General features: G+C 44.0%; 8 protein-coding genes across 11 annotated transcripts in view; 3 read left to right on the top strand and 5 right to left on the bottom strand.

The window, feature by feature from the left end:
• Positions 1-3785: 3785 nt before the first annotated feature.
• On the bottom strand, positions 3786-12529 carry arrdc3b (arrestin domain containing 3b). 2 transcript variants are annotated; one of them, XM_069701012.1, is made up of 8 exons: positions 11976-12529; positions 8347-8428; positions 7566-7713; positions 6604-6706; positions 6196-6452; positions 4767-4920; positions 4509-4663; positions 3786-3965 (listed from the first exon to the last, which is right to left on the bottom strand). In XM_069701012.1, exons 1-8 carry the CDS (start codon positions 12253-12255, stop codon positions 3888-3890), a joined length of 1257 nt encoding a protein of 418 aa, XP_069557113.1. In that variant the 5' UTR covers positions 12256-12529; the 3' UTR covers positions 3786-3887. The 2 variants fall into 2 exon arrangements, with proteins under 2 accessions (XP_069557113.1, XP_069557114.1); XM_069701013.1 differs by lacking the exon at positions 11976-12529 and adding an exon at positions 11744-11969.
• A 1812-nt stretch (positions 12530-14341) lies between these two features.
• mctp1b (multiple C2 domains, transmembrane 1b) lies at positions 14342-45323 on the bottom strand. Its single transcript, XM_069700992.1, is given in 22 exon segments — positions 14342-17142; positions 17441-17538; positions 17651-17760; positions 17899-17999; positions 18831-18884; positions 18987-19097; positions 19283-19402; positions 20717-20791; positions 20913-21014; positions 21550-21652; positions 21896-21998; positions 22103-22196; positions 22281-22467; positions 23643-23773; positions 23967-24134; positions 26028-26066; positions 28478-28601; positions 29073-29152; positions 29249-29391; positions 29495-29609; positions 44345-45181; positions 45184-45323. Coding segments are annotated over 22 exon segments (2988 nt in total). The 5' UTR covers positions 45205-45323; the 3' UTR covers positions 14342-17070.
• A 1639-nt stretch (positions 45324-46962) lies between these two features.
• Positions 46963-55890, bottom strand: septin5b (septin 5b). Of its 3 annotated transcripts, none has more exons than XM_069701021.1 (12): positions 55511-55889; positions 55307-55317; positions 52416-52506; positions 51414-51500; positions 51169-51292; positions 50172-50306; positions 49945-50062; positions 49312-49449; positions 48874-48970; positions 48635-48770; positions 47333-47435; positions 46963-47161 (listed from the first exon to the last, which is right to left on the bottom strand). In XM_069701021.1, exons 1-12 carry the CDS (start codon positions 55551-55553, stop codon positions 47099-47101), a joined length of 1146 nt encoding a protein of 381 aa, XP_069557122.1. In that variant the 5' UTR covers positions 55554-55889; the 3' UTR covers positions 46963-47098. The 3 variants fall into 3 exon arrangements, with proteins under 3 accessions (XP_069557122.1, XP_069557124.1, XP_069557123.1); XM_069701023.1 differs by having other exon boundaries at positions 49348-49449; positions 55511-55883; XM_069701022.1 differs by lacking the exon at positions 55307-55317 and having other exon boundaries at positions 52416-52499; positions 55493-55890.
• An 11421-nt stretch (positions 55891-67311) lies between these two features.
• cldn5b (claudin 5b) lies at positions 67312-68241 on the top strand. The gene has a single exon (XM_069701039.1). The coding sequence runs from the start codon at positions 67330-67332 to the stop codon at positions 68131-68133; it is 804 nt and encodes a 267-aa protein (XP_069557140.1). The 5' UTR covers positions 67312-67329; the 3' UTR covers positions 68134-68241.
• Positions 68242-72051: 3810 nt separating this feature from the next.
• On the bottom strand, positions 72052-80070 carry acads (acyl-CoA dehydrogenase short chain). The gene is made up of 10 exons (XM_069701014.1): positions 79981-80070; positions 76453-76613; positions 76219-76368; positions 76003-76114; positions 74885-75036; positions 74620-74790; positions 73347-73484; positions 72848-72943; positions 72687-72743; positions 72052-72568 (listed from the first exon to the last, which is right to left on the bottom strand). The coding sequence occupies exons 1-10, from the start codon at positions 80006-80008 to the stop codon at positions 72416-72418; spliced, it is 1218 nt and encodes a 405-aa protein (XP_069557115.1). The 5' UTR covers positions 80009-80070; the 3' UTR covers positions 72052-72415.
• Positions 80071-82630: 2560 nt separating this feature from the next.
• Positions 82631-86123, bottom strand: crybb1 (crystallin, beta B1). The gene is made up of 5 exons (XM_069700780.1): positions 85975-86123; positions 84820-84938; positions 84495-84627; positions 83996-84138; positions 82631-83034 (listed from the first exon to the last, which is right to left on the bottom strand). Exons 1-5 carry the CDS (start codon positions 86095-86097, stop codon positions 82857-82859), a joined length of 696 nt encoding a protein of 231 aa, XP_069556881.1. The 5' UTR covers positions 86098-86123; the 3' UTR covers positions 82631-82856.
• A 4824-nt stretch (positions 86124-90947) lies between these two features.
• cryba4 (crystallin, beta A4) lies at positions 90948-92948 on the top strand. The gene is made up of 6 exons (XM_069700781.1): positions 90948-91174; positions 91780-91823; positions 91976-92094; positions 92185-92326; positions 92425-92567; positions 92703-92948. The coding sequence occupies exons 2-6, from the start codon at positions 91785-91787 to the stop codon at positions 92848-92850; spliced, it is 591 nt and encodes a 196-aa protein (XP_069556882.1). The 5' UTR covers positions 90948-91174; positions 91780-91784; the 3' UTR covers positions 92851-92948.
• A 5786-nt stretch (positions 92949-98734) lies between these two features.
• The window catches only part of grk3 (G protein-coupled receptor kinase 3), a 51043-nt gene continuing 8244 nt past the window's right edge, over positions 98735-141533 (top strand). Inside the window, exons 1-17 of the mRNA XM_069701060.1 lie at positions 98735-99759; positions 112362-112438; positions 125913-125986; positions 126152-126253; positions 126892-126966; positions 128195-128256; positions 128351-128402; positions 128942-129033; positions 129129-129228; positions 130796-130874; positions 131095-131225; positions 132237-132331; positions 133351-133458; positions 135954-136020; positions 138952-139052; positions 139578-139644; positions 141512-141533. The exon at positions 141512-141533 is cut by the window's right edge and continues 74 nt beyond it. Of these exons, the coding sequence (XP_069557161.1) occupies positions 99647-99759; positions 112362-112438; positions 125913-125986; positions 126152-126253; positions 126892-126966; positions 128195-128256; positions 128351-128402; positions 128942-129033; positions 129129-129228; positions 130796-130874; positions 131095-131225; positions 132237-132331; positions 133351-133458; positions 135954-136020; positions 138952-139052; positions 139578-139644; positions 141512-141533 (1417 nt within the window). The 5' untranslated portion in view covers positions 98735-99646. The remainder of the gene's footprint in view (positions 99760-112361; positions 112439-125912; positions 125987-126151; positions 126254-126891; positions 126967-128194; positions 128257-128350; positions 128403-128941; positions 129034-129128; positions 129229-130795; positions 130875-131094; positions 131226-132236; positions 132332-133350; positions 133459-135953; positions 136021-138951; positions 139053-139577; positions 139645-141511) is intronic.

Raw genomic sequence — 141533 nt, forward strand, 5'->3', positions numbered from 1 at the left:
TTTTTTTTTTTTCTAGATTTGCAGCATTTCTCAGTATTCGGTTGCGTTTTCTGCATTTCGTTGTATTTTTCACTTTTTTTTTTTGCATTTGGTTGCATTTTCCATATTTTCAGTGCGCTACGTTCTTTGGTTTTTTTTTCTCTGTATTTACGGTGCTTTTCAGTATTTAGTTGCGTTTTCTGCATTTGGTTGCATTTTCAATAATTTCGTCGCACTGCAGTATTTTTTTTTTTTCTTCTAGAGTTGTAGTATTTTTTTGTTGTTGTTGTTGTTGTTGTCATTTTCTACGTTTTTCCGTATCTGGCTGCGTTTTCTGTACCGAGTCGGTTTTCTGTAATGGGCTGCATTTTTCAGTATTTAGTTGCGTTATCTGTATTTAGCTGTTTTACCTCCATTTGCTTGAATAGCGTGTTGCAATATTTTTTTTTAATTTTTTTTACAGTACTTCCCCCTCAGTGCTGCGTCATGTTTATCAAAAGCGTGACAATGTGTTCCTAGTTCGCCCGTGTTTAATTCGTAGCACACTGACCATCTCGCATGTCGAAGCACTTTAAGGCGAGATCTCCTGAAGGCCGGTATGAAAGAAAGGAAAAACGGCAAGGGGAAAAAAAACAAGTTTCAATGTCGTGCACCTGAATATTGTTTAAATACAGACTTGGGGGTGGGGGGGGGCCTTTAAGTATTCCAAGATTAACCTTCCAGAGGTTCATGTTTCTCTCAGAAATTCGCAAGCACGAGACAAAAAGACAACTCGCCCTTTTAGCCGTGTGAAACGAAAAGAAACATTATCTGTGAAGGCAACATGACGATGTCCTTTTACCAACGTGATGCCAATCTGAAGTCTGTCTGTCGGCTCTCTGCTGAGTTTCTGCATCCAGTTCGAACCAGTTTGTGTTTATCAGCCGGACAGAAGCAGCCTGTAGAGCGGGAGCCAAAACATTGTTCATGTGACCTCACATCAGTGTGTGTGTGTGTGCGTGCGCGTGTGCGTGTGCGTGAGAGTCTCGGTATGTCAGAGTGCAGTCATGAGTCAAGGTAAAACTGAGCGAATGGCGGCAGAAAGCCCTTATAAACACCAGAGTATTTTAAGTTGAGACAAAAGTGCGCGAAGAACAACTCGTCGCGAATCGACGAACGACTGGAGATCGCTTTCTGAACGTGTCTGGAGACGGTCGGTTCGTCTTCGGTTCCAGCTGTGAACTGATAAAAAATAAATAAATAAAAAAACGGATTTGAGCCGGATTTATCTGCCTGGTTACACCTTCATGGAGGGTTGTGCCCTCATTTAGAGCTGTGAAAAATGTTCTAGTGAAGTAAAAACTACCAACACAACAATGTATAAAAATAAAGCACTTATTTACTTTCTACATGTTGTTTCTTGAGACTTGATTTATTTATTTTTTCTTAAATTTTGTTTTCAAACCTGTAACAAAATACAATTATTTATCTTTTTCTAGTCTATATTTACAATATTATAGTTTGATTTCTCCTTTTATAAAAAGAAAGTCCCGCTTTCCAAGTAAAAGTCCAGTTTTATCAGCAAAATGAAGGCACTCATTCGATTATAAACGCTGCCCTGTTGATGGTTATTAATGACGTCGTCGTGGTTTAAAGTACATATACTGTTGGATGCAGTGGTTCCCAACATAGGGGTCATGGCCCTGCAGAGGGGTCACCAGATAAATCCGAAGGGTCCTGAGGGGATTAATCTCAAAGGGAAGTTTTTTGACTCGAATATTTGTTTTTTCTATGAAATGTCGAATAATTTCACCTCCAAACTGATATTTGAATAAAACCGTCGGAGAGGCTAAAACTAATGATAATTCTTTATTGTGGATTAATCTGCCGATTATTTGCTTAAATCTGATGGTTCGAATTGTAAAATCCTTAGTATTTTATTCATGAAAAGTTATTTAATTAACCACAAAAAGAAAAAAAGAAAAATAAATCTACAGCAGATTTAAAGACAACCAGCTTCTGTTATTTTTGCTGTGCAGAGTTTTTTTTTAACTACTGACGGATGTTTCCACATTCGGAGCATCAAAACAGGCAAAAAAAAATTCAACAAAAAAAATCCACACAAGCGAAGAAAAAAAACCTGCATGCAGTTTCTTACCTGTAACTTCTGAAACGGGAAAAAAAAAAAAAAATCCTCCAACTGAAGTCTTTTACTCCCTGAAAGTTATGCTGGAGTGAAAATAGCATCACTCAAAAAGCTCAACCCTGATCTTTTTTTTTTTTTTTTTTTTTCCCTCTGCTTGCCATTTGCCCGTCTGCAGCCGGGAATTAGGTCAGCAGCTCATGTGAGCTCTGTCCTACATCTGGTTCAGTGAAGGAGGAATCAGCTGAGCAGAGAGGCGGCATGTCGAGGAGGAAAAGGAGCTCCCACTGCAAACAGCAGCCTCCTTTTCTGTTTGACTTCTATTTAGCGGGAGGAGGGCGAGGGGTTGTAATTACTTAATGATCTGAGGCATAAAAACAGGACGTTTGAAGTTGCATTTCAATTAATTAACTGCGTGAATGACTCGCCTCTGGCATCTTGTCTCCTTTCGCTTCCTGTCCTTTGTATGATTGTTGACTCCGCCCACTGATTGGTTTCACCCGTCCCTCCTCGTCCTTCCCACCCGAGCTGTGGCGGCATGGCAAAGGGGTTCGCCAACACGACAACACGCTCCCGCTCACAGCAAAGTATTAATAAATACGACACTGCGCCTATTTAATTTATAAAATAAACCTTTTATTTTATCAAAAGTTGATCATGACAATAATATATATATATATATAATGCACAGAAATGGAATAAACAGCAACAGAGTATATGAAAAAACTAGTGCAAAAAAATCACAAATACAAAAATATATTGCACTTGGTAATTTGAAGTTTTAGGTGGAAGAAGTCATGTTTGAGCAACATTCTCATTTCGATATATTTTCATCTGTAAACAATATTTTTTTTTTTTCTTTTCTTTTCAGGAGTGCGAAGCTTCTAAACGTCCCCGTTCTGGAAAAACACAAATCTACAGCGAGAGAGAAGCTTCAGAGCAGAAACCAACAGGCGACTTGTGGTACTTTATCTTGGTCGGTCGGAGTTGTGCTTTTTTTTCTCGAGACCCAGTCAGGGTTTTTACACCTGGTCATTTAAACACACACACACACACACACACACACACACAGTCTCTCACACACACTCTTTCACACACACACATGCACGGTGAGCTTTAGCGCTCGAGGTGGTCGTTGATGCGACGTGTTTCTCATCATCAGAAACATTATCAGTGTCGTGTTTTCTTTTTAAATCTCTGAGTGAATTTCAGTTTTGTTCGCAAAAAAAAAAAAAAAAAAAAAAAAGGCGATTTCCACCTGAAGTCTGGTTGCTGACGGCGCCCCCTTCGGGCCACGGCCACAAACTGTCGTCTAGCTTCTTTTTTTTTTTTTTTTTTTTTTTTTTTTCTCGTCCTGACGTTATAAATGTGCCATTTTAGAGTTCTATATTGTTCTAAATCTGTGGACAGAATCGTCTGGAGCGTAAAAGGCCTGCGGCAATCTGCGAGAGTATAAAACCACTGGTAGAAAAACAGTAACTACGGCATGTGCAAAATTCAGTGTGAGGCAGGAGGAGGCTTCGTCGTCTGACTGCTTGTTCGTCGCCTCGTCTCGAGCGCGGGATACAGGAGGATCCGGCACGGCTCCAAAAATCCCTGGTCCGTCACGTCAATGGTCACCGAATCCTCTCCGAGCCGACCTCTCCGGGGTCGGGGGAGGGTCCGGCCTCGTTTTTTTTTTTTTTTTTTTTTCCCCGTGATACATAATCTGGTGAGGAGCCCGTGGCTGAGAGCGGCGGCGGTGTCCGGTTTGTGCAGAAGTCTTGGGGAGTTCGCAGAGCTCGACTCAGCGGGACGGACACGTGTCGGGTCGCCTGACGTCCGCGGCCCCGCACACCTCCGCGGGGTGGGGGTAGGGGTCAACCTGAGGGTGGAGGGGGGGGGAAAGACGATTCCATTTTAACACGATATTTTATTCCTTCTTAACCTGATATTTTGTTTATTTTTATTCCATCTTAACAATAGTTTTGTATTTTTTTTATTATTCCATATGAACAGAATATTTTGTATATTTTTTATTCTGCACAGACAGGATATTTTGTCAAATGTTTTGCATCTCCTCTAGATATTTCTGACGATATCTTTAATCCATCTTAACATATTTTTGTTTTGTTTTTACTGCATCTTCATTCAATATGAACAGAATATTTTTTTGATATTTTTTTTATTCGCATTTGACTGGATTTAAAAAATATATTTTTGAAACTGTGCGACTGTCTTCTTTTAAAACTTTTAGTGCATTAATCAACAGAAAATTAAAAAAAAAAAAAGTTCTGGGTGGAGTTAAAGTTAAGGTTAAGTTAAGGTTCGAGTTAGTCGTAGTTACAGTTGGTGTTAAGTTTCCAGGAAATTAATGTGCGAGGCATTTCCGTGTGTGTGTGTGTGTGTGTGTGTCTATACACTGTACCTCAGAGTAGAGTGGCGGGGGCAGATATCTGAACTCGGTGATGTACGTGAGCAGAGATCCCTGCTCCTCTCCCTCCCCGTCAGACCTATCAAAGCCCTGCAGACAATCCCGCCTGTGAGACTCTGATATCGCCAGGTCGCTGTAGCTCGGCGGTGCTGCAACAAACAAAAGAAACAAAGAGACAAAACGGGCGTAAGGGGATCGCTCGGCGCTGCGCGAAGAAACAGAGAGACCAGTGGGTGTTTTCGCAGCTCGTACCCTCCGGTCTCTCCGGCAGGCCCAGCCAGCTCAAAGTGCTGCAGTTGCTGCTGATGCTGGAGGTGCGGGTGGCGCAGGCGTGGAGAGGAATGGTCCCGATCACCAACGGCAACGACAGAGACAGATTCAAACCGCCGGGGACGTCCACGTAGACCTGGAGGGGTGGGGGGTGGGGGAAGACAAAAAGAGAAGTTGTTGACTTGGACGGAGCCGGTCGTGTCGGTTCATATCAGGGGGATTCAGCTGCACACTCGAGCTGCGCTGAAGTAAACAACGCTCAAGGCTACGTGTCTGAAGCAAAATGTAAACAACGTGGCGCTGCTTTGACAGAGACTCGCTGCCTCCCAAACATCTACAGCTTCCAGCTAATTAATCCGTGATTAACAAGTTGTTGGCAAGTTATTAACAAGCTATTTGGCAGGTTATTAACACGTCATTACCAAGTTATTGGCAGGTTATTAATGCGTTATTAGCATGGACATTATTTTAGTATTTTAAAAGTATTTTAGTGTGTTACTGAGCGGTAATTAATGTGTTATTAGCATGGACATTATTTTAGTATTTTAAAAGTATTTTAGTGTGTTACTGAGCGGTAATTAATGTGTTATTGGCAAAATATTAGTAGAACAATTATTAGTTCTTGGTAAATTACTAAGAGGTTATTAGCATTTTATTGGTAGATTATTAACATGAAAATTGATAGGAGTTTTTGTCGCAAGTTATTTTATGGTATTGGCGGGTTATTTAACAATTTAAGTGTTTTTTAGAGGGTTTTTCAGGAAGTTATTAAGATGTCATTAGCAAGTCATTCGCGTATAAAGTATCGGTAGTTTTTAGCAAGTTATCAATATGTTATTGTCCAGTTAATAGTATGAAAAATATTTGTAGTTTTTAGTGTGTTGTTACCATGTTTTTAGCATGTTATTATTAGTTCTAGTGTCAATTTATTAGTGACTTATGAGCTCATTTCAGTTATCAAGTTACTGACATTGCTATCAGGTTATTGGTAGTTTATAACGCTTTATTAGCAAGTTATTAATGGCTCATTAGTAAATTATTCCCATCTTATTTGTATGATAGCTGTAGATTGTTAAGTTTTTAGTGCATTTTTTTTTTTTTTTTTAGTTTTGGTCAATTATTTACATTTTAATGTTAAACAGAAGGTTATCTATTGTTTTTAGTCTTTTTTTTATTACAGTAAAAAATAATAATAATAATAATTTAACAATAGATTAATGGATTTTTAAAACGATTTAGCCAAATAAAAATAATTCACCTCTTTCACTTGAATTTGGACATGTACATATTAAGACTTAACCGACATAAAGCAAATATTGTGCAGCCTTTGTTTCGACTCATATCAGTGTCCCTGCATGACGTCACCGGGACGAAGGTTGGATTCGTTTTTCCTGGCAAGTCGTGAACTCACCACGAGGGCGTACTCCACCCTGATGATGGGGCAGTCTAGGATGGAGGGCGACACGGGAGGGATCTTGAGCAGCTTGCCCTCCCAGCTCTGGCTCTTGCCCTGCTGCAGAGGCTCGCCCCGCAGGTTGGACACCAGCTGCTGGATCTGCTTGCCCTTGCCCTTGGCGAAGAAGGTCTGCGTCTGGTACAGCGCGGCCTTGGGCACCACGACGCGGGACGAGCAGTTCTCCACCTCGGCGAAGATTTGGATGGACTCGCCTTGGAGAGAGGGGAGAAGAGATCAGTCTGTCAGACTGAGAGAGAAGCGACTGTGAGTGAAAAACTGAGAGTGAAGACGGAAGACGAAGAGGTGGAGGAATGTGCAGGAGGAAGAGGGGGAAGACGAGGAGGGGGAGGAGGAGGAGCTAACCTGGTGTGTAGCCCTTTCGCTCGATCTTGGCACTGAGGGAGATTGGACCCGAAGCACAGAACCAGCAGCACAGAGTCTTCTCCTTCGTACCGGCCTGAGGGGCCTGTTCACAAACATCATCATCATCATCATCATCTTTAACTGCTGGAAAAACACTTTAGAAATCCCATCCAGTTCTGAACTCTTAAAGAAGAATTTCAACATTTTTAAAGAAAAACTTTCTTTTAACAAACATTAAATAATAAAGTACTGATGGAACAACGTCAACATCACTAAAAGTTCTAAATACAACGATGTTTCTAGGGAGTAAGAAGTATTATGAGCAAACAGTACTTAAAGTATCAAAAGTAAAAGTACTCCAGATGTTCAAAATCTGGTACAGCATTTAGTATAAAACGTTATATATTTCAAATACAAGAGAGGGGAAATGTATTGTTGTAGTCTGTCAATCTGCAGCCAACTGTATCATATATTTAGATACATCTATAAATATTTATTGCACTTAACATACTGGCAGGCAGATTAGAAGTATAAAAACAGCACGATATCAAAAGTATTTTGTATATTTCGCACTGTTTTTCCGCGTAATTAACTCGTAATTCTAACGCTGCGTTCTCGTGAGCTCGTGGTTACAACACAGGGCGCCGGTTTGGCGTTCAAGTGGTTGAGTTAAAAACTTTTGCTACTTTTAAGGAGGTTTTGATGCCACTACTGTAAAACGGTATTTGCGCACCGCGGCGCAGCTACTTTTATTTAAGCAAAACATCTGAAAACATCTTCAACCCTTAATTTTTTCACGATTAACCTGACGAGAGCTGTAAATATAAAAAAAATTGGTAAGTCTTTGTGGTAAAAACACTGTTGCTAGGTGACGGCAACGCGGATGGCGTCTAGAAGCCACCGAGGCTAACAACCTCACAAGTTAACAGGTCGTTACTGACGTCGATCTTAAATCTTCGTACCAGCAGCAGCGGCGTGTTGATGTCGATGTGCTCGAACACGATGAACTCCTTCTTCACTTTGACGGGCAGCAGCCACGGACGGTGCAGCTCGGCTTTCACCCAGTACCTCACGCTGCCGTGCTTCCCCTCGAAGGAGGTGGCCAGAGCCCTGAGAGACAGCGGGAGGAGGGATTTTGTTAACCCTTTTAAAAATATACTTGTTTTTTTAGATTTATTTTTTTTGGTGTTTTATTTTTTTTTATAAAACATCAACCTCTGGATTCTTTTCAATCAAAACAGCTCTTATATTTCGTATTAATATGAGTCGAATCAAAGCAAGCCTCCGTCCGCTACTTCTGTGAGAGTTTGACGGAGATAAACAGCAGGTGGCGCTAATTATTCACTCATCAAATGACATCATTAAAAGAGTGACAGTCGGAGCTCAAACGGTGAAAAGTGGAAAACGTATGACATTTCTCTCCGTTTCGTGTATTAACACGAGGACGGTCACAGTTTCTTTGTTTCCGTCGCAGTTTAAAACATTTTTTTGAGACTTTTTCTATCGATTTTTCTTAAATTTCCTGAAATCAAACTCGGTTTGTTTTTTTTGGTGTGAATGTTTGTAAAAACAGCTGGTGAGACATTTCAAATAAAACCATGTGAGGAGTTTTGTGCAGATTCGTGAGAAAAACAGGCCACAACCTAAAAAAACGTAATCCGTTTTGTTTTTAAAACTAGAAAACTCATGAAACTAAGGCTGAATGTGGAGCAGCAGTACAGCTGGGTGAATGTTTGTACTCACATCTGAGGCAGGTTGAAGCTGAAGGCGAACTCGTGCAGGCCGGCGTGCAGAACGGTCAGACCTTCCTCCGGACAGTCGTCATCTGAAAGACAAAGAAGACGGTTTTCTAACTACACAGAATAAAAAGCTCAGAGGCGTTTTTTTTTTAAAATTAATTAATTTATTTTTAAATCGAGAGAGGAGAATGTTGTCGGGATGAAATAACAAAAAACAAAGCTGCAACAAAACAACCTAAAAAAAATAATAAAAAAAATAGATTTAATGTGAATGTGAAAGCACCATCTATCCTTCGAAACAGACAGTTTTTCTGGTCACAGAAACGACACTTTATGGGTTGTTGGTTGTTTTTTTTTGTTGTTGCCAAATTTCAAAAGAAAAAGCAGCTTCATTTCACTATTAACAGGTGAAGTGAAGTAAAGAGCTGCTGAGGCTACACACCCAGCGAGAGATCGACCGCGACCTCGTCTCACTTCCTCCTTTCTTCTGTTGTTTGAACGTAAACTGACTGTAAACTGTCTGCAAATGTTTGTAAATGTCTGTAAACCTCTGTAAATATTTGTAAACGTTCTGTGAATGTTTGTAAACATCTGTAAAATATTTGCAAACATTTGTGGATGTTCTGTAAATGTTTGTAAACATCTGTAAACTGTCTGTGAATGTTTGTAAACGTCTGTAAACATCTGTAAATGCCTATAAACCATCTGTAAATGTTTGTAAACATATGTAAATGTTTGTAAACATATGTAAATGTTTGTAAACATATGTAAATGTTTGTAAACATATGTAAACATCACCAAACTGTCTGTAACCACCTGTACATTTTTATGAATATATGCAACCGTCTGCAAACTGTCTGTAAAAGTCAGTGAATTTATTTAACTGTCTGTAAATGTGTATAAATGTCTGTAAACTGCCGGTAACTGTCTCTAATCGAGTATAAATGTATGTTAACTGTCTGTAAACATCGACCCTGTTGAACTTCAGCTCTGTTCAATCCTGCATCTCTGCCGTTTCTTTTGTAAACGTCTGGAAAAGTGCAAAAATGTCTGTAAATGTTCTATAAACGATCTGTAAATTTGCATAAATGTCCGTAAACTGTGTGTAATTGAGTATGAATATGTAAACTGTCAGTAAATGAGTATAAATGTCTGTAAATGGGTATAAATGTTTATAGCCTGTCTGTACGTATCTGTTAATATCTGTTAACTGTCTGTAACCATGTATAAATGCGTGCTAACTATCTGTAAATGACTGTAATGTGGTACAAACGTCTGCTTGTATGTGTGAACTTCTGTAAACATCGTCCCTGTTGAACTTCAGCTGCATCTCTGCTGTTTCAGTCTGTCTCCCTGAGAGCTGTCATTACCGGCTTGTCCACATGCATGTGTGTGTGTGTGTGTGTGTGTGTGTGTGTGTGTGTGTGTGTGTGTGTGTGTGTGTGTGTGTGTGTGTGTGTGTGTGTGTTTAAACGTGTGTGTGTGTGTGTGAGCCCAGTCAAGTCAAGTCACCGGCAACACAGAGCAAGCAGGAGTAGACCGGTATGAACCAGACTGAGCAGCTTCCTCCAGCTGGAAACTCCGACGCATGCATTACAACTCGGCCTCCCATTGGAGAGCGCCCTGACATAAACCGCAGGCAGCGTCTCTGATTGGTGGAGCCCCGACAAGCCCCTGCCCACATTAGTACAGCCATGTGGTGTGTGGCATGAGAGGAGGAGGAGTAAGAGGAGGGGGAGAGGAAGGGTGTTGAAGGCAAACAGTGAACTCCAGGTAGAACCTGCAGCTCTCAAGCAAACACTTCACAACAGAAACCATTTCTTCTGCTGGCCTTTTATAGGAGTGTCACAATAAAAAAAAAAAAAGTTTTTCTTTCCTCTTTGTGAAGTCAGTCTGTCTTCTGAGCTCAGAAACGACACATGATGGAAATAAAATAATAAAAAATATCACCTCAAGATCTCCTCGGGAGCTGCTACTTTAGTTTTTAGGGAATACAAATTTTAAAAACGGTCATTAAAAAGGTGAAAATAACTTTCACCTGACTTTTACTGGAAGCAGAGCTGAAATTAAATCAAACAAAACAAAATGTTTTACACCAAACAAATGCGAAAATGTGCAGCTTTTCTTCAACATATTTCACTAGAAACTCAAAATCTTTGTTGTTTGTCAAACAAAACAAAACATCTGATCTTGTAAGCAGGCATTTCTCAGTTTTCTGACATTTTACGCAGCAAAATATGGAATTATTAAATATCAACTCTGATACCGAATCATCATTTTCAATCTTCAATCATCTTCAATCTTGTTTTCGGCAAGAAATAAAAACAACGTTCATTATTGATCAGTCCGATGATCATTTTCTCACTGAATCAATAATTAAAAAAAAATTATGTTAAATCTCCAATTAAAAACCTGAAGTTAATCAATTTACTGACGATGATCGATTACCGACTCAATTGTCGATTGACTAATTGATTAAATCAGCCAATTGTTTGGCATTTGTATTTACATTCCTGTAAATTTAATATTTTGAAGTTGTGGACAAAATAGGACGTGAGGATATCACTTTGAAGGTTGGGCCAGTTTTTTTTTAATCATTTTTCTGGTGTGTAATTTATCAAACGATTGATCTTGAAAATACCCAAGATACGCTCATGTGATTCAATCGGAAAGCTCTGGGAAAAAATACACCAAAAAGGGATATGACGCTTAAGATGTTAAGAAACTTCTCCCCCCCCCCCGCCCCGAAAAGTGATGCAACTTTTTGAAAAGTTGCCAAAAACCCGGGTCACACAAGGTCATGACCTTCGACCCTCCCGGTATGCGTCCTCCCAATAAAACCGAACAGGAGGCGAGAGTCGGACGCAGACGACAAGTTGTTATGAAATGAATCCAGGTGATAGTCGGAGCCGCAAAACTGTCCGCCGCCTGCAGAATTTACTTTACGCCGGGCAGTCTCGGAACAGCACGAGGATGAGAGGAGAGAGGTGGCAGCGGGCTTAAAGCAGCAGCTCAGATGTTATTACACACACACACACACACACACACACACACACACACACAGAGAGAAAGAGAGAGTCAGTCTGGTCTGGTCTGGTCCTCCCTCCCTCCCTCCTTCCTCACTGGCAGTTTCTGAACAGGTTTGAACCGCTTCTAACAAAGGGAGTTGCCTTGAGCTCGCCTTCTTCAGGATGTCATCACTTTCCAATCATCCTTCGTCTTCAGCTTCTGCACCAAAACGTTTGCGCTAAAAAAAAAAAAAAAAATACGCGTCGGCTGCTCTCCATTTGCTTTCTTTGAAATTTAAAAAAAAAAAATACTCGAAGCAACTTCCTCTCCCGAATCAAACTGTGATGTGATTAAAAACAACAACAAAAAACAACAACAACAACAACAATCACCTCCTCGCTGCTGCTCGGAGGCACTGATCTGGTTTGAAATTTCACGATTCATGTGTTGCATTGAGGGGAGGATGGTGTCGATCAGCTGTTGCATCAGTACCACACTCGCTCGCTCGCACACCGCTGGTGCTGCGCGTTTCTCTTCCGGATCAATAAAGTTTTCTACGTTGCCGTAAAAACTTCGCATCACTTGGAAGGATGGGGGAGAAGAAGGTGGGAGCAAGCCGCTTACCTCTCTCCTCTCCGATCAAGGTGTCGTAGTGGTGCAGGTACTCCACCTCCTCCGTGTAGTTCTGCGTGTACGCCGTGTTGGCTCCGGCGTTCCTCGACTCCGTCCACCGGACCTTGGCGACTCCCCGCGCGGCGATGTCCAGGCTCTTGACCCGCACGTCCCCGGTCACCTCCACCACCACCCGCCCGGACACCAGGTCTCCCCCGGAGAACACGGGCAGGTTGTTCTCGTTCAGGCTGTCAAAGTAGACCGCCAAGGCCCTCACTTTTCCCAGCACCATGATGCCGACGACTTAATGAGAACACACACACAAAAAAATAAAAAATAATAACAATAAAGAGTCTATGGAGGGGGAAGTTGTGAGAAGAGCCGTGCGGCACAAAATGCATGCGCCTCGCTCCGGGTGCCCGGAACAGAGCCGGGTCTGCGGCTGTCACTGCTGGTTCATCTGGCGGCTGGTGGTCCGCTTCAGCTCTCCGCTTCTCCCCGCTCTCCTCCTCCCGGGTGTGCTTTAGCTCCTCTCTCCGATGTCTCAGCTGCTGTCTGCCTCTAGCCGCTTGCGCTCTTAAAGCTTCCGTGCGCAAAAAAAAAAAAAACACACAAGCCAGCCTCACTGAGCATGTGCGCGCAGACCGGCCTGCTCAGCCTACAGCAGCAACACTCAGACAGGATGTGTATCCACTTGTGCCTGCAGGCACTAGTTCCTTATGAAAGGGAAGTTTATAGGGAAAAAACCAACAACAACAAAAAAAAGGTTAACACTTGTAATTAACGAAAAGTTTTCTGGGAAAATACGCACAGAGTATGACTTAGTGGTGTATCGATATTACATCATACGATACGGTATATTTTGAGGATATGGTGTTATTTTAGCATTCCAGTTGTGTTTTCTTGTTTTTAAAGGCTGCATTACAGTGAAGTGATGTAATTTCAAATGAAAGCGTTTTTTTTTTTTTTAAATAGTTTTTACCCACCGAGTCAGTAAATCTGCATTACTGATGATTATGTATCAATTACTTGGTGAAAACACCAATAATCATCTTGTCACAACATCGATATCAAAGTATTTTGGTCAAAAATATCTTATTTGAGGAAAAACAGAAGAGATGTCATCCAACTAACACCAATCATTTTTTAAATTTTTTTTTATGTTTAGTTTATTCAATTGATTTATAACAGGGAACATGTACAAAAGACAATCCTGTTTCCAAAAATGTTGGGACATTTTGTAAAATGTAAATATCTGGTTTCTTCTTTGCGTGGTAGAGTTTTAACGTGATGAACTGTTTTCATAGACAGTCATTTTCAGAAGTGTTCCTGAGCCCATGCGGTGATTTCAACTACAAAATTCATCGATAGGAATTGATAGGGGCCCGACAACACATTTTTGGGGCCCTTCAGGACGGTCAATAAGAGACACAACGAGTCGACTCAAAGAAAATGAATCAGTTAGTGGTTCAAACTTCAAGAAATTAGAATCGGAGGTTTTTGTTTGCTGCCCGAATGTTTTTGGAGTTTGTTGGTCGGACAAAACTAAACACCTGAAGACGTCACCTTCGTCATCAATCCCTCGAATGATGAAACAATTGGATTAGTTGAGAAATGATTGTCTAGTTAATCAAAAACAACAGCTCTTTACGAAGACGTACGGATTTTAAATGACTACGCATCTGAAATAAAAAGCACTGATTTCGGCTTTAGACGTAAATAAACGACCTAAATAAAAGTCTTCCAGTCCTGTCATCAAGTCCACATTTTAAAGACTAAATTATATTTAACACAGTTGTAACCGGAAGTCGAATCAGACACAATGATTGAAAACACCTGTGTGGATCTGCAGATCACTGAAAAACTCTGTAATAATGAAAACAGACGACAATATAAACAAGGTTGAGATAAATACGAATAAAATCAGCTGCACTGACATAAACAGCCGTCACAACTTTGTCTGTAAATAAAACCACATTTGGTGCGAGATGGAGATGAATTATTTACCTCTTTAGAGCAATGTGCACGATGTAAAGCAACAGGTTGGACTTAGCAGAGCATCAGCTGACTGAAGCAGCAGCACGCCTGTGGTCTCACACACCTGCTCTCCATGAGCCCGCTGATCACTTCCTGTTTCTCGGACCGAGATATCTGATTGGCCGCCGCAGGAGTCCAGAACCCGGCTCAAACACCGTTAACATCTGTCTGTTATCTGGATCACGAGATCCGATCGAGGAGTCTTGGCATTTGGTGTCAAAAATCCTGACGTTTGTATTCTGCTCACATTTGGGATCAGTAAACTGGAAGGGGGCGGAGTCAAGTGACCTTTCACCTCACCAGGTGGTCACGCAGCACAGATTACACCTGAGCTCCGAGTCTCATCTTTTTTTCTTTTAATTTTCAGCACTGCAACTTACAAAGTTTATACTGTTGCATGCAGTATGTATACAATGTGGGACAAACTACTTCATTGTTAAAATGCGTCTTGACCTTTGACCCTTGGGATCCTCGGAATAACATTTGAAGTAAAAGGAAAAAGGGATGCGATTTGAAACGAGTGCTACACTTAACGTTACACTTTTTTTTTTAGCGCTTGTTCTTCTTTTTGTAAATTAGCGCCACCAACTTTCTCTGCGTCTTTTCTTTAGACTCCCATTAAATCATCTCAGGGGCCCCTCAGATTTGTCTGGCGGCCCTCTGACGGGCCCCGACACCCATGCTGAGAACCACTGGACAAGCAGATAAAACGCTGCTCACACACTGATACGGTTAAACATCAATCAATGCGGACATTTTACTGCAGAACGTTTTACTTTCCACAAAACTTCTGTACTTGTTCCTAAACAGGTTTTTGAATGTTTCCACTTGTAATAAAGTATTTTTCAAACTGTAGTATTAGTACTTTTACTTCAGTAAAGGATCAGAGTACCACTTCCACCACAGTTTCCTTCTCGGAGTTCAGTCAGATGTGACGTTTGACTCCCTCTGCTGGCCAAAGCTGTACAACACAACATCTCACACCGATGCTGCATCCAGGACAACAGTTTCATTCAATAAATAAGACACATTATTTTCCATGATAACAAGTCAGAATTTATACTTCTTTTGATTTACCGAAACTTAAAATAACTCTGTTCTGTTTGATATCTCCACTTTACATTTTCTAAATGTGTCTTTCTGCTCATTCACTTTATATAAGTGTCTATATTTGCCTCATACATAGTTTATATTGTTTTAGTTTGGATCAGAGGCAGTGCTTTCATGCTCTGAAATATCAGCCCAGTATCACGAGTGTAATACACACGCCCGGCCACTAGAGGGAGGCGTGTGTTGGACACGTCTAGCATTTCCGTGAGAATGACATGTCCACCAAAACGCCCCCCCAAAAAATAATTTTGAAACTAATTTTGTAAATAATGACGGGGCTATTTTCAGATGAGCCGCCAGAAAACTAATAAAAAGGAGCGACTTTAGCTAACAACACCAAGATAACGTGAAAAAAAATGAATGGGAGTCTATGGAGCCGGAGGTTTTTTGGAGCCAACCCCTTAGTGGCACTCGGTGGTATCGCAAGTTAAGGCACTTCTGCATCGGCGTCATTTTTCAGACCCGAATGCCACGTCCACTTTTATATACAGTCAGCGGTTGTTTGTTTTCCAAAAGCACGTGACACTGATACGACTCCCTCCAGTGGGCGGGTGTGTGTATTACAACCCTTGCCGTGATATCCAGTTGGAAATATCTCCCGTAACGGCGAACCTCTCTCACTTTTCAAAACTTCACGAGACACAGAAGGCCACTTGAGTGTGTGTAGAAATATATTTCCTCAGATAAATGCTACACAGTCGTCACAGTCCGTCCTGCTTCCTCACAATCAGCGGTTCCTCGACAGCGGCGAACACCCAGAGTGCAACAGCGAACAGAAACAGAGAGATGTGCAGAGTGCTGAGAGAGTAAACACCGCTTTTTTAGATGAACTTCACATTCAGCATCCGTAAATGCACTCAATGCATACAAGTCATGTTCAGTCATGCAAAAACACGTACAAACGACAGCTTACACAGACATGCAGGAGATCACGTCCTCGATTCGAGGTGAAATAAACTCCGTTAACACAAAGCAATCATGCTCATATTTATGGAAGTCTAAAAGTGCCAAAAATAAAAAATAAAATAAAAAAATAAATTCATTAAAATATAACACACATTTTTACTTGTATTTTCTTTTCATGTATGCATTTACCGACCGTTTTCATTTCATTTGTGCTTTTTTTTTTTTTTTTTTTTTTTTTTTGCATAAATTCAATACTTTGAAATACAAAAAAGTTACTGATGTTGTTTTAGCTGTAATGAAGACATGATATTATAGTTTCAATAAATAAAAGTATATACGGTGATTTTTGGGGCCCTTTTTTTTTTCCAGGTTTACCATCCAACTTTTCTCTTATAAATAAATAAGTAAAATAAAACTAAAATAAAATCTGTCATGCAAACTTTGTTGCCCCTTAACTTTGGTTTAAATCGCCATGGCAACACTCATTTCCCAAACAACAACAACAAAAAAAAAATCCAGCTTTTTTTTTTTTTTTACTACAAACATAAAGGAACAGCTTCACAAATTTAACATGCAGAGTTGTGGATTGGATTTGACCAAGTGTGACCGAGTGTGCTTGTATATACCGTCATCACACGGAAGAACAGCGGCAGCAACAACATGCAGCTTTAAAATGAGACACTTGACGACGCATCCAGTTCAAAACGGCACCAAAATGTTCAGAGACCTGATTTAAAAAAATAAATGAATAAAAAAGATCCAACGGTTCCATGCAGCAGGAGCACACCTGCATCACATGCAGACTCTTTGTAACACGTGTACATTCATGAACATCCATAACATCGTTAATAAAGTTTTCGTTTGTGTGGATTGTTTTTGTACAAGAAATAAAAAACAAAAACAGTTTTCTGCTTTGCAAGATTTAGAAAATAAAAACGTAAAATAAAACAGTAACAAAAACAAAAGTTACAACTTCTCATAATAATCTAAATATACAATAAAATATATAAACGACATAGTTTACATTGTTTACAGCGGAGATGTTTACAGCTAGCTAGCTCTGATTGGTCCTCCGGCGCTTGTTGGGGCTCTGACCGGGGTCGACCTTCAGCTCCCGATACTGCATCTGTTCACATCACGCACACAGGCGCGCGCGCACACACACACACACACACACACACACACACACACACACACACACACACACACACACACACACACACACACACACACACACAAATATTCATGCTTTTTAAATGGGCGCCTATTGGAGCCAGCCCCTAGTGGCCCTCAGTGGTATTGGATTTTAAGGCACTTTCGCATTTCCGCCCTTATTTATTGGAATGAAACGGAGCTTCTTTTATGGTTTTAGGGTTCGACAGATGTTAGCCATGCATTCTTGTGTGAACGATGACGTTACCCACCACTTGAACGTCGGACGGCACTCTGGACAGGAAGTCAAGAAGCTCGTTGCTATCGATCATGTACGGATCGCGAAGCTTCTTGGTGAATTTATTCACACCTGCAGAAAAAAGAAGAGATCGGCATTCAGACTCACATCATAGCTCTCTCTCTCTCTCTCTCTCTCTCTTTATATCGATCTATTTCATATTTATCCCTGAATCAGGACTCACCCCATGCGAGCACGAGGTACCGTAGAGGAATGAGGTAGAGGAGAATTGTGGCCAAACATAAGGCAGTGATCGCCAACCAGCTGAGAAAAGGCACGGTCCAGTTAAAGGTGCTGCAGTGGGAGGATAGAAAAACAAAAACAAAAAAAACAAAAAAACACTGGAGGTCAATTAGAGTTGATTCTGAGTCGTCTCCGTCGCCTGGAAACGCCACGACCTCCTGCATGGAAAACGAGGCTCGTGACACCTACTTCTTCATCCTCTCTCCAAAGGACGCCACCTCATCCAGAGCGCTCTGCACGCTGATGGCCACATCCTGGAGGGCGTACAGTTTCTCCATGAAACCCATGTCCTGACAGGAACAGGGAGAAACACAAGTCAGGGTGTTTACTTAGATTTTTATAGTCACATCCTGACTTCGGGAACTTCCTATCGTAGTTCAGATAAACCTGAATGTGCTGCTGGAGTCGTGTGAAAGAAAACAGGATACTGTTGTTTTAAAAAAAACCTGTTTCCAAGAAAGTTGTAAAATGTAAATAAAAAAACAGAATGTGATGATTTGCAAATCCTGTAAACCCATTTTTAATTGAGTCATCAGTCAAACATAAATGTTGAAAGCGATGAATTTGATTGTTTTGTAAAAAATATATGCTTATTTGGAATTTGATGGCAGCAACACATCTCAAAAAAGTTGGGACTGGGTCATGTTTACATGTGTTGCATCACCTCTTCTTTTAACGACACTCTGTAAACGTTTGGGAACTGAGGGGACCAGTTGGAGGTGTTTTAAAAGTGAAATGTTGTGCCATTCTTGCTTGATATAGGATTTCAGCTGCTCTAAAGTTCAGGGCCTCCTTTGTCATATATATACAAGTATAATTTGTTTTTATCAATAATTCTTAGTATAACAATTTTTCTTTCGTTTATAACTCTTTGTAATTTACGTATTTGTGTCGAACAGGAGCCTTAAAGACAGTTTAAAAATGCAGCGTTTGTAGAAATGCTTAACGTAGAAGATCAATTGTTATCAGGAGTGAAATTAATTCAAGGTTAATGGTTAGTTGAATTTCAGCCGCTTCCAGTTTGCTCAGGCGTCTGCAGTAATCAGGATACTCGTATTTATCATGCACGACAGGGAAGAAGCGGGTCACAACTGAGACGGGCAGCGGCTCTCCGACACTACCTTGTCATCTTTGTCCTCGTCGTCATCTTCCCATTCGAACATGGCCTCCGCGGACTGCACAGCAGAAAAGGAAGCAGCGATCACTCATCTGATTGGACGAGAGACGTTCGTGGAAACAACGTGGTGCTTGTTTGTTTTTGTTCTGTGTTTTCTCACCACGTCCTCCGAGTCGCTGCCGGGGGAGAAGAAGTAGTTCCAGACGAGCAGCAGCAGCAGCCCGAGCGGCAGCATGCAGAACTCGAAGTTCCACACAACCACCACGAACAGCTGACAGGAAGCGAGAGGTCACGACACTCAGTAAAAACGTCACTCTGTCTGTGTGTGTGTGTGTGTGTGTGTGTGTGTGTGTGTGTGTGTGTGTGTGTGTGTGTGTGTGTGTGTGTGTGTGTGTGTGTGTGTGTGTGTGTGTGTGTGTGTGTGTGTGTGTGTGTGTGTGTCAGAGGTTTTCGTACCACAAAGGAGATGATGCTCCGCTGTGCCGACTCCCATTCGAAGCAGCTGTTGATGTAAGGGCCGTAACTGATCAGGGCCATGATGCACCTCTTCACCCGGTTGAAGTTCTGCTGGAGCAGCTGGGAGACACAAAGGAAGCAAGTTTTTTTTTTTGTGTTTTATTACCATCAACACGTCTCTTATATATATATATATATATAATAATTATAATAACAATAGTAATTATGGTAATATAGCATAAGAAATAATTAAGGGTAATTCTTTTTTTACACTTTTGTGAAAATTTTTCTTTTTTATTCTATTCTGTTTTGAATAAATGCGTATTCTGAGTACTTATCTTTCTTATCTGTATTCTTAAGCTGCTGTGACGACAAAATTTCCCCGGGAAGGGATTATTAAAGTCTTATCTTATCTTAATACAAATGGCTTTATGCAGTTCTGTATCATAAAAATGATGTTCAAGTGCAGATAAAATGTAAAAACCAGATAATTTTTGATAGTTCTTTTGTCAATCTGAGTGAAAAAAAAACCACAAGGACTAGTTTGAAAGAAATTAGATTTTGCAACTTTGTGTAAAAATAATTAAAGGTGGATATGGGCGGGGCTTATACCAGCAGGTCAGGCATTATTGAACAAAAAGCATTGACCTTTATTATAGCGCCCCCCTAATGGTTGACATGAGTCAAATCTTTTCAGATAAGAATTTTCAGGGCTCACTATCTTCTACTGAAATTTCCCCTTTGCACCACCTACAGTTTAGGCTCCGCAACTGTTTGTTTGGACGGAATAATAATAATAGTAACAGCAATAATAATAATAAATATAATCGGAGCAAAAACAGTAGGGTTCCACCGCCGTTGGTGCTTGGACCCCTAACAGGGTCACTCAGAGTACACAGACCTCCAACGAGGAACTTTACTGCCACCTACTGGATTTTAACATGTATTGCACATCCAGTAAACTGACTGTCCAAACTCTCAGTTAAAAATAATTCTAAAATCTGCCACGTGATTCGGTTCTGCTTCAAAGTTTTATTGTTTCTTCCTCGAGCTGTGCAACAACATAAAAATCAGGCCGACAGTTTTTCTGTAATCCTGCTGACAAACAAATAAACAAACAAACAAGCTGCAGTGTTCTGGTTTCTATCGGCGTGTTTACATGTGCAACAACACAACGAGGGCACGAGACCGACTGTAAACTCACTAACCGATTGATACACACAGTCAGCAAAGTCTGTTTTTGACATCGCCACAGCGACAAATGTGTATTAATCCACCTCTGAAAATAGTCCCAAATAAATACACTGCTTCTTCCAGTTTGTTTGTTTTAGGAAACTTCTGGGCTTCAGAATAAAAGTAAAAAAACAACAAAAAAGAAGTTGCATAAAAAACGATATAGTCATGATATCACGAGCTGTTCATTTACACGCCCACCTGTTTGGAGACTTTCGGCTCCTCCTCGATGTATTTCTGCTCTGCGGGGGCCATCGTCCTCAGAGCAGCTTTAACCTGCAGAGGAACACACACACACACACACACACACACCGACGACGACGACAGGACGTTCAAATCTGAGACCGTTTTATTCTGCAGAGACGAAAGGACGAGAAATTCCCAGCGCGACACTCACAGTGTTGTAGATGACGTCGATCTCCAGGTAGAGGAGTCCTTTGCTCGGACCCGTCAGCTCCTTGTTCTTCAGCACGAAACCCTTCTGCTCTCCGTTACGGATCTGGAACACGCACGACTGGTTAGAGTGCGATTTACTGACTTTAAAGCGTGTCTGCAGCTTTCCAAATGGACATTTGAATCCTTCCTGGAAACGTACTTAAGAGGTCAACTTTATTTATCTGTATCACAGCTTTCTTACAGCGGCTGAACATTAAAAGACATTAACTTGTGTAAAAAGTATAAATAAAGCTCATTGAAGGTGAGTTTGTAGTTGTTGTTTTTTTTTAACTTCTCTTTTGGTTTTTAACCCTCCAAAATGACCCGCAGCTGTGTTCAACCAAGTTCTATTTTATTTTATTTTTTAGATTTTATATGTTTATAAAAAAAATATATTTAATTTTTTATTTATTTATGTCACCAATAATCCCCAAAAATATCAAAATAAAATAGAAGTTGGTTGAACACAAGCTGCGGGTCGTTTTGACCCTAGGACAACGGGGGTGGGGTGGGTTGGGGGGGTGGGGGGAGGGTTTAAGAACAAACCAGCAGTCATCCTGTGATTTCCTGTGTCTTTTATGCGCTTTAATTACACTCACGGTTAATAGAGGAATGGCCACTTTCCCCAGGAAGTCGGCGCTCCTGTCTCTGTCCTCGTCGAACAACGTCACCTCCAACACCGAGTGGATGTCTTTCACATTACTGAGGAAGCAGACAGAAGAGGGTTAATGCTGCAGACGGATGCTGACGATGAGGGGTGTCCCCCCCCCCCCCCACCGATCAACGCTGCATCTCGGAGGAGCCGTAAATGTCAAAGAACGGTCAAACTCTACGCGGCCGAGTTTGAATACTTGACACGGCGATCCTTCTGGATGTTTTTTTTCTCCAAACAGACCAACAAAAAAAAAAAACCCACAAAAAAACCCCGAATGGACGTAGACTCACAAGGTGAAGACTTTGTTCCACTCTGGGTTGAGGTTCTTGTAAACAGTGTGCGTCTGCAGCCTGTCGTTGTTCAGCTCCAGCACACAGAAAGGGTCACTTTTACCTGAGAGACCAATCAGATTGGTGCTTCACGTCACATTCACATCTGCGTTACGTTAATGTAATGAACCAGAGGAGGCAGGAGATTTCTTTTTTTTTTTTTATTACCGGTTACGTCTGCAGCCATGAGTCCCACGGCTCTCATCACCTTCACCTGCACGATGCCCACGTCTCTTAAGTTAGAGAACGACTTCATCGCGCCCTGGAGGAGGAAACGAAAAGTTCATGCCGTAAAAACAAAGATCTTTTACCATTTTTTTGCGGATAATTCATGCGCGCTGCTTACGTATCGTTTGTACGTCTCGTGGCGCTCCTGCGGGTCGTCCAGCGGTGTGACGGACAGGTCGTCGATGGAGACGGCGGCCGAGGCGGTCAGCGTGACCAGCAGCACCACGACGCCCTTGGACCCCTCCAGCGGCAGCTCCAGGTGATGGGTCTGCTCCTTCGCCAGGTTGCAGAGGTCCAACTGGCAGCTGGAGCACGAACACACCGAGCAGTCAGTCAAAACTTAGTTCAAACCAAAAAAAAAAAAAGGATTATCCCACAGAACCGTACGACCCGAAAAATGAGCCATAAATGACAGTTCGGTCGTGGAACAAAACCTCGACAGAGTTTTAAAATACAAATTCAAATGGCTTTTAACGAACGCGTGGTGCACTCAGTCATAATAAAAGTAAAAAAACAAAAAAAGTAGGTTTGAAAGACACTTTCAAACCTAGCACCGGGGGACGCCCCGGAGAGAAGTTCATTTACTGTTGTTTGTCTGCACCAGAAAGAAAACACACCGGGAAGCAGTACTACGGTAGGCCTCTGATTAGTAATCGAACGACTGAGATCTGGTGACGGCTGCGTCGCAAACCGAGGGAATGCTCCACAGAGATACTAGTCTCGTATCTCGCTGTATCGCCATGCTGTCCTTTTCTCTCTCTGCTCCCCCTCTCGCCCCAACCGGTGGAGGCAGATGGCTCCGGCCACCTCTGAGCCCGGTTCTGTCGGAGGTTTCTTCCTGTTAAGAGGGAGTTTTCTTCCCACCTTTTCTGTTGGAGGTCCCAGCTTACGTGAATGAATTGTTGAATTGTTGGGTTTCTCTCTGTAATGTTGTAAAGTCTTGCTGGAAGGACTTTTAACGTGTTAAGTGCCAATGAAATAACCCGCGTTGTGATTTGGCGCTGTATGAATAAAATTGAATTGGATTGAATGAAATCCCTCACTGGCTTCGTGCACTCCGACGGGGGAGGATGGATTTTATAATATAAACTGATGTTTTGGCACAAGAGAAACTTTAAAAAGCTTTAAAAAATATGCCAAATACCATCATATATATAAAAAAAAAAAAAAAAAATTAAACTCTGAAGGAAGCGTAATAAACAAATAAAGCCTTTATATATACATTCTTATGTGTAATTTTAGCTTACATCTAAACAAGAGGACTTAAAGAAACCTGTTGACCATTCGGGCTACTTTTCAGGGCCGTGTAATATTTAGGCCACTGAGACCGATTTCTTCTTGAGAAATCGAGCTTATTTCATGAACGACTTTCTTCTCTGCGCAGTCGTCGTCGTCGTCATCATCATCATCATCATCATCAAAACACCGAACGAGTCGGAAACAATCTTGGACAAGAAGGACCAAACGACACCGAGCTGACCGTCCCATGAAGTCGTCCTTCCTGCCGGTGTCTCGGTCCCACACCTCGATCTCCAGCCCTCCTCCGTTCTCCTCGTACAGATGCAGGTCGAACTGCTCCCGCCATTGTGGATTCAGCGTCTTTGGCACCGTCTGCGCGCGCACGCACACACACACACACACACACACACACACACACACACACACACACACACACACACACACACACACACACACACACACACACACACACACACACACACACACACACACACACGTCTCACGTTTGTGGACTCAACAAACGTCACTGCGTCTCCCTCGGCGGACCGGCGAGCGGCGGACGTACCTTGCTCCGGTACTTCTGGGGCCCCAGCCTGAACCTGACGTACGGGTCGCTGAGGCCGTTGGGGTCCATGGGGGTGAGGTTTCGACCTTCGATGAGCGCGATGTTCACGATGCCATGCCACAGCTGCGACTTCCGATGCAGCTCCCAGAAACGTATTGACTGCTGGTGCTGGTCCGCACACGCACACATGCACACACGCGCACACACACACACACACACACACACACACACACACACACACACACACACACACACACACACACACACACACACACACACACACACACACACACTGGATTTTACTCATCGCATGGCAGGAAAATCATTAATGCAGAGCCCTGTTCTTCTTTGTCTAACCGAAACTTGTCCTACACCTTATAGGATGTGTACATAGTTGGGACTGAACCAACAAAGATAGATTGACCCGAAAGTTTTCTGGATGTTATCAGGCCAACAAAATCCAAAAACATGGCAGCATAAATTGTGACAAATTGATGTGGATTTGTCTTTTACACGTTAAAATAAATCTAACGCGGAGCGTAATAACATCACTTTTGATTTTAAAAGCTGTTTGACAAAAATAAAATCTTAATTCAAGTTCAGCTTTTTCCAGAGATCTTTTTTTTTGTCAACTGACGTGTGCGGGCGGAGGTAGATAATGATTTAGTGATGTGATATATGACTGGGAGTCCGCACAGGGTGTTTTATTTTGAAAATTGTCTGGATGCTCTCTCGCTTTTCCGCCGTCTGACTTCCTGCCTGGCCAATCGGCTCCACGCGCGCCACCAGCGGTGACGTCACCCGTCGGTTTGTGAACGGCCGTGATGAGGACTCAAGTTAGAATTTTGACCGGCGCCATCTTGCTGGTTCAGAGCGGTTTGGAGGAGGAAGTGACCATATTTGGACGAGCTGGTGGGGAGGAGCGAACGGTGGCTCTGACTGATCCGGTTGGAAAGCCGGCGATACTACGTCCCGCCCACCGAAAGCTGTAACCTGACTGCCCCACAGGCCTGTCAATCAAACAGACACGCCCGCCCAAAAACACGTCTTTTTGAAGCTTATTTTCTAATTAATGACGGGATTATTTTCAAATGGAGATCGAGAAAACTAATACGAAGGAGTGACTTTAGCTAACAACACCGAGATAACTGGTGGAGACGCTTTGTATTTGATGAGAAGTTGAATGGGAGTTTATGGAGCCGGAGCTTTTTGGAGACAATCTCTAGTGGCACCCGGTGGTACTGCAGCTTCAGGCACTTCCACATCGACCTCATTTTTCAGACGTCTAGAATCTACTCTGTGCAGATGATGCAATCTCGTCAAAATAGACTCTATCTGCAGGGAGCGCCAACTCGCCATCGGCGGAGGTCGTGTCGGAGCCGGAAGGCGACGTAGCCAGAACCGGTGGAAAATATATTTACAACGTGTTTTAGTTTAGTGTCGCTAGAAAAGGTGCGGTCAGGAATTTGGACTTTTTCTAACTGGTGATTAGCATTTGACAACTTTTAGTAATAAGTGTGGTGACTGAAAACTAATGAAAAGACGCAAACCAGCAATGACGGATTGTTTCGTCTTGAGGGCGTAAATTCATCAGCAAACAGGAGGAAATGGTGCATTCAATGGGAACTATTTTCGGCGGCGGATTCAGCGGATGTTCGGGGCAGCAGAGTGGAGGATGTGGGACTGAGTGTTTTTTTTTTTTTGGAGCTCTACGGCACAAAGAAACAACAAACCGGGAAACATTCACTGGTTTGAGTTTCGTTTTTAACTGCGTTTGGATGACTTCGGCCTGATAACATCGTGTTCGGACACAGGTGGAGGAACACAGCCGGAGGTGGAAATGACGGCGACACGTGGCGACAAACCAACATTCACGGATGTCAACACAAAACATGGCGCGACGTCTATTTAACGTCCGAGCTGTGAAATAAACCTTCGACACAATGAACTAAAGAGAGACATGAAGGTGACGAAGGTGTCAGAACAGTTAATGCAAAACCTGAACACACACACACACACACACACACGACGACAACGATGATGATGATGGTGGAGATTTACCTTCGTGGATCGTTTCCAGGACCTCCTGAGCAGCATAGTCTAAATATACATCAAAACACATCATTTAAATTGACTCTTGCAGGGGGGCGAGGAGACTAAAGGGCGACTCTAACTACAGAGGTGTGATTTAATTAAACAGCAAGAAACCAGAGGATAGCATTCGGGCCACTAGGGGGCGCTGTAGGACAGATTTATTTCCGACTACGAGGTGCTAAAAGCAGTGATGAATCGTGAGATTGTAAGAGTGAACGTTCATCGCGCTCGTTAGCGAGACTTTGAGAGTTTTCCGATTTGAGTTGATTCTGTCTGTTATTATTCATTATATTCCCCCTCTCCTCCTCTCCGAGTCACTGATGGTAACCGCAGCCTCACAGACTTCCCATGATTAATTTATACTCTGAATAAAACATGAACGAGACATGCTGTGTTTTAATATCTTAGAGCTGATCCGTGGAGACCGTCTTCAGACACTCAAAACGGGATAAATGTAACCGAACGGCGATTTAAAGATTTTGGTTTTTACCACGCGACGAATAAGAAAGAAAAGGTGCTGCTGAGTTGCAATGTGGGCAATGTAGAACTAAAACTTAAAATATTTCACCGTTTTCTGCTTTGACTTCAACCATTTACCCTTAAAATAAATGTGTTTCTAATTAGTCTCCAGCTCAGTATTTCATCTTTTCTTTGTACAGAACATAAGTCATTTGAAGGTCATTAAGATGCAAACAAAGCTTGAGTTTATTTAGATTTTTAGGCTTTACATTCAGGGCCACATTGAGATCAGTATTGAGGAGAAATGTAGCAACAGTTTTCTATAATTCACGTTGATCTTTATTTTATTCATAAGGAGTTATGAGGAGAGATGAAGCCCCCCCCCAAAAAAAAAAAAAAAAAAAGGAGATTAAATCCTACAGAACAGCAACCAGGAAACTGACGGAAACGTCTTATAAAAACCTGTAAAGATGAACCTGATGAGCGTCCATCAGATGGTTGTGAACTAATTTCCTCTCTAGGTTAAAAAAAAAAAAAAAAAAGAAAAAGAAAAAAAAAAGCTCGTGGTCGGACTGGGAGGTGAAGCAGGAAAGGCTCACTCATCTACAGGAAGTCTAATCACCACCGCACTCACTTTATTCACATAAGGCCTCCAGCGATACATCTTAACCTCCTTCTGCGGCAGGAAACACAAAGACGCATTTTCATAGAGTGAAAACTGAACTAAAATCTATTTAACTGTGTGTTTTTATACACAGGCATATGAGCAGGAGTGATTTAATTTCAGGTTGGAGGGAAATATTACATTTTACGTCATTTATTTGACAGTTTAATTTGCTTGCAATTTGAGAGGATTAACCAATTAGTTAATTGGCAGACTGATAGAAAGTTAATTGAGATAATTCATTTTAATAATCAAGTAATTTATCATGCGAAAATGCCACAGACGTTATATAAAGACGGACGACAGGACAGCTCCCCAAAAGTGACATTGAAAAATAATTGGGTGCCCCCTGGTAGCTGGTAGAAGTAGTAATCATAAGCCCCGCCCCCTCCATGTTAACAGGTGAGAAGGGAGCCAATTGGTAATTTGGTACATATTATTGGGGCATTTCCGTGCATCGTACATTTTTCCTAATTATACTTAGAAACTTCTTGGATAAAACTTTCAATGCTCGACTTTTACTTGTAAATATTTTATACTTTTATTCAAGTAGAATACACCGTGTGTGTTTGTGTGTGTGTGCATGAACAAACAAATATTATACTGAGCTGATATTACTCTTGTAAGTAAGACGTCTTAATCCACTGTTACTGAAATGATGAGTAGATTAATGTATTAGTACAGTGATTTTTAAAACAGAGCAGTGTCTGACTGTTACCTGCAAATATCAACACTTACCTGAGGAACAAAATTATATCACATAAAACACAGCATTATATCATAATTTTCTGCAAACTGAGACACATCATAGTCTTGTCTTTCTGAGATTATTCAACTTTCTTAGAAAATGATTTGACTAATTTTACAATAAATTACTGTAAAATAGGTCAAAAAATATTTTGAAAGGAAAAAGAGATGAGATACCTCACATTATAAAAACACTGTACATGTGATGTATATATTATTCTCAGCTCGGTTAACGCTGCTTCATTTTAATTTTGTGGTTTTGAGGCTTTATTGAGCTTACAAAACCCCGAATTTTACTCGTGGGAGCATCAACCCCGAGCCGGAGGAGTACAAAGACGAACAGCTGATTAGTGACTCTAAAGAAAAATAATTCAAATTTAATGATTGAAGGTTTAAGCTGTTCGCCGTGTCAAAAAAACTGATTAAACTGTTGAAATTGACAACCGTTTAAATAAATATATTCATTAGCTGCCACTTCTGACTGTAACGTAACTGGTCGGGTGTTTTATTGTTGTCAAATAAAGTTGTGTATCATCAGCGTACGTACCCCCGAGTCCCGTTGCTCGTCGATGGGACTGTCTTCGGGCGTCAGGGTGACGGCCAGCTCCAGGGTCCCCAGGTCCTGATCGGTGCACTGAGGGTCCATCAGCACCAGAGTCACCGGTATCGTCCTGGAAACCAAGAACAGGTGCTGCACGATAAGTTCTGCTGCCAAGCACTGTCAGTCAGAAGTGATGTCTCGATACAGACTAATTACTGGATTACATTCAGAGACCGTGTTTTGTTTTGGGTTTTTTTTTGTATGTTTTTTTTTTTGTTTGGTTTTGATTTGATTTGTTGGAGTCAGAAGTAGGTCGGGGTGGATGGTGGCACTTCACTCTAACAAAACAACCACAAAGAGACAAAAAAAACTATTTTTGACATACAAAACAACTACAAAGAGACACAAAATGATGAAAAACAACCACAGGAAGATCAGATATTGAACAACTCTCGCTGGGCTCATTACTTTTACTTCCACATTATTATTATTAATTTGATCATATAAAAATGACTGTATGTTATATGCCCTTGTATTATGATGAGGCAGTAGTGTAGTTGTGTTTGTGGAGCGTGGGGACTCAAAACATCTTGCGACAGACCTCTGCTGCTCCAGAGACTCCAGGTAAAGAAACGCAGCACCCATGAAGTCATCGGGGAGGCCGAAGTCGTAGTCGAAGACCTGCAGAGGAGCAACGGCAAATCTCCACTGACGCTCATTAGGAATTCACATGGAAACGCTGTGTGTGTGTGTGTGTGTGTGTGTGTGTCTCTTTACCTTCACATACAGCGGCTCGCTCAGACTGTCCGTGATTAAGGTCGTCTTCTCGTCCCACACCGGGTTCAGGTTCTTGTTGATGGTTTTGCTCCTGAACACCTCTTTACCGCCGAGCTTGAACTTCACATACGGATCGCTGGTGCCTGAAAAAAGACGAATAAATCCGTCACATATACATCGAAAAATCAAGAACAGAGAAAAAAAAAAGAAAAAGAAGATAAACGGGTGTAAAAGACATGACTGCACCTCCTCTGTCTCGCACGGCCAGGTTGTGTCCTCTCTTCAGCTCTATCTCCAGCTTGTACAACCCCGAGATGGGGCCGGCTCGCTCTGGAGGGACCCCCGAGGAGCAAGAAGCACCCTGTTTGCAGAAATTAAAGCATTAATTTGCATGTAAAAAAAAAAAAAAAGCCGTCACTCTGTCACCGTCCTGTCACCAATGAACTCACCGACATTTTCTACAAAAATTTTTTACTTTTTTTTTTTTTTTTTCGTCGCTTTTTCGTTTTTTCGCCTTTACCACCTCGGCTTGCATTTGCATCCACGCCGGCTCGCTAAGTGACTGAAGTGTGTAATTCGGCTCGGTAACTCCGTCCCAGGGGCGACCGCTGACAGGAAATTACACGAGAGGCTTCCTCCCATCCGACCACAAAGAGCTGATATTTTTTCCATTTCTTGTTCAACTCTGCTTCGGCAATGCGGAAACAGAACATATGTGACAGATACCCCGCACGGTGTTACTGAACTTTGCTTTATTATGTTGTGGGTACAAGAAAGAATGAACGTTTCTATGAACTCTCTAAATATTTATAAAAGTCTGATCGCAACAGGCTGAACTCTGCCAGCTGTCTCACCAGCATTGACCACACTTTGATGAATTTACAAAATTCTGCTACGTTTGCATCATTTATAACTTCAGCCAGCGCACACAAACACTACGCATGGATTCAAACCAAGCACAGGCCCAACGGGTCAGGAGACCCGGGACCACAGCCTCTGTTTGAAGTGACTGCTAAAATTTCTGCTTGGAGGGTTGGTTTAAGAACTACAAAGAGACAGAAAACAACTACAAAGAGGCAGAAAACAACAAAGAGACACAAAACAACTTCAAAGAAGCACAAAACAATAACAAAGAGGCATAAGACAATTACAGAGACACAAAACAACCACAAACAGAAACAGAAACAAAACAACTACAAAGAGACACAAAACAATTACAAAGAGACGCAAAATAACCACAAAGAGACATAAAAAGCAGCATATTCCTGAATCTCTGTAGCCCTGCAATGTAAAACAACTAAAACACACATGGAAAACAGGAATCTATTATGTATACATCTTCAGGGAACTAATTTATTTGAACGGTCTTACACCTTTTCCCCTCTAAAGATGTTTTTTTTTTCCACAGTAATCTGCCTCCTGCTAAATATTCTCTTTCTACAATGAAAATGAGACAAATCGCAACACCAGAATCAAGAAAGTGGTTTTAAAAGTGAGTCTTATGACATCTGAACTGTAATACACATAATTGTTTTCCACAGCCACATAGGCCTATACTGTACTATCACGTCATAGAAGTATTGATCAGAGCATCTCTGTAAGTGGGAGTGTGTGTATTGACAGTGTGTAGCGTTCCCAGCAGATTAGTTCTCTTGCATTTAAAACGACATGCTGAATACATGCTGAAGCACGCGTATTCACTGACAAATGTAGAATCTAATTTTCAGATTTTTAACCTGAAACTTGGAAATAATCACAGCAGCATAAGATCTGTTGAAACTTGCTCTGACATCTGTGCAGAAGATTCTACTTCCTTCTGCATGTTAGCAGTGGTTTAGTTGCGGGTCTATGATCACATGAGGAAATTCAGTTTCACATAAATACCAGTAAAGGTGGAGTTTTTGATGTCTAGTCGTGTTGTGGAGCAACACTTATTGTCACTATTTTACTGACGCACAGTTAGCAATAAAACACCAAAAAATTCATAAGCAATGTTGAAACTAGCACAAAATCGAAACGACCTCACGTTAAAACAAAAAATAGTAAATGCCCAACAGGTCAGTCAGGGTCAGTTTGAAGTGGCTGTTAACATTTTTTGTTGGAAGGTTTATGTAAGAACGACAAAGAGACACAAAACAACCACAAAGAGACAAAACAACCACAAAAACACCACAAAGAGACACAACAACCTCAGAGACACAAAACAACCACAAAGACACAAAACAACCACAAAAACACCACAAAGAGACACAAAACCCACAAAATGTTAGCTTTAACCAGCAAAAACAAACCACAATATCTGCTTAAAGGCGTTTCTGACTTCTAGTCGTGTTATGGAGTGACAGTCTTTGTCTTTTTTACGTGCACACGGACTCACCTTAAAACTAAAAAGTCATAGATTTCAGCCTGTGTGGCTTCACGTCAGCGAGAATCTGCCAAGAATTCAATTCTAGACTCCTTATAAAAGGCTGCTAAGCAAAGCTAGCCGCATGCTAAGTGACAGAGCAACAGCCCCAAAGATGTTTTGGTGTGAAACACTTGAAAGTAAGCAGAAACTTTGTTTACACAAAAACAAACAAATAGCCCGATAGTGTTTTTCTGGAGTCACAATGTGTTTTTCTTGTTTCTGTCTTGTAAGTGACACTTAATAACTTCTCACACCTGTTTTTTTTTTTTTTTTCATACCTCGATCAGCAGCTAATAAAAAATACATTTCCCTCAGAGTTACTGGTCAAAAGTACATTTTCAGTTGATGGCAGTGATGCACACCGTGTCAGCGACTTCAAAACCATCGCAGCAGCTCAACCTGAAAAAACGTTAAACACACTAGTTATGAAACACAAGCTCGCTTCCTGAGGCTGAAAAACTTCTGAAGTGTGCCAAGTTCTGCGTGGGCATTTTGCAAGTCCCGGAAATTGTAAAAAATAAGTGTAACGCCTGTGTAACCTGAAGAGGCTGAGAGTGTGTCGGGGGGGTTGGACGCCAGATCGTAGGAGGAGGAGGGCTGGTAAAGTTATGGAGTCTCCCGTCCTCAGTCATGTCACAAGTGGGGCAAGTCCAGGTCAAACCTGAGGAGGATAAATAAGGAGATAAAGGCCAACCAACAGGCTGCTGGTGTGAAAGGAGGGGATGAAGTATTCCAGGTCAACTTTATGTAGCTGAAAGTTCTCTAATAATATCACCTTATGGAACTGTTTAAACCGCCATGTTAGCAAACAGCTATTTATTTTGAGCGGTGGAACTCGTGACCTCGCGGTTGCAACACAGAAAGTTGTGTGCCACCGTATGCTTGTCATTCAGGTCGTAAAAAAACAGTTGCTCGGAAACTGCAACGTGGATGGCGTCTAGAAGCCACGGAGGCGAGCAATTTAGCAAGCTAACAGGCCGGTGAGGTAATGCAGGGAATGCAAAGGCACAGAGGGAAAAGACGAGCAACAAAATCTATGAAGTTATGAAGACAAACCCTACGTGACTGAAATCACGGTATGTTAGCTTAACATCTCACGAAAAATGAACTTCCGTGACCTCTGACGTTTCTGTAAACGTCATGACTCGTGAACTCGAGGGCTTATAGAAAGTTCCAGATTTGTGAATACCACAAGAGGGCGCCGTTCATACGGACTCTTCTCGTGTACACGGTAAATGCGACAAGTGTCCACTGGATGAATATACATATTATATTTTGGTATATTATTATATCAATATTTGTTCTTTTTTTTTTTTTTAGCTCTGTTTTTGGTCTCCACTCGCTTCCTGAGGAAAGTATCTGGCTCTCAAGCTGCTAAAGTCTCCATCAATTCATGTCGATGTATATATATAATAGATCAGATCGTGATTAGCCTAGCTCAGCATTAAGACTAAAAACAGGGGGCAGCTGCTAGCCTGGCTCAGTATAAAGTCCAAAAACACACTTTGTCTAAAGCCTGTACAAGTCCTGACAAGTTATAGAGGGGTAGACTTTTGACAAATGTGCTTAGCTCTGAATTTTTTTTTTTGAGGAGAAAGGTGACGTCTGTTTGTTAAGTGTGGAAAGTCGGTACTAGCTTAGCTCGTTCTAAAGTCCAAAAACACACCTGCCAACTCCCCTAAAAACTCTAAAACTAACACGTTGTATCTTATTTGTTTAATCTGTACGCAATCACAAACATAAAAACAACAGCCCGTATGCTTTTTTTAGGGCGAGGTTTCGGTGGTGGAGCTAATTCGCGACAAACAGCAGCGTACCTCTCCGCCCAGCGCGTAACTGACCCTGAAGCAACAAACCGTTTTTGGTTTTTTTTTCACATACGTGTTTGCATAAAGTTTAAACACAGTAGATTCAACATGTTAGCTTTGTAGGTGTTTGTATTGTGTGTTTTTTTTTTCTTTAACTCTGGGCTGCAGCAAACCAGCAGTTTCCCTCTTGTTTTCAGCCTTTACGCTAAGCTCACACCGACTGCAGCTGCGTACTTTACACACACAAAAAAAAAAAAAAACGCATCTTCAGTCTCAAAAAGAAAGGAAACGTGTTGCATGAAAAGTGCCTATCGTGTGCTTTTGTTTGGCGGCTCTCATCGGGGAATGTTCATACAGTCGCTCTGCAAATATTTTCTTTGCGGCCGTCCAAAAGCGACACTTCGCCTCCAATGTTGACTCGTAGACGGTGGCACGGCACCAAAAAAGTGTCTTCACTCGCGCTACTTCTGATCACCTCGCCGACTACGAATGAACCGATTCGGAGCGTGAGCTAAAAACTGCAACAAAAACTAGGCGGTGCGGTCAGGGAGCTGCAGCTTGTTAACCAGAGTTAAGAGTTACCGAGAAGTCTGCTAAATACCGAGAATAGCATCACACAACTGTCTGACGCTCGCCTATTTTCGGGACTGCACGTTTGTGTTTGAGCACACATCTGTGCATCAGGCTGCAATTAGGAAGCTAATTATTGTCACTGTATTTCACTTCATAGCACCTGAGACTTTCTATTCATCCCGAGCTGTATTTGATACATTTTTTTTGTGTACAGTGAACCCTCGCTATAACGCGGTTCACCTTTCACGGTCTCGCTGCTGCACGGATTTGTGTGCATTGAAATCACATCTGTGCTATATGTGCAGATATATTTAATGTCCAGTTCTATCTATTTCAATTGTAAATAAAGGTTACTACTTCATTTCACCTATCACGGTTTCTATTTGGAACGTAACCCCCGCGAAAAACGAGGGTTCACTGTATATAGTTTGTGTGTGTATTTATTCATTGGTCTAAGAAATTATTTGTATCTATCTTATTTTATTGTGCATTTCTTTTTTTTTTTTTTAACCTAACTGTGTTTCTATGCTGCCTTGACGACTAAATTTCCCCACTGTGGGATTAATAAAATCTAAAGTCTCAGTCTACAGTTGAATTTGCCTGTGTTTTTATTGATGAATTAGGTAATTTAGTGGTTAATAGGTGTGTAAAATTTCCCGCAGCCAAAAGTGACACCTTTAAGCTGACTATTTGGTCCAACCAACACCTCAAAAACCCAAAATATGTCATATATTATCATGCATGGCAAAGAGAAGCCTCACGTTGCTTAAAAAAATGTCTAAAACAGATCAACCGGTTATCAAAAATGATATTTTCTTTCTCAATTAATCGACTAATTGTTGCAGCAGCACCGTACTGATTTCTTTTTCCCATCACAAGTAACCCGATCTAGTAACCGCGTACGACCACTTGAAATACCGTTAAATGTCCGTCGAGAAGCACGTAACAAGATATAAAATGGAAATTACAGACGCTGGTGACGGAGGCTGAAAATCAAGTCAATAAAAAGGCCTGAAGAGAGCTGATGCTGAGCAGTATATCTCCTTCATGTCATCATAACATGAGGGCTTAACCCTCCTGGGCCCATCGGCCCCGCACACTCTGGGCTGTAGAGACTGTAGAGGTCGATACTGAAACTAAAAGGCGCCCAGTGCACTCGTTCCAACAAAGAAAGTGAAAAATTGTTGTTTTTAAAAAAAAAAAGAAGTTCAATCTCTTTTTTATCTTTTTTTCTTCGCATCTCGAGAAACGTGCGAGTTGTTCACTTTTATATTCACACGAGTAGACGATGAGTAGGAGTTCAAGCAGCCCGCAAAAAAAACAAAAAAAAAACCACATCAAAACACATGTATGATGCTAAAAACCGCTGCTGCTGCCTGGTTTTAACTGACCGAGGAAACACCTGCCACCGGAAAACGCACACACGTCCGTAACGCACAGTTTCTCACACACGGCAGAAAGTAAAAGCACTTCCTGTTAGGCAAAAACACCAAATGAGCTTTTTTTTTTTTGCAGTTGTAGTTCAGTCAGAATAAATTAGTTGTCTCAAGCTGCCAGTACGAACATTAAAAGGGATAAGACTGATGATATTTTATCATTTTGTTATTAGCAACAATCCAATTAAAGGAGAAAAACAGCTAATTGGGGTCAGAAATAGTCTTTTTTAGCATTTACTTTAGTTTCATTGACGACACAGCAACCGGCTTCAAAATGCTGCAACATATCAGATTTTTAAGCGAGGCTAGGCTATACATATATAGTTTATACACACCTTTTGGCCAACAGCAATTACTTTATTTTTACGCTGTCCAAGTATTTATAATGTGTTTAACATACCTGCTTCGTCTCTAGATTTACATCACACCTGACACTGTATTGACAGGTGTGTGTTTGTTGTTAAAATCCGAATACACAAAGCTGAGAAGAAAAATACTTTTCAGGGACAGAACACTAAAGTCGGGGACTCGTTCCCCAAAATCTTGTTCTCGTCAACATAATTGAATATAACCCCAAAGAAAAGTTAGTCATGGGTTGAAGTAACATGCAATAAAAGCAGCATCCACTTTCAAATCAGTGCGAATGCTAGCAGGCTAAGCTAACAGGCTTTTACTCTGTTAGTAATTGCTAGTTAGGCTGGCTGGCTTCTACTTTCTCAGCAGAATGTAAACTTAAGTGCAAAATGCCTCTACTTAAATGTTTATCGCTGTAAGAGGAACGATGGATTAAATAGCTTGTGGCTAATTGCTAACATTAAGGGAAAAAAACAACAACTCTTTTCCACATTAATGTGTGTAGAGTTTCAAATAGCATCCGAGGCTTATGGGTACTGTAATGTTAGTTTTAATAAAAACCAAACTGGTATTTTAAGTGTCGCCTTCTTTTTTGGAATTGGGCCAGAAGTGACCATATTTGGACGAGCTTGGGAGGAGCGAGGGGCGGACATGACTGTGAACTTGCAAACACTATGCCCCGCCCACCTGTACCGGAAAACCTGACTGCACTCCGGGCCTTGTCAATCAAACAAACACGCCTCAAAACATTGCTGTGTTTGAAGCCTAATATCTAATGAACGCTGGAATTATAATGACTTGTGGAAAAGCCAGAGGTTTCTTGGAGCCAGCCCTTAGTGGCCCTCATCGGTATTTCACTTTGAGGTGCCCGGTTTTACTTTTCATACTCTTCAGACTACGAACGTTTTTAGATACAGTTTATGGATAGATCTGGGCTTCTTTAGTACCGCGTTTCATGAGCAACGAAGCGTTTTGAAAGTCACTACTGTTCCGAAACACACCTGTTCTGGCTTCTTCTCCATGGTAACAGAAACCTGAGGCTCATGGGTATTGCAGTACTTCCACCAAGACAAATCTAATTACAAAATAATGGTTCCTCCAAAAACTGACGGCCATAATGTCAATCTGCGGGCTTGTTATGGTTTGATAGGATACAGTGTGCCATCATGTCGTCCAATCCTAGACAGCTTTGTTGACCCAATGCCCGAGGGCCAACCGTCTGGATCACAGTCTGGGTCACTGCTCACTCACAGGACAGTGATTGAGTATTGATTAGAGTCAGATTTGACCAGCGAAGCGATCCAGAGGGAAACCCGGAAGTTTATAACACCGATCTAATTACCCAGAACGAACGTACGGCCGAGTTAAGGTATAAAACACAGGAAACAAACATGACTAGTCCGGGACACGGTACCAAAAATCAAAGGTGCCGAGCGAGCTCACCGACAGCAGCCGTCCACACGTGGCGACGAAGGTAAAAGAGCCATCCCAAGAGGCATGGCGGAGCAACCTTCGGATCGCTCGACGGGAGTCTGCCACCGAGGCCTCCCTGAGAAAGAGACCCAGGGTCGGGCAGGAAGGACAGGGGGGTGGGGAGGTGGGAAAGAAGGGATTTCTCTCTTTTTTTTTTTTTTAAGTAGAGTAGCTATGTGGGAGACATTACGAAGGCAGAGACACCGAGGAGGTACCGATACGTCCGGGACGGGTCCAGATTGGCGGGGAAAAAATACCAAACAAAGTATGTCCGAGTAAAACGTAAAAGTTGTGGCAGCCGAGACGGAGCAGGTGAAGCGATGAAGCTGAACGAAAGCAGGACCAGTTGTTGAGTGGGAGGGAGGAAGGTGAGGAGTCATGCTGGTTGGTTCGAGTCTAATCCCTCTCCAGTGGATTAGGCCTTGACCGACAAGTTTCACTGAAGGAACGAGAGAGGAGTCTCTTGAGGTAACAGGCAGATTAACGACCACGAAGTTCGCACCTTAAAAGTTTCAGCTGTTCTGGATGACAGTCCAGTTTTAAAAGAGGAAAACATCATTTTTGACTTCCTCTTTAACCGCATCTTGGAGATCACAGTCCGAGTTTGAGGTCAGAAATGGGCCGAAACGCAACTCGCAGATAATGTGGACCGTCTCGTTCCAAAGGGGTATGTCGGTTTTCGTCAAGCGGCAAACGAACCGGGACGTCACCCGTTCGGTTTACGAACCGCTGTTTGGCATTTTCGGTCGTCGCCATCTTGCTATTTTGGAGCAGGAAGTGACCATATTTGGACGTGCCTGGGGTGGATCGAAGGGTAGATCTGACTCGATCGCCGAGGACACTGTGACCCGCCCACCTAATCAAAAGTTTGTTTTCTGTTCTGAAATCTGAATTATGAACCGTCTCATCGCCATCTTGGTTTTTTTGGAGCCATAAGTGACCTTACTGGGACGAGCGAGGGGACACTAAGCCACGCCCACCTATACAGGAAACCTGACTGCACCTCAGGCCTGTCAATCAAACAGACACGCCGAGTGGAAAACATCGCATTTCCTGAGAGAAGTTGAATGGGTGTCTATTTGGAGGCAGCCCCAAGTGGCCCTCGGTGGTATTGCAGTTTTAGTCGCTTTCCGCATTGGCTTCCCTTTTCAGACCCGGAAGCTATGTCCACTTTTTAATACAGATTTTGTTTCTTATAATCAGCTTTCGGATGCTGGAGGAACAAACAACAAACAAAAGGACCAGACTCCTAGTCAGAGGACAAACCCTGAAAAGTACTGACATTAGTACTTTTACTGGTGACCTCGTGCGACCAGGGTGTCCAAAGTCAGCTCGAGTAAACTCCAGATCATGGATGGCTGGATAATGCTGACATTAGCATCCTTTTACTACTTTCAGTAAATACAGGTTTGTCCATTGACAGCTTAATTTTAGCCTTTAACTGCGCTTCTTTTTTTTTTTTTACAGTCAGAGTTTAGCGGTCATCAAATAGAGAAACAGACAAATTCAGCGGGACTTTCGGTGACAGAAAAATGCACGAGGGACTCTCTCACGCCGAGCTGAAAAGAAACGGGTGCGCAGGAATTAAATAAATGAATAGTAGTTACTGGACGTAACTGCAGTTCCATGAGTACATTCCTATTTTGTGTCCGTCCCAAGACAACGGAAGGGGAAACAGTGAATTTATAGTGTTGCGGCAACACAAGAACAAAGAACGGTCTCCGACGGGGACGAATACTACATGACCTGATGGAGGGAGACAAGTCAGGTTTCACACTCATGGCTCAGTTGTCTGCGCGCGAGCACGAGCACACACACACACACACACACACACACACACACACACACACACACACACACACACACACAGAGAGAGAGAGAGATAAACAGTCCTTGATGATATGATCTCGTCTGACGGCTATTTATCCAGCGCAAAAAACAACAACAACAAAAAATAAGAGTCAGCCGTTCTCCACAGCAGAAACTCAGGAAGGTGACACATCGTCGATAGCCAATCGCAAACGGCCGGCTACGACGGAGCACCCTCATAAATACGGCGTGACGGGCTTAGAGCCATTTCACACCGTTCAATAACCGCCGTTCGATGACGCGAAGTGATGACTTACGGCGCTCGTCGTCTCTCTCTGGGTCTGCACTACTTACTGAAAGCTCGGCATTTCGCCCGTCACCATCTTCTCATTTGAAACCCAGAAGTGACCATATTTGGTTGAGCCGGGGAGAGCGGGGGGTGGGGGGGAGGGGAAGGGAAGCAGGTGGATCTGATTCGATCTGATTGGGCACCCGAGGGCACTACGCCCCGCCCACCTACAGCGGAAACCTGCATGCGCCACAGGCCTGTCAATCCAACAGGCCACGCCCCCCCTCTGACAAATACCGCTTTTTGAGGCCGAATATCTAATTAATTATGACATTATTTTGAGATGGACCGCAAGAAAAGTAGTAAAAAGGAGCGACTTTAGCAAATGACATCAAAAGGACTTTAACATTTACTGACATTATATTTCAGGCGATAAGTTTAATGGGAGTCTATGAAGCCGGTCCCAAGTGGCCATTACTGGTATTGCACTTTAAGGGATTTCAGCATTGTCAGACCCGGACGCTACGTCCATTTTTATAAAAAGTTTTTTTTTTTTTTTCCTAAACCCCTAACGAAGGTTTGCTGTTTACCGCTACATTTCCCTTCAGTGGACGGGCGTGTTTATTACACGCTTTGCCGTGACATTTGTTGTGCTTCATTTCTGTTGCATCAAATTTGGTAGAGTTGTAGCAGAGAACTTTTAGAACAGCTTCACCGAGAGTAATTGTTGTTCATTTTGGCCTTTGAGCTGTTACTGACTCAATCTGGGGATTTCTTGTTTTTTTTTTTTTGTTTTTTTTTTTTAGATGAAAGGCTTACGAGTTGAGTAGATCCTGCTTCTGTTTTTTCCCTGCTGCTGATTAAGGACTGATTTAATCTTCATGAGTCAACCATTTGTTTTTCCTGTCCCATAAAATCTTAACCTGAAGGGTAGCCGGTATAGCCAAAAAAATGTAGGGCAGTAAAAAGTACGACATTTCCGTAGAAAGTAGAAGTACAGCAAATACTTAAAAATTGTACTTAAATGTAGTTTGCAAGGACACAAAAGGCTCCACAGACCACAGAAAGTTCCTTCCCATCTCTCTCCGACATACAAACCCTTCCTTCGTTTCCGTTTTATAGACGAGGTCGACCTTTCTCACTACAGACATTTCTAACTGCTGTAGCAGGAAAATCACAGATGTAACTGATAACTTTAATAAAGGTTCTGGTCCATTAACATGCATTTAAATCTCACTTACTCCTACTATAAAAAAGAGAAACTCAAGAATGCAGCTAATAGTTTCAATTTACTCAAAATGACTCTACGCCTAATTGCAATACAGACGTTTTTAAAGTTATTCGTTCCATCTTTGTTCCCGGATCTGACTCATCTTTCACAATTACTTATAACTGCTTCCAGCAGCAGACAAAAACTCCCTTTCCCTGTAGTTCGCTGCTGCATTGCGAGACAACAGCATAAAAAAATAAAAAAATAATCCATAATTTTTCTATTTTCCACTGAGGATTAGTGCATAAATTGAAACCGGGACGTCTTATCCTACTTACCATCTGTCCTTTTTGCCTTGACCTTAAGATCCCGTTCTAATTTCGGTCCTCCGTCCAGAATATAATTCCTCCCCATGTGCTGCTCTTTCTACGAGAGAGAAACTCTCAGCTGCAGTAAACAAAATCGACGACTCTCGTACTGTTCAAATTTACAGTTCAAAACATTTGTTGGTTTACTTTGGTGGGATCAGTTGTTAAGTTTTGCAAAAATAATTTTTTTCCCCCTTTCTTTTGTGTGTGGAAGCGTCAACGCTGCAGGGACCGATACTTGTTTTTTTGGTGCCAATATTATTTATAGATATTCTGTACAAGTTCCACAAATGTGATTATTAAACCCTTTTGAAACTTGACACGAAGCTCTGTAATGGAGGTATTTTACAGTTTATTTTCCACACTGACATCTGAAACGGTAAACTTGCATTGAGAATGTATTAATTTTAAATAAATATATATAAAAAAAAAAATCAAACATGTCCGATGTTTTAAAACCTTTGTTTCCAAAGAAGTCGAGACAGTTTCTGGATCATATTTATAGAATGTTTATTTTTAGCATTGTAGAGTCTTAACCTGCTGCAACCCACACGGGGTTAACAGAAGACTCAATAATGCTATGGACCAGTCTCTAGATTCGTATGGGAGAGGTTGTAAGGAGATAACAGACACAATAATCAACTGGAGCTGTAGGGTTACGTTCAACTGCAATTTGTAATAACTTTCATTTCATGTGATGGTTCAAACTGAAAACAGATTTCATCATCTTCTTCAGCGGAATTGTAACCTTCCAGTTGGACTGCACCCTGTCGAGTCTTTGGTCTCTGAGGTTTACAGGTACGCCGAGGTTCCTCTTCCTCCGCTTGTGAAAGGAAGCCACAAGGGAGCAAGAGATCTCTATGGATCCATCACCTTTCTCTGGTTTCAGAGTATATACAGACGTGTCTCCCCTTTGCTTGGTGACCAGGTAAATTGTTGGTTCCCATCGGTCAGCCAGTTTGTGTTTGTTTCTGAGACGGAGATGGCGGACTAAGACCCGGTCCCCAACATCCAACGTGGACTCACGGATAACTTTGCCGAACCTTCTCTTGTTCTTTTCCGCCACTTTACTAGCATTCTTGAGAGCGACTTGGTAGCTTTCCTCAAGATGGCTTATCAACCTTTTCACATACTGCGAATGTGAGAGGTACCGTTTGTTGGTGACAGGTAGTCCAAAGGCTATGTTTATGTGTAAGGAGAAGATGTGGCACAACATCCTTAATAGACGACAGGAGATAGGATCTGAACTTTTCAATGCGCTGGCATTCCTCTTGGGGAAACTATGACAAAACCCTCCAGCAGCACCTTCTAGTTAGCTGGAAGGACCTCCTGAGCTCGACCCTTGAATTTCACTAAGACAATCTTACCACTATCAGCTTGCCGTTTCCTGATTTCAAGTGTTTTTAAAACCTGACGATAGCCATAGGGAAGGGACTTACAATGAGGCAAAGGTTTTTCACACTGCTGGTCATATGCTCCATCAAAAGTCACTCTGCTTGTACACTTCCTCCCTAAAAGTCAGCTCGGCAATTTGCTATTGCTGTGGACTCCATTGTTTAAGATCATAGCCCTCTTAGTCTTTGTTAGGTTGGGACGTGGTTCATCCCTAGCTTCTGTTTGTCCCTCAACGGAAGCTTGAGTTAGTTTAAATCCGGCAGATCAGGGGTGTTGTGGTGAATTTCCCACGTACGCTGCTTTTATTTAAGCGCTCTTCTCTTTGCCTCAACTAGGTGCTGGGTTTGGGTCATTATTGCAGTGGGAGGCAATGTGAGCATTCTCACCACATCTAAAACAATACCACAGTTTAGGTTTAGGCAACTTGGCTGTGATTTGGAATGAAGGAATGAAGGAATGAAGGAATGAAGGAATGAAGGAATGGAGGAACGGACGGTCTCCTCCGTGGAACAACAGGTGATCGTGGTCCTTCAGGGTTAAAGGTGGCTCGCCATCTCGTTCGTCAAGGAGAATCCAAATCCAAAATCTACAGGGTTTTCCAGGTAACTTAAAAACCTAGCCAAGACGCTGCCAAACGAGGTTAACTCCTGGTGCTTGGACAACTCCTGTCACTTCACAGAAACTCTCTCAAAAGGTCGACTTAGTGTTCACACAGTTTTTACTATTCTGTGTTTAGCTGAAGAATTTCACAGTATCGAGCCGCGCTCGTCTGTTCATGCCGTCTTCACTTCTCTGCGCTCGGACTGCTACCTGGAGGGGTGGGACTTAACCTCCTCCAATCAGAAACCTGCATTGCCTGATATAGCCAATGAGAACTACATCTGAACGAAGTGGCTATGATTGACACTGTGTTTGGCAAATAGACAACAACAAAGGAAACATACTATAACCAACGCAGTTTTACTACTGGGTTACACTGCCTTTGTGAATTCAGTGATGAACCCGGTTTACAGACAATGTTTTTTGTGTTCTTGAGCCCATGCAGTGATTTCCACGAGGGAATTGTGCCTGTTTTTCAATGCAGTCCCACCCAAGGGCCCGAAGATCTCAACTATATCTGAATCCTCTCTGAATCTTTTCATTTCTTATCCCAAATGAGGTAACTCAGTGGTGATTGATCCTGTTGTTTACTAATCAAAACCCTTACATTTACAGTACGACAAACTAAACGAGGTCTGTGATGATATTCCCGGGGGGGGGGCAGTAGTTAGTGATGCATGTCCCATCAGCCAACAGTGGCTGTTCCTCCAGAGAGGAACTGTCGATTGAGTTACATCACACTGTTTGGATCTCTTGGAGGTTGAGTCCAAAAACAGGGCTGCAGTTCCCCTTTTCCACCACAGGTGCGGCCAATGAGAACCAAATAAAAATCTTGGGAGATTGTAACTTTAATAAAAGACCAGTGTCTCTTTTAGAGCTGAAAAGATTGGTTGATTGATTGATGAGCAATGTAGTTAATCAGTAATGGACACTTTGTAATTCCTGCTTCCTTGCTCAAACACATTTAAATGCATAGTGATGGCCGTGATCTAAATTATATCTGACCATGTGCTGAGCAAATAATCAATCGAGAAACATCAATAATTCATGAAATAAATAATTCTTAGGAGCAGACACTTTATCCTTGCACTATTGCATAATAAATTTAATAGCTTTTTAATGCATTTTATTCTTAATGGGGTGTCTTCTGTAATAAATCGTTTTATCCATTAGCTGTCTGTTTCCTATTTCCTGCTGACACTGGTGGGTTTTTTTTTTTATCCATGATACACTGTCCATGACTGCAACAGCACCCCCCCCAACTAAACTTGCACAGGTGTCCCGTCATCCATGAACCTGTAATGTCTGTCAGTGCACAGAAATAATACTCGTATCAACAAGCCAAACCACAATATTTAACCGGAGGAAGCTCACCTGCTGCTCATCTTTGCTCTCCAGCTGCGTCTCAACCTGCGTCTCCACCGCTGTTGCGGCAGCTGTCGCCCCGTCGCCCCCGCTGCTGCTGCTGCCGCCGCCGCCGCCGCTGCCGCCGCTCGGTGGCTCGGCCAGCCTCTCCAGACACGCAGACCCCAGAGAGGAGCTCTTGTGGTGGGACTGCAACAGCTGAGCCACCGTGGGTTTGTTCGGGCTGGAAGACTTTTGCTTGACGGACGACTGGAGCTTCTCGCGGCCGAGTCCGGAGCCGCTCCCGGCCACTTTGCCGCAGAGCTGAGCCTCCTTCGCCTCCGCGTCCGCCGGGGAGGAGAAGAGCAGGTCGGGCTGCGAGGAGGAGATCACCCGGTCCAGGACGACGTTGTCCCTCCGCTTCATCTTTCGGAACATCCACATGCCGCGCTCCTTCTTCTCCTCGGGGTCTCGGGCGCCCAGCTTGGGGCTGAGCAGCGGCTTGGCTTTGGCTTGGAACTGTTTCCACAGCGTGTTCTGTTGGGACGAGCTGCTCTCATTCTCGTCCCCTTCAGCCTGCTCCATTCCCGCCTCTGCTCGGAGCTCAGACTGTCCGGCTGTCACAGCGATGGACGGGCTACTGATCCGCAGGCTCCGTTTCCTCCACTCAGCCGCATCACCGCGACACGGAGACGCGGAAACACGAGCGCGACCACTTGACGTGTTTTGGCGGTCGACCGGGCCGTCCAGCCCTCTTTTCCACAAACATTCACGGCACCAGGCAGAGGGAACACCGCAGGGCCGGTCCTGACTTCCTGGGAGCCCGAGACTCAAAAGGCTCTGCCAACCCCCCACCACCCCACCCCACATAGCAACTTTTGTAGCGCCATCTTCTGGTCAAAATTCCCATTTACACATCAGCTTTTAACAAACTCTATTTCCCATAAATCCTAAAGGATTCAAAGGTTAAACATCAAGGTTAAACATAAAAGGAAACTCAATGAAGAAGTCCAGTGTCTGTGGTCGGTTCACTGTCTGTAATAACAGCAGGACGTTTACTTATTGACATAAGACCAAAAACACTTTAGATGAAAAGAAAGATTTTAATTTGATTCTTCTACCTTCTGTTCATCGTCCTGGTTTTGCTGTAAACATCTTTGTAACCCTATATTTTAAAAAGGGTTACGAATATAAACAAAAAGTTATGATTGCTAATTATTACAATAAAGCTAATATATTGTCGGGATTTCATCTTGATCGCGAGTTTATTTCTCAACAACGTGAATTTCTGACAGAACTCCACACATTAACATCCGTAACAGGAGATAGTGAGAATTATTGGTTGTTATGTTGCGAACACAGCCTCCTGAAATGTGCCCTGCAAATTGAATCTACATACTACAAGTAAGATCGGACAGTTATGATTGTACGCTGCACCGCTTTGTGGGTAAATTCTTTATAAAGGGCGGGGTTGAAGGGTTTGATTGCCGTACCGTTTTTCCGATAAATACATTTAAAAACACTTTAATGTGACGACCGTCAGCGTATATCGCACTGCAGATTGTGACAAAACACCCGTTACGTTATTGTTTCTTCGGCTAACATGTCGGACGGTGGATAAATGTCGAAACAAAAGACTTTGTCACGAGTACCATCTCACAAATTTTGCATTTTGCGTTGACTCTGAAACATTTATGGTATTTTCCTCTATAACGTTGCCAAGCAACCCAACCGGATATCACATCGTTAAGTTCACGAGAAGATACAAAGTCAGTGTCAAGTTTTTCCTCGTTTAGACGTGAAAAATAAGGTAATTTTACGTAATTAACGCTATATAAGTTACTTAACACAGATTACATAAGTTAAATACGTTACGTTGTTTACGTGACCAACATACGTTACGTTAAAGATACCCACGTTGACTTTTGCTTTTTCACGGACTCAAACGTCCAGTCGGTCGTCCAGGTGAAAGTCCTCTGTTTGCTCCACCAAAACCCTCTGAACTCGGACGTTGTCACTCTTCGTACTTTGTCACATGACCTCCTTCTTCGACCGTGCTGGTGCGTGCGTGCACTTTTCACGCCTGGGCGAGACAAAACATGACACTAACACGGTGCCCTCTAGTGGACCGAAGGTGTTATTACAAGCTTTGCCGCGATACCGGTCTGGGTTAAAACACATTTGGGGATTAATTGGCTCCAGAATTGAATAAATTCTGGTATTTAATCAACTCGAAGCTTTATCCAAAATAAATTTAGAAATGTCAACGCATCACTACTTTAAAAAAAATAATTTCTTATCTATTATTAGGAGTAAACCCTGCGCTCAGATCCGACACGCCAAAACAAAACCGTCATGGGCTTTTCAATCCCTCCGAACGACGAGTCGGCGCTCACACCATCGGCGCGTAAACTGCTGAATAAACTCATCGCACGGTGCGTTCGTCTCGTTTCGTATTTCAAGTACAAGAAATCTACCCTGATCTAAAGGTAACAAAGTGCAAGATACTCCCTACTGCCTAACAAGACTCACTTGGCTAATGACTGTGTTCAACAAAAAAAAGAAAGTTCATGAAACGGCAAAAACAGCATGCTGTCGTTCATCTACTGTTACTCCGTGAACAGTTAAATTATTAAAAACGAAAACGATTTTTCCTCCCTGTCATCCCCAGCGGAAGAGACGGCATTAGTGACGGATTACTGTTTTGTTCGCCTCCTGAACTGAAATAAAAGATATAGAGATGCAACGGGGAGGGGTGGGGGTGTCGGTGAGGGGGGGGGGGTGTCACAGGTCCTGCTCGTGCATCTGCTGCTGCATCTTCTGGAGCATCTGCTGCATCCGCTTCAGCTTCAGCGCGGCACCGGAGACGACGGCGGGGCAGAGAAAAAGGGAACACGAGAGGAGGGGATGATGATGAGAGGCAGCTTACGTAATAACACATATGGGTCATCGATTCACATCAGCGTCTCGGTTACGCAGCACCTGCTGCGACGCATCATCCCTGATCGCGCCACTCACTTCCTCATCTTTCCTCTTGATGAGCCTCTCCGTCTCCACGTCGGGCGCGGCCAGCGGCAGGATCGGGACGGGACTCTCCACCCGCTTATCCGCATTCATCTTACTGTGACGGGAGACACGAACGCGGACAGATAAGATAGTTACTTTATCGATGCCGCAAGGGGACTTTTTTTTTTTTTTTTTTGAACATGAAGGATGAGAACGGCAGGCCGCCGGGTTTGTTTCGGTGCAGTAATCCATCGCAGTGATCAGGTACTTAGACTCGTAATTGTGTGACAAACCGCGAGCAGACTCTTCGAAGCCACAGCGTGCAGCATTTTCATGTGATCTGAGCAGCTTTGAAATTATTTTGATGAGGGAAAATGTTTTGAAAAATCCCAGTGGAAACTTTGACCAAAATTTGACGAACAATTTTGACTTTGTAGGTCAAAAATCATAAGCTTGATGCTTTATCACCCATCTTTGACTTGGCAAGTAGAAAATGTTACTTTGTTCAGTCAAATTTTTTGCCTTACCAGAAATATTTTTATAACGAGCGCAAATTTTACTTGAATATGTGACAGAACTTTTGAGTTTTCTTCACATATTTTATGTTTAGTTAAAGTCAAACATGTCACTTTTTAATCAAGATTTTTTTTTATTAATTTGATGTTTTATTTTACAATTTGAGTTTACCACAATATTTTTTTAAATTATGACTAACTTTCTACATCAAAAATTTTGCTTAAAACAAAGACTATTTTTTGTTATAATTTTTATTTTATAATTTTTACTTTTGATCTCAGTTTTTACTTGGTGAGATTAAGTTTGATTTAGCTTCTTCTTTTTTTTTTTTAAATCAAGTAAAAAATATAAATAGCAAAAAATATTATTTATCGATCAAAACTTTTTGTTAAAGTCATGGCATAATTTTGACCTTTTAAAACATATTTTTGACATAGTAGGTCAAAAATGTAACTTTGTGTCATCATTTTGACTGGATTAAGAACATTTTGACAAAACATGAATATTCTTTTATTAAGTAAAAATTTTGAGATAAAACCTCCACTTACTCTAAGTAAAAACTTTGACTACAAATGTGACATAATCCTGACTTCCCATCAGTTAACGCTGACATAATAACTCAAAAACGTTTTATCACATAATTTTGAAGCTTAACGCCAAAAGAATATTATTTACACAAAACAATGTCTTTCATTGTAAATAACTTTTCTTAATTTTTTTTTTTTTTTTTTTTTGCCTGGCAGAAATAAGCTTTACACAAATACAAGCCAAAGTTGATGCCAAAGCTAACACGCCCACCTGGTCATGGTCTGGATGCACTGAGCCCTGTAGTTCTCGTAGTGACAGTCGCTGGTGATGTCCTTCAGGTCGTGCATGTGGGTTCTTATCAGCATCGTCCTGAGCTTCACGAAGTCGCAGTGGGACGGGTTCTCCACTGCACACACGGAGAACGTTCGGGTCAGCGCCGCTCGGATTGGAGAGGGGGAGGGACCGAACGGTCCGACAAGCTGCAGAGAGTTCCCGGTTCGCTTTCTTACCCTCCACGATGCCCCAGGGGTAGAGCCTCCCTCTCACTCGCTGACCTCGCGCCTCCACCACGGTGTTGCTGCCAATCACCGCGAACGGAGTGCTCTCCTGCATCACAGAGCAGCAGCGACACAGCAAAACACTCAGATCCTCGACTTACAGTAAAGGCAGCAATGCCGGCACGTGGCGTGGTGCTCCATTACAAAGCACACATTCTGCATTTTTATAATTCTACTCGGGCTAAATATCAGAAAACTTGAGTTACGAAAAGTAGAAGCGGTCATCACAGGGAGGGCTGAGGGACATTTTACCCAGAAATTGAAAATTTGATAGAAAAAAAAAAAAAAAAAAAAAGGCAAGAAAAGCAGAAAAATCCTCAAAGCTACTGAAATGTAAATGCATTTTGTTGTTTTCCAACACAGACAACAGAAGAACTGGAAATCACGGACCGTGTTTGAGACCCGATCGATCCGAAATCGATTCACCTTCAGCTCTTTATCTTGCTTCTTGAACTCCTCGTCCTCATCCGAGTCGCAGTCGGGGAACTGATAGATCTTTATCCCGTACTTTTCGATCTCTTCCCTCAGCTGGAGGGAGCGAAACGCACGAGGGATGTGACGCACAACAGCACAAACACACACATACAGTACATCCTCCCACGGAGAGCTAAAATTTAACAGGAAGTCGGTGGCCTTCTGTACGTGAAGGACTTCAAACTCCTGATAAAAAATTAAATTAAATTTAAAAAAAAAAATCTCTGGAGAAAACAAAATCAGAGTCATCCAGCACATAAAAGGAGCTGAAAACGGTCCCAAATCTAATACTGAAGTTCAATTTCCATACTTGTAAACTCAATCACGGCTTAATCTGTCGTGGATTTTTACTAAATCAGGTCAGAAAATCGGTAAATAAATACTCCTTATTTATTTCTTCTGCGGCTACAAAAAAAAAACAACAACAAAGCAGTGATGTAAATTTAAAACGATTTTTGCTGCACAAACAGAAAGGTCAGAGCGTGAACTCGGCTTTTATTCCGCGCACGTACGGCTTGCCTTTACAGCGGCGAGACCCCGTGTATTTACCCGCTCTTTGAGCTTCTTTATCTCGAGGGGAGTGAGGCAGTCGGCCTTGGCGATGAGAGGAACCACGTTCACTTTGCCCTGCATGGCCTTCATGAACTCGATGTCCACGGGACGAAGCCTGCGGGGGGGGGGACCGTCGCCATCTTAACACGTGTGCAGGAGTGGTATGTGTACGTCAGGCAGTGTGTGTGTGTGTGTGTGTGTGCGTGTGCGTGTGTGTGTGTTACCCATGTCCGAACGGAGGTATGAAGTAGAGGCAGCAGTGCACTCTGTTGTCCTGGATGTTCTTTCGGTTGAGTCCGCTCTCGTCTCTGAAGTACTGCTCGAACTGCTGCTCGATGTAGTCGGTGATGGGCCTCCAGCTGGAAGACGGGAGCGCGTGTTTTAACTACAAATCAAACCCGAGCTTTTGAAGGAATCGTCTGGCGATTTGGGCGATGAACTCGAACAGCTCTCTCGCCACCGCTTTCCGCAAACAAAATAACGCGATAGGAACGCGAGACGGCGGTTGGCTTAGCTTGGCATCGCGCCTGGAAGCTGAGTAGCATTGGCTCTAAAGAGTTTGAACAAAAATACACACGCCTGACCTTGGAGCCGACGCATAGACTGTATGCAAAAGTGGACGTGGCTTCCGGGTCGGAAACGAGGCCCTTTAAGCTGCAATACCACCGAGTGCCACTAGAGGTTGGTTCCAAAAAAAAGCCTCCGGCTCCGTAGACTCCCAGTCAACACATTTTTCCCACGAGTTATCCCGGATGTTGTTAGCTAAAGTCACTCCTTCTTATTAGTTTTCTGGCGGTCCATCTGAAAATAATCCCGTCATTAATTTGGAAAATAAGCTTCAAAAAGATGTGTTTTTGAGGGGGCGTGTCTGTTTGATTGACAGGCCTGTGGCGCAGTCAGGTTCCAGCTATCGGTGGGCGGGACGTAGTATCGTCAGGTTTCCCATCAGATGGAGTCAGATCCACCGCTCCCACCCCCTCCCCCCCCTCCCCCCAGCTCGCCCAAATATGGTCACTTCCTGCTCCAAACCGCTCCGAACTAGCAAGACGGCGACGGCCGAAATACGAATTCGAGGCTTCCTCAAGGTCATCTAAGCCTCGGACCCATTAACTAATTAACCTAAAGCAATTGTAAGCGTCCCCCATTTAATACTATTAATCATCCAAGCCCACAGAGCTGCTTGTATTGACCAGATCTCGCGATATAAAGGGATCCCCTCACCACTCGGTGTTGTTGACGGCGTCTCCAAAACCCGGAGTGTCCACAATGGTCAGTTTCAACTTCACCCCCTTCTCCTCGATGTCCACCGTGTGCTTCATGATCTCCACCGTCTGATTGATTCGCTCTTCAGGGGGGGAGGAAAAAAACAAAAACAAAACAGCAAACAGACAAGACATTTTGAACGTAGTCTGAACTGCGATAAAAGATAAAAGACCAAAAAGAGGTGTGATTGATTCGTCACTCACCCTCAGCATTGAGCAGCTTTCTGTCTTTATGCAGATCAGTGAGGAAGAGGCTGTTCACCAAAGTGGATTTACCCAGGCCAGACTCTCCTGGAAAACACACACACACACACACACACACACACACACACACACACACACACACACACACACACACACACACACACACACACACACACACACACACACACACACACACACACACACAAATGGACTCAGGATGTCTGAACACAAACCCTTTCATTGTTCCTCTGACATTTTGTATCGCTAATAATAATAATAATAATAATGGGTACTTTATGGACAAAAAATGGTTTAAAACGGAAAACTTGAAAATGTGAAGGTAATTTATTCTCAACGTTTAAGCAGCTCGTCACATTTCGTCTCCAGTTTGTGACTCAGATTTTTAACAGACATTTTCACAGCACACATGAGATTTGTAAAAGCTGCGATGTTGCGGAGGTGTGATGGGAAAGCTGCCTCCAAACAAGGAGTCTGTGATGGTTTGAGACTTTTTGAAGACAGCTTTGGATTTTTACTGCTTGCTGCAGTCGAAAGAAATTTAGATGAAATATTCAGTACAAACATTAGTTTTTATAAATCAAAGAAAATGATAATACATGTAAAGACAATGTGGCGAGTTCACTGTGTAATAACAGCAGGACAGTCCAGTGTCTGTGGTGAGTTCACTGTCTGTAATGAGTTCACTGTCCGTGGGGAGTTCACTGTCTTATGGTTAGTTCACTGTCCTATGGTTAGTTCACTGTCCGTGGTGAGTTCATGCCTGTGGTTTGTTCAATTTCTATGGTTGGTTCACTGTCCATGGTGAGTTCACTATCCGTGGTGAGTTCAATGTCTGTGCCGAGTTCAATGTCTGTGGTGAGTTCAATGTCTATGGTGGGTTCACAGTCTGTAATAACAGTAGGACAGTCCAGCATCTGTGGTTACAGTAGGACAGTGGAGTGTCCGTGGTGAGTTCACCGTCAACAAAGCTCCGTCCCTCACCTGCCACCATGAGGGTGAAGTCGAAGCCCTTCTTCACCGACTTCCTGTGCACCTGGTTGGGCAGCGTCGCGAAACCAACGTAGTCTTTTTCCTGGAAAACAAGAGAACAGCGAAGTCAGCTGCGATGACATCATCAATATATCATGACGGCCAATCACGTGGCCCGCTTGGTCCAAACTGCGCTACGGTGCGGTAGCCGTGTTAGTAGGACATTCCCATGATCTCTTTCATGTTTTATGGAGGAGGGCGGCTGCGAGCGAGAGCGCCCCGAGGTTTCTCCCCGAGTATTCATAATGCAGAGTGGCAGAAGGGGCGGGGAGCGTGGACAGTGAACGCGACACGACAGAGGCTCTTACAGTGTGTCTAAGTATGAGGAAAAACATAAAGCAATTAAAACTGTATTAGCCTGCACCAGATTGAAGACTTTTATATAAATATACTTTATATATATGTATATCTTTATATTTTTTTTCATGTATATATCCTCACTATATTACATTACAAGGTATTGTTCTTATGACATTCCTTTCTGTTGTACTTGTTCTTATTGCAATTGTATTATAACATCAATTTAACAATGCATCTAAAAGCAAAAAAAAATAAATGTAAACCAACTTAAAAGAAAGTAAACCAACCTAAAAAAAAGTGAACCATCTTGAAAAAAAAAAAAGTAATAAAAAAAAAAAAGTAAACCCACTGAAAAAACCCAATGTAAACCAACCTAAAACCAATTAAAAAATGTTTTAAACCAACCTAAATAAATTAACAATAAAATGTAGACAAACCTGAATTTATTTATTTTTAAATCAACCTTAAAAAAAAAAAGTAAAACAACCTAAAAAAAAAAAAAATGTAAACCAACCTAAAAGAACTTAAAAAATATATATATCTGAGTATGAGGAAGAAGGAAAACTTCAAAACATAGGAGACAGACGGAACGACGGCCCATCAAGCATTTAAGTTTTCCAAAACATTTCCACTTGAGGATGCGGTGAGCTTTTGATACCAAATCGAATGTAGAGTGCATGAGCTGCGTCTGAGGGTGTTTTCTTTAAGTGTGGGTTCGTGTTGGTGTGTGTGTTGCTTCCATATTGACATTTTATCTGTGGAAGCGTTTGCAGGTCGCAGGTCACACATTCACACCCACCCACACACACACACACACACACACACACACACACACACGCACACAGATACACACCCAGATTGCTTCGTCTGCTCTGACTCAGCCTCGACGCCGCCGTCCAACACGACATGAAAACACAAAAACTGCAAAGCCGCATGAAGGAGAGAGAAAAGAAAAATAAGAAAAAAAAAAAATGAAATGAGAAGTGAGTCTGAAAATAGCGAGCGAGAAGCTGCCAGGTTTTCTGTTCCAGAGAGGATTTGCAACCGGTTTTCTGCACATAAAACCCCTTCAAACCTTTACGTTGGTGTGAAAAATCCTTTTATATGTCAAAGGGAGATACATTCTCTAAATTCTTCACATTTTTCAGCTATTTATTCTATTAAAGATAGAAAATATTCTCTGATTCTAGACCTTGAAATCAAGTGAAAGTGAATATTTTTCAGTTTTTCTTTGTCGGTTGGATAAACGAAAACCCTTTTTCTGATCTTAGATAGCTTTTAAGGTTGGAAAAAAAAAAAAACATCTTTCTTTGTCTTTCTTTGTTGTTGATGCGCAACTATTTTGATGAATTCTTGACATTTTCAGCTATTTATTTCAGCAAATATACCAAATATTTAATGATTCTAGTTCTCACAATAAAAGGATTTGCTGCTTCCATCAGTCTTCTTTCACTGCAAAGTGAAAATTCTTCCATTTTGGTTTGTTGGTTGGACAAAACAATAAACTTGTTATGCTCGTAAGTGTCTTTTAAATTGAAAAAAAAAAAAAAATCATCTTTACTCCACTAAAAGATTAAATTTGACATTTTAAAGCTGCGCTTGTTTGTTTGTTCCACATAAAGTTAATCTGTGATTATTTTGATCAGTTCTTCACATTTTTGTCTGTTTATTTCAACAAGAATGTCAAATATTCCCTCCAATATAAAGATTTGTGGCTTTTTCTCAGTTTTCTATGAAATATGTTTTCATTTTTGGTTTGTTGGGCAAAAAACTTTTTTTTTTCTCATTTTAACGAGCATTGAGGTTGTAAAAATCGTTTTATTCTACACTATAATGACGCATTACATTACATATATTTTACAGCTGAATCGATTTATTGACAAACAGAAATCAGGAATTTTAATCATTTCTTCACAGTTTGAATAATTTTTGCAGCTAAAATGTAAAAAAAAAAAAAATCTCCAATTTCAGCTTTAGACTTCTTAGTTTTGGACAGCTGGTTAGACACAAAAAAAAAGACATTATTTAACAGATTATGACTCTTTAAAGGCCATCTTTCATTCTGACATTTTAGAGGTTCAACAATTTATCAAGAAAATAATCATGTTGATTGTTGGCAAATTAAGGCTTTGTCCACTGACCACCTGCTATTTTATGGTCTGTACTTGTTACAGCGCTGAATGTTTACAGATGTTTACAGATGTTACTTGCTGAAGAAGGTGAGGAGGAGGATGGTGTCAGCTCCTGGTTTTACTTACAGGTTGAATTGATCATGTAACAGCAGTGTGATGATGATGATGATGATGATGATGATGATGATGATGATGATGATAATGAGAAGTGTGACATCCCTGATCAGGTCACCAACCATCACAGCTGCAAACCGGCACAACAATACAGAGGAGTGAGGCTTTTATTTTGTAAGAGTCATGTAGCCCAAACACACACACACACACACACGCACACGCACGCACGCACACACACACACACACACACACACACACACACACACACACACACACACACACACACCTGTCTCTTACCTCTCCATTATCTGCGTCATGAAGCGAAATTCCAGGAGACATCGGACAGCGCGAGACGCAGACACATGCAGCCGTCCGTCCCCATGAGGACAACATCCGGCGAGAAAAAAAAAAAAAAAAAAATTAATAAAAAATTAATAAGATGCTCAATTAAACAACCAGCTGCGACGCGCGCCACGCTATCACCACCTGCGGGAAGCTCACCTGTCCGGGGCGCGCGGCTCCTGTAGCGGCTGTTGGCCGTCATCTTTGGAGCCAGCTGGTTGGAAGATGCGTTCAAAAACCGCAGGGAAGGGAAGGGAAGGGGGAGGTGTGGATGTGGAGTCTGGAGTGCGTCCCTGTTTTTGGACGGTGTTCGTCCGTCACAGCACTAGGATGCTCACACGCGCACGGATCAATCCGGATCTGAGAGAAATCCCCGCGCATCCGTCGCTCAGGCGTCGTTGTGCGTGGTTTTTTTTTTTCGCTCTGCTCCGCTGTCTGGGTGTCCCAGTTTATTTGTGACAGGGTCTGGGTGCAGTTCAGGCGAGGCGCCACGTGGGGGCAGTGTAGCTCCGCGTCTGCACTAAAGAACCTGCTGCTGTTTTTTCAAATGCTGCAGTTTCACTCTGAATTTCAACCGAGGGATGATCATTTTAAAGTACGCAACAGTTCAAGGAGCAGTTTTTCAAGCACATGGTAATGACCGGAAGTAAACAGCAGGAGCTCGTGGAGTAAAAAATACTCAATACTCGATCAAAAGCTCTTTAAATAAGAGGTCAGTACAGTCAAAAGCACAAATTCAAAAGTACTTGGTTCTTGAGACCGATATATCATTTTATATCAGATTATCAAACTGTTGTAGCTGCTTCAGTAAGAGCTAATTTCTACAGCTTCATAAACACTTGTGGTTTTTGTATCCAGTGGTTTCCAAACTAAGGGGGGGGGGGGGGCAGTTGGTGGTGATGGTTATGTGATAAAGTATTATCTTTTGAAACCAGACATTTGGAGGAAAACGCCACCTCCGAAATCATCTGAAACCTGCTGCGTTGTAAGAGGTTGGAGTTTTATAACAATTTTTTTTTTTTTTTTTTAGCAATTAGTTGTCAGTTAAATGAATTGAGTTCAAGAAAAAAAAATCAAACGTTTCATTCTGCAAATTAAAATGAAAATAGTCAAGTTAAAACACCTTACAACTGCACTTACTTTGCCTAATTAATACCACAAAGTAAAAATATAAAAACAAATCCCAATTTAAGAAATAAAACAGGTAAAATACATGTATGAATTGTCAGACCTGAAGGCTTCAAAGGACAATAAGGGCTGAGAGGTTTGGTGCCACATCCTGCACAGAAAACAAAATGTTTATGTGGCAACGTGCCTGATACTTCCTCCGGAAGCAGAATTTCAGTTTCATTTGAATTTCAAATATGTTTTATAATCTCCTGAAGCTATGTATACGTCTATTTATGGCCGTGATCTTCAGGCGCTCAGGCGGCACTGCATTGAAAACAGACACGAACATGTAGTGGAAATCACTGCACGGGCTCAGGAACACTTCCGAAAATTTGAGTTTGTCGCTGCATCCACAAATGCAGGTTAAAACTCCACCATGCAAAGAAGAAACCAGATATAAACATGATCCAGAAACATCGCCGCCTCCTCTGGAGCCCGAGCTCATTTGAGATGGACTGGGGTGAAGTGGAAAACTGTCCTTTAAAGAAACCCTCACAGCCTCCTTGTCACCAATGATCCCAAAAACTATTTAAAAAAAAAAAAAAAAATAGAACTTGGTTGAACACAGCTGTGGGTCATTTTGACCTTAGGACGACAGGAGGGTTAAGAAAAAGTGAACAAATATTTCAGTGTTATACCCCCTCCCCGAGGGGGAAGATGAAAGCTTTACTTATTTATTTAAACATGTCTCACCCCCACACACACTAAATACCGACATCCTGGTGGGAACTGAAGTGTTTTAAGAAAAATATCCAGTAACAATGCAGCATTGTGCGACTCAGTGGGAGAGGCCATCCAAGCGACACAGCTGGTGTCAAACACAACTGGACTGTAAGTGAATCTGACGGGATGATTGTAAAACCAACATTGCATCAATAATTTCAAACAATATAAAGTGCGCTTCCACCTTAAAGAAACCAGCGGCCGCTCGACAGTCAGACGAAAGGACATTTGGTGACATTTTTTTTTTTTTTTTTTTTTTTTGCAGGACTGTGAAAGCTACCTGAGGGAGGAGGAGCCGACCGGGCAAACAATGATGAGGACGTGGGACAGGAGGACGGAGCAGGGTGTGTGTGTGTGTGGGGGGGGGGCACGACTGCCTCTGTTTCCTGTGCTAGTTGGTGGTGGTGGTGGTGGTGGTGGTGCAGGTGGTGGTGGTGGGGGTCAGACAATGAGCGACCTCCAGTCAAACACAAAAGGGCTGCAATCGGTGTCGAAGGACAAAAATGGAATTTGAATCTATTAATTGAAGAGAGAAAAGCAGCGTTACTTTGTGCAGCTCTGAGGGTCAAACTGCTCGGCTGGTTTTTGTGCTTCATTACAAGCACTTTAAATTTGGTGAGTCAGACTTTCAAAAGAAATGACAAAAATGTTATTTTAAGTTTTTCTTTTAATGTCTCTGCTGTAAAAAAAAAAAAAAAAAAAAAAAAGACTTAGACCCACAGATTGTATATAAAAGTGGACGTAGCTTCCGGGTCTCAAAAGTGGGGCCAATGCGGAGGTGCCACGGAGGGGCACTAGAGGTTGAAAAAAAACCCCAAAAAAACAAAAACTCTGTTTTCAATAGACTCCCATTCAAAAAGCATCAACTTCTCCCCTGAAATAAATGTTCAAAATATTTTTACAGCACTGATTAGATAGTAGGCCTCAAACACAGCTATGTTTGAGGGCGTGGCTGTTTGATTGTCAGGCCTGTGGCGCTGTCAGGTTTCTGGTATAGGTGGACGGAGAAGAAAATCCAATTGGTCCTCCCTGGCTCGTCCAAATATGGTCACTTCTGACTCCAAACAATGGTGACGGCCAAAATGCCGGAGGCTTCAGAACGTTTGCTCTCGAACCGACGGGTGACATCACAGTTGATTGACACATCGCCCAAAAACTCACCAACATGTAAACAACAGAGCCCCTCCCCCCCAACTCCAGCCTCATTTCCTTGATACTTGCTCGTGCCGCCATCGTTGAAACTACATTTAGAAACAAACACTTGACAACGACGTCATTGCACTTAGCCACGCCCACTGCTCTCCGATTGGTGGCTGAGCTGACCTTAATGCGAACATGGTTCCCAGACTACAATCCCAGCAAAGATTGAAGCCGATAGGTTAAATACACTTCCTCAACATCAAACAAACTGCTGAGAATTATTCTTCTCCGTGTGTGTGGTACCCGTGTGCCCATGTATATAAGCGTTTCCTCTCCACAGACAGAAACGCGGCCCAAGGTCGCCCAATGACATCAGCTGGGAGGCAGGCTAACGCAGGAAGGCCGAAGTGCGGAGTCGTACAATGGCCCCGTCACATGTGCTCGCCGCCGATCCCTTCGGCCCGCCGACGAGCACGCCACCGCGCAGGAGGAAGCGCTCATTGTTCTCCTCCTTCTCCCCAGCCGAGGGACAATGGGAGTCGAAGGAGGGCAAGATGGACGCAGGTGGAAAGCCTCGTTTTTAATTTCAAAATAGGCAGAGACACCAAGAAACCGAAATCTAGAAAAGAGTTGCGGTTGGAGTTGGCGAGGCCGACTTTGTTTTGCTCCCTGCCCCCATCTGACGGAAATGTACGAGTCAAAATGCAGAGAACAAACGCACAGAGATGAGTCGGAAGTGAACAGAAACGTGCAGAGTTCAGGCAAAGAAAGAGAAACGAGGAGGGAAAAAGGGGGGAGAATCTGCGTGGGGGTTTGCGTTATCTGTCTGCTCCACAGTGACAGGAAATACTACCACTTCACGGCAGGAAATGACCCGATGGCAGAGATAAGGCGGGAAAATGGCTCCAGAAATCAAAACAAGTCGGGGCAGACACAGCAAAGAGGAAAAGACCAAAACGTCCATCGACAAGGAAAGTCAGGCGATAGTCTGACTTTTTTCAGCTTATTCTGCATTTATTTAATACATGCAGCAGAGCGGCAGTAAAATATACCCATGGGTGGATGACGAAATCTCTGTATTCAGCTGTGATCTTAAAAAAAAAAGACGGACACAAATCTGTAGTGGAAATCATTGCATGGGCTCAGGAACACTTCCATGTGGAAAACCGTTCCATGGTCTGACGAATCGAAATTTGAGATTCTTTTTGCGAAATCGTGGACGCCGCATTCTCCGGGCTAAAGAGGAGAGGGACCACCCTGCTTGTTATCAGCACACAGCTCAACAAGCCAGCGTCCGTGACGGTACAGGGATGCATTAGTGCACACGGCATGGTTAGCTTGCACATCTGGGGAGGAACCGTGAATGCTGTATGATATTTACAGGTTTTTGGAGCGACATATGCTGCCGCCCAGACAATGTCTCTTTCAGGGAAGGTCTTGTTTATTCCAGCAAAACAATGTCAAACCGCATTTGGCAGATATTACAACAGCGTGGCTCCGTAGAAGAAGAGTCTTTCAAAAAAAAAAAAAAGAAAGAAAGTGAAACGGCCCCCACCACAATCCTTTCAGCATCGTCACTGACACACTTCTATCAAATGTCAATAACATTGTCACTTCATCGTGAATGTCATTCTTCAGCCCGATTCCCCTCTCTGCATATAGAGGTCACGTATATACCGACCGTGCCCCCCCCCCCCCCTCCTCCTCCTCCTCCTCCTCCTCCGGAGGGCCTGTTAACCTCCATGCTCAGTGACATGTTCGGTCATGTATTGTCACCGAGTTCAGCGCTTCTCACAGACAACACATATGGAGGACAAAGACCTGCTCACGCTTGCAGAATGAACCGATTCTTCATCCTACCGGAACGCCGAGACCGAAGAGGAGCAGCTGAAACTCCTCTGACCGGAAAAAAAAAAAAAAAAAAAAACATCGAAGAAGTCCTCAGATACTTTAAGTCAAAGCACTGGTGAAAATAAATACTCGGGTACATGTAGAATTCATGGCTTTAAAATGTCAGGAAAATGTTGAATAGTAAAAGTACGCAACGCAAAGAGACGCACAGAGACTTTGTTCCCATGTGATGTCTCCAGCTGTCTGTTTGTAGCCAATTCACATAAACTTATATTAATTGTGTCTCTGAGGACATTTTGTGTCTCTTTGTGGTTGTTTTGTCTCTGTGAGCAATTTGCATCTCTTTTTGGACATTTTGCATCTGTTTTTGAACATTTTACATCTCTTTTTTGACAATTTGTCTCTGTGAACATTTCGTGTCTCTTTTTGAACATTTTGCGTCTCTTGATGGACATTTTGTGTGTCTCTCCGCAGCCGTTCTGAGTCTTTTTGTTGGCGTTTTGTGTTTCTTTCTGGGACATTTTGCAGGTAAGGACCCCGCGCAATTATGAAAGCCTGTGCAGCTGCATCCTGATCTGTTTGCAGTAGTTTAAAAGGCTTCATAATGAAAGTAAAGTGGTGGGGAGCTGAATTCACGCAGGATGACTGAGGTGTGAGGAACTGGGAGCTGAGAGCTGGATGAATGTGTCATTTCCTTCTTTTGTTAAAACAGGTGGAATTAGTCACCAGAGAGTGACGCGGACACAAAACCTGCAATAAACCAGGCGATGTGGCGGCTATCAGAGCAGCTCGATGACTTTCCACTGTCGGGCTTCCTCTAGTCCGAGTCATCAATGGTGCTCTGTGACCGCTGTAATGAATGTGATGAATGTCCTGTAATATCGAGACAACACACACACACACACACACACACACACACACACACACACACACACACACACACACACACACACACACACACACACACACACACACACACACACACACACACACACACACACACACAATGAGTGATTTCTGCAGTGGCTTGTGATTACGATCTATTTACTTAAATGAGCTCCTGTGAGACAGTTTGATGTTTTTATGGTTAAACATGAATGGATTGCCGAGAGGGTCTACTGGACACAGACACAGGGGCCCTAAAAGGGGTCATGGGGCCACAGATTGACGTCCAAATGTCCCCAAAAGAGACATAAAACAAAACTAAAAACGTCAAACGACCACAAACACGATTTAGAGACGGAAAGGACGGTAAAAAGACGCAGCATCACTGGAGAGGAAGATGCAAAACGACCACAAAGAGACAGCGAATGAAAACTAAACAACAAACAGACACCAATCATCTGCAAAACTCACAGCTGGAGCCACAAAGCAGCTGCATGGTTCATTTCGTGGAGAAAAACTTCGAATATTTATCTTTTAATTCGGATCAAGTTACAAATCTTCATACTTTCTCCTCTTCATCTTTAGTTAGTCTGACCCATAGAGACACAACGGGCTAAAATTAAGTGAATTGATCCTTTAAATGACTGGCGTACATGCGACATAACTACAACACGCACAGTTTGATTTATGACCGGCTGAAGCTGCACGTCATGGAGGCATAGATGACAAAAAATATCATTAAATGGAGACTTTAAAGACCAAAAAAATATATCTAATTTTTAGTGTCTTTAATTTGAATTTGTGACAATTCAGTAGTTACATACATACATCTAATTTAGGCCTTTTTATATCAGTTTTATAGTTAGAAAGATTACAAAAATAAATTTTGCTAATTTTTTCTCCTTTCAAATTAGCAAATTTCCTTTGTTAGAAGATTATTTTTTGGGTTGTTTAGGCAAAAAAAATACACACAAGTGGCAGTATTTGCTGTTGACAAAGTAAAATATACACACACACACACACACACACACCATCTGTCATCACAGACACCTCTGAACCCGACTGCCGGCCCACGTGCCAAACACGGGTACCGGACAAACGCACAACAAACCACCAAGGCCTCGCGCGCCTACGAGTGCCAGGGATCCTCAACAGGTGAGCCTTTCACGGTGGATCATAAAAAGAGTCGATGTGGAACAGGAGGAGGAGAATATTTCCCTCCGGGCTGCTCGGAGAACAATGGAGTGGAAGGGAAGTGATAAGAGACAGGACATCCTAACGCTGCTGCATCTCGGCAGATCTCTGCAAACCCGCCGCTGATACGTCAGCTGGCAGCGCTGCAGCCGTCGCTCAGGTTCACACACACACACACACACACACACACACACACACACACACACACACACACACACACACACACACACACACACACACACACACACACACACACACACAACACACAACACACAACACACAACCGAAGAGCCAGAACAACAGGATGGAATGCTGTTTGTTAACTCTTAACTTATTGAATTCCAGATTTAATTCTGCAGCCTCCTGCAGTTTACGATAATTATGACAGTACAGAAGTCTGTCGAGTGTTTACGCAAGAAAAGTTACAAAATTAAGTGGAAAAGTGAAGTGTTATATGTGGATCTTTTATAAACCAACAGCAGAACGATTTACTTTAACAAATAGCATGTTGAATATTGTTGTTTTTACCTTTACTCAAGTAAAAGTATCAATGTGACACAAATAGTACAGCAGTATCAGCAAAATGTGATTTAATGTGCTTCATAGAATATGGTTATTATTACTCAATTGTTATCAAGTAAGTTATTATTACTGGATTATTATTAAAATTGTCTACTAAGTAAAGTAAAGTGAAGTGTAGTTGGAGGTAGAGCTGAATAAAGTTCAAGTAAAATGAAGTGAAATTGGAGTAGAGCAGCTGAGTAAGTCGGAGTGAAAAGAAGTTAAAAATAAATACAGTGGAGCTGGAGTTGAAATTAAGTCCAGTGAAGTGGAATGAAGTGAAGTGGAGCTAGGTTAAGTAAAGTAAATGATGTGGAGCAGCAGTTGGAGGTGTTTTAAGTGGAACTAAGTGCAGTGAAGTGAAAAAAAAAGTGAAGTGAAGTGAAACTAAAGTTCTGAGGAGTTCAGTTAAGTCAAGTTATAGTTAAGTGAAGTAAAGCGAAGTGAAGCTGAGTTCAGTAGAATACAGTAAATGAAATGCATCTGGATTTGGAGTTGTGCTAAACTGAGTCCAGTGAAGTGAAGTAAAGTGACGTGAAGAGGAGCTGACTTAAGTAAAGTAAACAAAGTGAAGCTGCACTCGGAAAGTGACAAGTTAAGTGGAGCTGAATGAAGTGAAGTGAAGTGAAGTGAAGTGAAGTGAAGTGAAGTGAAGTGAAGTGAAGTGAAGTGAAGTGAAGTGAAGTGAAGTGAAGTGAAGTTCAGTAGAATGAAGTAGAGTTGCAGTTAGAGCTGTGCCAAGTTTAGTTAAGTGGAGCTGAGCTGAGTGAAGTAAGTGAAGTGGAGCTTACGTTCTGTTGTGTTCAGTTAAGTCAAGTTAAAGTCACAAGTGAAGTGAAGTGGAGCTTACGTTCTGTTGTGTTCAGTTAAGTCAAGTTAAAGTCACAAGTGAAGTGAAGTGAAGTGAAGTGGAACTGAATTCAGTCAAATAAAGTAACATAAGTGGAGCTGTGGTAAGCGGCGTCGACTGAACTCAAACAAAGTGGACGTTTCCATCTGTGATTTTCTCCAAATGAAGCAAAGGCCTCAGTCTCCATGCAGTGATTATCTGTCCGTTTAATTTCTTACGTTTTTTTTTTTTTTTTTAAGAATCGTCACAAAATGTTGCTTCATTGCAGAAAGTAAATCTCAGTGTTTCTGGACCAGAACTGAGGGTCACTTCCAGGCACGGGTCACTGCAAACACCGAGTCGGGGGGACGAGAAGAGGAAGCATCTGGCTTTGTGAGAACACGCATGCAGTCGCACGCACACAATATGCGCACACACACACACACACACACACACACACACACACACACACACACACACACACACACACACACACACACACACACACACACACACACACACACACACACACACACACACACAAAGTCTCAATCACCGTTCTGACTGCGCTGGCAGTGACTCCTCTCTGATTAACACGGCTGATCTCGTGTTGTCGAGCCAACAGGAACTCAGTTTTCATGACACACTCACCGACTACGTGACATCATGTCTTGCGCGCGCGCGCGCGCGCGTGTGCGTGTGTGTGTGTACTGGTGATATAATGATCTTTCCAGGTGCTGAGCTGATTGTGTTTTTCTGAAGGAATGTTGTTTCTCTGCATGTTGATGTTCGAGCTGGACCGACACCTGCTCCTTCTGTCCTTTATCTCAAAACGGCATCAACGATTTGGCGTCATATCATCAATAAAACAGCGAACCGCGTGTATTAGTTCCAACACTCGACGTGCATTAGTTCCCCCTCAACAGGGTAAATATTTATACTTTTAGCTCCTGTTGTGGTTAAACCCAAAACTGTTTTTGTGGAAACGCTTCCTCAGATTCAGGCAGTACGACCTCCACAGCTGCGAGGACGCTCAAGAGACACGTCGGAGATTTTTGACGGTTCAGGTCACAGTTGATTCATCAACAGCAGGCGAACGCAATGCGCTGGAATAATTAATTAATCAGACCTAACCGATCGGGTCCTGACGGTTCAAGTAGTGAATTACAAAGTCAAATGTTCAGACATTAAATACGGCTTAAAGCCAGCCACTTGTGATCAGATCACCAGCACGGATTGATAATGTCACATGTGAACAGCCTCTTTGTGAAATCTGAAAAACTGCAGCACAAGTTACAATTTTTACTTCCAGGACTTCTTCATTTGAAGAGTTTTGGAGTAAGACGGACTTTATCTTTGCATCTCAGCTCCTTCTCCACCCTGTTAGTGTTTATCTGCTGAGTGGGTGAGTCAATAAGCAACCCTCCTCCTTCACCCCCTTGATACCGTTAGTCTGATTCACAGATAGAACAATTCTGTGACTAAAACATGAAGACTGTGGGTCCTCCACAGCAGCAGAGTAAATTACAGAAGGTGTGGTCCAGCTTTCATCAGCAGGCATCACGTAAACATTAAAAGAAAAACGACAGCTACGCCACACCCTCCTCACGGGATGCTATTTTCAGACTTTCCCATCAAGAAGCTGATAAAAAGGAGTCATTTTTGAGTGTGATCTTATTCAAAACCTGGAAAAAAAAAATATCCCTGCCAATCTTAGAAGTTAAATCAATTGTCGAAACTGAGAAATTTTATTGTTTTAGGAAAAATATATGCTTGTTTGGAATTTGATGTCAGCATCACGTTTCAAAAACGTTGTGACAGGATCGAACAAAAGACTGGAAAAGTTGCATAACGCTAAATAAAACTTTATGAAGACATTTAAGAATAATGTGTTTGTGTAAATTGCAAAGAATTGATGGATTTCATCATCTACAGTTCATAATATCATTAAAAGACTCAGAGAATCTAGAGAAATCTCTGTACACAAGGGACAAGACCGAAAACCAATATTGACCTTTGGGCACTAAGTAAACACTACATTAAAAATAGCCACGATTCTGTAGTGAAAATCACTGCATAGGCTCAGGAACGCATGTAACTGATTGTGGTCTGACCCACTTTATGGTTTAAACAGGAAGTAGTCGGATGTATTTTTGGACCGGACCACCTCTCTCATCGCTCTGCTGACTCGGCAGCTTGTTAACGTTAGCGAGATTCGGACGGTGCATCTCGCTGCCGAGTCCATTTAAAGGGCGAAAAAAGAAGAAGAGTTGATGGGACTTTTCACCAAAGCAGTCAGAGCACAATGGAGCGCATCAACATGGTCGCCTTGTCCTCAGCACTGACTACATCCTGTGAGCCTCGGGGTGTTTTTGGAACAAAACTTTTTTTTTTTTTTTTTTTTTTAATAAATGGGTAAAAAAAAAAATTGATGACAGTGGCGGAACAGAGTTTGAAAATCAGCGACAGTTTCAGCTGCTGACGAGTTGAGAAAAAGTATCCTAAAATATGAATGAATTTATATTTAATATTATATTTTTAGGAGTTTTTTATTCAAATATGATCACGCATGTGACTTCTACACTGTAAAAATCAATGTTTTGATTATTTGACAAATAATTTAAATTTGTTTGACTTTAATTTAAATCTTAGATTGATTGCAGAGAGATTTCAGCTAACTCGAGTTCTGCAGCTTTATGTGGGGAAATATTCAATGACAAGTTATATTAAATACACTTTATTTAATGTTAACTCATTGTAATATGAGCTTTTAATTATTATCAACATTTTTGGGATTGCAAACAAATTCTCCCTTACCATTGCATTTGGTTTTGGTCACAGATTTCAGAGTTTTGTTTGCGTCTTAAAAAGTTTTGGTTGCAATTCAAAAACTTGACACGGTTTGAGGTCAGATCAACCAATAGAAACTCCCTTCTCAACTTCAGTGTAGGCCCCGCCCACTACGCCCAACTCAACGAGAGGTCCTATTCGCCATCAAAGTTTTTGTGACACAAGAAAACTTCTCAAGTCTGTGACCTCAACTAACAGAACTGTAATTAAGAACTTGTTTGCAATCTAAATAATTTTATTCTCAGTTAATGTTTTGACTTACAAACTTGATTTTTCCCTGTTCACAAAAGTACTTTCATGTAGTTGCATATACTATAATACATGCATTGCATAAAGGTTAAAATTCCTCAGAAATCTCTTTTTCTTAGCAAAATTCATTATAAATTTTTGTTTTAATTAAGGGGCAAAAAAAAGGAAATCTAAATGAATAATTTCAAGTGAAATAAACCTAACAAAATTTAACTTTGAGTACATTAACAGATGGATGAATTTCAAACTGTTGGACTCGATTCCTCAAGTTGAGAAATTAAGTTAAAACCCCAAAACTCATATTCCATAGGTGGGATCATAAATCTAATTTCTGCTTCCTCACTGAACCCTCAGACTGAATCACAGGAAACCAGCACACATTTTGCTCCAACTGGTAAACATTCTCCCTCACCAGTGCGCACACACGCACATGTGCGATTGCTGCTGCTCCTGCGCACTCCTCATTGGCTGAGACAAAGATGCCGTCGCCGCTGATTGGCCCAAAAAAGTTTGTGTGTTTGTGTTGATGGAGTCGCGCAGCAGCACCAGCAGCAGCAGCGTCGGTGTGATAAATGAAAAGCCTCTGAGGGCAGCAGACACACTCTGTGACCAGAGGCAGTTCTGTGCAGGACAAACCCAAAAGACACTTCACCTCTCACGTCAGGAGCCTCACACCGGAGCCATGCTCGCCGCGTGCCTGGAGTTCCTGGGCTTGGCGCTGTGCGTCACGGGCTCGCTGCTGGTGATGGTGGCCTGCGGGCTGCCGATGTGGAAGGTGACCGCCTTCATCGACTCCAACATCGTGGTGGCGCAGACCATCTGGGACGGGCTGTGGATGTCCTGCGTGGTGCAGAGCACGGGCCAGATGCAGTGCAAGGTGCACGACTCGGTGCTGGCCCTGACGCAGGACCTGCAGACGGCCCGTGCGCTCACGGTGGTCTCCGCCGTGCTGGGGGTCGTCGCCCTGACGGTGACCGTGGCCGGGGCGCAGTGCACCAACTGCCTCAAGGACGAGATCACGAAGGCGCGGGTGGTGCGCGCGGGAGGGGTGATCTACATCGCCAGCGGGCTTTTCGTGCTGGTGCCGCTCTGCTGGATGGCCAACAACATCATCGTGGACTTCCACGACCCGCAGGTGCCTCCGTCCAAGAAGCGCGAGATCGGCGCGGCCATCTACATCGGCTGGGCCGCCATGGCGCTGCTGCTGATCGGCGGCACCCTGCTGTGCTGCTCCTTCTCCCGGGGGGTCAGGGGCGCGTATCCCATCAAGTACGCCCCCACCAAGACGATCACGACCAGCGGAGAATTCGACAAGAAGTTCTACGTTTGAAGCCGGAGGTCCGGTTCCTCTCTCCTCCGGGGACGTTTCGGTATGCAAGACTCCCGGCAGACGGTTGCGCCTCCTCGTGCTTTCTGGAGTGGTGCTCACGAGACATTATAAACATTTTCAAATATGAAAATGAATGTATTTCTACTCAGGCTGGCAGCAGGTTGTTTTGTAAAAAAAAAAAAAAAAAAAAAATATCCTGACGGGTTTCAATCCGTTTTTTTGTGTGTTGTTGTTTTTTTACGCATCACGTGACGAACTTAAAAATCTGAGGAGCAAATTCAACAGCTGATAAATAAAGCCTCCGCAGAGCTTCATTGTAAATAGGTTTGTATTGTGGACTCACTCTGACGCTCCTGGTTCCCACACCGAGGGCCATTCACACCGATGTGCACTCATGTTCGGATCAAAGGAGCCAATTTGCATTTGAATACAGTGTTTTGTACTTCCTGTCAGTTTCCTTTTTTTTCTCTCTCTCGTTTTTTTTTTTTTTTTTTAATACAAACAGCTTTTTCTAATAAAGAAAGAAACACGTTACTGTCTGTCCTCGTTATTTATATCCTGATGTATGTCCTCATTAAATAATTGCATACAGACGTGTCTGATTTAATATGCAGTCAATAACTGTGTATCTACCCTTTTGCGTAAAAAAATAATAATGAAAAGGTTTGCTTTTAAGGGAAAGTTTTCAAATTTGCTATTTTTTTAGCATTGTATGGAAATTTAAATATTTATTTTCTTGTATGTAAAAGAATATTTGCACCAAAAGTCAGTTTGTAAGTTTTAACCCTCAAATGTCCATTTACAAATCAATGAATTAGTGAACTGGACTGCGAATTAAACATGACTCCAGTGACATTAAACTGTCTTTTATAAATACAGTTATAGAGAAGCTCTAAAAGACAAAATAAAGGCTTCAAATGTTCCTAAAAATAAAATAAAGTCTTTGAATACATCTTCAAACTTTAAAGTCTTACAGATGCCACAAAAACGGTTAACGAGGTGTACGTTTCCCTTTTTTTTACATTTTAAACTTTTTTCTTTTTTTTTTAAAGACGACGATCTGCCTGAAAAGACGGCCGACCTCGAACACGGAGCGGATGGCATTAGTTTTCTTTTTTTTCCTTTTCTTTTCGTTTTTAAACGAGACGCCGGCGGGAATAACGTTAAAAAAAACGCAGAGTCAGGTTTAACTGTAGTTCCTTACCGAGAGAGAGAGAGAGAGAGAGAGAGAGAGAGAGAGAGAGAGAGAGAGAGAGAGAGAGAGAGAGAGAGACTAGTTTAGTTTCTCTGCGTTCAAAACAACCAGCGAAGAGAGACAGTGCAGATTAGCATCGCTGATTTTCTGCTACGGAAGCATTATTTTTAGTTTGAAAAGGTATCAGCGGATGGATGAATGGCCCCCACTGAGGCTGCAGGTTTCTCTTTGTTACGCCCCTGCATGAATATAATAATGATACAAATCTATCATCAGCCTCATTAAGGGCAAAGGTCGGCTGGAACAATTCTTCAGAAACTAGGCTAAACAATATTTTGTTTTCATGCGAAATAAACAGCCGAGCCAAAAAAAATAAATAAAATGATGCCAACGTAATCAGGTCGGCGTTCACAGCGCTTAAACGACCGGCGCGGTCCTGATTCCTGCAGCGTGCGAGGACGGTGGGAACAATGCGGCCCGTGGCCCCTAATCGGCAAGATCAGCACAATCAGGGCAGGAAGCGAGGCCCAGATCTGCAGCAGCCCTCACATAGACACACAAGAAAACAGGACTACGTGTGTACACACACACACACACACACACACACACACACACACACACACACACACACGATGTTGTTTGTGGTTTTTAGTTTAGTTCAAGGAGAAAAAAAAAAATAAAGTCGACAGTTTGTAAATCATTTGAAGTTCCTTCAACTTAAAAACCAAACTTCTCCTGCCTTAAAAATATAAGTTGGCTGAACTTAGGTTGAATATTTAGGTCAAAGTTCAATTAAGAGCCGAGAGGAGAAAAAACAACAACTAGGCAAACACAATTACTTTAAAAGTACAGATTTTTTTTTTTTTAGCAATTTGATTAAACACAACTTTCCAACAAATTAGAGATGACTGAGGAGATTTCCGAGTTGCAGATTTCCAGGTCTAAAAAGCGAAATGTTAAAGTGTAATACCACTGAGGGCCACTAAAAACGGTCTCCAATAGACTCCCATTAAAAAAGAACTTCTCACCTGAAACACAAAGTCAGTAAATGTTTTCCGCAAGTCATGTCATTAGATAAACACAGGTATGTTTGGGGGCGTGTCTAGTTTGATTGACAGGCCTGGGCTGCAGTTAGGTTTCTGCTATAAGTGGGCGGGGCATAGTGTCATCCAGTTCTCAGTCAGATTCAAAACTTGCTCCTCCCCAGATCATCTAAATATGGTCACTTTTGGCAAAAAATTTTTTTAAAAAAAGGTTAAATGACAAACGCCATATTTTCAGCTGGATCTCAAGAGGGGGCGGAGCTATAAATAGTATCCGTCACTGAGCGACTTTTCAGATTTAAAGCCCTCCAGTTTCACACAGCGCCCACTGCGTTTTGACTTAGAAGTGCGTTTCTCTTCAGGAGGGGCAAGGCGGGTCCCAATCGAAGGGGAACGAGTGAATTTTTACTGTTTAAAAGCTTAGATCAAGACTCTTTAATTGACGCGTTTCAAACTATTTCGGCCCCACAAAGGTTGCGTGTGCCACAAGCAGCCATTTAGGGAACATCGGTGTAATTGCAGCAAACCTTTTGACTCGTCGAAGCAGGAAACGCGCGGACGTCTCGGCTCCACGAAGCCTCCCAGTAAGACGTGACCGCACACGACAAAGATCATGCAACTCGTTCAAATAACGGGACTGCAGACGTTAATGCTTTAAGTTTATTGTCCGCAGTGAAAACAGACCTGCGGTTCGCCCATCAAACCGCCCCCCCCCCTAATGTCTAATAAAACCTGATTGGAACCTTATAAACAGATTCTCATTATTTCTAATGTTGAAAAAAAAAAATTAAAAAAGTCCAAATTTCCTCCATGACATACGTAAAGTACTGCAATTATGTTTTTTTTTTTATATTATTTTCACAATAAATTACATTCAAATATGTACAATTCATTGAGGCACAGGAGTGTGTGTGTGTGTGTGTGTGTGCGCGTGTGTGTGCGTGAGGCCGACGTTTCATCGCGCAGCCTCGGACAAATTCACATCCTTAAAACCTTCGGCGATCGCCTCCAAAGTGACCAGATTCAAGCAGCTAAACTAGTCAACAAACTGTGTACATTCAGATTACCAGCGAGTGACGGTGATAACAGCCGAGCCATCGATGAATCAAGTGCCGTTTTGTCAGAAGCGGGTTCAGGAGGACGTGAAGGCACTCTGTCGCCCTCTGGTGGACGACGCTGTTCACAGGAAGCACCTGGGACGGATGTCTGAACTCAAGAGGATTAAAAACTGACTGGTGGTCGTGGTCTTAAAGGGCCGGTTCACCCAAAAATCACAAATCACACAACGGTTATGTGTCATGAGAAGATATCAAACATCTACTATCGTTATTTAATGTTATAAAGAGACTTAGTTGAGAAGTTAATTTTTTTTCCGACTGGATCACTTTAATTCAAGATCCAGGACCAAGATCTGAGCCGAATTATATTCCATGTTATTTCCTTTTTATTTCCTTATTCTGCTTCTTCTCGTTTCATTATTCTATCTGTATGTGAAGCCCTTTAAACTGAAATAAAAATGACCTCAAATCTCTCTTACTTTTCCTGGAATTAAAATGTCATCTGCATATGTTTTCAGACATGTTTTGCAGGTCTAAAAATCCATGCAGATGACACCAGGATTGTACTTAAATCTGTCCACCAGGGGGCAGCACTAAAGCATCACACGTCAGGTCAAACCTGCACAGGCCTGAATGTATACGTTTTATTTGCGTTTTTCTCACTGCAGATGTCACTAAATTCAAAAGCTGATCTGTTTTTCTTTTTTTTTTATATTCGGTGAACTGAACCTTTAAACCGTGTGAAGCGCTGAACGTCCTCGGAAGGCAGTCTGAGGTACGTTTGAAGCGTTTTATAAATGTGTTCCCGGAGACACACGAGACGATGAACCCTTTCAGTGTTCTCGCTGACCTGATATATATATATATAAAAAAAAAAAAAAAGGTTCCCTTCGTCTTTCGAGCTCGTTCCCACCGTCTTCTTCATGTTTACACGGATGTTGGGCGACATCTTCTGTCTCTTTCTGCTTTTTTTGTTTTGTTTTCTTTTACAACTGGTACTCCTTCAGCAACTGGCCGGCGATCACCAGCCTCTGGATCTCGCTGGTGCCCTCGTAGATCTCGGTGATGCGAGCGTCGCGGTAGTGCCTCTCGGCCGGCATGTCCGTCACGTAGCCCATCCCGCCCAGAACCTGGATCGCCTGATTTAAAAAAATAAAAATAAAACACAAAAAAACATAAAATGCAGATTAAAACGATTGTTCAAAGAAGGCGCAACCGGAGCGGGGTTATTTTGGCCTTTCGTGCCGCTTCGCTTACCTGATGGGAGCAGAAGGTGGCGGCTTCGGACGCGGCGAGTTTGGCCATGGCTGCTTCCTGCAGGAGAATTTTTTTTTTTTTTAAATAATTATTATATATATTTATACCGTTACTCTGCGGTGGAAGCTGTGACGGTGACGTCGGAGGAGAAGAGGACGTACCTTAGAGAAGGGTTTCTTTGAGTCTTTGAGAAGGGAAGCCTTCCAGGTGAGCAGGCGAGCGCTCTCCACCGCCACCGCCATGTCGGCCAGTTTGAACTACGAGAAAGAAACGAGTAAGGAGAGAAGAGAAAGAAAAAAAAAAATAGAAAAAAAAAACCCGCCGTCACTGCACTTTGCACGACTTTCGGACCTTTACGTACAGCTTCATACACTGAACCGTTAGCCATATTGGATAATCCGGACCACCCTCTCCGCCACCTACCGCAGGGAAGCACCCCCCCCCCCCTGTTGTTTAGTTCAATTTAATATTTTTAGTTGCATATAAGGAGCATTTATATATATATATAAATATATAAAAAGAAAAGATATTTCATATTATTTTTTTACTACCTCCATTTTATATTCTGTAATTTATTGCTTTGCCCTGTACATGCTGCTGTAACGACAAAATGTCCCCCGGCAGGATTAATAACGTATCCATGGAGACGGGCGATTTTACCTGGATGGCCTGCAGTTTGCCAATCGGAGCTCCGAACGCCGTCCGTTTGTGCGCGTAGTCGGCGGCGCAGTCCAGCGAAGCCTGAGCGATACCGAGGGCCTGAGCCGCGATGCCGATCCGTCCGCTGTCCAGGGTTTGCTGCGGGACACGCGGACGTCAACGCCGGTTACCGTCAAAACCGAGGGACGTCCGATACAGACGCTCGAGTACATTTTGTGCACATTCGACTCGAAGAGGAAGGGTTTTCTTAAAACGATTTGAAGGGAAAAATAGGATGCCCGTTGAACGGAGAGGACTCAGATCGCCAGTGGAGAAACGCACGAGTCATGTATCTCATTTGTAGAACTTTTCAACTTTTTAATAAGCTGCGTCACTGAACACTGAACCAATGCTGGGTTAAAGCACCGTGATGGAAGGTTTCATCATCATTCACCAGATTACAGTTCGAGGTATTTATAAAAGAAAAATAATTCCTATTTTGGTAAATTTTATAACTGCAAACGGAATATTTGTGGTTTTAAACTGTTGATGTGAAAAAAAAAAAAAAAGAAGACATTTTAAGACGTCACTTTGAGGGACATTCCCCCCGCCCCCTTTCAAATATTTTTAACAACATAATCAACCAGGGAATGATTCTGTACTGAAAAAGAAGCAGTACGCGATATATTTTTCATAATTGTAGGTAAGACATATTAAAAACATCAATGAATGAGTATTTAAAGAAACTAAAACGGGTCTACATAAAAGAAAAGAAAAGAATCACAGCCCGACAAATTAAAATCCCAAATTATGTATTTTTTTGGGGTTTTGCATGTCATTTTTTTAAATGGACGTGCAACTTTTGGAGGTTGGATTCATTTCTCGTTGTACCAAAATATCGGTGGATGACAAACGCAGTGTTAAAAACTACAACTGTGGTTGCAGGAGCCAATTCATCCCCCCCCCCCCCTCCCCCCAAACTGAAGCCAACTCGTGCGACGGCTCACGTTTACGTGCTCCGAATGGAAAGCGGCTCACGTGGTGCCCGGTAACCAATGAGAGTGGCTCGATTCCGCTCTTTATTTTGAAATGCTTACGTGGGAATTTTTGAATTTTTCTGTATAATATTGTAATGTCTTGCTGTAAGGACTTTAATGTGTTAAGTGCCATGAAATAACCTGCGTTGTGATTTGGCGCTACGTAAATAAAATTGAATTGAAATGCGAGTAGGATAATAATGATGATGATAATAATAATAATAATAATAATAATAACAATAAGAGCGTTAAAGTACCATGGCGATCTTGAACCCGGCGCCCCGAGGACCCAGCATGTTATCCAGCGGGATCCTGCAGTCGTCCAGGATGATGTTGGCGGTGGACGAGGCTCGGATGCCCAGCTTGTCCTCCTTCTTCCCCAGAGAGAGTCCAGGGTGCGGCATTGGGATGAGGAAGGCGCTGATGCCCTGCGGAGGAAGAGGAGGAAATAAAAATAAAACAAATGTTTTAAATATACACTCGCTGATGTCAGCGTCGATCCCGGTGTCAACGCGTCCTTGCCTTGTGTTTGAGCTTCTTGTCCGTGGTGGCGAACACGACGGTGGCCGAGGCGTCCCAGCTGTTGGTGATCCAGGCTTTGGTTCCGTTCAGCACCCACTCGTCTCCGTCCTGACGAGCCACGGTAGAGGCCGCGCCCGCGTCACTGCCGTTACCTGGAAGGTTTAAAAAAAACAAAAACAATAATAATAAAAAAATAAAAATAAAAAATGAATCGCTTCGGTCAAAGGGCAGAAAAACGTGCATGTTCTGGAAGGTGATGATGACTTGAGTCGATTCTGAGAGTCGATATTAGGGCCCATCGGAGTCGTTATAACTCACACTTGTTACCTGGCGAGTTTTAGATCGAGTCGAAGGTTTTACAGATTATTTTTTTTACAGTCTTAAATGGTCACGCTTTCCCTCCTCCTCTCTTGATCGACATCAGCGCCCGAGTTCCACACGTTAATGTAACCGCTGGTACGTGAACGTTTTTTTGTGATTTCACCGCGGGCCTGAAACCGGAGCAGAGAAACATCAAGATTTTGTGTAAACACATTTTTGGGGAGCAAAGTCTTCAACACGCCCGCTTTAAATCAAGTGTTCCTGAGCCCATGCAGTGATTTCCACAGATTCCCCTTCTCGACCGTGAGCGGGCGTGTTAGAGAACCACCGTTGCCAGGTGGTTCGCAGCGAATGTTTTCCCCTCAGAAGGTCCCACTGGAAATCGGTGTTGACAGTCTGACCCTGGGGGGACAAATTCACGGTGACACAACCACCGCAGACGGCAAAGAAAACCCACCCGGTGTCTCCTGACCCGACGCGCCTTCTTCGGTATTGGACGGTGAAGCTCCGCCTCCCTCTTGAAACATTGAACGTCTCTCAGAACGCCTCGCCCGGCTCGTCGCTTCATCGCCGCAGACTTTCTGAAGCGTTTCAAGGGTCTCTGTTGACCATTTTTAGAGTTTGACACCAAATTCTGATGTTTCTCTGCTCCAGTTACAGGTCCGCGGTGAAATCGCAAACGTTCACAAAAAAAAAGAAAAACGTATGGAATGCTGAAGCTCCCGAAAAAAAATGAAAAAAAATGGCTCCACCTGTTGTTTCACATGATTATTTCACAAGTAAATAGTCTTGTTTACCTGGCTCACTGAGGGCGAAGCAGCCCACCTTCTCTCCGGTGGTGAACGGCGTGATCCAGCGCTTCTTCTGTTCTTCCGAGCCGAACTTCAGAATGGGTCCGATGTACAGAGACTGAGAGTCGTGGAGACAAGACGGCAGGCGGGTGAACACACACACACACACACACGCAAACCTCAGCTCCGTGACAACATCTCGCGTCGCTCGTCTGTACCCACGTTGTTCACGGACACCACGACGCCAGTGCTGGCGCAGCCTCGACTGATCTCCTCCATGGCCAGACTGTAGGCCAGGTAGTCCATCCCGGCTCCGCCCAGCTCCTCCGGCACCTCCATGGCCATGACGCCCATCGCCCCCAACTCCTGAATCTGAACCGGACGCGACACGGTTACAGAGGTCCGTGCGATACTTTGACCCCCCCCCCCGCACCGACTCGACTGGCTGCTCCGTACCTGTTTGGCAGGGTAAACATGCTCTTTGTCCAGCTTGCCGGCGATGGGGTTCAGCTCTCTGTCGGCGTAGTCCCTGCAGGTCTGTCTCAGCAGCTGATGAGTGTCCGGCAACTCCGCCAGCTGAGAGAGACTCCGACAGCCGCTGAGACACGAGCCAAGAGCTGAGGAGGGGGGGTGTAAATAAAAGATTCATCGAGCTTTAGTCATCGCGGCACCGACTGAAGCTCTGCGGGCGGCAAAGTCGGCAAGATGTGGCACTTTGGTCCAGACGGCTCGAGAGGAGAGGGACCACGCGGCTTGTCGTCGGCGCGCAGTTGAAAAAGCCAGCATTCATGACGGTGTGAGGGTGCGTTAGTGCACATGGCATGGGTCAGCTTGCACATCCGGGAAGATGCTATTAATGCTGAATGATATTTGCAAATCATCCCATTCGGTTTCAATTTCCATTTCGCACAGTGTCCTTACTTTTTTTTTTTTAGGGCTGCAGCTAACTATTAGTTTATCGATTAATCTTCCAAACATTTTCTTGGCTTGTATATGGATTTTCTGTCCTATAAAACATCATAATCCTCTTCTTTTTTTTAAATGTATGACTTGATCTAAAAAAAACAAAAAAAACAACACAACATACGCTGAACTTTTCAAAATACAGTAAAAGAGCATTGCACCACAATATTACTACAAACAAAGAAACAAGCTGACAACAGGTCCTCAAAATGTAAATAATAAACAAGCACACAACGATATGAAGTAAATATTGACCACAGTTTAAAGTCCTGACTGATCTGTTTAATAATTAAACCCGCGCGTGACAGTTCAATACGACCTTCGTAGTCACAGTTAAAGCTTCTAGAATAAGAGAAAGAGCGGTAACCCAGGACTGAGAGAGAGAGAGAGAGAGAGATGCTGATGGAAAACGTTTCCTATTCTGAACGAAAACAAACGCAGAGAAACATCCCTCCGCAAACACGAGTTCGACTGCTCCGATCAAGTCATGTGATGTGCTGACTAATTGGTTCGGTGGCGAGACCCAGCTGCGGTTTTAAAAGACGCCCGGGGCGAGCCAGAAGTGAGGCGACGGTGTTATGACGGGTGTAAAAGATTCTGAAAGTTCACAGCGAGATGTGATGTGTTGTGACGGGGTCAGATCTGATTGGCTGTCACGACAGAGGACACGAGTTAAAAAGGTGATAAAACGGAGGGATTGCGGCTGCAACAATCGTCGTCATCGTTCAGCCGACACGCCGACGATCTTTTTGATTCAATTAAATCGTTCGGTCTGTGAATTGGTGATTAAAAAAAAGAAAAGAAAAAAAAATTGAAGCAAAAGGAAATCAAGGCGACGTCCTCAAATCACCTGTCTCGTTGGACCAAAAGTCCAAAACCTCAACAATATCAAATCAATATGACAAAGAAATGCAGCAAGTCGTCTCTAAAATTATTCATAATTTACTATTTCTGGTTTAAAATGACCAGAATAGTTGCTAATCGTTTTTCTGTCAAACAATAAATCAACATTTGTCTCAGGTCTAGAAATTTTGGCTGTCAGAAATAGTTTGAATTACTATTGTCATTAAACACCACAATTCAGAGGGAAGTTTTTTTTTTTTAAATTTTTTTACTTTGTACTCCACTTCATTGATTTAACATCTGTAGTTACTGTTCAGATGAACGTTTGATGCACTCGATAAAATAACGAGCTGTTAACATCCAACGCACCGTTAAAAGATTAAATCGGAGGTCTCCGACCTGTTTGTCTTTTGATGTGCGCAGTCGGCTCGCATTTCAGATGTCCCGAGTTGTTAGCAGCTTCACAAAACAAATTTTTTTTTCCCTCCTTCAGTGATTATCTGATGACCTTTCAGATGTACTTGGATGTTATAGCTGAAATATATTACATTACATATTTCATTTAGCTGACGCTTTTATCCAAAGCGACTTACAATAAGTGCATTTCAACCCCGAGGGTACAAATTCAGAACAACAACAACAAGTTAAGTACAATTTTCTTCAAGATAGCCAAACTTCAAAGTGCTATAAGTGCCATTTTAAGTGCTACTAAAGTGCTACCTATTCAAGGTAAAGTCGGAAGAGGTGTGTTATTATCAAGATATAATTCACTTAATGTCTCACACATTGTGTTTTATTTTTTAATGGTTGAGGGTAGATATGGGACGACGTCACCGAAGACTCATCTGGTTTTGTTTTCTGTCAGTCAGTGATAAAAAAAACAAAAAAAACAACTAGTTTTGCACCAAAAAAAAACAAATACATACATTTTAGGCGAAAATGGGCGTGGCCTATGTCAGCAGATGCAGCTCCGTTAAGGGACCGCGTGGATATACAGCGTTTGAATGCCTCACGTCGGGTTTAGGAGTTATTCAAGAAAACCCTTTAACCTTTATTATAGCGCCCCCTAATTGTTGACGTGTGTCGAATCTTCTCGGAAAAAGATTGATTATCTTCCACTGAGATTTCACCTTTGCGCCGCCCTAATACAGTTTGTTTTGAATGAATAACAATAGTGAAAATAACAACAACCATAGTAATAATAAAAATAATAATCCAAACAAAATTAACAGAGTTACAAAACTAGGATGTTGAATTAAGATGTTCAGTGTTTACTTTTTTTTTTTTTTTTTTTTTTTTAAGTTTGATAGGCAGCAATTCAATTCAAGTTTAATATTGTTTATTTTTGTTATTTAAAAGTTACTATTTACAGTTGTTAAATTCACCAAAAAAAAGCTCATTAAATTGGAGAAGTAACTGGTCTCCTTAGCACATGTTTTGTCAAAAGAGTTTACTGACCATATTTGCATTGGAAATAATCTTTGTTTATGTAAATAAACGGTCGGACTCTAACGTTTAAAAAAAAAAAAAAAGGTACTTTAATTTAAGTAAAGGATCCGGATACTTCTTCCCCGGTCGAGTACAACTACTAAAAACCACATTTAGCAGCGTTACTCCCTGGAAATTATGTCCCATCTGATTTAATGTCATTGAAGGCAGCACCACTCGTCATGTAGGTAAAAGGTCATCTCCTCCACCACAAGTCTTCACCTTCATCTCGGCGTGGCGTTAAAATCCCGTCAGAGAAACAAGCGCGAAAGCTTTCCTCGTTCCTTGTTCCTTGTTCCTCATTCCTCGGAGAGTGAACAAGGAACTGATCCAAGTTATTGATCGCAGCGAGGTCACCTGTCGCCTTATCGGCCGAGAAGCTAAAAGATGAGAAAAGCTGAAGCTCACGCCAAGCGTTTCATCTCGATATTTGAGCTGCTCCGCAGTTTGACTTCCGCTGCCTGGTTTGTGAGTTAAATACGCGTTAAGTATGAAAACGAGATGTGCTCCGGTTCACCCGGTGCGGCTTCTGGTCGTGCAGCAAAAGCTAAGCTAAGTCGGTCCGCCCCGGGACAGTTTGCCTCCACGCGCGGCTAGCGCGCGAGCAGCTAACTTCGCCCTCCGGCGGCGAGTAAAGTTTCTAAACTTTATCTTCCAGCTGTTCTGCGCTTCGGCTCGTGTTGTTCTCACCTTTTCTCGCTTTGAAGAGTGCAGCCATGATGCCTTCCTCCGCCGCTTCCAGTTTTGACTGAGGTGTCGTGAAGCGACTGCTGCGTTTACGTGCTGTCGGATCCTCCGCGGAGGCAGCAGCTTGCGTAACGTACGATTTGACAAAATACTGTTTGACGCGAATAAACTGTAATTACTGAAGTCAGAAATAGTCCACAAGTTAAAATCGTTTTCTCCCCCCCATGTTCTGTTGGCAATTTGTGGTGAGCAACAATAACAAAAAATGCTCAATGAAAATCAGTGCCCAGATACAGGGACTTTCGAGGACCCCTGAAGGCAGCATGTGGCCAAAGTGAAAACGACGTGACGTAAACGTATGCCAGGTGTGCTGTCTATGTTGTGATTTACAGGTATTAAGTGTATTTTTCATTTGATATTAAGAAAACTAAGAGCTCTGTATCAGAAACGTTGTGGTTACTGAGGTTTTAGGCATCACTGAAGAGGCTTGAAATACTCTGTGGGTTCTTTTGTGGTAGTTTAGGTGGTTCTAGTGATTAATTAAGAGGTTCTAGAGTTCTTGTAGGAGGTCCAATAAGTCCTTAGGGTGTTTAATGTTCATCTACTGGAAGTTCTAGTTCCAGTGAGGAAGTTCTCGAGGTCCTTCAAGAAGCCCTAGGGGTCATTGACGAGATACTGGATCTCATTTCGGAGGTTCTACTGACTTTAGGGTGTTTTGGAGGTCATTTAGGGCTTCTAAAGGTCGTTTAGGAGGTTATCTGAATCCTTTGTGAGATTTTAGAGGTCACTGAGATGGTTCTAGATGTCCTTAAAGGGGTTCTAGTGGCCAGTCAGGTGGTTCTGGAAGTTAGTTGGTCATTGAGGAGGTTCTAGAGGTGCTTTATGGAAGTTCTATTGGTCAGTGAGAGCTACTGCTATTTGTGGAACTTCCTAAAGGTTCTAGTGGCATTTTAGGAAACCCTAGAGGTCACTGGGGATGTTGTCGGGTTCTAGGTGTTGTTTAGAAGTTCTAATTTGTCATCAATGAGGTTCTAGAGGTGTTTTAAGGGGGTTAACTGTCATGAAGAGCAATGTAGAGGCTCTTTATGGACGTTCTGTTGGTCATCAGTGAGGTCCTACTGGTCTTTGGATGTTCCTGGGGTCCTTTAGGAGGTTCTAGTGGCATTTTACCAGGTTCTAGAGGTCACTGAGGATGTTTTGTTTTTTTGTGCCTGAGGAGGATTTGGAGGTCCTTTCAGAGGTTCTCGTGGTCAGTGAGGAGATACTGGATGTCCTTTAGGCGGTTTTAGGGGTCTTTTGGGAGAGTGTACTGAATCCACTCTGCATGATAAGTTTTCATATTTGGCATATTTCTGATAATAACACAGTTTTTACTCTCAGTTTCGATATATATTTATACTTTTCCGGAGCGTGTGAACACTTGAACCACTGACACGCAGTGACGACACCACTTTCTATCCTCTTTTGGAACAGCTGCTATTTGGAAATGAAATTGTCTGCGTGAGACTGGACTGGATGAAATATTTCACGATGAAGTTTGGACTTTAAAGTTAAATTAGGGATGTTTTTTTGATGTCGTTAATGCACTGGTTTAATGTGAGAGGACATTGATGTGTAACACACCTCAGGATCACAACACTTTTTTATTCAGTGTGTTTTAAGATGGAAAGTTTCTGTCCACTGTCATGTATATTTCCCACAATATTCTGCTTCTGCAGACACATACAGCCATTATATACTATTTATATGATCACATTTATATGTTATCTGTCTATTAGGTGCATTTTCTTGTATCTTTTTTGCCTATTTTAAATTTGATGTTTTGGGTGAATCCACCTTTTTCTCTATTAAGTAGCTCTAAGAGGCAAAAATCTCAATGCAAATAGTCGATGTCAGAAATATTCTGCATCATCTTTACAGTATGTGTGAACCTGATTGAGCCAAAACCAAACTTCAGTGTATTTAAGGCTAATTTTAGACCATACATATAAGTATATAATTACTGAACACCATATCCCGGTAATACTACAAACATGCCCCTCAACTTTTATCTCCAAACTTTTCAGATTGTTTGAAATATAATAACTAATTTATGTATCAGATTTAAATTTTTTCTTCTTTCCTCTCCCAGTGATAATCTCACGATGCCTCAATTGCACTCCATCGTGAGTACTTTTACTTTTAAGTACGTTTTGCTGCTAATTCTTCTAAGTAAGTAGGATTTCAATTGCAGGACTTGTTGTTTTGCTTAAGTAAAGGATTTACATGTACTTCCTTTATAGTGTTGCAAAATAAGAAAGCAACAAACCTGAACTATTTTGATAAACCTATGATATTATTGAGTAATGTGAAGAACTAAAAAGCCCCTATTATCCTGTTTTTGTTCTTATACTTGTATATAAATTGCTATATTTTGCGATTTGAGAAAACAAAACACAACCTTTACTTTGAAATAACATACCAGTGTGCAATTATTTAGAAAATTGCTTTTTAGAAAGCCCCTCAAAAAATAATTTTGTTGTACCAAAGAAAGTTCAAAAATAGCCCCTTAATTTCAGAGTCAGATCCACACTGAGGAGTGATCACTATGAAGGAATATGATCCAGACATTAGCATGAATAAAGCTAAATCCAGCCGTGGAGGGTTTCAGGTTTTTCACAACATGTTTATTTTTTTGCACCATAAAAAGTCACTTTAAGGTCGTCCGGTGTGTTTTCGCTCTCATTCCGTCTTTCCTTTCGAGGATGGAGCGGCGATCGGTGGCGATTCGGGAAAGGATCGGAGAATTGGAGAGAGGGCTCGTTTTGGAGAGATAAATAAAAAGCTGAGAGGCGCCGCGGGGCTACGGCGGCGCCTACTGGCGGCCGGCAGGGCGTCGCTCACTTGGTGGCGGAGGTGAAGGTGAAGCAGCCTCTCTGGTGGAACTGCATGTCCCTGATGCGGCGCATGGACTGGATCTGGGGCTGGAAGGCGCTGAAGTCGTTGTAGTGTCTGTAGTCACCGCACTCGAACAGGTACTGGTAGCCTCTGTATCCGGGGTACTGGTAACCCACCCAACTGAGGGAGGCAGAGGAGAGGAGGAGAGTTAATGCCGGGTTCGATATTCCCCGCTGGTACACGTTGTATTCGTCTGAACTCGTGGTTTGCATTGACTTGATAGTGTCTTTCGGCTCCTAAATTATGACTGAGATATTTCTGTGGTGGTTGTTTTGGTACGAACTACTACAAGCTTCTAGGTTCCACCTGTCCCTGTGGATCTTTAGAGGCCGCCGAAGGGGTTGTAAGGTGCTTTGAAGAACTACGAGTGGTCATTGAGGAGGTTGTAGAGGCCCCTTTAGGAAGTGGAGGGGTGCTAGTAACAATTGTGATCCTTTAGAAGGTTCTATGAATCCTTTATAATGTTCTAGTGGTCGTTGAGGAGATTCTAGAGGTCCTTTAGGAGGTACCAGGGCTCATTTGTTAGACTGTAGTTGTATGGGGAGGTTCTTGGCGTCCTTTAAGAGGTTTTAGTGGGTTATTGGGAGATTTTAAAGCTCCTCTAGGAGGCAGAGGTCCACCTCAATCATCCAAACACGAGGCGCAGGAACATCTTTAGGAGGAACGGCGGTCACACCTCCAGCGGATTCCCACACATCAGTGCCGGAAGACCACTGAAGTGTGTTTTCATTGGAAGTCATAATAAAAAATTCCCGTCTAAAAATACGGATCTGCAGTGAAAAAACACCATGCAGTCAGTGTTGAGCCTTGTGAGGACGTCACCCTACTTTCTTTTTTTTTTTTTTAATTTTAATGAACAACTACATTGTAGTGGAGCTCCGGTGGCCCGCAGCTTCCTCTGCAGCCGCATCTTAAAACTGTCGGCCGCTCAAAGAGCCTCCACTCCAATTTATACTTTAAGCAAATCGATTTACTCCAGGCTGTTTTTGTTATTGTCGGGCCTGGAAACGTCTACCAAATTTTTACGCTAAGACCTCGGCAGCTTAAAGATATATATATATTTTTTAAAAAGTCCACTCACGCTCCTCCGGGCACCCTCACGCTGCCCACTCTGTCGCAGAAGCCGTGCGCCCACAGGGTGGGCACGTCATCCTCCTGGATCTCCATCTTGTTCCCCTTGAAGTCGCAGAGCTCGTACAGGCAGATCTTGTGCTCCATGCTGTCCTGCAGGGATGAAGCGAGGAAACTTAAGAGTTAGCCTCACATGAAGTAGCAGGATTGATCTGTTTGTCTTTGGTTCGAGCTTATTTTTTCCATCTTTTTTGGCATGGAATTAAGTTTCAGAGGTAAGTTAAGAGGTAAACTGGGGCTCAAAGGTCAAATTTAACTATCTTATCCTTTTTTTTAAATTTATTTTTTTTTTTACAAGAATAAACAAACAATTAAAGAACCGCTAAAGATAATTACTGTCAGGTCGAGCTGTGCCTTCATTTCGATTTCTGCTGTTTGATAAGCATTTTTAGTAAATTGTTTCCAGTCATTTTTGCACTTCATTTTAACAAAATAAAAGTTGAGCGTACCATGCGGATGGGCCTGAGGGACATGAGGCAGTCGCTGCGGTAGGAGTTGCTCCAGGTATCCCAGCGAGGATACTCTCCCTTCTCCAGGATGAACATCTCCCCACGGAAGTTAGTCTGCTCAAAGGCAACAAAGCTGGAGGAGAGGGGCGGCGGTGGGGGCAGCAGGGCGGTGGGGGTGGTGGTGGAAGGGGGGAGGGGTGGATAACCAGTGAGGTATGAGTGAACACAAGAGAGGCAGATAAAGTCGTACCGTTCGCACGTGTGTGTGTGTGTGTGTGTGTGTGTGTGTGTGTGTATTCCTGTGTGCGTGTGTGTGTTGACTTACGGGCCACACTCCACAATGATACTACGCACTCTATCCATGCCACGGTCACACACGTTCATACACTCGTTCTGGACCTCCATCATCCTTCCCTGGAAGTTCTCCTGGTCGAACATCATGATCTGCAACACGGGGAAAAGAAAGATCACAAGTGAGCTCGGAGCATTTTTTTAACATTCGACTATTTAAAAAAAAAAAAAAAAGCAAGTTTTGTTGCAGCTCCTCTAAATTTCCCAGAATCGACTGAAAGAAGTAATTATCACAAGAAAGTCCAACATTAAAGAAGTTTCCGCTGTCTTTTCTCACTGATCATGACCGCTCACATTTACGTTGCGAGTCTTTGAAAGGGGGCCAGACCTTCAGGTTGGGAACCAGTAGACTTAAACTGTGTTAATAATTAAAAGTATACAGCAGTATAAGCTTGTTTACACTCAGCTCCTTCAGTACTGCAAGATGTGTACTTTTACTGTTGATACTTTTACATAAGTAGGATTTTAAAAGGTGGATGTTTGCTTGCATTTAAGTATTTTGAAACTGTGCTATTGATATTTTCTTCAATCACTGTTCATGATAACGCAGAGAAATTTTCATTTATTCTACTTAATACTTGTACTGTGCTACATTTCACTACTTTTTTTTTTACCTCACTGCAGTATTTTTAAATTGTAAATAAAGTTGCAAATAACGATTTTACTTATAAAACTTACGATCATCTTACAAAATATGATCAACTTTTATGCTCAAAAGTACATAAAGTAATTTAACCATAACTCCACATTAGCCAGCAGCAACATTAAAGTAGTACTTGTACAGCAATAATAGTAATTCATATTAAAATAAGGAAGGGATGCTTCCTTATGTTTAACGGGTTTTTTTCTTCAGCATTTTGTACATTTTCTTTTACTTATAACGGAGTATACTTACAGAAGTAACATTTTAAACACTATTAATTCCTCTTGATTAATTTACTGGGATAAAAATAAAACAAGCACTATTAAGCAAAATGCATAATTTTTTTTTTTTTTTTTAAACACGGTCCTTCGGAGGTGAATGTTATTGGTGGTGCTCAAAGCATCAAAATATTTTTAAAAAGTTCGTTTTTTTCCACCTTCACCTCTGTTCTATCTGAAATTACATCCCTCTGCTGCAGTGACTCACTCTGTAGGATCCCATGCCGGGCTCGCCGGTCTTGGTGGCCTTGCTGGAGGCGGCGGGGGCGGGGGCTCCCTTGTCCTTGGCATCAGTGCCCTGGCTGGAGGCGGACTTGGCGGTCTGAGACATGGCGAGGGGCTTCAGGAGAGTCTGTGTGTGTGTGCGAGAGAGAGAGAGAGAGAGATGGACAGAAATAGAGGTGTAAATGGAAGTGTCGGGATTTACAGGGGGGAGGGGGAGAGGGTGGAGAAGTTCAATGTGCCCCGGGCGAGGTGTGAACACTGTCAAGAGATTTTTTTTTCTGTTTCTTTTTTTTGGGGGGGAGAGGGGAGGGATTTGGCTGTTCGGGGCTCATTTGGGGCTTCTGTTTGTGGGCCTTTCTCCCGGGCTGAGGGTTGGCTTGTCTGGCTGTGGCGGGCCCATGATGGCTCTTTGGATGCGTGTGTGTGTGTGTGTGTGTGGTGTGTGCTGTGTGTCCTTACCTGCGTGAGTATAGCTTGCAGTGCCGTGTGAGGGAGGCTGGCTCGTGCTGGTCCCCGTCAACCCCCGACCCGAGCTTTTATACTCTGGCAAAGGCCAAACGTGGAGGCTCAGAGCACAATAGAAAGCCCCTCGTCATCACTGTTGGCCCGCGCCAAAGCCCGCCGGGTCATCGCATAGCCTGGAACCGCCGCCGGCCCCCCCCCTCTGGCCTGCCCGTAAGCATTTCACTGTCAAAGGAAAGCACTGAGCGAGGCAGTTTCCCCCCACCACCACCACTGTGTGTGTGTGTGTGTGTGTGTGTGTGTGTGTGTGTGTGTGTGTGTGTGTGTGTGTGTGTGTGTGTGTGTGTGTGTGTGTGTGTGTGTGTGTGTGTGTGTGTGTGTGTGTGTGGATGCTCGTTCCCCTGTAAGCTATAGTTGCAATGTAGAGCCCAGGAATGCAAAAGGTCCAGGGGACACAAAGAGGTAATCCACTCTCTCTATCACCTACACAGGCACCCGATGCAACATGTCCTTCGGCGTTGGACCCCGAAACGCGAAGACCCGCTACTTTAAAGTTTGACGTTTCTTGGCCTCAAGCAGGAAAAATCGACCAGAAAACGGGGCCAATAATTCAAACGTTGGGCACACGTACGGCACATTTTGTTGGTTTTCTACAAACTCTCCACGCGTAAATAAAAAAAAAAAAGCACATTAAAATGACTTTTAAAACGACATGTAGTGCTTTGATTTTATTTGGGGGCGGGGGGGGGGGGGCACTTCAGCTGCTTTTAAACCTTCGTTAAACCGAACGATCCGTCTCCTTTACTTAGAGATGGACTGTGTCCATTTTTATATTTGAAATATGGCTTTAATTAAAAACTGAATTCATAAACACTGAAATGCACCTTCCCTACGGTCATCACAATGAAGGATTTTGTCACGAACCCTCGGTTCGGGGGATGCTCAGCTAACGGTGGCTAACGTTAGCACACTTCTATGTTTTACTGACATGACCTTATTTAGTCTGTTGTGCTGACTTTATTACTTAAGATGCTTCTCTTGCCCCAAAACACCTGCGAGATTAAAAGGTGGCGACGTTCAACTGTTTCCCAAATCCGTAATCCGGCATTCGCGCCCACGTCACGCTGAAGGAGGAGGAAGGAGGAGCTAAAGCGTGAACTTATTTTCGAGCGTCGCTGCAACTGTTCGTAGTGTGTATTGCTTCGTCTAGATCTACGACGAGAGCGACGTTTGGAACTACATTCTGAAAACAAACATAAATTAGCCACGCCCACTGGTTGCTCGTTGGTCCGCCCTACAAAGTGGCTGAGCAAACCTTTAATGCAATACCTTAATAAGTGGGCGGAGCCAGGCTCACATCTTTACTCTACGTTTTACCTTATATCCACAATCCTGCCGTCACTTCTGCTATTTTTTTTTAGCGAGGCTAACGCGAACGTAGGTAATATTTGCTCAATAGCTTTCACTTTGCAGGATAACGTTAAACACTAAACTGAGCTGTACAGTCAGTAACATTAGCCACCATAAGCTGGGTCGTACCAAACCAAGAGGAAACCAACTGTAACGACGTTCATCTATTTGTGACCTGCCGTTTTGAAGCCTCCAGTCTGGCATTTAGTCTGTCGCCATCTTGGTATTTTGGAGCCAGAAGTGACCATATTTGGACCAGCTGGAGGATCAGCAAGGGGTGGATCAAAGAGAACACTATGCCCCCCCCCCCCACCTACACCAGAAACCGGACTGCACCCCAAGCATGTCAATCAGACCAACCACACATCCCCAAACATAGCTCTGGGTTTTGTCTTTGGAACCAGTCCCTACTGGCCCTCAGTGGTATTGCACTTTAAGGCACTCCCGCATTTTTCCGACCCGGAGACTACGACCATTTTCATACACTGTATGAAAATGTGTACCAGACCAAATATGATGCAGCAAAAAAAAAAAAAAAAAAAAACACCGATTGTACTTACCTATTTATGAAATAAAGTTGTCATTTTCTCCTTCTCTGAAGGTTGTACAAACATAAATCTATCATAACGACGACAACGCTGCACATGAAGCTCGCTGCCCATCGGTGTCCGAAAGGCGAGATAAAGATTGTTGTTGATGGGGATGATTTGGGGATTTTGTCAAACAGATTATGTCTGGATTATAACACCTCTGATGCGATTATTTCCACTACGGAATTGGATTAAAATCGTGTTTGGTACGTGCAGATTATGTGTGAACTAATCTGTGTAATCTGCGCGTCGTCGCCTTCAGTGATAAAACCACAGCCGGGTGTCAGACCGTCCGAAAAGAGTTCCTAAATCTGACGCTGACCAGATTTATAATCCCGTGTACATATTCCTTATTTGTACATTTTGATCCAGGACATTCCTAATTTTAGACTTTATTTTATGACAAGACAAACGCTTGTACAGTCGCTTTTGTTTAAACATGAACATTTCTTTTGTTAAACGACAGAACTTTTGTCGTTCTTATCAACAAATCCCATAAAAAGTCAACATTGTGTGAGTTAGTTTCTCAATACTTTATAATGTCCCCACTTGTGTGTAAATATTTCAAAATATTTCACAAAAATAGACTTTTATTTTGGAATAAAAAAAAGGCTAAAAAATTTCCTAAAACAGTTGCTCACTGTAGAGTTTATTCAAATATGAGGAAATAGTGGATATGTTGGGACTATTTTCAGCGGCGGATTGATCCAGACTTGGTGGTTTGGTGTGTTTGTGTGTGTAATAGTGGATGGTTTTCGTCTTTTTTTTTAAAAAATTTTATGAGATTTGTTAATACAAATAAAATATGTAAATACAAATATAATAAAAGAATCTAGAATATATTAGAATATTAGAGGATTTTCCTCACTGTAAAGTTGATGTTTTTCAAATTAAAGTATTTTTCGAGTGTAATAAGAAGAGGTTTATATATTTAATGTTGTAGCATCTTAGCTGTGCACATTGAAGAAGAAGAAGAAGACGCCGATTGATTTTTCCGAAATCGAATCGATCCCCGCAACCTTTTCGTCTTCTTACACTGACACAAAATCTGCAGCGCGCCTTTTTCATTCACAAACGGAGGGAACCTATTGATTTCTGACACGCTCTGACTTTCCCTTTCAATCAATTTTCAGATGAGTCTGTTGGAGACCTCCGCTCCTCATTAGAAGACAAGAGTTTCAGAGAACTTCTTCATCACTCCTCCTTCATCACGTTTAGAAACGTCGTCTTTTTTTTTTATTTTTTTTTTTTTTTTTTTGGGTGCCAGAGATTTAATCTGATTTGTGTCAAATTCATCCGACCGTCATCGACTATAAACTTTACCGACCCCGTGACCTTTGACATGGACATTTACGACTGAGACAGCTAATGAGGCCAATTAATTCTCCTCGGAATCGATCTCCACTCTCGTCTGGTTGCTTTCTGATACGACAAAGGAATCAAAATAATCTCGTTTCTTTCCTGCACGGAAGTGTTTTGGTAGATTTTACGTTTTTATTTGGAAAGGAAAAACAACCCTTAATTAATTTAGCTCGTTCACATGAAAGTTTGAAGTCGTGATATCTGTCCGGAAGTGTCTGATTCTGAGCTGAAGTTCCTCCGAGCTCACGGGGAAATAAAAGTCGTTTGGAGATCCGTGCTGCTCGTATGAGAGGCCTCCGCTCTGTTGTTTACAAGTGGTTGATTATGTAAGAACTCACACACACACACACACACACACACACACACACACACACACACACACACACACACACACACACACACACACACACACACACACACACACACACACATAGATGATAACACACACATAGATGATAACACACTCACATACACACACATAGCTGATAACACACACTCCAGCCTCTTGTTTAAATCTGTTTACACTTTCAGGATTTTTTTTTTTTTTTTTTTTTTCCGTTCAGTTATTAAACATGTGATAAGAACAATTATGCAGGACTTTGATTTTGAAAATCAGATGAAACAACGTGAACTTTTCACAATAAAACATTTCATCCGATCTACCAGATATCACATCCTCCTGTGTTGAAGTTTAAATTTGATAGCAGAGACAGATTTTTATTTCATGTTGTGAAGCATTGGTCAGTTTATGTGGTAACGTCTCACACTCAGCGTTGCCACGCCAACGGTCTGGATGATGAATAACTTCCTCTCTGCTGTTTATTTTTCTGATTGCGCACGCGCGGGCGGTTTTGAGTCGTTTTTCTAGTAAAAAGTGAGGATAGAAAGCTTTTCTTTTGTCGTAAATGATAATAGAGTGGTTTTAGGATGAAGCAGGTTTCGATATTAGGCGGATCTTTTGTTTTTAGACAGAGTTTTGGCTCAATAATTCATCTGAATGAGCAGAAACAATGGACCCATCAACTGAGGAATGAGAACCATCACAGCAGCGGGACACTTGAGACGTATCCCTCCTCCCCGAAGGACCCCCCGTGCGGGTCCTCGGAGCTTTCTTGTCTCGTACACTCCGCGTCCACCGGCCGCCGTGATAGTGTGGTGTCTGCACTTCTTGCCTTTCCACAGATTAGCGGCGCTTTTGTCGCGGGGGGACAAAGGGAGAAAAAAAAAAAGAGAGGCCCCTCCCCTGCTGCTGAGCCGGGGCTTTCAGCATGGCCCCCTGCCAGGGGAGGCTTTAAAAGGGTGGGGGCGCGTGGCTCCTCTCACTCTCACGGCAGGACATCCCAAGGGCAGCAAAGCAAGGTGAGTCCCTGTCCCCCTCACCCAGCCGAGCCGAGCCGGCCGGGGCGGCACAACAGCAGCAGCAGCAGCAGCAGCGGCATCCCCCCCCCCATGACACACACACACACACACACACACACACACACATCTACACTTGAAAAAAAAATAACAACCAAAAAACCACACAGGAGCCGCTCTGTGCTCCGGGGGCCCGAAGGCCGTCACTGCACCCGGTGGGTGGTGATGGTGGAAAACCTCCGCAGGGAGGAAGAGGAGGAGCTGACGACAAGAGGGAATAACGTGAAGAAATGCTTTAAACCTCTTTATTTACGAGTAACAACTTAAAAAATATACGCTTCCGGTCCAGGAACTACACACATCCAGACCTGCTGCTGCTTTTTACAGCATTTTGAAACACACACACACACACATATTGTATAGAAAGTTTAACAAGCTGTTATTTGCATCGGAAAACACAGAGGTGATGAAACACAGTGAGCCTCCTCTGTTGTTGTTTTTTGGGATTCGAAACTCGACTTTGTTTCTTTTCCCTGCATCCCAATCGAACGCATCGTTGAACTGACTTCTGACCTCTGACCTCTGCTCCTTTCCCGCTTCCCTTCCAGACAAGATGACTCACCATTGCACCAAGTTTTCCGGCCACTGGAAGGTGAGTCTGCAGACGGAGCGACAAGACCTCCCAGTTTTTTTAGACACCACTGCCGAACCCAAAATTGACCGTTTTAACATCCGGCGTTCGAAGCGGTGTTGGTCCGCTGTCGTTTGTGACCTCACACCTCTTCCCTCTCTCCCTCCCGTCAGATCATTGTCTTCGACGAGGAGTGCTTCCAGGGCCGCCGCCATGAGTTCACTTCCGAGTGCTGCAACGTGATGGAGTTCGGCTTCGAGACCGTGCGCTCCCTCCGGGTGGAGAGCGGAGCGTGAGTTAAAAAACAAAAAACAAACAAACAAACAAAAAGATGTTGTTGTTTTTAAAGAGGAGATTATAACGCAGCTTCTTTCTCCCTCAGCTGGGTGGGCTACGAGCACGCCTCCTACCAGGGGCAGCAGTTCATCCTGGAGAGGGGAGAGTACCCTCAGTGCGATGCTTTCGGAGGCAGCAACGCCTACCACATCGAGAGGATGACCTCCTTCAGACCTATCGCCTGTGCCGTGAGTCCTCTCTGGAAGTTCATATTTAACCCGTCGGAGGAACCTTTTTAACGCGTCGTTGTACTTTCGGTGGGATTTTTTTTTTTTTTTTTTTGCAGAACCACAGAGAGTGTCGCATGACCATCTTCGAGCGTGAGAACTTCCTGGGCCGCAAGGGCGAGCTGAGCGACGACTATCCCTCCCTCCAGGCCATGGGCTGGTGCAACAACGAAGTGGGCTCTTTCAGGATCCAGTCTGGAGCGTGAGTGTCCACGTCTCGTTTTAATTTTCTCCGCCGGAAAAAAAACAAAACACTTTCACAACTTGTCGGGCTCTGTTGCAACATCTCGTCTAAACTTCCTCGTGCGTTCGGTCTGTGTGTGTGATTTCTCAACAGATTCGTGTGCTACCAGTACCCTGGTTACCGTGGATACCAGTATATCATGGAGTGTGATCGTCACTGTGGGGAGTACAAACACTTCAGGGAGTTTGGCTCCCACTGCCAGACCCCTCAGATCCAGTCCATCCGCCGCATTCAGCAGTAACAGCGCTACGCCCTCTCTTTCTCTCACTCTCCCTCCCACGTGACCCTTCACCTTTGACCCCTGCTACTTCCCCGTGCTGAATAAACTGTTTTTCTTAAACCTTACCGACTGCCACCCATGTATCTGCTTGGATAGACTGACGCACTTAACGCTCACGTTGATCGACACGGTACACAGGAGGGTGTCCGCAAGCTGCCAGACAATAAAAACGGCGGGTTTATAGTTTATTATGCAGCAGCCTGCTCGTCAACCTGATCAATACATATATATAAAACAAACTGTAAAACCAGATTTATACTTTATTAATCCCACAGTGGGGAAATCTAGCCGTCACAGCAGCATAGAAACACAGAAAAGGTGCACACGATATGAACACAATTTACAAATACACACATAATACAAATAATACATAAAATAATATATATAAAAAGAAAATTGATAGAAAAAAATAAATAAGAGCAATGGAAAAATACGCACACACACAAACGATACACACAAAAACAAAGAAAATTAATAAGAAATGAGTTAAAGTTACATATTTAGCATATTCTAAGCTCATCTCTGAAAATTCGAATAATCAATTAAGCATTGAAGAATTTTAACATTAAAATGTGCTGCTTTAATCCATTTTGGACTTTTGGTCAAAACAATACAGATGAGTTACGCGAGTTTGAGCTCTAAACTGTGAAAGAGCAGGTCATTACACCATGTTCTGCCAGTTTAAAGACTAAATGTCAAATAAAAAATAATAAATACATTACTTGATAAAGAAAAACAACAGTTAGTTGCAGCCCATTTTAAATTACATACAATTTCATACATTTACAAATCAGTCCAAAATCACATTTTTGCTTAAAAATAAATACTTTTTTTTTTCAGAAAAAAAACGTAATTTATAGATCCACAGATTACTTATGTATTTGATTACCGACCAGTGAACTAAAGACCCTAAAACCTTGAGTGCCAGAAAAATATGTTGTGTCTAATGCTTCTTTTTTTTTTTTTTTGTACACATGATCAACATTTGGTCAGTTTACATAATGTGGGGTGTTAATACAAATTGTATTATAATTAGCAGCAACAACAGTAAAATACTCCCTAAATGTTTGTGCATGAGCTACAATCCTACAATAAAATCTTCATGCAAGACTTTGATCTGTAGCAGATTATTTTACTCTGTGTATTAATACAATAACAGCAACTGGCAATTATTTTATTATTGATTAAATTGCTGCTCCTTTTTTGTTTTTAACTTTGCAATTTTTGCACTTTTAACCAAAAATGTTTTAAATCTAGTAAAAATTTGTATAATTTCAGTTTAAATATACAGTGAGCTCTAAAAGTCAGAGAGCTCGTAAAAAAAATCCATCATATTTTCACAAAAATGTGGCTTTAATGTGAAAGTTTGAGCATTTCTTAACTCGATTTCAGATTCTTCTCTGTTTCTCGGTCATCAATCAAACCGAAACCTGCCGTTGGCATCGATCGGGTTCGTACAAAAGGTCAGACTTCCTTCCAACGCTCACATCACGTTGGGATAACATACGTTATCACCACTCAGATTGTTCCGAGGATTTTACCTTTTGTAATCAAACATTTCGGATTAAGTTCAAATGCAACATAGTTTGCATTTCTAAAGGCCACATTAAGGGAAATATGTTGGTTTGAATCCAACAGAGCGAACAATGCGGCGTTTGTCGGGGTCGGAGAGAGACCTCGGTCGGAGCTCAGGGCCGTCGCCTCGGCTCGTGACGGACAACTGAAGGTCGACCTTCGACTTTGACCTTTCCGAAACACTCTACAAGGACGAAACTCCAGATTTGGTCTTTTCTGAGCCAACAACTTTTCTTCTAAGTCACTGTAGAAGGTAAACAGAGGCGGAAGGCCCACTTTCACCCCATTGAGGTGCGCAAGCAAGGCCATGGCAACAGACCGTAAGACCGTAAACATCGGTCACTCGGCCTCCCTGGCATCAGATTGTTGGAGGAAAAAATAGCCTCAACGAAGCTGCAAAGAAGTGCTGACGTGGCTGTGGAGCGCCGGGGGGGAGGGGGGGGGTGATGCAAGAACATTTGCACGTTCGGGAAGCGATCCCTGGCATGAATACGTCCCAGCAGGCCTGACTTGATTAAAGGCTGGTGCGTCGGGGCTGCTTCACTACAAGTCTTCGTCAAAACTTGCTGCTTGGAGGCCGTTGTTGTTGCCGTTTCCTGTTGTAAGAGGGATTTGGAAAAGAGCGTCGATTGACATAATCGGTCAAAAGAAAGGTTCACAACGACGTTTTACATCCGTTGAATCAGACGACAACGCTAATAAGAGTGAACGATATTTTGTGGATCCGCTTCGTGATTCGGATCAGCTCTGCAATCGACTTAGTTCCCGACTACGACTTCAGTTTTGGCTGTAAGTACAATCAAGAAACTCTGAAGAGTCGGGCCAATCAGCAACCAGTGGCTACGCATAGAGTAAACGATGGTCGATGCCGATTGGTTTAAAGCTGCTTTAATAGTTTCAAAATTAACCCGAGGTCTACGCCCAGTAGGACGCAAGGACCGTATGTTTACGAAATGAATTTGTTTATTTATTGTTATCCCGGCATGACGTGACCATGGTCCAACGAGCTCCTTGTCATGTCAGGAATGTTTGTCTTCCTCCGTCCTCACCATAAACCCTGATGTCAGGTGACTGCGGAGGAAAGTCCACGACGAGTCTTCGAACAGTTCTTTGAAGGTTTAAAGGTGTGTTTGGGCTCATTTTCCTGCCGCAGTAAAAATCCTCCCACGCAAGCAGGCCTGCCACTTTCAGGCGCACAGGGTTGTGGCTGTCGTGTCATGTTGCGACAGCGATTTTGAAAAAGGCAACACTCGGACAAGTAAATAGAGAGGAGAGCGTGGACTGAGACAGTCGTCCAATGACATTCGAAGGTACATGTGGTGAGTCAGATTACAATATTAATTCAAAGGGAAAATAAATTGTGAATTGTCCCTTTGATTTGGACCCGCTCCAAAATATAGTGAGGCTCTTCTTTGGGCCGTGCTACACCCTTCCGCCAAGTTTCATGAACACGGGGCTGGTAGTTTTTCCGTAATGCTGTGGACAAACAGCACATAAAACACCTAGAAAGACCTTCACTGGTGTGTTTTTTTTTTTTTTTTTTTTAATTTTGGACCCCACCCGTATTCAGTTTACTGTCAATTATGACAAAGAAAAGGAGAATCAAATCAAATTTTCAGTTGATTTCAACTCGTGATCACTTAATGATGTGAAAACTTTAATACTTGGAAGAGTTTTCTTTGGTTTTAATAAAGTGTTTATCCTATTTAATGTTACTCCCCCCTACCCCCCACCCCCCACCCTTCCGGCACTGCGTGTTGTTTCTGCCGGAGTATAAAACGTTCCCCTGTATGCGATTTCCCACCTGCGGTGTCTCGCGCGCGAGGCCTCCTTTCCCGCAGTGCACGAGCGGCATTACCGGCACCGGCCAGGAAACGGCACTGCGTTTCCACCAGAGGCGCCACGAACACGCGCGTCCCCACCGGGGGCACACTCCTGATAGAAAATGTGCGTTGTGTTGTAATATTAATCTGTCGGAGGCTGCTTGCTGCTGCTATGTGACTGCTCGGATTTCACAGTGGAGCTCGGCGACGGATAAACGAAGCGTTTTACGCGCAGAATCTGCTGCAGCGTTCCCGGTCCAATACACACGGGGCCTCCACGTCTGGTTCGTTCCCTGTCAAAGTAGGACCCTTCTGGGAAATTTCCTGCACGCAGGGCTGGTCGATGCTGTTCCCATTATAAAACGCCGCAAATCAATCGTACGGTCCCAGCAGAGGAATTCCTCGTTTATTATTAAAAAAAAACCCCAACAACAATAAAAAACAAAAAAACAATGCTGTTTTAATTAAAAACAAACAAACAAACAAACAAAAACCCAGCTGGAATACAAACCCCCTTCTCAACACCTCCGGTCATGTGGTCCAGGTCCAGCTAGCACCGAGAAGCCGCTCCGTGTTTTCCGAGCCTCTCCCCCGCCGCAGTGGGAGGAAGTCGAACCACAAAGCAAGCAGTGCCCCTGTGCTAGCGAAAAAAAAAAAAAAGAAAAGAAAAAAAAAACACAGAAAAATACATCGAAGGGGGGGACTTCTGCTAAACATGTGCCATATTGGAGCTGGAGAGCAGACGGCTTGATCGAAAGGAGCGGAACAGTGTCGATTAGGCTTAACACGGCCGCGGAGGCTTGCGGACGGACGGGACCCCGCGGGGCAGGCAGGCAGGCACTAGCCGAGTAAGGGCTCCCGAAGCGCGGACAAGCCTGGTAAGGCAGGAGTCGTCGCTCGAAGGTCTGGCCGAGCGGAGCACGACGGGTTTTTTTTTTTTTTTTTTCTTCTTCTTCTTCTTCTTCTATGATTTCAGGGGGAGAAGACCGCCAGCACTCGCCGTGTCGTGTTGGGCGTTTTTGCGTGTTTTAACAGCACCCGGGGTGGTCGAAATTACAACCATCCCCCTCCCCACCTTCCCACCCCACCCGACCCGACCCGCCGCCACCACCGCCGCCGCCACCATCGCCGCCGCCTGGTCGGTTAACCGCAGTTTTACGGTGAGGAGGGAAAAGTTATCGTTAAACAAGCCAGCCGACCTCCAATCTGCCAGCGCTGCCTCCACCACCTCCTCCACCACCACCACCACCGGCAGCGTCACCGTCGAAGCCCGCACTCAGAGGCTCTTGCGCTGGGTCTCCAAGGCGAGGAGGGTCCCCCCCCTACTCTCTCTCTCTCCACCTCCAACACACTCAAAACAACCAGCTGTGGATTATTAGCTATTTCTAATTTTTGTCTTCGTTTTTTTTTTTACATTTTATTTTTTATTTTTTTATGAACCCAACTGGACTTTTTGTCGGAAGCTTCTCGGAAGCGCTGCGAGACTTCCCACCCCCGAACACGGAGCCGCCAGCCGCCTCGCAGCCCCTGCGTTCGCCTGGGAAGTAAAAACAAAACAACAACAACAACAACAAAATCTCGTCTGAAATCGAGCCAGCGTTTCTGCAGCTGGCGACGGAGGGAGGCATGAGGTCGTGTGGGCGCTGCTTTTTTTTTTTTTTTTTTTTAAAACGCATCTGTCGGGCCCCGACGTCCGGACCTCGACCGAGCACTTCGCTCGTTAGTTAGCCTCGGTTGTTGTTTTTTTTTTGTTTGTTTTTGTTTTTTGGGGGGGGGGGGGGGGTGGTGGTGGTGATGGTGATGGTGGTGGTGGTGGTGGGGGGGGGCCGCTAGCAGGTTTCATTTTCTGCTAGCTTAGCGTGCTGCGGCTAACTTAGCAGGACGGAACCCGAAGTGGCGCGTTCAGCCGCCGCCGGGGCGCGTGGATTTTGTGCGCGTGCGATTAGTTGATTGCCGACCCTCCTTTTTTTTTTTTTTTTTTTTTTTTGCCCGGACGGTCTCTCCCCCCCAAAAAAACAACAACAACAAAAAAAAACCCTCTTAAAAGGTATTCAAACCGCCGGCTTTCTTTTCTTTTCTTCCGCGATTGACGGAGCCGATAAGGGAACATTTTTTTTTAATTTTTTTTTTTTTTTAATTTTTTTTTTTTTTTTGGGAGCCCTTAAACGTCGCGCAGGAAGCCCCCGAGACGAGCGACGACGACGGGGCGACATAAACATCAAGCGGGTGCGTGGATTTCTTTTTTTTTTTTTGTGTGTGTTTTTTTTTTGACGGAATGCAAATCATGAGTCCCGGCTCCTGTTTAACACGGACTCGCGTGGTTTTATTTGTGCCAGTTTGCGCCTGAGATATTTTAGAATTTTTTTTTAAAATTTTGTTTGTTTGTTTGTTGGTGTGTGTTTGTTGTTGCACATCAGGGGGAGGAAGAGGAGGGAGGGAAGAGACTCTCGATGATCCACATCTCGACCTCCTTCCTCGGTGTTCCTGTTTGTTTGGAGAGGAAGAGGAGCGAAGCTACACATGTCCCCGTCTTTTTTTTTCTTTTTTTTTTTGTAATTGTTTTTTTTTTTCTTTTATGACTGCACATTTTCTTCTTTTTTTTTTCTTCCCCCCTTTTTCTGCTGCTGTCGAGGCAGAGAAGAAACATCCTCTTCGCTTGTGCGGCCGATCCACTAAAATTAGAACATCTCGTCGGTGTTTACATTTGAAGGAAACCCTGTGAAACCACATGCTTTGCACTGGACACAAACCAGTCGTTTGGACGCATTTCCATCAAAGAGCACCCGGGGAAGTCCCTCCCTCCCACCCCCGGAGACCTGCGGGACTTGACAGCTGCCTCCAGACCCCGCATCTGGTGCCTGTGACCCCCTCCGTGTGAGACATATCACGGCCATCAATCTTGGGCCCTCTCCCATTAATAGTTCCCACCTTTTTTTTTTTTTTTTTTGGTGTGAGACCTCCATGTTTGCACTAAATGGGGGGGACGGTGATCTAGCGGAAACCTGTCACCTCATGTCTTCCCCCCCCGCCCCCTTTGAATTTCCTTCTTTTTTTTTTCTTTCTCCTTCGCCTTTCTTTCTTTATAATGTCACAATGCTGGTAGTTTGAGGCGAAGTGAGCGAGCGAAAGACTTTCAAGCCGCAGACGAACGACACGGTTCGCGGTCGATGGTCAGCCCCGCCGTGAGCGCGCACCTCGGCCCTTGGTGGTGGTCGTATCTGCCGGAGGACACTGTTTTTTTTTGAATCCCCTTAAAAAAAAAAAAAAAAAAAAAAAAAAAAAAAAAAACACACAAAAAAAAAAAAAAAAAAAAAAGGGCCTGGTTATTCTAATCGATTTGGTCGTCCCAGGCTCGAAAGATGGCGGACCTCGAAGCGGTGCTCGCCGATGTCAGCTATCTGATGGCGATGGAGAAGAGCAAGTCGACTCCAGCGGCCCGAGCGAGCAAGAAAATCATCCTCCCTGAGCCCAGGTAAAAAAAAAAAAAACTCACTCGCTCGCACACAGCAGGGCTTTGTCATGTTGTGCTTTGTACGCTTGTGCAATGGATGGGTGTTTTGGGTGTGTGTGTGTGTGTGTGCGCGCTTGCGCTTTATTGCGGCCGTTTGGGGGGGGGGGGGGGGGGATCGCTTCCTTCTCTCCAACCTGTGACTTACTGTAGACGCTTGATGCTCTCCGAAAACGACTCCTGGAGCTTTTGTCAAAACATGCAGCACCTACGGGCTTCTCGAAAATCACCACACACACACACACAAAAACAAAACATCCGTCCGTTTTTAACCCCCCCCTCCCCCCCCCCCCCCCGCGCCACATTAGCTTTGTGACTTACCAATAAGTTGAAGCTGGCGTTAGACACTTGGAAAAGTCTTCTGGGTCGGAGGGGTGGAGGGCGGGGTGTGCAAAATGTTTCATCTTTCTTTAATCATAAATACACCCGACAGGAATGTAAACACCACACTTTTGTTTTGTTCCCCCCCCCCCCCCCACGAGCCGAAGTCATCCCAACGGCCGATTTTTACACTCGTAAAAATGTGTATTTCTCTGTCGACGATCCGCGTTCGTGAGCGCTCCGCCCCTTTTTGCCGAGATAATCCGTCCACCTGACGGGTGCGGCTCGTCCGGGGAACGGATTTTAAACGGCGGGACGACCGCACGGGTTCGCGACCCGGTCGCGAAAAGGGTTCGCGCTGAAAATGCCCGGTTTTATTTCGCGACGTGGCGGCGGAGATGTCACGAGAGCCTGCAGGGAAGTCCGCCGGTCGGGTGAGGGGGTGGGGGGGGGGTATTAGACGGCGAACACGGAAATGAGCGTCCGCGACCTCTGACCTTTCCGTAAAGGTCGGCCAAACGCGCCGCGACTCGTGAACATCGAGAGAAAAAAAAAAAAAAAAAGGGCTCGTGTCCAAACTTGGACGTCCGGGAAATACGACCCCCCCCACCACCACCACCACCACCACCACCACCCGTGTTGCACCAGACGATGTCTCCCGCCGAGCGTGTTCGGCGCGCTCCACTTCCTTGCCAATATCCGGTGACTTTCGGGCAGCCGCCTCTCCACGGGAGGGATGGGGGGGCGGAAAGGGGGGGGGGGGGGCGCAGCGATCAATAACCCGATCGGCTCCCCTGTGAAGGAAGTGTGTCGCCCGGCGTGAGACGAGTCGGCGGCCAGACCCGGATGCTGACTGGTTTTCGTGTGTGTGTGTGTGTGTGCGTGTGTGTGTGTGTGTGTGCGTGCGTGTGCGTGTGTGTGTGACCTGCCACTAAACGACCCGACGTCGGCCTTTTCTCGCCGACTCGCGTTCAGTCGACTCTTCGAGGTAAAACTACACGTTTCAGAGCGCCGTTTTATTGTCATGGAAGACGCGCCTGCTTGATTAGTCGACAGCCGTCGGGCGGACGGACGGATCGTCTCGGCCACGCGTGGATTTTAACTTTTTTTTTTTTTTTCTTTTCTTAACAAACGAGTAAACGAAGAATTCAACATTTTTGCTTGCTTGAAAGACGTCTTCCATCTTTTATGTCAACGGACCGCCGAAGACCAGTCAGTGAAAACAAAGCGTGCGTGTGTGTGCGTGTCGGCTCCACCGGTACGTGCTAGCTCTTCACCAGACACCCCCCCCCTTTCCGCCCCCCCCGCCCCCGCCCCCTTTCCTCTTACCCACCACATTCACGCTGTTTGCAAGCATCCAGCGTGAGCAGGGCCATCAAACCAGACTCCAGCTACAATCTGATTTAAATAATACACCCCCTTCCTCTCTCTCTCTCTCTCTCTCTCTCCCCCCCCCTCACCGTCACCATCAGCTCATAATTGCACATCCTTTTGTCTTCTGCGCAGGCTCGAAAAGTGTCTCTTCATGCCGCGTGGGAGGGGGGGGGGGGGGGCGTGTTTCGGGGACAGGTGTGGTATGCGACTTGATTGAAGAGGATGTGGTTACAAGAAATTTGGGTATTTCGGGCGCCTCGCTTTCCATACGAGGTTTGCGACAGTGCCATTTGGGTTTAGTGCAATGCTAAACCGCTGCGTGTGTGTGTGTGTGTGTGTGTGTGTGTGTGTGTGTGTGTGTGTGTGAGTGTGTGTGTGTGTGTGAGTGAGAGAGAGAGAGAGAGCCGATCCTGCGCTGTGAGAGAGTCTAAATACTGACACACACACACACACACACACACACACACACACACACACACACACACACACACACACACACACACACACACACACACACACACACACACACAGACAGAGGAACTGCACAGTGTCAATGTGGCCTCGGCTGCGTGAACCGCTTTAGCCGTTCGACTGTTAAGTCGACAGATTGGAGGCTCGAGAGGCGTTTGCTTCCTTCCTGGTTGCTCTTTGGTTTTGGTTTCGGTTCATGTCACCACGGCATTCAAGAAACAAAAAAAACAAACTTTCCGAAACCCTGAAGCTCTCTTCAGACCGCCGGTCCATTACAGCCTTTGCCGCTTTTCATTTTTGCCAAATGAAAGCGGCGTTAATGTGGCAGAATAACACAGCGCGGCGGGTCATGCAGCGAATCTGACCTCCGCTCTACCTTCAGGACAGAAACAATCGGATCATCGGAAAAACGTCTCCCGTCTGGATACTTTTCAGGCCGCCTTGCGTTTTTATTTTAATTATTATTATTATTTTTTTTTAAAGCTCCGACCCGCCAGCTGGTTTTTCCGCTCTAAAGCAGAACTAGCATCTCGGCTGCTGGGCGGATTCTTAAAGGAACGTTCCACGAAAAACATTTCCTTTAAACATCCAACTCGAAAGTGGAAGTTGACTCATTTTGCAGCTGCACTCGCCTGCGGTGGTTTGCATTTATAAGATTCGAACAACCGACTGAAACTGTATGTTTAATTAATATTTTAGCAAATGTAGAGTTTTATTCGATTAAACTCGGCTTTTAAACGTTTCTACGATACATTTTTTTTTTTATTGCAGTGAAATTGGATTGAGCTGTTTGCACATGTCTCAGGCCTCCCTGAAGGAAAGTATTTGTTATGAAAACATATGTTCGCTTCCTTTTAAAGTGCCTTAAGGCTTTTGTTCTGAAATTGAGGTTTAATTATGAAGCTGATATACTGCAGGGAGAGTAAAGTTTGATACTGGTAGATCTAGGCAGGGTTAAAAATTAAAAAAAAAAAAAAATGGTTTCAATGGTGAGTTTGATGCATGAAAAGTAAATAAATTTAAAAAAAAAAAAAACCTGCCACAACCAAAATAAGTTTAGCAGGTTATAATAGCTACAGAATAGCATTATGTTTTTTTTTACTTGGCGCCAATATATCGATACACGGAAGCTAAATATCAACATTTCATTATATAAAACATATAAACCCGTCTCGCCGAACATATTTCTCAATCTTGTTTGCGCGAAAATCCAATTTTGCTGCAATAAAAATGTGAAAAAAACAAAAAGAAGAGAGATGAACATGTTGAAAACGTCAGTTTAGATAAAGCAGATCAAGTTTTCCTTTTGAGGACAAAATCTGAAGTTGTTAGAAAAGCAATAAATCTTGGACACGTCTCAGCGCATGTTATTGTCATTTTCAAAATCTCGTAAAGAGTTTAAAATGACAGTAATAATAATAATACCTTAATTAATAAAGTTAACTACCTAACCTACCTCCGTATCGCGTGTTTTAGTGATTTCCCATCCCGAGCAGGTTTCAGTCTCATCTGCAAAAGTAAACGGACGTTTTAAGAACCCCCGACAGATGATTATGTCCACAAACATCTTGTGAGCTGACGTGAGGGGAAACGTTACGGCTCAAATGTTTCCAACCTGTTCGGAGCGCGTCGTGTTTTTTTGGTGTTTTTTTTGTTTTTGTTTGTTTGTTTTATTTTTTAGCTGCGTTCTTCTTTTCAGCTTCCTTCATTGAATGTCGGCCGCGTTAATCATCACTAACTTATTCAATGAATGAAGCCTGTAAAATAGAAAAACACACTTTGAAAGCTTTTAAAAAAAAAAGCTCGACATAAGCTATTTTCAAGGCAGCAGAAGTCAATGATTGAACTGCAGAAAAACATTCGATGTGTCGCTCGGGGTGTCACGACTCGCTGGGACGCGACAAAAAGCCAAGCAAAAACTCAAATACACGCTAGTGTGCGTCCCCCAGCATCTGCTTTGAATTTAAAGCTCCCATATAGTACGAATTCATATGTCTTTTACTGTATACGATGCAGGTCGAGGTGCTATAAATACTGAGAGCGTGTTAAAACACTCGGTTCACACAGCTTGTATGCAGCAAATGTGCCCTTTGGACTTCTGCAAGTTTGTGATGTCACAAACGATAAGACCACATTTCCCCCCAAAAAACACCCGTCGCTTCCTGTTGTTCCGGTTAGCTAGCGGCGGTTTGTTTTGATGGCGAGAGGAGAGGGGGCGGAGCCTCGCTGATTGCAAATGAACAGTTGTTTTTAGGCATGAAGTCAGTTTTGTTTGAAAAGGCGACTTTATGCTGTTATAATTTCAGTAGCCGTCTGTTCTGCAGGTGACCGTTCTTGCGGACAAGTCGCAAGTTGTTTGAATTTGCAAGACCGTGAATTCCTGGAGGGACTGTTCATTTGTCTTTTTGCACTTTTTAACCGACACCTGGTAGCGCCGTGTTCTTCTTCTACTCCTTTGGTTCTTAAATGGCAGCTGGCAGACGGCTTTCTGGCGCATTACCGCCACCTTGTGGCAGTAGAACGCATCACTTCAAACAAACCGTTTGGTTTTTTTCTTATTCGTTTTATTTTCAGTAACTTTTTGAAACTCACGACCCGTCCCTCCCCTCAACCGTCCTCCCCTGACTCCGATGGCGTCGTCCTCTCCCGACCCTGTACTTGTTTCGGGGGAAGCCATTCATTTTGGAGAAAATGGCGACCTCACGCTGTATTCCTTTCAGCAGAGCTCCCGTCGACGACAGTTTTTGCGGGAGATCGGCCGACGTCGTTTCGAGTTGAAACCGATACCTCCATCAGGCGGAGGTGTTTCGTGTGCGATCTGCTTTTGTTAAGTGATTTTCATTCTTGGTTACGAGCTTTACCATTCATTCCTCGTTGTGATGCAGGGAGCCGCGCAGATAAAAGCACCGGCTAATGGACTTGTGAAAGCTCTCTTATTGCTCTGCCGTCGAGTAAATCGGCCTGAAAGCAATATGAATATGTACCTAAAACACGTCGGTTAGGGTTGTTATTGCTCCAATAATGGCTCCGGTGTGACGGGATTGGAAAAGGGCTGGCGTTTTGGGTCGGCGTATTGTTGTCTCCCTTCAATGCTTCGGGGAGAATCGACAATATTTAGATTATGTAAAACATGCGAGTGCGCGGCGCAGGACTGTTGGTCTATTTCCTGAAAACGGCACCTGATGAAAGGCCGTGTCCAGACTGATAAAACTTTTAGCGGTTGGTGGAGCCACAGGCCGGTGGGGTGGGGTGGGGTGGAGGGGTGTGTGTGTGTGGTGGTGGTGGGAAGGTTGGGGGTAAAATGCATGCGGCCCTGTGGAGATAGCGTGGTGCTGCCACATTCTCGGCGGGCCAAGGCGAAGTCCTCTGGCAGAGAGGTGAGATTTCGACAGCAACACTGGAGGCCGTTGAGACGAGGCGTGGACGGGGGGGACGGGGGACGGGAGTCACAGAGGCGGCATCGACTTCGGACGGGGCACCGTTTTTTTTTAATTTTTTTTTTAATTTTTTTTTAATACATCGCTAAGTACACTTTATACTTTAGTTCTTCCTTATTTTGGTTGTAATGCGTTACTCCCGCCAGCACCCTTTAATGCGCCTATCGGATTAATCATCAAATAGTTATTGAATTTCGAATAGTATTTTTGCTTGAAAATATATATATAATAGGCAGATTCAGAGTCGGGAGAATTTTTAGATCTGATTAGCTGCAGTCGTCAGCGGTAACATAGCTAAACTATGAAACACAACTGGCTTCTATCCAGTAAACATTTACTGCATGTTGGTGTTTCCACGCTCGGATGACAATATTTTGATGGACGCAGAAAAGACCATGAGTATTATTTAAATGTTTTGGAAAATGAGCATTGGAAAAGATCAACAGAGTGACACTTCTGTTGGTTCATAAACAATCTTTGCGTTAGCCCCTTTTCCAGCCCGTAGCTACCGCGGTTGGCACTCGGTAATGTCTCAACAGCTTATGTTAACAAATAAAAAGAAACGCTCGGAAACACATTTAAACGCATCACCGACCACGATAGCCATGACTTAACGTGAATCTGCAACTTCGGATAATGTTCCTTATCGTAACGCTAGCTCAGCAGCAAAATTGGAATGTCGGCTTGAAATGTCGCCGACGACCGATCGGAAGCTCGTGCTCGTTCCCGTGAATGGAAAGCTGTATATCCGCTGTCACTGAATATAATTATTCATTTTCAGAGCGTGTTCAGGGAATTGGTAAAAGTTCCCTTTTGGGAACATCAGTCTCCCCTGTTGAGAGAGTTTTACAAACAGGCAACATGGCCGCCAGCAGAAAATCTGCTGTGTTGCTGCTGTCAATAAACAAAACAAACGGAGCTCACGACGTCAGAATGAGTGGGTACTTTCTGCACGTTTCGATGTCCTGACTTCGACGTTCAGCACAGCGAGCTGACTCGGTCGGCTCGGCTAACCAGGGCTGGATATTTCACCTTATTTTCAGGCAAAGTAAATTTCGCCCTTTTCGCCACAAACGCTGCCGCGTCAGGTGACCTCAGACCTCCTTCTCCGAGCTCTTGCCGCCCTCTTCACTTTTCCGGGTGCTTTCACCCATTCGAAGTCCTGAATTTTCCCACTTCACCGGTGTCCATGAACGCACCACAATAGTGTGGTAATCTCAGCAGGTCATTAAGGTCATTTTAGGTATTCTAGAAACGCTGAAACAAGTATAAGATAAGACAAACGCAACACATCATGAACCAGGCAGCCGAGCAGTCGGAGCTGGACAAAGTCTCTCTTTTGTCCTCGCAGAGGACGCTGCCAGCTTGTTTGAACAACCTTTATTGAACTCCACCCGGTGGCCGCTCGATTGACCCGGACGGTGTGAGCAGAGGTAGTCGCCGCAGGTTCTGGCTGCAGGATTAAAAAAAAAAAAAAAAAAAAAAACGCAGCGGGAGCTTAACACGTCGTACGAGACTCGTAACAACCACAGGGTTGCCGTGTTCCAAATTAAATGCTTCCAATTGTGTTTTTTCGACAGATTAGTGCTGTTTCAAATATGTAGTTTTCCCCCCGTATGTTCTCCCTCGAACAAAACAAAAATCAGTGAGTCACTACGAAAGAGCAGATTTGACCTCCAACACAGCTCTTCCCTCAAACGGCTGGAAGTAGTGTTACACACACACACACACACACACACACACACACACACACACACACACACACACACACACACACACGCGCGCGCACGCACGACTCTTTAACATGCATGCAGTTTTCCAAGGGAACACGCCATCGTCACACTTTGAGTCATCGCGACTTCCTGTCCACCTTCCTTTTTGTTTTCAGCTGATTTGTGGATATTTTTAGTGACTGATTCAGGGGACGGAGGAGAGACCGCAGCGGGAGCATCGGGTGGTTATGAGGATCTTTTTTTTTTTTTTAATAATAATAATAAACTTTATTTGCATGGCACTTTGCCAAACTCAAGTGCTTCACATAAAATAAGCCATTAATGCAAAACAACGAGCCTTAACAACACGACACCCAACAACACAATGGTCGTATAGAACAAATTAAAAACGGGGTATAAAAGAAATAAAGAGTTGATCGTTTAAAAATCAGCAAAGGCTCTCTGATAAAAGTGTGTTTTAAGACTTGGGGGGAGCTCAGACTGAAAATGCTTCGTCACCCTTTAGCTTTAAGACGTGTCTCCGGAGCAGATAAAAAATGTTTTTGTCTGAGGATCTCAGACTAACGGGCAGGCTTGTATGGAATAATCAGGTCAGCTAAATAGGAGGGAAGAGAAGCTGTGAAGTGTCTTTTTTAAAAGTCAACAGTATAAAATCAATTCTAAAACGTACTGGGAGCCGGTGCAAGGAGGCTAAAACGGGGCGCGACGTGGTTCCTTTTCCTGGTTTTTAGTTAAACGTCTGGCAGTCGAGTTCTGTGCAGTTTAAAGTCGACTGATGGATCTTTGGGTATTTGCGATATCTCGAAGGGGATGAAAACGGGACAGCGACTGTAGCTGCTGACCTGTGCAGGTCTCAGCCGCACTTTTTGTTTTGTTGGAAGTGGGACACTGAAGTTAGCGCGGCGGTGACGGGCCGGGAAGCACCGCAGCGGCGGCAAACCTGCACAGGTCAGCAGCTGCAGTCGCAGAGAAGCATTTCGGGTTTTGAAGTTGGCGCTGAGGCGGCGATTATTTTCGCTGCAATAATCTGGCATCGAGTTATCGTCACACGAGGCGCTAAAATCCTGAAAGTGACGTCGTTACTACGGCTGCTTCTCCAGCCAACTCTCAGACTCCGTCGTTGTTCTTCCAAAAACATTGGGGGCGTCTTCAAACCCCGTTATCGTCTGAAACGAATTCGGCGCCAGTGAATTGACAGGAAATCGACTGGACTTTTTCTCGCAGTTCCTTCTTGTCGTTTCACACCACCTCAATCTACTCAAGACTCCACAACAGCAGCCAGAATAACAGGTTTCAGAGAAAAGAAACTTTTTTTTTTTTTTCTCCTTAAAGACAGTAATTACACGTCTGGAGGCTTAAATGAGCTGAACCGAGCGTTCGTCCCAGCTGCTTCGGTCACGTTTGCTCCGTCAGTAATCGGCTCAGCTTTCAGTGCAGATATTGGCAAGAGAGCTCCGACAAACGTTGCCCGTTGTCCTCCCAGAGCGTGGGAATCACACCTCCGTAGGCCTCGGCGTCAACGTCCCGCCCCGGTGATCCGATATACAAGTGGTCAGCTTTGCGAATACCTCCTCAGCTGACGTCCTTCTAATAATCAATGGAAAGAATATCCAAAAAAGACCTGCCCTGTGTGGTTGTGGCGAGCGCAGCTGAACTATGCAGGAAGTGCGGTTCTAAAGCCTAAAACCAGCCCTGAAGTTAGTCTTAAAACCAGTCCGAAACAAGTCCTAAAACCAGTCCTAAAATTAGTCTAAACAAGTCAAAAACCAGTCCAAAACAAGTCCTAAATCCACTCCTAAAACTAGTCCAAAACAGGTTCAAAAACCACTCTGAATCCAGTCCTAAAACCAGTCTAAACCTGTACAGGAAGTAGGAGAGATTTAAACTCAGGTTGTCTGCCTGACGCTGGTTTCACCAAAGCCTCCTCTGTTTTTTTTTTGTTTTTTTTTAAGTTGACCTCATCTGTAATTTCTTACACACATTAGACCCACAGCTGTGGAAGAGGCTCCGCCCCCTCTCGCACAGTTCACCGCAGCGCAGAGTCTGACCCCGTTTTAAATCCGCTGGATTAATTCGATAATCTGAGCCTGAACAGATGTGATTTGGTCGAGTCTCGACGGTTGAGGTTGAGAATGACAAACCCGAGTTTCTAACGTAGTTAAACCATCGACTATTTACGAAGTTTTGCGCGTTTACGATGTTATAACGTCGCTCCGACGCTCCACCCGATGTGCCCGGCTTTAAAGATGAAGACGGGCGCGGTAATGTTGTTTTTCTCCTTTCTGTAAAAAACAGATGTACGTGTGTGTGTGTGGGAGGGGGTGGGGGGCTGGCTGGCTGGTGGTTCCCCTGCAGTGAATCTCCTCACCATCACCTGTTGTGTGTGTGTGTGTGTGTGTGTGTGTGTGTGTGTGTGTGTGTGTGTGTGTGTGTGTGTGTGTGTGTGTGTGCGTGCGTGTGTTGGAGTGTATGCGTGTGTGTTGTTTTTTTTGTTTTTTGTTTTATAGCCTGTTTACCAGGCGGAGAGACTCTGGGTGTTGATCATACACGTGCGACTCCCCTGAATTCTCCCCCCGTAGACAAAAACGGCCTTATTTTATCCCGACGCGCCGGTGGTCATTCTGTCACTCAAACCGTCACAGCTGGAGCCTCCTTTGTTCTGCGGTCATCTGCTCCCGTAAGCCAAGAGCCGCTGTGGAACGACGACGCTGCTGCTGCTGCTAACACCGCTGCTGTTTTGATTTGCTTTCGTGTTATTGGAGCATCTGGGATATTGTTTGTTTTTTTTTTTTAAGAAGGAAAAATGACTGCAGAAGTTTTAAGGTGTTATTTTTCTCAACGATGGACCATTAAAATGCCAAAAAAAAAAAAAAAAAAAAATCTGCTGCTGTTGACATGATTTATGTCTTAAAATGCACCTGCGTTTCCATCGCCAGCCTCACTAACCATATACGCTGCAGCAGAAACCTCTGACCCCCCCGCCCCAGCCTGTACTCATTTTAACAGGCTGATAAGTGCCGATGTTTACAGTAAATATGGCCAAGGCGGTGAGGTTTCGTACAGGAGTCAGCTGCTGCTGCTGCTGCTGATTCAGAGGGACACACACACACACACACAGACATAAGACCTTTGAAACAGGAAGTGCTTACTTCCTTGTTCATGTTGCTGCTGTTTATTCCCAGCATACACTTACAAAGAAATCTCAGCTCTGCCGGGGGGGGGGGGGGGGGGGGGGGGGGGGTGAGGGGTGATCAGGCAGCCCGGCTCCGGCTCCGTCACTGTGGTGCAGGTGGGGGTGCCATCTTGTTTGCCCCGGCTCAAATACATAAAGTACAATAACATCATGCCGGTGGGGTTCAGACAGGGGGCGGGGGGGAGGGGGGGGGCAGCAGGTGCGTTTCTGTTGTGTTCGGTTTTCAAACACAATTTAATTTCATGTACTATTTTTTTAAGGAGTGGGGGTGGGGCAGATTCACAAATCAAACAACACCTCTTATTAATATTTTATATGTTGTACACGCTTGCTATGTTTGTGCTCTTGCTTTGTTTTAGTTGGTGTTTAACTGCGCGGCACGATGAGCTCCATATTTCTATTAACGTCTCTCACTTCATTGTTTTGCTTTTTTTTTTTTTTTTTTTTTTTAATAGAAGCAATCAACGAAGCTATAAATGATGTTTACTGCCACTTTAAAACATACTAACAAAATAATATATAAATTAAGGTTAGTTATTAGTTTTGTAGTTCCTTAAAGTCAATAAAGAGCCATAGAGTGAGTCTTTTTGAGGTTTTATAAAGTGATAATACACCAGAAATACCATTTTAAATCTGATTTATGTGCTCAGTGTTACTCTGATCGGCCGTCAACAAAATCATCATCATGAAACATGGCATGCTTTTTATTAACTGTAATACATTCAAGCTTTAATGGAGGAGTCTCCCATTTACTGTCACTGCATCTTCAACTCAGCTTGTCAGGTCAATTAATATAAATATGATTATGAAGTCAAAGTAAATACTTATTAGTGTCGCATTTTTACACAATTAGATACTATTCAGGATTTTGATTTGAATTTTTTTTCCATTTTCTATTTGTGCTTTCATACCTTTCATCATGCTTTTAGTCACTTTTACATACTTTAATTGCTCTTCTCTATCTAATCTTTTTATAGCCGCAACTATTTAACTTATGATTTACTTGTTTATTATTACAGCTTAAATCTCTTTAATGCTTTTCATTGTCCTCATTTTTATTCTTATCTTTTAGTTTCTAATTCTTATTTAAAATCTATGAGTAAAAGATAAAGAAACAATTTAATTGGCTTTCAATCTTTAATTTAACTTTTCTCTATCGTCTTGCCTGCATCGGTCTCGGTGTTTGTTTTTCACTTAAAAATGGTCTCTTTTTTTTCTTTTCTTTTTTTCTTTTTTTATCTTTTAATTTGTTTTTAACTTTGTCTTTAAATTGTTCAGGAATTAGATTTATTTTCTGCAGCTTTCTGTCTTATCACCGGCCTGTCGATCATCAGCCAGGCATTCTGAACTGCACCAAAATGTACGAAAAGTGCTTTACAAACGCAGTTTGATTGATTTAAGTGGCACCGACATACACAAGGCTTCAGAAAATTAAATTAAAGGGAACTTTGGGAACATAACCCCCCCCCCCCCCAACAAAACCTCCCGTTCTTCGCGACGTTTTATCTGGCTGGTGGGACAGAAAACCACAAACCGAAGGAACAGTCTTTCCACCGGCGACATCGTGCCCGAGCCAGACCGAGGGCGAGTGTTTTCCACCCCGCACGTGCTCCGTTCGCTCCCTGCCGAGGTGTTCGGAGGTGAAGCGGGGCCTCCCGCTCTCCCGCGGTGCGTTCAGGGTGCTGATGTGGTGTTAATGGGCCCGTGGAGGGGGGGGGGGGTGCTAATTGATTCATTCTCCCCGCTCTCCCGCTCATTAACACCCGTTCCCAGGGTAGCCTGTATCTCTCCGCCCCCCCCTCCCACACTCCCGCAGCCCTCCCATGTGTCCCTCGCCGTGGGACTCTTGTCAGGGGACAGGTGGCAGGGAGAGTCCCAAACCTGGGCCAGGATTTCAGCCGGGAGGAAGAGGAGGAGGAGGAGGGTTGTTGTTGTTGTTGCTGCTGCTGCTGCATGTGGCTGGTGATGATACTGTGTATTAACCTGCATCTTCCTCTCCCCTCCTCCTCCTCCTCCTCCTCCTCCTTGTCTTCACAGCATTCGCAGCGTGATGCAGAAGTACCTGGAGGAGAGAGATGAACTGACGTTTGACAAAATTTTCAACCAGAAAATCGGTGAGTTTGAAATTTTTTTTTCTTCTTTTAAATGTTTTTTTTTTAATTAATCCATAAGAGGGTGAGACTCTTTAATCTGTGGGGAGAGTTACCGAGGAGAGAAGAGAGACGGCCGCTGCTGCCGCACAGACAATCGCATGGAACGAGAGCTGAAATCTAAACGTTACCACATTCGCAAAAAGCCGTGACACATTTACTCTCGAGTTACGTCTCCTGTTCATCAGCTGACGGAGGCCGGGACGACGGGTTTGAATGGAGCTTTTAAAGTCTATTTCTGTTCAGGTTTTTTTTTTTTTTTTCCCCCACCGACAACCTTAAAGTCGACACATTTATTTTGATCGGGATCCCTTAAATTAGTGAAACGTCTACCTCGGTGCTCTCCCCCTGCGTTCCTAAATGATCTCAAACCTTCACTGACGTATCCGTGATGAGCTAACATCAGCTGATTCAGTGTGACCTGGTTCATTTATTGGTCTGTCTGTGGTTAAAAGCTCTTGATTGAAAGCCAGTCAGCCAGTTTAACGATCGATGGTTCGGTAGCAGCTGCTGCTAAAGCTAATGTCGTTTTGTTTCTCGTTGAAATGTTTCTTGATATTTCCTCCTTTAGTTCACCGGCTGTTTAATGCACATCACTGAAGCGGTTTGCACGACTGTTACCCTTTTTTTTTTTTTTTTTTTTTTTAAGCCTGTAGCATTAGCTCTTTTAGCATGAGCACATGGAAACAGTGACCGCTTTTCCTCTTAACCGCCGCCAGGAGGTGGATGTTTAATGCTTTGTGGTGAAATGTTTGCTGTTAAGTTGCTTTGAAATTTGGAAGAAAAAAAGAAAACCCGGTATTGTTCTCCTGAAAATACTCAAGACGAGCGGGCTTTTCATTTGAAATGAGAGGCTTTTATTTTGGAGTGGCTACAGGAAGTCGGAGCATTTAGAACATTCGTGTTTTATATTGCTTGTTAGCCTTTCGTCCAGTGAACGTCTTCACCGTTTACTTCTTGTTGTAGTCCTAAATGCTAACACGCTGAGCCAAGTTGCTGAAGGCGGTTGGCGCCACACGTTTCCTGTTGGCATCGTTCCTCGTTAGCATGCGGCTAGAAGCTCACGGGACTGTGATTTCACATACATTTTATGAACGTGCAGGACGTTGACTGTTGCTTCCGTGGGTTTAAACCACAGATTTCATCAGTGGCGCGCGGTAACAGACGTATGAACAGTCGTTTTGTAGCCGATTTGCTAAAAGGCCAGAAAGAAGCTGAACAGTTTGCGTGTTTGTGGGATAAATGAAGCACCAGTCGGTAAAATCTCCGCTTGCAGTCGCGGGCAGGCTGTGTTTGTGTTGTTCAAATGAATTATGGTTCTGAAACAAGATTTGGATCAAGTAGGATGTAAAAAAAAAAAAATACGGCGTGTTGAAGTCAGCAGCTCTTTATTTGTTGCTGTTTTTTTTTGGTTTTTTTTTGAATGCCTCAAAATCAGAGGACGCCCGACCTCGTGGGTTTTCGTTTGTTTTGACTCGTTTCAAATATAAAAAAACAAACAAAAAAAAACTGGATCTAAATCTATTTGATGAACTGCATTCCTGTTTGATGAAGCAGAAACTCCATCATCTCCCTTCCCGTTTGTTGTAACGTGGACCTGTTGGTCCCGATGCCGCTTCAGTTCCTTCCATCGCTCCGATTGGTACCGAGGTCTGATCTTTTAGAGTACGAAAAAAGACGTGTTCCCCGACAGTCCGAGTCTCCCCCCCCCCCATGTCCCGAAACACATCAGGATCTTCCATCATCAGCCGGTATTGATCCGCTCCTCTTCCATCGCCGCTTTTATTATTTGTGATGTTTTGCGTCGGGACGCGGCGCCTCCCGCTTCCTTCCGGCCTCCCGGCTCGCCGCGCCGCCTCCACCCGAGTCCTTCCCCTCTCCGAGCCGTGTGTGCCGGTAGTTGTGATGCACCATGGGAGCGGCGGCGGCGGCGCCCTGCAGGCATCTGCTGCCTTTACTTACCGTTCAGGTCGGAGCCCCCCCTGAGAGCCGACTGCGTTAATTCTGCCTCCTCCTCCTCCTCTTCGTCCTCAGCTCTCCTCTCTCTAACACACCTGTTGCTGTCCGTGATGTTCAGGCTCGTGTTGTGCGTGTGTGTGTGTGTAACGACGTAGTATAACTCCCAAGTACTTTCTAGATTATTTTTCAAACATTTCAGTTGATCAACGTCGAGTTAATGAGCAGCTAAGGAGCGCGTCTTTAGCTTCGTCTCTTGAGAGGAAGACCGCTGTTCCCACCGCACGTCCAGCGACGAGCTTACTTCGTCTGGTGACAGAGCCGCGAATGATTATGGCTCTGTGGATGGACCGTCTGCTCGATGCTTCGCTCTCCGGGTGGCTGGTGGTAGCTGTGGCAGACTGAGGATCTGCAGAGTTTGAACTACCCCTCATTTTTGTTTGTGTGTGTGTGTGTGTGTGTGTGTGTGTGTGTGTGTGTGTGTGTGTGTGTGTGTGTGTGTGTGTGTTTGTGTGCGCGCGCGCGTGTGTGACCTGCCACTCATCGACTTGCGTTCAGTCGACCTTTTTAGGGAGCAGCTTCAACCGTTCCACGTGTTACTTTTGAGAAATAAATAGATCACGTAAAGTAAAAAAAAAACCAACAAAAAAACTCCCTCCTCATCCTCCTCCTCCTCTCCATCTCTCCGTCTGTCTCCTCCGCGAAGGGTCAGTTTACGGCCCTGGTCAGCTCACCTGTATCAAAGCCCCGCCCCCGCCGTCTGAACTCCCACAGCGACCTGCAGGGTTGAGTGTCAGAGACGAGGAAAACATCGGTTTGGATTTTATCCGCCTCTCTAACTTGGCTCGGTGTAGTTATCTCTCTCTCTCTCTCTCTCTCTCTCTCTCTCTCCGGAGGCCTGCAAGCGCTGCAGCGCTGCTCTCCTCCGTCGGCTCGGAGATCAGAGCGCCGCATCAGCACGGGCAACATTTGACTGGTAAATGAGGCCGTTGCATGCTTGAGAGCTCAGACGGCTGTCCGTGGCTGAAGAGGTGTCCTGTTTACACAAACCTGCCGCTCTACGATGCGATTTAAACAAAAATAACCAGCCGACCGCTTCGTCTACGAAAAACACGGACCTCGGACCTGCTCGGGCTTCACTCCGGGTTCCCCGTTTTGAAAGCACTTCCTGTTCCTGAGATGTTTTCAGAGCAAGAGCTCTGCGTTCACGACAAAACAAAGAGAGGCCAAGTTCGCCCTTTTGATCATCAGCTGCTGCTCCGCTCTGCAAGTTATTTAAACCGAGCGGCAAACGGCTGATAGCCGTAACCCGACGTAACCTGACAGGCGTGTCAATCAAACGGACACGCCCCCCCCCCCGTCCCGTCTTTTTGAAGCTTTTTAATCAAATTAATGATGGGATTATTTTTCAGATGGACTGCCAGAACACGAATAAGCTAACATCGCCGAGATAAGTGGCGGAGACATTTTATTGGCTTAGAATTTTATAAGACTAGTTGAATGGGGAGTCTGTGGAGTCGGAGGCTTTCTGGAGCCAAACTCTGGTGGCACTCGGTGGTATTGCACCATTTTTCATAGCCGGAAGTTCCGTCCACTTTTATATAAAGTCTGTGATTTAAACGCCGGTTTAAACGAGACACCTGCCGTCTTCCACCGACACTCAAAAAGATTCTTTACAACTTCTTCCGTCAGAAAATGTGATTGTTTTTTTTGTTTTTTTTTTCAGTCTAGACTGTGAGGAAGAAGGAAATCTGTGGAAATATGGCACAAAGCAGAAAGCACGCACGCACACACACACACACACACACACACACACACACACACACACACACACACACACACACACACAGACACTCACACTCACACTCACACACACGTGTTGGTGGGTTGCAGGCAGTTTGACCCCGTGTCTCTGAGATGTGCGGGGACGGAGGTCTCTCCGGGCTCCGTGCAGACAACATGTCTCCGAGCCGCCTCGCAGGGCTTCGGCTCTCGTCAGCGGTCGTAGCAGCTCTCTCGGCCCGGCCGCGTCCTTCAGCTCGACGGGCCTCGTTCACTGTCATGGCAACCAAGGTCGTCAAGTCGACGGCTGCTGGAATGTTTCGACAAAGCGACGGACGAACAGCGAAGTCACATTTTATAATGAGAATAATGATAACGAGAGATCCAGAGGAGAACAGCACGTCTCCTGTCTTTCCATTCTGTCCGTCCATACGTCTGCTTTTCATCCATACGTCTGCTCTCCGTCCATGCTGTCTCTCCATACGTCTGCTGTCCGTCCATGCTGTCTCTCCATACGTCTGCTGTCCGTCCATGCTGTCTCTCCATACGTCTACTGTCCGTCCATGCAGTCTCTCCATACGTCTGCTGTCCGTCCACGCTGTCTCTCCAAATGTCTGCTGTCCGTCCATGCTGTCTCTCAATACGTCTCCTGTCCTTCCACGCGTCTGCTGCCCGTCCTGATCCGGTGACCGTCAGCGGTCTTATTTTATCCGCCGCGTCTCAGAGCAGCGGAGGACGGTGGAGGACCTCCTCTCGTCCCCCGGTCCTCTGTGAGTGGACTCCTCCTGAAGTCCACGGGGGCCAGACAGGGTCAGGGTCGGCCCGGATGACCCGTTACGTAACGGACTCTCTAAATATAGCCGTTGTGCCGCCCACCGCGTCGCCTTCGAAACGCTTTTGATACAAACGTATGGATTCATGTAGGAAGGTCCTGATCGGGTTTTATGTCCCCGATCCGAGTCCTTTTAATACCGAGTCCTGATCCGATGTGTTTCACGTCAGAATTCACAATTTAACACGAAAGTGAGTTGGATTGGTGAGTTGTTTTTTTTTCTTTTTTTTTTTAGGGCATTGTCATGATAAAAATCTTTAGTCCAATAACTCTTCCTCCCCCTCCCTCCACTATCACTTCACCAAAGTCCTCCTAAAACTTGTTTTGTCATGTTAAAAGATTATAAATAAGACCAAAAATGATCCTTAAGTCCTCACTGGTATTAAGATGCATTTTATTATCATTCATTCATATCATTATCATTTTATGTCATCGCTCTGTTTTGATGCCGTGGTCCCTATTTAAAACCGCAGTATTTCATGTTTTCTTTACGTGTGACGACCTCACCGAGGATTAAAGACCCAGTTCGTTAAAAAAAAAAAAAAAAAAAGAAGGAAATCTGAATTATTGATTCCTTTGTGTCGGTCGAAGATGGAACTTTGATGCCGAATCCCTGTTGATGGAGGCTCGTGACAGTCCTGCATTACAGTTTGATGATATGTGGATTATATTAATGCACGACTGTTGTAATAAGTTGACAGAGTAAATATTTGATGTCTTTCGCTGTTTTATTATTCACCAGATTTATCAGATCAGTTGACTTGCACAGATATGAGCCCATTTAAAAGGATGAGTGGAGCGGCTTTGTTGTAGGACTGATGTGCTGAAACCTGATCAGAGACGTGATCTGTTTGAGCGGAGGATCGTTGACGAGTTGATTGGAAGTGTTTTATCAGCGTTGCATCAACGCCGCGCTGCTCCTGCTCTCTTTTCATTCTTCTTCTCCTTCTTCTTCTTCTTCGTCTCCTTCTCCTTCTTCGGCGTCATCTCCTCTCTCTTCCTTTCTCTCTCTTCTCTCTCTGTCTCACTCTCGCCTTGGCATTCTCCCGTCTCCATCTGTCAGACTTCTGGAATGGATGATGGAGAGTTGTGCGTTGCCTAGCAACTGCGGTTGCCACGGGAACCCCGGGCAGAACTGCTGCATTTGCTCGTCGACGGGGAGAAATGAAATTGATTAAAGGAGGAATGAAATAGGTGATGAGAGTCGGAGAGAGGAGGGCGGGGGCAGAGAGGACAAGAGCTCCCGTTTTCCCAGAATGCAGCGCTCTCCTCTCCCGGAGGCCAGGTTGTGTGCGTGTGTGTGTGTGTGTGTGTGTGTGTCAACAGACTGTACATGCCTGCAGTCCTCCTCACGTCTGTCCTTTTTTTTTTTTTTTTTTTTTTCATCCACCGTGATTCACAGTGTTCACATCAGAGGCTTCTAAACACCGAATGTCCATGATCCTGCCGCCCCGCTTCTCTTTCTATCACTCACAAAGCCGCCTTCACAATCAAACGTCGTACTTCAATGCTTATTATCGAAGAAAGTGATCACGTATTACTGGATGCTAAAATGAGTCGACACGCAGGTCAAGTTGTAAGAGGCTGCACTTTGATTTTGTGCATACAGCCGGCCCCGCGTGTTGAATTAACAGGAATTAAACGGCATCGACAGCTCTTACTTTGAAAGGCTGACGTAGTCGTTGTATTCTATATTACAGTCACAGACGGTCTGTTCTGTGGAGCCGCTGCTGGAGGCCGCTCATTTTATTTCAGGGTGCAGCATCACTATTGATTTTATAATCCAATTCTTATCTGTATTCATCCACAAATAGTTTCCAGCCCTTTTTTTTTTTTTTCCTGCATTAAAACGTTTACTGGGATTTTAGACGTCAAACTTCTCGGAGACGCTGGAAGCGTTGGACGTTTGTCGTCTTTGCTTCATGAATTATTCGATCCGTGATCTGAACAGTTGCCTGTAAAACTTTATGTTGGACTTCCTGCTGATTGCTGCCGACTCGGTGCGCGAGCGTGTTCGACGGATGAACGCGGCTCCACGCAGTTCTTCAGCGTCACCGGACTTTTGTCTTCTGTTGTTTTGCCGTTTTCAGTTGTTGTTTTTTTCCCACCTTTTCAGCGTCAGACCCGCGTCGTGTTTCCCCCCCCCCCCCCCGGTCTCGGGCTTCTTTAAAGAGACACGTTCTCACTTCTGTAACCTCAGAAATGAGGCGTAACGAGTGGTGTCGACTTGTGACATTTGTTTTGTATCACACAGGAAACCAGAACTTTGTAGATGTAAATGGAGACGGAACGACCTCGGCTTTGAGGTTGACAGCGCGTTGTAGCGCTTAATGCTGATGGCCGGGAGGGGGGGGGGTTGGCACACTTTAGCTGCCACTTCCTGGTTACTCACACGGACTGTGCGAGTTTAAAACTGCTAGCCTCGCTGCCAGCTGCGAATGCTTGCGCTAGCCAGCCCACCGTAGCTAATCTAAAACTGTCCCGTGGCGGTTAATTAGTCGGCAAAGCCAGCGAGCCCGAGTGCCATCGGGACAGTCGGAGACGGCAACCGGACCGTTCAGGACGTCGGGTTTCACCGCGGATCTGTGACAGTCCCCCCTGTGTTTCGCAGGAGTGTAAAAGCTGCAGTGTGTTCAGCTCCGATAACAAGGCGTTTAAACAGCTCCGCTAAAACAGTTTGATCTCAGTCGATTGGTGTGAATTCGTGCTAAGAGGTCCGCCACAGTTGATTTATTTTGCCCCCCCCCCCGGGTGGGTGATCTTGCTATCGGCACGCCGTTGCTTTGACGTGAATTGATTTCACATTGGGAAGAAGAAGAAAAAAAAATCATTGATTTTTGTTGTTGTTGTTTATAATGCTGGTGTGACTCACAGGCTCCGACAACACCGTCCTCCGGAGCCGGCGTTTAAAGAGTTTTAATTAAAAAAAAAAAAGAAGAAGATTTTAACACATCAAAGCGTGTCTGCAGGTGTCGGAGGGCGCCGCTGCACGTGTGGAAACTGGCTCCGTGAAGTCTGGGGAAGTTGCGAGTCCGCAAAGTGAAAGTGTCGGAGAAAGAAGCGTTGCATTGTGGGTAAAATGCAGTTGCCTCCGTGCTCAGGTCGGCTCGCTCAGGCGTTTCCTCTCGACAGTTACACAAACAGATGTCAGCTTTTCGCTTTGTTGCCCGCTTTAAATTGTTTCCCCTGACCTGTATTGCCCCCCCTCCTCCTCCTCCCTCCCCACCCCCTTCCCCTCCAGATTGTGGCAGATTGAAGGTGCCGGTTTGATCCAGTCTGTAGCGATGGGACGGTAGCGGTTCTGGTGTATTAGGTTGGATGCGGTGAAGCCGACTGGAGGCGGGCCCGAGCGCACACGCTCTCCATATGCTCTCACTCTTTTATTGTGTGTCTCGTCAGCTTGTAAAGCTCCCGTAGGAACCCGGCTTTCTGCGGATTGTTTTGTCTCGTCTTTTTTTTTTTTCTTTTTCTTCTTCTTCTCCTTCTTTTTTTTTTTCTATCGTAAATGAGGGTGTTCATACGTCGCCGTTAGCTTCTCGCAAGCGTGTTCAGCTGGCGAGAACCAAACGCTGTCGAGCCTCTTGTAAACAGTCGCTGCTGATCCAGGACGAGACATCCGCTCCTCTTTTATTTGTTTTTAAGTTCTGCAAACAGTCCCGTGACGCTGCAGGGCGAAGGTGTCTTACGTAAGCCTCGCGCCTGCCTCGGCGGCTTCTCTGCGCCTTTCTATTCAAAGGGACTTGTAAACATGACGTTAATGTGATCTCAGAATCATAAAGGAAGTGGCTTTACTATTAGCAGATGACTTTATTTACAGCGTGCAGAGCGTAACCCTGCAGAATCAGCTGAAATCTTCTGTTTCACTTTGATTACACCTGAAATAAGTAGTTAATATTCAGTTACCGATTGACAGAAAATGAATCGACTAATAAATATTCCAACTTCCTCAGATACTTCTCTTTTTCATTTAGGGTAAATAAATGAATTGAACATGGAAAAATAAGTATTAGTTGCTGCCCGAAATGACAAAGAATTTAGTAAAGAAATGAAAATTCTTTAGGCAATTGCGTCTCGATGGCTGCACGATTAATCGTATTAAAATCTAGATTCTTGTCGCTATAAGATCTCCTTCCTAAATGCCAAAGATTCTGCCGTAGTCTCATACGGGGACATCAGCTGCATCAAAACAAGCGCTCCTGCTCTCTCCCTCAACCAATAACAGCCCAGCGTTACACCATGTGATGCAGAGCAGCAGAGACCAGCAGTAAGGAGAATAAAACTTTTGTGTTTAGTAAAAGAAGACGGGAGACTGAACTGGACTGTTTTTCTGTTCAGATTCATGAAGCTGCTGCATTTAAAATAGGAGCGTTTTCCTTTCTGTCGTCCGAAGCCGATGCGGCGGTGTCGCGCCCGCCCGTTGAGAACTGCATGCGGCTCGTAGGACCGCAAGCAGCTGCAAGGAAAACTACCGGAAACTGTGATCATTCGACAAAGTATTAGTTTAAAAAAACAAAACAAAACAAACAAAAAAAACGCTGTCTGGTCTCGTCAGCGATGATAAACTGTGCTGATAAAACCGTTTGTCGTGCCTCGTCACATTTTACCCAGTCGTCCAATCACAATGAAGGAGGGGGCGGGACACAAGCCACAAAGACCTCATACCTTTTTTTTTTTTTTTTTTTTTTTCAAACTGTGTCCTGCTCATATAAAGCTCCTTCTGGAACCAGGCTCTGTCCAACAGTCGTCACAATATCTCATGAACCCGCAGAAACCCGCGGGTCCAAACCAACGCTTCTCCAAAGCGCTCCCTGCTGGACTACAGGGGCTCAGATTAGTTTTCTTCTCGGTCGGGTGAATAAGTGCACTAAACATTAATACTGAAAACAAACCGCGAGAATCGTGATCTCAATTCTATTAAAATAAAAAATAAATCGTGGTTCTACTTTTTTTTTTTAGGTGAACCTCCTGAAAATGCAGGATGGAAATCATTTTGAGTTGACTCGCGTATCAGCTGTGATTTGGACCCCGGTTAGCAGTGAATCGGAGCAACATGGATGCCCGGCCCGGCTCGGCTCGCTCTACGCGGCGCCGCCAACTGTTGCCGTGTTTACGCGGGTGGGCGGCAGACAGAGGTCGGCTGTCAGACGGAGCCGGCTCAGTATTTTTAGACAGTTCAGGTGATCTCGCTAATGAGACAAAGCTCAGAGGAACTCACGTCTGATTTGAGCTGGAGGTGTGCATGTGTGTCTCTCTCTCTCGCTCTCTCTCTCTGTGTGTGTGTGTGTGTGTGTGTGTCTCTCTCTCTCTCTGTGTGTGTCTTTGTGTGACTTCTGCGGAAGAGGCCATTTGTCGAATTAGCTGGGCAGTGTTGAAGTGTTCAGCGATTAAGGTTAATCCTTGAGTCTTGGTGATGTAAGGGCCGTCGTTTCCCCCCCCCCCTCTCTCATAATACCTCTCTCGCACGTTTAGTTCTTGCTGTTGAAAAGATGTGTATGTGTGTGTGTGTGTGTGTGTGTGTGTGTGTGTGTTTTGGGAGGAGGAAGAGGGGGGTGGTGGTGGTGGTGGTGGAGGGTTGTCAGTTGTCAGTAGCACCCATTCTGCAAACAAGGATGCCCTGTGCGCTGGGCCCGTGTGTACATACACGCCATGTGTGGACGCATGTGAGGCCGTTTCTTTGTGCGAGGCTCGGTGTCAGCGCCGCAGCGGAGGGGGAAATGATGCATCGCGTCTGGAGCGGAGATAAAGCGGAGATAAAGCGGAGGGGAAGAAGTGAGAACGGATGATAGCAGGCGAGAGGCCCAAAACAAATGGCTGCTCGTGCTGCGAGCTGCTGCTGCTGCTGCTGCAAGCGCGCTTCCAGCTGAATCAGACGCCACTAAATTCAAACAAAAGAGACTTAATAGAAGCTCAGAGGCTCATTTTTCTGTTTGTTCCGTGACAGATTTCGGGGAGCTAAACTGTTGCAGAGGCCTGTTTTTTTTTTTGTGTGTGTGTGTGTCCAGAATCAGACCTTTAACACAAGCAAAGACTGCGTATATTTCAATAAGAAGTCTTTCTTTCTTTTCTTTTTTATATAAAGTACCACAATCGATTAACCGTCTGATTATCTTCCTGGTTTACCAGTTTTCTTAGAGCCAGACTTATTTTTTTTATTTTTTTATTTAAACCAACTCTCCAAAACCTGAAGATATTCACTTTATTATGACACAAGACGGACAAAAAAAATACTCAGAGTTGGAACCATTACTTGCATTTTTGCTTGAAAAGGTGTCATAAAGGATTGATTATCAAAGTCCAGGCGAGTCAAAACAATTAAAGAATTGGTAGATATCATTTCTTTAAGCAGAGGATGTCTGATAATATGAATTTACGTTGGTCTCAGTGGGTGAAATAAATACATAAAAAACACAATAGGCTTTGATCAATCATACTTAAAGGATTATCTGCTCATCAGTGGTCAGACACACCTTTTAAAACTCCCCAATGGAAATGCATACAGCATACAAACAAACCGGGACCCAAAACGGAGCCTTGTGGTACACCGTACGGTCTGCAGATGAGGAGGCGGGGTTGTCTTCTGTCCAATCAGAGAGCTAGAAGCAGAACCACAGCCTGAGTCTGTCTGTTAGGAGACTGTGGTCGATGGGTCTAAAATCAAACGATATGCTGCATGATATCGTAAAAAAATACAGGAAAATATTTAGTTATGGATTTTGAGAACATACAACTGCAACAGAAGAAGCGTTGTAGTTTTTTTTTTTTCTATGTCAGGGTAAAGGTAACTTCAAATATTCAGTAATAATGAAACAAACATTTCTCTTTAGTTTGTAAACAACAACAGTAAGTTCAGATTGTGTATACAATATAATGACTTTCTGCTGTACTCATTATATATGTATCATACTTCCAGTCAAACGTATATCAATATATATTTTATTGTGAGTGATAAGATATCGATCTCGACTTCCACTTCCTGTTTGTGCATCATTAGGAAATAATCTTTGTTTTGACTGCAGGTGAATCAGAGTTGTTTCTCAGATCGGATCTTTCGGACAGACTCCTTTCTGCACAGGTTGCCGTGGTAACGAGGTAGCTACGCCGGCGACGCGGCATTTCCGACGCGGAAGCAAAGTGACGGCAGGGGGTTTATTTGCGCGTCCGTCCACGGACTGTTGTCCTCGTTGTCTTCCATAGAGGCAAAAACGTCCACTCTGACTAGAATCGCATTTCCAACCGCCAAATGAGGGTTTTGTTGTTGTTGTTGTTGTTGTTGTTGTTGTTGTTTTCTTCACTCTCCAGACGTCCTAAATTCACCTGGATACAACAAGAAGCTGATTTGTTCTGGCAGTCTGAACAAAGCTTTAGAGACGCGTCTCAGACATGTCCCAGGACGGTTAATCGGTAAACACTCGGATCACGTTGTCTTCCAGGACAATTGAGAAGGTTAGGGTGACCACCGTGTGATCCGTGTCAGGAAATGAGATCCTGTTAGCCGTCTATTTTTTGCTAATACCCGATGCTAATCGGCTAAAGCCACAAAGAGCATACGCAAACACCGAGCGTCATGCAACATGCCGCTCCTCGGCCCTCTTTGTCCGTCTCCTTCCCCTTCGGGGACGTCTTTGTGGTGACCGCCGGTGAGCACATGAGACATCGCCAGTGAAGGCGATGATGGCCCCCCACGGAGCGCCACAGTCTGCTGTAACATCTCCTCTCTCTCTCTCTCTCTCTCTCTCTCCCTCCACACCCTTGTTCACACATAGCCGGTAGCCACGGAGGCAATTACCATGGCAACAACGGGTCTCCTCTTCTGCAAGCAAGCGTGGATACGTGTTTTTTTTTATTTTTATCCCCCACCCCTCCTCTTCTTCAGATAATGTTTCGTTGAGTGGAGATTTGACGACACGTCGTCAGATTTCTTTCTTCTCATTTGTTTGTGTGTGTGTGTGTGTGTGTGTGTGTGTGTGTGTGTGTGTGTGTGTGTGTGTGTGTGCGAAGAATTAGCGGCCCTAATAATAACAAGACACCCTCAGACGGTTATTTAGGCTGCTACAGTAAATGGAGCTGTTTCATGTGATGCGACAGTTGTTTTTACCTCCGTGTGTGTGTGTGTGTGTGTGTGTGTGTGTGTGTGTGTGTGTGTGTGTGTGTGTGTGTGTGTGTGTGTGTGTCTCTCTCTCTCTCGCTCACATGACCACTTCCTCCCGCCCCGCTTCTCATATCTGCCTCAGAAAGAGTTGTGAGCGTCTTTCTTTTGTACCAAGCCGTTTCTTCTTTAATTGTGATCACAGTCGTCATTGACAGCCGGATCCCCGATAGTTTTCTACCTCTGCTTCCTTCATTCCACCGAACTGTTGAATACAACACGACTTGAAGAACGTGACGTCATCCGGCGAGAAAGTTTAGGTGTCGCTGATGGTCAAAAGAGGCTCGTCTTGAGTATCTTCTGTATCTACAGTTGCACGTATGTTCCCTGACGCCGTGCACTACTTTGAAAAGTGTCAAACAAAACATTATAACATAAGATTTTCAGTAAACAAATCCAGTGCTTCCCCTTCGATTAGAAACCCCCCGACTTCCTGTAAAAAAAAAAACACGTCTAAGTGTAAACTAGTATGTGGCCGGACGCTGTGTGAAACTGGAGGGCTTTTAATTTGAAAAGACGCTCTTTGTAGGCCCCCCCACCCCGTTGGGGTCCACCTGTATATTTACGTTATTTCTCTAATTTACGAGCGAGCTGTTTTGTTTCCAGCTCGGTGTGAGAGTCGCTGCTGTGTTTGTGTCCTCTGGTCTCTGCGTGTCACGTCAGTAGAGCATCTCCGGCTTGTCGCTGCCTCTCTTGACCGCTCCCTCCCGTCTCTTCTCCAGGCTTCCTCCTCTTCAAGGACTTCTGCATGAACGAGATCGACGAGGCCGTGCCACAGCTCAAGTTCTACGAAGAAGTAAGTGTCCCCCTTTTGTTTGCGCGGGATTAGGAGGCATCATGGGATGGGCGGGAGATTAGGCCCTTGTAATCCCGCTCGGTGAGATTTGGCCCACCCAGGAAACGGTTGCCGTGGCGGCGAGCTGACCCGTCTCTCTCTCTCCCTCTCCCTCTCCTGTTTCAGATTAAGGACTACGAGAAGCTGGACTCGGAGGAGGAGAGGCTGAGCCGCAGCCGGCAGATCTATGACGGCTACATCATGAAGGAGCTCCTGTCCTGTTCACATGTGAGGGTGCCGCACCTTCGCACCGATGCATTCTGGGTTGAGGCACATGGCACACACACACACACACACACACACACACACACACACACACACACACACACACACACACACACACACAGGCTGGGGAATAAAATCACCTACTAATACTCACTATTATTTTTTTAATTTTTTTTTGTACTTGATTAAAATTCTTAAAAAAGAAAAGACTGAAATAATGTGAGAAATGTGATTTCTTAGATCCCCTTTAGTCCAAAAAGAATCCTACACGTCATTTAGTGACGGAGGAGTTTCGATTCTGTCTCAAGACTTTGTACGTAGTCGAGCCCAGAGGCATGATGGGAAAAAACCTCAAGTCCGTGTGTTTTGGAGGCTTCCCTAAAAGAGTCCGCATTCGACACAAACACAGAGTAACAGCATTTGTCCCGCAAGACAACAATCTGCGATGCAAAGCAAAGGCAGAGCGAAGGGAGGAAGTTATTTCAAACGCACACGCGCACACACACAGACACACACAGATATGAGCCGTGCTTTTGGAAGCAGCTGATGTGACGGAAAACAGAAGTGAAATCATGGGTGAAGCTGCATTTTGAATGAGCCTTCATTTTATCTCCTCTTCCTCCTCTTCTTCCTCCTCTCAGCCATTTTCTAAGAAAGCAGTGGACCACGTTCAGAGTCACCTGGCCAAGAAGCAGGTTCCCCCGACTCTCTTCCAGGTAAGACACGGCTCCACACGCGTGCACCAGCACGCGCACAAGAAACACGGCTGTAGTTCATGACGACGCTCAGGTGGTACGAACAGGAAGCCTCCCAGAAAAGTGTTCGTAGCTTCCAGATCTGAAAAATAAAGTCAATACATTTTTTTTCCCACCAGTTATCTCGGTGTTGTTAGTTAAAGTCACTCCTTCTTATTAGTTTTCTGGAGGTCCATCTGAAAATAATCCGTCATTAATTAGAAAATAAGCCTCAAAAAGACATGCTTTTTGGGAGAGGGGTCTGTTTGATTGACAGGCCTGTGGTGCAGTCAGGTTACAGCTATCGGTGGGCGGGACGCAGTATCGTCGGGTCTCCGATCAGATTCGAGTCAGATCCACCGCTCGCTCCTCCCCCAAGCTCGTCCAAATATGGTCACTTCCTGCTCCAAACCGCTCCGAACTAGCAAGATGGCGTCGGGACAGAATACAAACTCGACGTCACTGTTGGTCGCCGCTTGCTTCCAGGTCCAAACCGTCCCATGTGGTGCGTTCACTTGATCCTGCTCCTAAGAGATTCCCTAAAGTCGTGTGATTGGTTGGAAATAACTTTGTGTGACGTGATTGGTTGTTTCTTGTTCCCATGTGGAGTTTATTCCGCGTCGGATCCCTGTCCGGTGCGCCTCGCCGACTCCATCTTTATTTTTACCATCGCATTCGTCCTGACGGTGATTAAAACCTTTAGCGTTAAGAAGCTGAAATTTCCTCCCAGGAAACTGAAATAATGAGCAACATGGGACAGGAGCCGTCTTTTAGCTCGTTAAATCTAATCAACAACTTCCTGTTTTAGACTCCAACATGGCCGCTCATTGTGTTCCCCAGTGTTCCCCTGCACGTCGTCTTAGTCCTCAGGTTTGAAGACCTGATCCGGATCGTAGAGGCCAGTTTTACAAAGACGTGAAAGTTTGTAGTCGTCAAATGGACTTTAGGAGTCTCGGGATCCAGTCACACGCACACACACACACACACACACACACACACACACACACACGTCTGCAGGGAGATTATTCTTTTTTATCGGGCCGTTGCCGTGGTGGCGGAGAGCAGACAGTGATGCGCTGCAGAGCACTGAGCTGCTGTTTATATACGTGTGTGTGTGTGTGTGTGTGTGTGTGTGTGTGTGTGTGTGTGTGTGTGTGTGTGTGTGTGTGTGTGTGCGCGCGCGCGTGCGTGCGTGTGTGTCCTTCTGCAGCCGTACATAGTGGAGATCTGCGACAGCCTGAGAGGGAAGATCTTCCAGAAGTTCATCGAGAGGTGAGGAGGAGTTGATGGAGGAGGAGGAGGAGTTTCACTATTCTTCTACCTCATACTGTAAACTCATATTAAACCGTGTGTGTGTGTCCCTCAGTGATAAATTTACGCGTTTCTGCCAGTGGAAGAACGTGGAGCTCAACATCCACGTGAGTACCAGCTTTTAAAGTTACTGGAACTCCACTTCCCAGAATGCTTTAGGCTGTATTTGTTTAAATTTTTCACATTAAAAGTAGCCGATTTATCCGTCGTCACTTCCCGTCCGCAGGGTACCCGATGCTGTTCAGACAGCTGAAACCGGATCAGTGATTCAACGGGGAAACTCAAAAAAATACGATTATTCTGAAGGAGGTTCCGCATGTAATATAAAGACCCGAAAAGGATCTGAAACAAACAGACAAATCCAACAGAAATGTCAAACTTTTTATTTTGAAGTCTACAGAACATTTAACACGGTTAAAGAAAAGTGCCTTTTTATGTCATTGTGTTTTTCAGCCCACTTTGTTGCACTTGTTTTGATTTTCTTGTTTTTAGCAGTGCATGAAGCGTTGCAGATTTTTTTTTTTTTTTTTAAATTGCGCGGCTTTGGATCGCGTGGGTCCCGATTCTGACCCCCTGATCTAAACAACGTGTCCCTCCTTCTGTCTTATGTCCTCGCCGACGCGCCGCGCCGCTCTCCTCCCCTCAGCTCACCATGAACGACTTCAGCGTTCATCGGATCATCGGCAGGGGCGGCTTCGGAGAGGTGTACGGCTGCAGGAAGGCCGACACGGGGAAGATGTAAGGAAAAATAATTTAAAAAAAAAAAAAAGATTATGAAAGGAGCGATGCTGTGACCCGCCTGCGTGTGACACGCGTGTGCTCTGAACGTTCAGGTACGCCATGAAGTGTCTGGACAAGAAGAGGATCAAGATGAAGCAGGGCGAGACGCTGGCGCTCAACGAGAGGATCATGCTGTCGTTAGTCAGCACGGGGGTGAGTGGCGCGTCACGGCTGGACCGATCAGACGAGCTTTTATTCAGTCCCTCCAGGAATTTCGCTGACCTTTTTGGGGGGGGGGAGGGGGGAGGCGCAGATACAATTTTTTTTTACTTTGGGGCGGATTTCCACAAAAATTCACGATGTAAATTTCGGAGTTTAAAGTGAGTTGTTTTTGCGTAATGTTGCAGGAATTAGAAAAAGCTCAAAGAAAAATGCATTTTTGAAGCACTTCCTGATAAAGGAATAAATATGCAATCACTTCCTGTGATGATAATCATGCCGCACATCACAGAAATATTTCAGTCCTAATCTTTTTTTTTTTTTTTTTTTTTTTTTTGTTGATTTATTGAACTTGGAGAACCGTGTGGCTAAAAGTTACGAAACAAAATCATAAAAGCTCCGTATCTTTCCAGAACAGGCAGCCTGTGACTGTGACGTAGAAACAACGACTACATCAGCCTTTCAAAATAAGAGCTTTGGATGTTGTTTAATTGTATGCACAAAAACAAAGTGCAGTCTCTTACGACTTGACGTGCCTATAGAATTATTCTAGCATCCAGTAATATGGGATCACTTCCTTTTGATGATAAGCATTTCATTTGAAAATGTTATTGTGAGGCCACATTTTCTGCAAACCGGCACTTCCTGTTTTTCCGCTCATTCTGGTTTCCTCCGGTTTGTTTTGGGTAATGAGAGAAGAGGTGGAGTCATTTGTGTTAATAAAGCGAGTTCTGTCTGAAAAGATTTACTTTATGTAGTGAATACTTTCAGCACAGCTTCCGCTGGTGGCATGTTTTGCGGAAAGTTCTCTGGCATTTAAAAAGATTTGCAAGCTCCCGGGAGCTTGTGGGGAGTTTTGCTTGAATTTGCGTTGATTATTGCGTTCTGCCGGAGGGACTGTTTCTCCAGTATTTTCACTGCAGCTGCAGAAGACGGAACCTTTCAAAGTAAAACGTGACGTGTTCAGAGGAAGGAGGTTTAATAGTGGAATAAAGTCCACACATCCCACCTCATAAAATCCCTTTCTGATAACATTACGAGTCCACGTATCTTAAACTAGTTTACATGTAAAGTAACGACGTCGGTCAAATACATGCGCTTGAAAGGGAGCAGAAATATGTCGTCATTTTTTTTAAGATAAACTTTAGTAATATGTTCTAGTAAGAAATGATTGACTGTTTCATTCATAATTAACCTCATTAAAACTTCCTGTTGCTACAGTTGGTTGATTTTTTTTTTTCTTTGTCTTACTTTATTCTCCCAGTAATCATGTAACGACCACTCAGATTGCTCTGGTGACCCTTGGAGGGGCCAGACCTCTAGTTTGGGAAACCGCAGGACTAAAACTATCAAACTGAATATTAAAGTGCTGAAGTTCAAAGCAGCTGGAGCAGTAGAAATTCAGTTTACACTAAATATAGTCGGGTACAATCAGATCTGTAGATGTTTTACTGCACAAGGACTTTTTAAAATGTATTTTAGATACAAGAAAAGAAACAAAAAAAGGACCAGCTTGAAGATGATAATCAATAACGACGAAGAACTCGTTGTGTCTCCGCAGGACTGCCCGTTCATCGTGTGCATGACGTATGCCTTCCACACCCCCGACAAGCTCTGCTTCATCCTGGACCTCATGAACGGTAGGACGCACACGCACGCGCGCAAACACGCACGCACACACACACACACACACACACACACACACACACACACACACACACACACACACACACACACACACACACACACACACATACATTACACACACTACACATTACACTTCTCTCGGACACGAAGGGATCTACCCGGGACGAGCTTATTCTAACGCCCTCTATGTTGTGTGTGCGTGTGCTCGTCCAGGCGGCGACCTGCACTACCACCTGTCCCAGCACGGCGTGTTCAGCGAGAAGGAGATGCGCTTCTACGCGGCGGAGATCATCCTGGGTCTGGAGCACATGCACAACCGCTTCGTGGTCTACAGAGACCTCAAGGTAGAGACGGGGTTTCCTCTAGGTCTCTGCAGGGGCTAAGGGCGGTGGCGCATATTTGAAAAAAAACAACAACCTGTTTTTCATGTAATTCTGCACTGAGAATACTTATTTAAAAAAATGCCAAACACTGTTAAAACAAAGCTTCGTCGTTAAACGGCTTCTTTTTATCTATTTTTTTTTGTTTTGTTTGTTAATTGTCGACATTTCCTACTTTTGCGCTGCGGCCGGCTGTGTTTTAGTCATTCAGGGAGAGATTATGCAGGTTACTCACGGAGGCCACTGCTGTGCGCTGCGTTCAAGGAACACGCTGGACTCCCATCTCTCTCTGTGGGGTTCATCACTACGAGCGGAATTTTTTTTATTATTTTTTCCCCCTACTTTTGATTAAAAAAAAAAAGAAATATTGAGAAGTTGCAGCTGGAACTCTTTAAACGAGGCTTAATCCGCATCGTAAAATAGTCCCAAACAGTTGCCCCCTGTTTGAAACCTGAAACCTCGTATCCGTGAGGAAGAACTATTCATGGGTTTCGTCAATAAAAATATAGATTCCCACCAGACTTTGAGCTTCAATCTGTTTCCGTTTATAAAAAATAAAATAAAAAAAATCCCCCTCTGGAGCAGCGGCCGCCGTTGTTGGTTTGATGTTCGGAGACGTCGCCCGAGCCGTCTCCAGATTTCGGCCCCGTTCTCTAACGTTCTCTCTGTGTTTCCTCCCCGCCGCCCCTGTTTGGACTGCCTGCCATAATAACGGATATATTGTTTTGCTGGAAGTCAGCGAAGCAGTTTTTTTAGTGTTTGGTAAACACTCGACGCTCGAGGGAGTCGGAAGGAAACGCGGAAAGTTCAGAGAAACGTCACGCCGAGTCGTGAATCAGGCGGTTGTTCTGATCTCCTCTTCATCATCCTGATCACCCTCTTCATCACTGTGTGTGTGTGTGTGTGTGTGTGTGTGTGTGTGTGTGTGTGTGTGTGTGTGTGTGTGTGTGTGTGTGTGTGTGTGTCGTCCCGCAGCCGGCGAACATCCTGCTGGATGAACACGGTCACGTCCGTATCTCCGACCTCGGCCTGGCCTGCGACTTCTCCAAGAAGAAGCCCCACGCCAGCGTGTAAGTTCTCCCGTCTGTTTTTATTTTTATTATTATTATTATTATTATTATTATTATTATATTCGATATTTTTGCCCTGGACATGCTGCTGTAACATAAATAAATGTTAGAAATAAAACGTCGACCAGAGGAGGTCTTCATCGTTCGTCGACTCACCCCCGTCCCGCTAGGACGCGACTCGAGAGGGCGGCCCGTACGAACGGCGCGCCCCCCCCCGCGGTATTAACGCGAGCTTTTCAGCTTTTCTTGCAGGTCGCCCGAACGGCGCTCTCTCTCTCGAAGATAGTTTATTAACTAGAGGACTCCTCGCTCTGTAACGTCTGCGGTGCGACAGACCGTCCCGCCGCGACTCGTCTTCCCGTCAGATCGATATTTGGAGCTCGTTAATCTCGCGGCTGCGACTTTAGACAACAACCACAAAAAAAAAATCTGCGCTTTTTATTTATTTGTTAGATTATTTTACAATCACTAATGTTTATAAGACTTTTTAGTTTTTTTTAAAATAAAAAAATTGCACATTTCAGTGAAAAATATTCCATTTTTTAAATATTTTTCAGCTTCATTCGTGTTTATTAATTTAGCTGCAACTTAAAAAAAGAAATCATCTTCTTTCTTTACTTTCTTTGCAAAACGACAAAAGCGAAACCTAATGAGCTGCAAATAAACGATTTTGAAAGAACCAGAAGTTCGATCGTGTCATTTTCATTTCCTCTTGTTAAAATCGGCAGTTTCACCTCCCGCACGTGTTAATAAATGGGATATAAATAAGTAACCGAGAGGAAAACAAAAGTCCGCCGGTGATCACATGGGTTTTCCTGCAGCCTGTCGCTGAACAGCTTAATTCCAAGAAGAGATGTATTTTAAACCTCCTCCTCCTCCTCCTCCTCCGAAGTGTGTTTGACCTGACCCTGTGTGTGTGTGTGTGTGTGTGTGTGTGTGTGTGTGTGTGTGTGTGTGTGTGTGTGTGTGTGTGTGTGTGTGTGTGTGTGTGTGTGTGTGTGTGTGTGTGTGTCACACAGTGGTACCCATGGCTACATGGCTCCGGAGGTCCTCCAGAAGGGCACGGCGTACGACAGCAGCGCCGACTGGTTCTCCTTAGGCTGCATGCTCTTCAAGCTCCTCCGAGGGTGAGTGGCTCCGTCTCGTCTCGTCTCGTCTCGTCTCTTCTCGCCTTCCTCTCATCTTTCCTCTCTTTGCTCCCGTTGCGTCCTCCACTTCCTGTCGGCTTTCAAAACCTCTCTCGCCGCTCTTGAATCGGCCCGCTGCCCCTCCTCTGCGTCATCTCTGCGGTGTGTTTGATCTGTCTCGTGTGTGTGTGTGTGTGTGTGTGTGTGTGTGTGTGTGTGTGTGTGTGTGTGTGTGTGTGTGTGTGTGTGTGTGTGCGCGCGTATGTTTGATCTGGAGTGTGTAAATGCCAGAGGTCTGGGCCCAGTAGGTCAGAAATCAGGTAAAAAAAAGAGAGCGTGTGTGTGTGTGTGTGTGTGTGTGTGTGTGTGTGTGTGTGTGTGTGTGTGTGTGTGTGTGTGTGTGTGTGTGTGTGTGTGTGTGTGTGTGTGTTGCCCGGACGCCAGGCAGGCAGAGAGAGAGAGAGACAAGTGTGTGTGACGTGTCCTTCATTTGATGTCTGCATCGGTGTGTTTGAACACTTTAAAGAGGAGGAGTGTGTCGGGCCTTTGGTGAAAAGGTCCGCTGCACATTTCAACACTCGAATTCTCCATCTGCTGCGAGACACTTGTTTTCATACAAACAAACATTTCAGTCTCATCAATTCTGTTAACAGGATCACAACATTTTTTTTTTTTTTTTTTTCTAATCTCCATCAGACGGTTTCCTCTCTCACTATAAAATATATTATACTGTCGAGATGCAGCGACACCTCCGATTTAAACGTCGTAAGATTTGTCTTAAATTATGTGATATTTAAAGGAAGTACAGATAAACTAACACTGGAGTCTGGATGGAGTTAGCCTAGCTTAGCATAAAGACTGGAAGCAGAAAGTTCAAAGCTCTCAGGTTGTTTTTAATTTATGTTCATAGATCAGTTCACCGGTCCAGATAGAACGTGTTCATCAGTCTTTCTTAACTTTAGACGGAATCGCTGTTTCTTCCTGTTTTCAGTTTTTATGCATAGCTAACCACTAGGCACTATAAATACTGTAAAAGTGTCCGCAGAAAAAAAGCACTCTGTCCGTATTTAGCAACTCTGCTGTTTGGGCTTCCTGAAAGTCTGTGATGTCACAAAGTCGCGCTGTCCGACCTTTTAATGGGGGAAGAAACGTCAAAGGGGATCATCGTGACGTGACGTTGAGCTAGCAAAGTTCCAATGAAAACCTGCGATTGGCCGAGAGGCGTGTCGGTCAGAAAAGAGTCAGCCAATCGGACGAGAGCGTCTTCGATATCAATGAGAATTAAACACACGGACACAAAACAGCCCGTTGTTGCAGAGAGAAGCTTCAAAGTGGAGATGTAAAACAACACTCAAGATGTTTTTACGTCTTAAAACTACAAAACTATCTTCTTCTAAATAAGAAGAAAATAAAACACCCACCCGGTAAAGTGTGAAATATGGACCTTTAATAGACACGAAGCGGATCCACGTTCCTTTTCAGATCTGCTCCGAGCGCAAGCGGTCCAATCTTCTGAGCGTCTTCTTGTGTAACTCGATATAATGAACCGGATCGATGGCGCAACTTTCACTCAGTTTTTCTTCCTGGAAATTGAACCGTTACCCAGACGACCAATCACGTCCCTCCAGCAGAATAAATCCAGCGGTCCAAAACGGCTCCCCGGTCGGCTTCATTTCTCCGGTCGCACCCTTTAAAGTTCAGACTGTGATTTATCGATCAGCCCCCTCCCCGCTCTATATCTATAGATATAGATATAAAGAAAAATTACTTTACGGTAACAATCTGTAGTTTTCATGCAGTTTAGAGGGGGGAGACAGTGACACTTGTTTTTTTTGTAGCTATGGTTTACAGATTTACTCTAAATGCCTCTCATTCTAGTTCAAGACACAACAATTTACCGACGTTCCATAAACACCTCACTCAGAAGCTATTACTTAGACGCCACAGCTTTACAAAATTTGTTTTACCCAAAACAGAAAATGACTTTATGGTCCGAATGCGTACTATTCGTGCAGATTAGAGGGGGAGAGTGTGACGCAGGTTATTGTTTGTAGCTACAGTTTACAGATGTCCCCTAAACGCCTCGCGTGCTCTCGGTAGACGCCAACGGTGAGATCCGCTCCTGCGTAGCTGCAGCTAATGTTAGCCTCAGTACTGAAACTTGTCCAAACCATCGGAGCGGTGAGCATTAAAATAGTTTTCTAAAAAGGCCCCCAGTTTCCTGCGTTCTCCTCCAGCAGTGGATGTGAACACTCTCATCATCATCATCATCATCATCATCCTCAAGCTCGAGCTGCAGGTGGCTAATTAGACCGAGGAGGATCTGGGTCATTTCAAATGAGCATCTCTTGATTTCGAAGTCACGATATCTCCACTTCACTTTTTAAACAAGATGGATGAGTGTCGTTTTCTTCTTCTTCCTCTTCCTCTTCCTCTCCACCAGTGTCCATTATCATTATCGTCATCTCTCTCTCTCTCTCTCTCCCCCGTTTCAGGCACAGTCCCTTCAGACAGCACAAGACCAAAGACAAACACGAGATCGACCGCATGACGCTCACCATGGTAAGACACGCGTGTCAACACGCCATTACAGCGCACACGCGAGTCTTTGCTCGGCTCCGAACACACGGGTTAGGCGTGTGTTTACCTGACGGGTGATACCAAACGCACACAAATGTTGCCGCCCCTTTGCATACTGCAGTGTGTGTGTGTGTGTGTGTGTGTGTGTGTGTGTGTGTGTGTGTGTGTGTGTGTGTGTGTGTGTGTGTGTGTGTGTGTGTGTGTGTGTGTGAACAAACACACACACATCAGGCAAGTCAGTTAAGACGAAGCCGCGAGAGCATCGATGCATATCTGCGTGTCGTTTCAGTTTGGAGCAGATGGAGGGTTGTAGCTTTTTTTTTTTTTTTTTTTTTTTTTTTTTTTTTTCTTAACCGGGTGATTTTAAAGGAGGTTCTGTTCTCATTTTTAATTTTAATTTTTTTTTTTTTTATTGTTTTGTAGTTTCGGCCTTCGTTTGTCTTTGAGAAACGTTTTAGTCACCACGGTAACAGCCGGTGAACGGCAGCATCGCTGCAGTGAAGTCAGAGCGTACGGGAAGTAGATGGAGCTGACTGACCGGGAGGAAAAATATTACGAATAATCTAACACTGGGACGAGTTTTGATAAACGAAACCGCAGCCTCATTTGTGTTTTTATTTTTAGATGTTTTTGCATTCATTGAGGATTTGATGTTTTTCGTTGTCGTTCTGTCCTCGCTGATATCAAACAAAATATTTTGTTTGTCGAAACCTTCTGCGGTTAAATTACAGCAACATATTTTGGACAAAACAGTGAATTGATTAAAAAAAAACGATTAGCAGATTTATGGATAATCAGTTTTTAGTGCATTCCAGGGAATTCTAGTGAACCTAAAGGAAGCAGCGAAGAGCACATTTCAGCTGGGACCGAAATAACTACCTCGTAATTAAAAAAGAGTCATTGATTAATGATCCGTCTCTACGGATCTGATTTATTTAATTATTTTCTTGGTCGTAATAAACAGAATATTTTTCTGGGTTTTGACTGAATTAACAGCCGTTTCCAGAGAACAGCGGTTACCGATAGTAACCCCGATGTTGGTTTGGTGCTCTGGACCCGTTTCAGTCCAAACGAGAGAGAGGGCCGGTGTTCGATGTCAGGCCTTAACCAGACGACATTAATCATGTCAAATCAGTTTTATTTAATAAGGTGCGGCACATTTAAAGACAACATATGTCGACCAAAAAGCAGAATTGAAACCAAGCAGCGACCGACAGTATTTTGGAGCCAGAAGTGACCATATTTGGACGATCTTGACACACCATGCCCCGCCCGCCTGTAGGAGAAACCTGACGGCACCACAGGCCTGTCAATCAAACGGACACTCTCCACAAATATACCGCTTTTTAAAGCCTAATAAACATTTCCTGAATTTGAATGGGAGACTATTGGAGCCTGAGGTTTTTGTGAAGCCAGCCCCTAGTGGCCCTCAGTGGTATTACACTTTAATGCTTCACTTTTCAAACCCAGAAACTACTTTTACGAACAGTCTGTGTTTTTTATTTTTTGGGGAGGAAGAGGAGGGAGGGGTCTTTTACAGAAGTTTTGTTGGGACGAACCCAGCAGCCAAAACTACAAGAGCAAAATTCCAGCTGTTTTTAGCAGCTGTCCCTCTGCTGGAAGCTCCGCCCACTTTTATATAAAGCCTGCGGTTAAAACACAGCAGATTCCGAGTTCAAACAATTAACGCAAAACAGCACCTGGAGGTAAACATGAGCTCTCGTCATTACTGTTAAAACACCGTGTACAGCGTGTCGTCGGAGGAATATGCTGCTCGGCCGTTCGATGTCAGGGGTCAGATTCAGCTGACACTCGGGATGAATTGAGTCCATTGAGCTCCCCCCCGCCCACGGCATCCCCCATCTGCTCCCCCCCCTCCCCCATCCTTCCCCCCGGCGTCGAGCGGCGACCGCGTTTTCGCGCCGACAAACGTGAAAAGTGAATCTTTGGCGCGGCTTCGCTCCTTGTCTCGCCGCTCGCCAGCAGCAGCAGCAGCCGTCGTCGTCCATCACCGTGGCGACCGTCCAAATCTCTATGTTTGTCAGGACATGAAGCAATCGAGAGGGAAAGCTGCTCCCTCCCTCCCTCCCACACACTCACACACACTAAGGCCTTGTTTGGCCGAGCAGGACCTCTGAACAGGGAAAGTATGATCTTTCATATCACAATAAATCCAGATTAGGGTCTTAATCCAGCCACTTAATCTGGTTTATCCACATAATCCTCATCTGTGTGTGTGTGTGTGTGTGTGTGTGTGTGTGTGTGTGTGTGTGTGTGTGTGTGTGTGGGGGTGGTGTGTGCGTGCGTGTGTGTGTGTGTGCGTGGTGGGGGAGGAGGTGAGGCTGCGATTCGGCGCCCAAACAGGCTAAAAATACTTCCCTATATGTCTTTAGTGTTTATTAAAGCTGATGAATGGTTTCGGTTACATAAACACGATGGAAGCAGAGAGCCGGACGGGAAGAGACGGATGGAGCGGATCCCAGAAGATGGCACTTCTGCTCCCTGACGTGTTCAGCGCACAGCCTCTGAGCAAAGACAGTCGGCGTGACAAAAATAAAAAAATAAAAAGTACAGGGCGGAGGGTTTTCAAGCCGAGGGCCGCGGTCCCCGTGAGAGCCGTAGGGAGGAGCGCGAGGGGAGGGAGGGGGGAGACAGCTGCTAGAAACAGCTGGAAGTTCGTTCTTGTATTTTCTCGGCTGCTGGTTTTTTTTTTTTTGTTTTTTTTTTTTTTGTCTCGTCTCAATGCAACTTCACTCAGGCCGTTTATAAAAGTGGAAGTCGCTTCCGCGTCTGCAAAATGAGGCCCTTCAGCTTGCAATACCAGCTCGTTGTCGGACCTAGTCCGTACTGAAGTATTTGCTGCCTGCGATGTTGTAACTCCTCTTCCTCCTCTCCCTCCCGGTTTCCTGTCAGAACGTGGAGCTGCCCGACTCGTTCACCGCCGAGCTCAAAGACCTGCTGGAGGGGCTGCTGCAGAGAGACGTCTCCAAGAGGCTGGGCTGCCAGGGCCGGGGGTACGGCACGCACGCGCACACGCACACACACACACACACACACACACACACACACACACACACACACACACACACACACACACCACCCTGGGCCGCTGGGTGGTGCAGTTTGTGTCTCGGTGAGGCCGGAGTCGGTCGGGTGATCCGATAGACGCAGAGTTCACACCTGTTCTTCTGTCGGTCGGATGATCTCGGGTCCGTCTGACTGCAGCTTTGCTGAATGTGGAGAACACTGACACCTGGTGGAGGAGGGAGGAATGACACCCGAGTGACAACCCCTCCCCCTCTCTGTCTGTCTCTGCCCCCCCCTTCTCCTGTCTCTGTCTCTGATGTCCTCCTCAACCCCTCTCCCTCTGTGCCCCCTCCACCCACCCACCCCGCCCTCTTTCTCTCTGTCTCTCTGTCCATCTCTGACTCTGTATCCTTCTGTCCCTCCCTCCCCGTCTCTATGTCTCTGTCTCTCTCTATACCTTGCTATCCCTCTCCGTCCTTCTCTGCCCCCCCCTTCCTCTCCCCTTTTTTTAGAGCCCCGGAGGTGAAGGAGCATCAGTTCTTCAAAGGCATCGACTGGCAGCAGGTGTACCTGCAGAAGGTGAGCTCTTTGTCCTCCATCAGTCACATGTCTCCCCGTCGCGCCTTTGTTCTCCTGGATAGAACCACAGTTTGTTCCTCTGTTGCGACTGCAGAGGAGAACCGTCTCCTTTTATTTCACGTCTAACAGTCACACAGTCCGAGTTCACGATGCATCAGCGACTGTTCATGGAGGCTTTTGGTTCTTTTCTCATTAAAACTTTAATGTTTTGTTTTTTGGGGGCTCAAATGAAACGGGTATTTTGTCAACAAATCATGTGCACATTACAAAAACAAAATTTAAAACCTAATAAATGCGTCTATTCGAATGACAAAAAGCCTGTTCACAGATGTGTGTCTTTTAAGGCTGTTTGATTTCAAGAATTTTATTCAGTTTGTCATTTTTTAAAAGGCGGCAAAACGCAATATGTGTTATCAGGGTGTAATTATTCAGATTTAAAGGCACAGACCAGTTTTTTTAACTAAACAATTTATTGGTTCAGTTTATGATTCTTGTCAGTATTTCTGCTGATGTTGATGTCAAGACTGATTGATTGATCTAAATATTTAAATATACACGTGTGTAAACCAGCCAACACAACATGTGTTATTAGGGTGTGTTTTTAAATTTAAAGGGGAAGACCATTGTTTTTTTTTGGTTTTTTTTCCACTGTCAGTATTTCTACAGATGTTAATGTTCTTTTTAAGACTCATTGATCCAAATCATTTGTGTAAAACATCCAACACGTGTATTATCTGTGTGTGTGTATTAATATTTAAAGGGCCAGTCCAGTGTTTACATACAAACAGCATCTCTATATCATAAAACCTCACATTTAAAGGGGAAAATAAAAATGTTCTGTGTGTAGTTTGATATTAAACGACTGCTGCATCTTAATAAGGCAGCGGACAGATCGTCCCAAATGTTGCTCTTTAGTTTTACGGCTTTTTAATTTTTTTTTCTATTTACTTTTTTTAACAATGAGGTCTGGTTCACTGCCAGAGTGTTTGTGAACGCCCCCCCCCCCCCATTGCTGGAGTTAAAGTCATCAGCTTGTTTTTAACACGATGCCGATCGAAACAAGTCCCGACGTTTTCATTTTGTTTTCCACACTTCAGATATTTTTCCGGTATTTTCAAACTGAACGTCCTTCGATGCGTCCCGTTGCCGCCGCAGCTCACAGGAAGTTGTCTTCGTGGTCTGAAAAAGCAAAACAAATCAGCTCACTCCTGAAACCCGAGCTCATGTAGAAACCCGTTAAAGTGCATTTTATTCTTAATTGGTGCATTAGCTTTGTTTGGCAAAGCAGTGAAAGCTTTTTACGTCAAAATTGTGACCTCAGCCCTCCAGGCATTACCCCACCACTTAATTCTTTTATTTGCTCATTTGTTTTTAATTCGATCCATTTGCATCCTTCGGCATATTTTTCAAACCAACATTTGAAATCCGGTATTTTCGCCTGCGGCTCTTCTTCGGCTGTTCAGAACGACAAACATGGCCCCCCCGTCCTCCGTGCTCTTACGTCGGGAGCCGCGTAGGAAGTCAGGAAATCAAACATCAATCGGTCGTCATTAAACTCGCGGTTTTTCGACGGCGCCGTGTCCGGATTCGTGTGAATCCGAAGAATCTCTGTAGAAACCTGTAACGGTCGTTTTTGTTTGAAATATATATTTCAGACATAAAGTCTCCGTAGTTCCTGGTGCTGGACGCAGCCGCATTAGTTATTAGTCCGCTGCGGTTACTGTTGCCATGGTTACCCCCCATTACTTAAGGGGAAGCACAGCCTCCGGGACTGTCGCCTGCTTCCTTCCTCCTTGTTTCTACTTGTTTCTCTGCTTCCTCTCTGATCACCAACCCCTTCTCTGTCCTCCCCCGTCCCTCCCCCCAGTACTCCCCTCCTTTAATCCCTC

Source organism: Brachyistius frenatus, unplaced genomic scaffold (assembly GCF_029030835.1).
Source record: "Brachyistius frenatus isolate BFR_SWC_R1_liver_20210118 unplaced genomic scaffold, ASM2903083v1 Contig_35, whole genome shotgun sequence".
In the NCBI taxonomy this organism is placed as follows: domain Eukaryota; kingdom Metazoa; phylum Chordata; class Actinopteri; family Embiotocidae; genus Brachyistius; species Brachyistius frenatus.

Bases quoted from the DNA above. Each gene is read 5' to 3' on its own strand.
- arrdc3b (XM_069701012.1), bottom strand. From the start codon at position 12,255: ATGGTGCTGGGAAAAGTGAGGGCCTTGGCGGTCTACTTTGACAGCCTG. The intron at 7,714-8,346 runs GTGAGTACAAAC...GCTGTCTCTCAG, and splicing joins AGCTTCAACCTGCCTCAGAT to GGCTCTGGCCACCTCCTTCG. The intron at 6,707-7,565 runs GTACGAAGATTT...GTTTGTGAACAG, and splicing joins TCAACACGCCGCTGCTGCTG to GCCCCTCAGGCCGGTACGAA.
- septin5b (XM_069701022.1), bottom strand. From the start codon at position 55,553: ATGACGGCCAACAGCCGCTACAGGAGCCGCGCGCCCCGGACAGGTGAG. The intron at 52,500-55,492 runs GTGATAGCGTGG...TCCAGGAAAAAG, and splicing joins AGGTGAGCTTCCCGCAGGTG to ACTACGTTGGTTTCGCGACG. The intron at 48,971-49,311 runs GTCCGTGATTTC...TCTGTGATGCAG, and splicing joins TCGATCGGGTCTCAAACACG to GAGAGCACTCCGTTCGCGGT.
- cldn5b (XM_069701039.1), top strand. From the start codon at position 67,330: ATGGAGTCGCGCAGCAGCACCAGCAGCAGCAGCGTCGGTGTGATAAAT.
- acads (XM_069701014.1), bottom strand. From the start codon at position 80,008: ATGGCTGCACTCTTCAAAGCGAGAAAAG. The intron at 76,115-76,218 runs GTGGGTACAGAC...CACGACTCTCAG, and splicing joins TCGTGGTGTCCGTGAACAAC to TCTCTGTACATCGGACCCAT. The intron at 72,744-72,847 runs GTACGTCCTCTT...ATTCTCCTGCAG, and splicing joins CAAAGAAACCCTTCTCTAAG to GAAGCAGCCATGGCCAAACT.
- crybb1 (XM_069700780.1), bottom strand. From the start codon at position 86,097: ATGTCTCAGACCGCCAAGTCCGCCTCCAGCCAGGGCACTGATGCCAAG. The intron at 84,939-85,974 runs GTGAGTCACTGC...CCCGTGTTGCAG, and splicing joins CCGGCATGGGATCCTACAGA to ATCATGATGTTCGACCAGGA. The intron at 83,035-83,995 runs GTGAGTGGACTT...TGCCTCCCTCAG, and splicing joins GTGAGGGTGCCCGGAGGAGC to TTGGGTGGGTTACCAGTACC.
- cryba4 (XM_069700781.1), top strand. From the start codon at position 91,785: ATGACTCACCATTGCACCAAGTTTTCCGGCCACTGGAAG. The intron at 92,327-92,424 runs GTGAGTCCTCTC...TTTTTTTTGCAG, and splicing joins TCAGACCTATCGCCTGTGCC to AACCACAGAGAGTGTCGCAT. The intron at 92,568-92,702 runs GTGAGTGTCCAC...ATTTCTCAACAG, and splicing joins TTCAGGATCCAGTCTGGAGC to ATTCGTGTGCTACCAGTACC.